This window comes from Corvus cornix, chromosome 3 (genome assembly GCF_000738735.6).
Source record: "Corvus cornix cornix isolate S_Up_H32 chromosome 3, ASM73873v5, whole genome shotgun sequence".
Classification (NCBI taxonomy): domain Eukaryota; kingdom Metazoa; phylum Chordata; class Aves; order Passeriformes; family Corvidae; genus Corvus; species Corvus cornix.
In genome coordinates, this window is record NC_047056.1 from 26384438 (window position 1) to 26528616 (window position 144179).

Consider the following 144179-nt stretch of genomic DNA (forward strand, 5'->3'; position numbering starts at 1 on the left):
GCACTGTTCGCAGCTACTTTAAAGCGCCAGTCCCAGCTGGTTTGGAGGTCGGAGCTACTGTTCTTCAGCAAGAGAAGAGTAGTTCAGGAGGCAAACTCTGTCCCCGGGGGCTGTGTAGGCTCTCTTGCCGCCGCCTAAGTGCACCTACCAAGGGAAAAGAGAGGCAGGGCTGCTCACCGTGCTGCTTAAATGTTCTCTTCTTTCTGCTACCGGGGGCTAAGCAAGGAGTAATCTTCTCTAGCTATCCGAATAAAATTAGAAAGATGATTAAAAAAAAAAAAAAAAAAAAAAAAAGAAGCTATTCTTGGCATTTGCGTCCCACTTGAGAAAAGTATCTGGGAAAAAAGAAAAGGATCTCCCAAACTCTTCCCAACACACTTGGCAATAATCTCCTTTTAAATCTTGTGTCTTGCTACCACATTAGTCTCCGTGATATTGCATTCCAAAGAAAATAGACTGGGTATTAGAAGAGGAATCCCCTCTTCCTAATGAATATTTACCCTGAGGTCATTACATCCGTAATGGTCCTTGCTAACTTACCTTGCTCCCCTCTTTCTCTGCTAGAGACTGGGATTTCAATCACAATGCCCTCGATTTTAAAGTGCCGTGTACCATTTAATGGCGGGGTGCAGGAGAGGTTAGAATATTATTGACTTCATGCAATATATAAGATGGATACATTTAAGACTTTTAACTTTTTGTTGCAATGACACGCTGTATTTTTATGAGATACCTATTATGCAGACAGAACCATTGTGCTGTAGCTGCCTCACAGTTGCTGGATCGTTTCTATCAGATGAAAGATTTTGAATAGTTTTCTTTCAACAATGCATCCTTTTGGTCTTGATACAAAGAATGTAGGCATGGTATACACTTAAACAGCTCTGTCACAGAGCAAGATTAAATAGAGTATATATCGAATCCTGTCTGCAGTATAATACGTACAGGGAACAGAATGGAGCTCCCTCCGCCGCTGAAGGAGCACATTAAGGTCTGATGTCCTGGGAGCATCTTCCAGATTTCCCTTATCTCTGATATTTCGTTAAGCTGTTAAAAATCTTTACAGACGGGCTTTAAAATGGGCTGTTTCTCGCAGAAACACGGAGTTTGATAACAGAGTCTTTTAACAAAACCTACTGCTGGCGCTCCAGTAAAGGGACAAGTTGCGCTCTATCTGGTCCCCCATCTCGGCCCCCGTGCCTGTCTCGGGCGGGCGGCTTTTTCCTGCCCCGCCGCAGAGGCGAAAGAGGTTCAGCACAGCCCCTGGCGTGCGTGTGCCCACCCCCCGTCCCCACTCGCGGCGGCAGCCCCGGGCCGGGATGCGGGAAGGTGGTGCCCGCGGCCGCCGGTGCCAGGCGTGGGGGGGCTGGGGGTGCAGCCCGGGGAGGCTCCGCGCCCGCGGCTCCCCCTCCGGTGCTCACTCGACTTGACCAAAGTGCACGTGCTGAGCCCAGCTTCCCTCTCCCCAGCTTTGTGCTCTCCGCTGATTGAGTTCCCATATTAAGCTCGAGATCCTTTCTAAGCAACTGCTAAGAAGTCAAGAGCATCCTTGCTTGCTTTCTCTCCGTGGGCTTTCATGCCCTCAATTTGTTATTCTACTGACACTTTTCTTAAAGTTAGCGCCTAGCATTGAAACATTACCAACAAAAGCCCTGGAAAATCTCTCCCTCCTCAGCACTAAATCCTCTAATGGGTCTGTGCGTGTCGAATTTTTATTTGATTTCCAATAATCTCCAGCACTTCAATATTAAACCCACCTCAGCCCAGTGCCTCACCTATGGGATATTATTCAGTGCTGCTTTGGAAAGTAGAGACGCTCAGATTTCCTTCCACGTGCACCCACTAATTTATAAATGAGTGTATACAGCTGTCTTCGTGTATATCTGTGTCTCTATATCTGCAGTAACGCTTTCATTTTGTGTCAAAATAACACATCCTGTCACTCCACGCCAAAAGTATATTTATCGAATGAAATAGCACCGCAAGCTGCATCTTCTTTATCAAACCTTCATTTCTGTTTTACCCAATTGTTAAATATCTTTTCATTTCTTTTCCTATTTTAAAATATGTATTACAGTAATTGTTACTTGGAGGTCTTTTGTGTATCTATAGCTCCTTTGATTCATATCTTTTCCTTTCTTTTAATCTTGTTATGCGAAATTATATACACATTTCTCAGGAAATCCAAGGAGCATAACTTTATTAAATAAAAACCTCATAATCCTGGAGTTTTGCTGCAAATACCAGTTTTTAAAGTACATGTTCCTAACCCATGGGTTTTTTTGAATGAAGATCCCTAAGTCCTCTTCACTTTATTACACGGATTTGGTGAAATGATTCTTCAGGCTCTCTAATTTAAATAAGTTTTAGTGTGAACTAAGAATGAACATTATCCTCTAACCTGAGGTCAAGTGAAGGGTGATTTACATGACAAAGAATAATTCCCATTTTGTCCAATATGAAACAACTTCACCTTCGGCATCATTAAGAAGAGTTTAGCACTTTCAGGGCTTTGGGGGTTGGGTTTTTTTGGTAAATAGTTGGCTATGTATAGCGCAATTTCCCTTTTATAAATCACAATACAAAGGCTGACTTCTTGTGCTCTTGAATTTCGGCATTATTTTTATAGCCTTAAGTAGAGTGAATTTGCACCTGCTGGCATTTAAACTTTAACATATTAGCTGGGGAGGATTTATCAACCCAGCGCACTGCCTCGAAGCAAATTAACAATCTTCATTAAAGTAAAGGGGGGGGGGGTGCGGGGGGATGTGACCATTTAAGACGCTGTCCTCTATCTCTCCAATCTATACAGGTTCCGAGTGGATTATTTGGGGTCTTTATAGCAGCAAAATTACCGCTTTACTCCCCCTCCCCCCAACACGTATTCGCTTCCAAATTTCTACTTCTCGCCCGGCACTTTAACCCTCTCAATACCTTCTTCCCCTCCGCCTGGAGCGATGCCCTGCAGCGGAAGGTTGCGAAGGGGCAGGGGCAGCTCGACTGCGCTCCCCGTCTCAGCCTCGACGGCCTCCCGCTCTCACCCCACCTCCCTTTAAGAGCACTTCCCCAAAAAAATCAGGTCGTGCTCTTGGTGGTTTCTTGTCTCTATTTTATGGTCACTTTCAGTTGAGCTTGCTCCCTCTCCTCGCTTCCTCACGCTCACATACTCACACACACACTACAGGAGCCCGTGAGGAAGTGATCTTAATCTAAATATCCAACTTACCAGCCGGAGGATCCTGCCTTGGGAAAGTTCTGCTCTGTTGGGTCTCAGAGTTAAAGAAACCACCGTCATCCCTCATTAAGAGCTCAGATCTTGGGGAGAGGGGCTGCTGGCGGAGGGCCACGGGCGGGGAGCTGAGCTCCCCGGCTCTGCTCGCCCGGCGGTGCCGGCTCTGCGCCCCGAAGGGACCCAGACCCCCTTCTCCGCATGCGGCTCCGGCGCTCTCGGGACCGGGGCGCCCCGGGCAGCGGCCGCGGGATTTCTCCCGTGGACACGGGCGTGCGCACCTAGCCGTGGCTCGCGGGGGGATCCGCGGGGGAATCCGCGTGCTCCCCGCGGCGGGAGGGGGCCCCGGGGCAGCGCACCGGCTCTGCCCGGCCGCCAGCTTCCTTGGGGGGTGGAGGGGTGGTCGTGTGCTTGTTCACAGCTACACCGGGAAAGTGGGAGCGTTTCGTGTTTACAACCGGCTCTGGCTTGTATTGGTGAGATGTAGTTCAAGCAGCGCTCCTGTGTGTCGCGGGCTCTTAACTGGAGCTTTGCTCAGTCATTGAGAGCAATAGAAAGTATATGGAAATCAATATATAGACAGTGTGGAGGGCAGATAATGGATTCGAGTCAGTGAGTGTTATAATCTGCATTATGGGCTTCCTATTGTTTAGACTGAGCACAAATTTCCAAAGGGTGAAGTGTTGGGTTTGGGCTCCCCCCCCCCCCCCCCCGCCTTCTTCTTCTTTTTGGAGGGCTTTGTGTGTATAGGGGGAGGGGGAGTGTTAAATCCTCCTGCCACAATTATCAGAGTACACCCACTCCCCCCTTCCCGCCCGCCCCATCTGATTTTAAAGGTAGTGCTTTCACGGCGAAGCTAATGACTTTCATTTAATTGAACATGCCCTGATGTAGCGGATTGTTCTCTCAGCCCTACGCCTTTGTTGCTTTTGGGGGGAAATAAAGCTAATCAAACCTTTTGTCACGGCCAAATTCTCCCTCAGGGTCTCCCAAACATTTGTTTGAATAATTCACCTCAAGAATTGAAAATACTAATTGATTTTAAAATGCTAGCCCGGAGGGACGGGGAGGTGGGGGGTTGGGGTGGGGGGAGCCTGGAAATTAGAGGCGAAGAGCAAACGTCTACCTGCCAGCAGCGAAGCCTCCGCAGCCGCTGCCCTCGCCGGTAGCCGCGGCCAGGCTGAGTCCCCCCCGCAGGCTGCGGTGCCCCCGCCGCCGCCGGCCGCACTCTCCGCTCCGTCCCCTCCCTCGGCCTCTTCTCCCCCTCCCCACCGCCAAACTGCGCCTGGTCACCTTGGTCTCGGATTCTCCGCTAAAGTGCCGGCGGTGGCAGGGGTGGGCTCCGCCGGGCGGGGAGGGGATCCCAGTCCGGGCGCCTCGGCCCCATTCAGGGAAGAATTTTGATGCGATTCATTAGAAGTAACGAGTTGACATAAGGTAAATCTACATCGAGGGGGCCTTTCTTTGAGTGCATGGGGAAGCTTCATTAACCATCGCTAACAAGGCGTGCAAATGCTCTGATTGGGCAGCTTTCTTGTAACGCCAAGGCCTTAGCAGGATGCCCACCTAATGAGGGTCACTACAAGAGACTGATAAAATATTCAAATTTTCCGTCGCACCAGGAACTTTGTACTAAAGGAGAAAGTTGAGACAACTGTGTGCTTGTTTACCTTGGGAAGGCACACTCGGGGGAGAAGGCATCTAGCTCTGACATCTCCATCTCCCAGAGAAGCCCCGAGCTGGATGGTCGCTGCTTTATGGACGTTTATTTGTTAAATTCGTCAACAGATTTTCCCCCGCCTTCTCTCCCTCTCCCCCATTCTAATTGTGTTTCTCTCGGGCTTAATGCGCTGATTAATAAATAACCTGTCTGCGAGGTTCCACACTTTTTTTTCCTCTTTTCTTTCCTTTTTTTTTTCTTGAAGAATTATTAAAATCAGCCTGATGGCTTTAATGATACGTCAATCATTTCAAAGTTGCTGCTTGTTGCTAATATGTCAGACTCTGTACACATCACTGCTACTTTCCTCACTGCAGCGTTTAAAGCCTGTCCCCTCCTCCCCCCGCAATTTGTTTCTTCAAGTTTTCATCGCTAGGTTACGATTTCTAATTAGAGCTAAGTATTTCACTTAATATTTAATTTAGACGCCCAGCACATATATCATACCTAGATCAGTCAATCAAGTGTCCCTTGTTGATAATGCAACATCATTAAGAGTTGTGTTTAATTCAGGAGAAAGCGACTGTACAGCTGCTTCTGTTGCAGAGCAGGTAACTTTCGACTGGCAGGAGCTGCCAACAGATCCAGAGGGATGGGGGAAAGCAGCCCAGCCCAGCCGGGAGGCGGCTGCGGCTCCCTCACCTCCTCGGGAAAGTTTTGTGCTTCCCAAGCCGTCATCTCACCAAGGAGGCGAGCTGCACTCCTTTTCTCACTTTTTAAAAAAAGTAATTAAAAAAATGTTGGTATTTCACGTTTCCCTCATCCAGCCTCGGTGTTTACGCAAAATAAAGCGTGGGAGAGGTCCCCGGAAGTTTAACTTGGAAGCTGGAGCAGTATTTTGGACCACTAATTAAATACCCCCTCGACTTCTTAAGCCAATCCAAGCAACTAAAAAAATATCAATTGCCACTTGTTTGTTATCACGACTGGCACAGCACACACGGCATCCACAGGGCTCTGTTACAGGAGCCTGATGGGCCACATCTTACACACCCATCAAATGCGCATTCATTTATCCCGGGAAATCGTGACTAAAGAAAGAGAGGAAGAAAGACAGAGGGAAGGAAGGAAGGAGGAAGAGAGATGTGTGTTTAAAGACAGCATCCGTGCAAATTTTTTCGGCACTTGCTTCTGAAGACTGACAAAAATCCAGTTAAATCGTTATATTAATAATAGAAAAAGCCTAACAAGACTAACGCGATGGGTTCTCCTTTACCTGCCCCGGACTCTCCCTTTCTCCCACCCTCGCCTTCCCCCTCGCCGCGGCCGCAGTGCTGCATTTTCCTCTCGCCGGTACCTCGACCGCTACGCCCCAGCCCCGTCTGAACCCCTGCCTCCCCGATAAAAAAAAAAAATAATCAGCGCTTGCAAGCGTCGACTGAGTCACTCCCGAGTCAGGATTAAGGGGCACTAACTAGGCAGCAGAAAATCGCAGCCTCCTGGGAGCGACCATCAAAACAAGCAGTGAAATAAAAGAGCTTCTCTCTCTGCTTCCCTTCCTCTCCCCAGAAAAGTCCTCCAGGTTGGCAGCCCGACACACACACACACACACACAACTTCGTAGGGCTCCCTCCGGAAGAGAACACTGGCTTGCCCGGGTTTGTTTAGGGGGAGGTTTTTGGGGAGAAGGGGAGGGTTGCTCCCCTGCCCTGCAGAGCCACATGTCATTCTGAAACAATAAATCATGTGGGACCAAGTAAGATTGACTGGAAACGGACGGCAGGTTCCCCGGCCTGGAGAAGACGGCTATCGTCAGCGCACGGGGACCCCTCCTTACGCGGCCCCGGACCCCAGGCCCCAGCGCGGGGGTGGGGAAGGGCCGGGGGGGAGGGGAGGGAGGCCGCGCACCCCGTGGGCGCTCCCCCGCGGGACCTCCGCCTGCCCGTAACAAACTTACAGGATCCGGAAAGGATTTCCCCAGCCGAGAGGGCAGCCTCTGCCCAGCCCCGTCCGCCGCCGCTGCCGTGCTCCCGCTCCCGCTGCCGCCGACCGCGCCCGGCTCCGCGCCCGGCGGGGCGCCCCGCTGCGCGCGCCGCTCCGCTCCGCTCCGCGCCCGCGGCTGCGCCCGCCCGGCGGCGGCGGCTGCGGCTGGGCGCCCGGCGGGTCCGGGCTCGGCATTAGCCGATCCCATTGACAGTTTGCAGCCAGCAGCTGCAGTCATTAAAAGCCATTTACACCCTGGCCTCCTCACACAAAGCTGGAGCGCCAACAATTATCTGCTTGCACATTTCAGGACATGAGAGTGTGTCCCTAACAGGCTTAGGGGAGCGCTGAATCCCCGGCCGGGCTGGGCAAGCGCGGGATCCGCTCCCCGAGGTCTCGCTAACGACCACCGCGCCTCGGTGACCCGCGTCTTCCAGCCGCGGGAGCCGGCGGAAACGTTTGAGGATGCTGGTTCCGTCCTTGTAAGAGCCTCTGGCTAGCAGAGCTCCCTTGCTGGACCTTCGCGGCACAGAGAGGAGAGCGGGCTTCAGGAAGACCTTGATATTAGCTGATAGGCAGGGTTGTGGGTTTGTTTGGTTTTAAACACACACGCACACAGAATAGATGCATTGAAATACCCTACAGAAGGATACTGTGGAAGAAAGATTTACGCCACAAATGCAGTTGTTACATGTTTCACATGTCGGGGGAAGGGGGGGGGTAGGTAAAAAAAAAAAAAAAAAAGAGGGGGGTGAAACAAAAGACAGAGGGAGAAAGAAAGAATAAATATATGTAGAAGCTTTCAGAGATTCATCAGGAATACTAATAGAGGGGTTGCAACCTATAGCTGAACGACCAGTGTATGATAGTCCGTGAGATTAAAAAAAAAAACCAACCCAAAACAACAGAGGCTGTTTGGATGTTATTCTGGAAATACATTTAAGGTAGTTTAATTTGTAGCTCGAAGAAAAATTGAATCAAATATTAAGAAACTCCCGCAGGAATTCCCCCCACTCTCCCCTCTGTAATCCTTTACATAAAAGGAAAGGATTACAATGAAAAAGATTTTGTGTGTATGTGTGTATTAAAATCTTTGGCTAAACATATTGTTGTCCAGTTAATACCTCCAAGTCGATTTGTAGAGGGGCTGAAAAGTCTCTTTCCCTCCTTAGCTGTACGACTGGAACTGTGAGCCAGGGAAGGTGGGAGGGTAAAAAGAAGTTTTTCCCAAGTCTGTTAACAGAAGTGCTTAAGCAGATCACTAAAAATTAAGAGGGCGAATTATTTCCATTAGGACTATGAAGTCATGTAGCACACCGATGACAGTTTAGTGGAAATCAGATGAATGTGTAATACAGCGAGCTTCTTCCAGTCCAGCAGCTCTTCCAACTGGACCTATTCATCTGCCACTTGGAATTATTTCACGAGGAGTGCGCTGTGAAAGGATCACAACCAGTTTGGAGCGCAGCTAAAGAACTTCTACCACCCATAGCAGTATTATTACTATCCTTCGGATAGGGCAAGTCACGCTATGTTTTCACATTTTAATTGTAATATCTCACTTCCCCCCCTCCTTCCCTCCATTGATGTCTGAAAGTAGTTTGGGCTCCAAGCCTCACCCCTCGATCTCCATCGGAATGCAGAAAAGATCTTTAAAAAAGTTTTGAATTCCTCAATGATTTTTCTTCTAGAAAGGCGGCTTAGGATAATTATTTCAGCTTTATTGAGGGCAGATTAGTTGAAGTCTGGATGCTGCGTTTCAATACTCGTTGTACATGCCTTTACAATGTCGGTATTGTTTGCTACTGTGTGTGAACCTATTCAAAATATACACTTTTTAACACCAAGCAAAGTCCTGTCTAAATATACACAGTAAGTCTGGAAAGATGTCCATGACCCGTACAAATCTCTGTAAATCACACTTCCATAGCTACAGAAACCAAACAAAAGAGTTACCAGCTCAAGATGCTGATTAAATCTTCTTAAAAGCAACATACCTAATAATAAATATAGTTGCATGGTAGCAAGGTCTGACGACCCAGCTGTGTCTTACTGAGGGATGGACTCAAACCACCACCGCGGAGATTTTCTCTGCTCTCAATAAAAAAAAAAAAAAAAAAAAAGGGAGGGGGGGGCTCAAATCCACTTTTGCTCGCATCCCTTTCCTGTTCCCCGCACAAGAGCCTTGCAAGTTCGGGGTAGAAATTGCGGGGGAAAGGAGAGGTGCGGTGTAAAGCCCCGGCGGATTTGGGGGTAAGGAACAGCCTCGCAAGGTCGCCGGGCTCCGGAGAAAGGAAGGGGCGAGAGGAGGTGAGGGGAGTGGGAGGAGGAAAGCCAGAATGCAAGAAAAACAAAGTGAAAAGAGGGAAGAGAAAGGAGAGGGAAAGAGAAGACGAGAAGGAGCGGGAGGGCGGGGAAGCGAGGAGCGGGACGGGGGAGGCAGCAAGCGGGGCGCCGCCGGGGTCGGTCGCGGAGCCGGGCGGCCGGAGCGGATCCAGGCTGGATCCGCCCTGGGCTCCCGGCGGAGCGGCCGCGGAACTCCGCGGGCAGCGGATCCCTCCTTCCGCGGAGAGGGGCAGGGAGCGGGAGAGGGGAGGAGAGACTCTTCGGTGAACCAGGGCTAAACCCAGCCTGTACTGTATGCGCCTGCTTCTGGGAGGGTCACCGGCGTGAGGATGGGTCTAATGATCTCATCTTTCTTTTCTTCCCCGGCACTATTAGTGCTCAGATAGGCAGAATGAAGTGAAACTACGTGCAAATCATGTGTAAATTGTCTCAGTTAGGAGCCCTTTATCCGAACGTGTATCCCAGCCTGGCCCATTTACTTTTCCCCCATATCTCCTTTAGCTTTAACGAGGCTCGTTAAGATCACAATAATATTCCACCCTCTAATTGCTCATCCCATTCAACAAATATGTGCACACTGCTTTTCGCATTATTTGATCCCTTATTTAGGAGGGGTGTGGAGAAGGAGGGGGAGAGACAGGGAGAAGGGGAAGTGCTGAGATTAGGAGTTGCAAAGATTAAGGAGGAAAAAAAAAAATCCAAACAACAAACCAGGCTTTTCCACCAACCGCCCGGCTTCCCTCCCCCCCGTGCATTTGGGCGAAGTGGTAAAAACCTTCCTTACGTACTCCGTAATGATTGGCAGGGCTGACAGTGATTGGCAGCGGCTGCCATGGCAACGCCACAACGACACTCAGAAGACCAATAGAAAAGCGAAACAAAATGTTTCAGCGCTGCACTCACTGTGGATTTAGGGGAGATATTATGAGGCTGTTGTCATTAGGGCGATCGCTGTTGAATCACTGAATCCTGACTCGGCGGCGGCGCGGGGCCGGGTGTGTGTGAGTGCGAGTGCGTGTGGGGTGTGTGTGAGCGCGCGTGTGCGTGTGCCCGCGTGTGCGTGTGAGTGTGTGTGCCCCCGTGCCTCTATGTGGCTGTGTGTGCGTGTGCGGGTGTGGATGCGTGCGCGGTGCGTGTGCCCTTTCCTCCCTTCTTCCTCCCTTTCTTTCTTTTCTCCTTGATTTATCTCCCCCTCTCCCCGGTCATCCCATGGTGTTCAGGTCCCCGCTAGAGCTTTATCCCACCCATTTCTTCTTGCCAAACTTCGCCGCCGATCCGCACCACCGCTCCCTCCTTCTCGCCAGCGGCGGCGGCGGCGGCGGCAGCGGCAGCGGCTCGGGCTGCAGCCCCGGTGCCGGCGGCGGTGGAGGCGGCAGCTCCCGGGCACCCCACGAAGAGTTGTCAATGTTTCAGCTGCCCACACTCAACTTCTCCCCGGAGCAAGTGGCCAGCGTCTGCGAGACGCTGGAGGAGACTGGAGACATAGAAAGGCTGGGGAGGTTCCTCTGGTCGCTGCCGGTGGCGCCGGGGGCATGCGAGGCCATCAACAAGCACGAGTCCATCCTCCGCGCCCGGGCGGTGGTGGCCTTCCACACGGGCAACTTCCGAGACCTCTACCATATCCTGGAGAACCACAAATTCACCAAGGAATCCCACGGCAAGTTGCAGGCCATGTGGCTCGAAGCGCACTACCAGGAGGCCGAGAAGCTAAGGGGTCGCCCGCTGGGGCCGGTTGATAAATACAGGGTGAGGAAGAAGTTTCCGCTGCCCAGGACCATTTGGGATGGCGAGCAGAAGACGCACTGCTTCAAGGAGAGGACTCGCAGCCTCCTGAGGGAGTGGTACCTGCAGGACCCTTACCCCAACCCCAGCAAGAAAAGGGAACTGGCTCAGGCCACGGGGCTCACCCCCACGCAAGTAGGCAACTGGTTCAAAAACCGAAGGCAAAGAGACAGAGCAGCGGCGGCTAAAAACAGGTCAGTGGGGCTGCGGTGCCACGCTCCGGGCGGGGGGCGAGGTGGGCGGCGGGACCTTGCGGGCGGACGGCCGCGCTCCGCGGTTCGGCAGCCGCCTGGGCGGCAGCGCGCCTCTGCCTCTCCTTTCCTCTTCCTCCTCTTCTCCATCGGGGAGAAACCGGTTCCATCGCCGGGCGGGTAGGTCTCCTTCCGGCAGGCACAGGGATGCCACGGGGACAGGCATGGCTCAAAGTTGCCTGACGTGCCTCCAACCCTGCCCCGGCTCCCTACGGGCTCCCGGGGTGCGGACAGGGCTGGGGCTCCCGGCGGGCGTGGGCAGCTCCGTGGGCGCGCGTGTGTGTAGATGTGCGCGGAGCACATCGGCTGCGGCGGGGACAGCGCCCGACTCTCCCGGCCCCCCTCCCTTCCCTGCACCGGCGGCTGGCGCGGGGGACGGGAAACCCCCCGGCTCCGGGTCCGTGGGCTCCGGTTTGACTTTCGGCTTGCCGGGATCTGTGCCTGGCCGGGCTCTGGCACGGTTTCCCCGCCGAAAAGCCGAGGCAGGCTGTGAAGTTCAGAGCGGGTTTCGGCGGAGCCGGCGGCTCCGCTCCAATTGTTCGTGCTCTGCATGCGCAGCGGGACCAGCACAGGCATAGCCCCAGAGCTCTTAGGCTCATGGAGAAGAGAAAAAAACAAACAAACAAAAAACATTTAAGAGACCGGGAATCTTTTTTCTCCCTGAATCTCCATTTCTGTGTTTACACCACATGGCGACCTGGCCTCCTGGTCGTGTGTTTCCTGTGCATTTACGCTTGCATTTATTTGCGTGTCTGTCGGTGTCTTTTTTCTTTTTTTTTTTTCCCCTTTCTGTTTTGCCATGATAAAAGCGAGGCAACCTTCTTCCTTTCTTTTGCTTTTTTTTTTTTCTTTCTTTCTCGTTACTCTCGTAAAAGTTATTTTGCAACTGAAAATGGACCCTTAATCAAGTTTGACATATTGGTTTTATTTTAATTTAAGTTTCGCTACCACTGTAAGCGTGTAAACAAAAACTTCTTGTTCTTGTAAATGCTGTCTCTTAAATTCCTCCTAATTATAGCACTGGTGCTATTGATTAAAGATTCTGTAGGAGAAATGCAACCTAAAAGTGCCTCGTTATTTAATTTCCATTAAATGGAAAACAGATCAGCTTAGGACTGTAAATAAACAGAAGTTGCCTACGGATGCTTTTGTTGACTCAACGCTGTTGACAGCAGATGAATGAACCAGGATTTGTAAATGGGAGAAAAATCAAAGACTCTGAAATTAGACAACTTAAAATAATGAGAAATGTAGAATAAACAGGCTACATTTTTTCTGCTCTTTTCAGGAAGTTAAATAAAAAATACCCCGGTGAGAAGCATTTGCGCGAAGAGTGTGTTTTGATTCACCCTGGCAATCCTAGGCGCTAGAGGTTGAGGCTGGCTGCTCAGTCCAGGACTTTTAGCTTTTATCCCTGAATTGGGCTTTCTTTGGGTTTCGAGTGGAATAAACAGACCCAGAGGAATATTTACAATATGCCAGGGAACCTAAAAATTATTTATTGCCTCTTTAAAAAAATATTCAAAGGTAATATTCCCTTAAGCGTTGACAATGTACGAACGTGCACTTTAAAGCTGATTTTGGCTTTCAGATGAGAAAAGGACTTAAATTTCGAGGGGAGAGAAGCGTTGTGTTCCACAATCTCCTTCTTTTATTTTATTCATAGCGCTGCGTCCCTGGGACAGGACCTCCCTCCATCCCTGCCTCAGACCCCAGAGTGTCTGTGCACTGGAAAATATTTAGGCAGGTATTGGCCAGGGCACAAAATGGGGGTCCAGTACGATCCTTGTCCACTACGGACCGCTCCTTGAAGCTTTTCGCGGTGTCCAAGTGTTAAGGGGCTCACCCACACACGGTTTCTCCTAGGCCCGCCGTGCTGCGGGGATGAATGAATGGCGCTCCGGGAAAAGAGAAGGCGCTGCTCGTGTTTTCCAGAAGTGGGCTCAAGGAAGAGCTTGTCCCCGCGCTCCCCGTCCCGTTTCAGACCGCGGCCCCTGTCGCTGTGTGTGTGCCGGGCGCCGTCCCCCCGAGGCGGCCTGCCCTGGCAGCGGGGGCAGCGCGGCCCGGGCGCACGGCTTGGCCCTGCATCCCGCCGCCGCTCCGGGCTGTGCGGGGCGCAGCGGGAGAGCGGCCGGGCCGGGCCGGGCCGTGCCGGGGACCGCACCCTGCGGCCGGGGGATCCGCTCCCTCCCGTCCCGTCCCGTCCCGCTCCGGGCCGGGCCCGGCCGCGGGCGCGGCCGTCCCCGGGAGGGCGCAGGGCCGGGCGGGCGCCGTCCCCTCGGCCGCGCCCGGTGTCTGAGCGGGGCTGTGCTGTTGTTTTGTCTCCCGGCGCGATGCAGGCTCCAGCACCAGGCGATAGGACAGAGCGGCATGCGGTCGCTGGCAGAGCCCGGCTGCCCGACACACAGCTCGGCCGAGTCTCCGTCCACGGCGGCCAGCCCGACCACCAGCGTCTCCAGTTTGACAGAAAGAGCCGAGACGGGCACCTCCATCCTCTCGGTAACCTCCAGCGACTCGGAATGTGATGTATGATATCGGAAAACAAACAAAAAAAATCCAAATCCAAACAGCCAAGCACCCTCTCCCCATCCCGAGCAAAACAAACCGAGGCAACCTAGAATCAGGACACACACACGCATGCACGCACACACACAGCCGGGAGGAAAGAAAAGGCCAAACCCGACCCAAACATAATAGCAAACAAACAGACAGGGATCAGAGAATCCACCACCACCACCACCGTCAGCCAACACCACCACCAAGAGATGGAGCTAAAACTTCAACAGTCACAAACGCTGGTGCTGCAGCGGGAAGGGTGGGGGGGAGGGGGGGCGGGAAATAATAATTATTATATATATAAAAAGAAAGGAAAAAAAAAAAAACAAAGCAAAAGTGACAATTGTATTCTTTTTAGGACAAGCACGATTTCTCCTTTGCGCTTTTCCATGGACGCATTTCACCCACTTGCATGATGATGATGATTAAATTTGTATCTGGGAAAAAATATTCTCTATAGTAAAAGAAAACAAACAGAAACCAGACAAACAAATGCAAACTCCGATCGAATTTGTACAAAAATCAAAAATAAAAAAAAATTTAAAAGGAACTCCTTGAAGAGGGAAATAACAAATGTTTATCGCCTTTTTGTTGGTCCTATTTCTCTCTTTTTCTCTCTTCCTCTCTTTTTCTCTCTCTCTTTTTTTTTTTTCTTTTTTTAGTCCAAGTGATGGTCCAGCCAAGATGCAATTTTCTGTTTTTTTGTTCCGCAGACAATCATTTTATTCGTAAGCACCTTTTTTTCTACACTTCTGTCACTGCCTGTGTGGGTACTGGTTATAAATGTGGAAAAAGAATAGTTATGACTGTAACAGATTTTTATTTTTATTTCAAAATTTTATATGAATTATGTATATCTTAATGATGCGGTCATTTTCCCAGTTTGTAATATATGTGTAGAAATGCTTGTATATGATATTTGCTCTCCTCTTTCTTTCTTCCTCCCCTCTCTCTATCTCCCTCCCACCCTTTCTCTCTCTCCTTTTTATTTTCCTTGACTCGGTGTTCCTTGCACAAACTTAGCTGTCAAAATCTGACGTGCTAAGTTTTTAAAAGGGACCTCAGTGATAGAAAAAAAAAAAAAAAAGCAAAAAAAAAAAAGCTTAGGGTGCAACTGTAGTTATCTTATGCAAAAGCTATTTTGAGTATTTCATAGCAGCTTTGGGGGGTCTCTTCTTAAACTCCACGTAGGACGCTTAAACTATTGTTTCCTTAACTGCGTGTTTATCTATATGTACAAACTTTCTAAATCAAATACAGTATTCCATTTTCTTATCTACCCAGCGATGTTGGTGTTTCTGTCCGCCACGGAAAATCACTCCTTCCCCGTGGGCTCTCGCCCCGCACTCTGTCCCGCCGTGGGGCGCGCAGCGCTGCGCGGCCCCTGCTCCCCTTCGGCCCCCGCCTTCCCCGGCTCTGCGGGACACCCCGGAGGGATTTTACAGGGACGAAGCGACCCTGCGAGGAGGCTGAGGGCAGCAACAGGGACACAGTGCTGCGATAGCGGCGGCGGCGCGGGGCACGGCCGTGTCCCTCCGTGTCCCCTCAGCCACCGCGGGCTCCATCATTTCCCCCACCCCGGTCATTTTTTTGTGCACTGCGAGCTAGAAAGCTTTCCCCGACCGCCTGTCTGCAAGGACGGGTGTCTCCAGAGAGCGGTTAAGACATTTCGGGATTTGTTTTGTAGCTTTAAATGAAAACAAAAACAAAAACTCCTCGCCCTTAACGGGTTGCAGCTCCTCCCCTCGAATCCGGAGTATATTGTAATGTGCTGAAAGAAGCCTTTATTTGCATGACTAACAGTATTTCAGCATCTTTCTTTCTTTTTCCCTCTTTTTTTTTCTTTTTCCTTAAAGTTTTGCTTTGCCCTGGGCAGATTATTCAGCCGTGAATTAGCAAGAGGTAAATTCTAAACTTGTTTTTACTTGAAAATACAATTTTGAATATTACCAGGGATTTAGAGAGAAACGTGCCTGGAATTTCTTGACCATTTCCAAACTAATATGGACTTCCGATCTACCTTTGTGTTGCCCGAGTCCTTTCTCCCTCTTTCCTCCTCTTTCTTTTAAGTGAAGTCCGAGCTAGGTCCACGGAGAGACATAGGATTCGCATGGACTCTTCCCCCCTCCTCCCTTCCCCCCCACGCCTCAAGAGGCTACCCGTGCATTTGGGACAACCGCCACAGGGCGCGAGAATTTAGACCAAGCCACTAAGGGGTAATTTTAAGGAATAAGCTGATATGTGAATAAGTTCACACACCTGAGGTTCCCCTGAGGAAAAGCCGCGCGTGTGCGCGCAGCGAGCGCATAGGGGACACGTCCCCGTGTGTGGCGGGAGCCACCGCGGGAAGGACACGTACGGCCCGAGGCAGCGGCCGCCCCGTCGGGGTTCGGCTCTCCCGCCCCGCGGGCTCCGCGGCCGGGTCTTCCCCACAGGCAGCTCCGGCCGTGGCACTGGCCCGTCGCCAACACGAGTGGGGAGTTAATAGAAAATAAATTCCGGTTGTACGAAACTGAAATGGTCGGGAATTGCCTGGGAGCAGACACACAACAGGGCTCCCGTGTTCCGCGTGGGTGGTGTGATGGACCTAGTTCTTCCCCTCCCCCACGAGGCTGTTTGAAGGGAGAAATATTACCCAGGAGGGGATAAAAGGTTTCCCAGTGGCCGGCACCCTCGCCGGGTCTCAAGCTAGAGCCTGGGCTGCTTTTTCTTTCCCCGCCGGCAGAGAGTCAGCGGAGAGGCCTTTAGAAGAACAAACTGGCTTTCCAGTCACCCCCGGGTGATTTGGGTAGGAAGATCTTTGATGTCGGTACATTGTTTTTAAGGGCAGTATTTCTGTTCCTGTCTGGTAGCAGTGTCGTTCTCATTCAGCAGTATTTTTAACGGAATTTAATACCTGAAAGGATTCAGAGGCGTGAAAGTTTGGGACACCATTTTTTTCTTTCTTTTCATTTTCGCGTCTCTAAGCTGCAGCTAGAAGGCGTCAAGCCCGCAGCAATAATCTACCTCAGTTCAGCCTTACACTGATAGCTTTGGATTTTTCTTCCCTCTGATTATTCCTCCCGAAGATTGCCCCGTCGTGCCGTGGGTGTTAGGGGAGGCCAGAGATCTCCCTTAGCTTCGCCCCACCAGTGCCTGGCCTTAAGCTCCAGCACAGTTTAAGCTTAAGGGCAGGGCCTTTCCTCCCACGCCATTTGTCACCCCCGTCCCCAAAAAGTTGCTCTTTCGGTCGGATCCCCAGCCGAAACCTGAAGGAGGAGCTGCCCCAGCCGCGCTGGGGGTGTCCGCCTCTCCCGGGAGCCGGCGGGGTTTGTAGGGGGAGAGGACAGACGCTCGTCCAGGGGGCGTTGGTGCCTGCACGGTTTCGGGGTGCCGAGGGTGCAGCTAATGATATGCCGTTTCAAAGCCGGGCTTCGTAATGGATAAATGATGCTGTTCTAGGATTTGCATAAAAAACTTGAATGGCTGATTGAGGTGTAAATCTATGAAAAGCTGCGTTTAAGCCTTCTCACCCACTAAGTCCATCTGCCCCGGGAAGATAGGGCCTATCGAGCCCCGCCAAACTGGAGGGCTGCCTCCTCCCTGCCCCTGGCCCGGCATTATCCACAGGCCTTCTCCAGCATTAGTTTATTATCCGCGCCGAGCCCGGCCGCTGATTAAGATGAAATTACTCGGAAGCTGAAGTGCGTCTGATCAATATTTAAGAGAAAGCCGGAGGACAGGAGGCAGATGGCCGGAGCCCGGCAGCCCACCCGGGCTGCCTCCCCGGGAGCCGGTCGGGGCGGCCCCGCTCCCCCGGCCCGCGCCGTCCGGCACCGCCGCCTCTCGCCCACCGCCGCGGGGCACTGCCCCGCCCCGCCCGTCGGACGTCGGGCCGAGACGAGCCGGTTCCGGAGCAGTTTGGAGACGGTAGTTAACCCCCTCACGGCCCACTCGTCGCCTATAACACTGCTCTAACACTGCCTTCATCCCCAGCTAGCTGCGGTTTGTGGATCCACCGGCGTGCGTGCCACCCGGCGTGGAGGTCTGGGGACCACCGACGCCACCTGCCTCCCTCCCTCCTTCCCTCCCTCTCCGTGGTCGCTGCCCGAGCCCTTTAGCATGGCTGGGGGTCCTTTGTGTGCCTCCTGGGCTCTGGCTGCTGCTGGCCCTCCACGGTAAGGCGTGGGCTTCGGTCACCCCCATCTCTCTCTGTCTGATCAATTACAGCAGCCTTTTCGAGGGACTTGAATCTGCTTGCCCGTTGCCCTTAATTTTTAGCATACCCGGATGAGGTTACTGCCCCGGCCCGAGGTGAAAAGAAATGTGGACGTTGGTGCCCTGGTATTGCTCTGATTTCCTCGGTTAGCTGAGCACAACTTTCTATTCGTGTTTATTCATGCAGTTTCTTATTGAGCTCCACATCGCACTGGCCTGGATTCCGCGTGTAGGGAGAGGATAGACAAACATTGCCTTTTTCTAGAGCACACACACGCACACGGGTGTGCAGTCTGACACACACGCACACACGCACGAGCACAAAACGCAGAGGGTCACACCACCACCCTGCAGAGAGCCAGATACACACAAGTTTGTAAATGGTGTATAAAAAAGGGGGAAATGAACCAAACCATCCAGTTGCAAACTGACCAAGGGATGGAGAAGGCAGGGAGGCGGGTGTCTGTGTGTCTCTGTGTGTGCAAGAAGGAGTTGGGAAGGGAAAGCACTAAGGATATTACCAACAATCGTGGTAAATATTCTCTTCTAGCCACGGTAATGACAAAAGGCAAGGGCTGTCGTGTTATAGCTGTGATTAAATGACACGAAAGGCATTTGTGTTGCTGTGTCTGGAGGAAGGACGGCTGCGAGGTTTTGTTTTCGATGCTGTTCTTTTTTATTTTGAAAGCAAGGTAGTTTCAGACCAGGTGGCTTCAAAGTGGTTGGTACCTCGCGACCTGCAAGAGAAGAAGGATATTAAAAAGTATTGAATAAAGTGTAGACGTAAATACCTCCAAGTGCATGGTTAGAATCACCTCGCTGAAGTGGCAGAATCGTTTCTCCCTGCGACGGACAGGTCCTTTGCTGAACAGGTAGAAAAAGTGAGACGAGAATTACACTACAAGTCAAGATTTACGTCTAAATTCGGACTACGACTGGCTTTAATTCCAGTCCTAGTTATTAGAGGGTAATTTAGCTATACTGCAAGTATTTGGTTGGGTTTGGTGTTTTGGGGTTTGTTGTTGGGGCTCTTTTCTTTGGTTGGTTGGATGGTTGTTTTGTTTTGTTTTGTTTTGACCCCGCAGAAACATCATTAGGGGAAGTTCATTTAATAATAAGGTCAATTAAAGAATATTTTTTAGAATTGCTTTCCTACTGGATTAACCTCTCTAGCAATATCTGGCAACAATAAAGTTACGCTGCAGTTTGCCAAAACTCACCAATTTCGACACGACCTGAAGGAGCGTGTGTAATTGTGTGGGTGTGTGTATGTGTGGACAAGGGTGAACCCACACATTCACAGAGCGTGGCTAGATGGGTGGAGCTGGTGGGGTGGAGCTGATGTATGTAATGTCCACACACAGAGAGGCATATATATGTGTACACACATATGCATGTTTTCAGATTAAAGGAGCTCTTGTAATATCTTGTAGAACATTAAATATTCCCTTTAAATATCTAAATAGGTCAGTAATACAGTTCAATAACATTGGAGGTGTCTGTATATTCTCTCTCTTCAGTCTGTGATAAAACATTCTTTAAGACTATTGGGATTTTACACTGTAATTCTATTAAATAGTAATTGAAGGGTCGCAAGAGGCTATGATACAGGATCAGCAGTGTGTAAGCCATCCGTTTGAACTTTAATTTGGAATCATAGGCAGATGGGATCACGGCCTCTTTGTGGTGCTCGCAGATTTAAAACTAGCCGGCACATGGAGGGGGAAAAAAACCTGCAATGCAGATTCATTCATTAAACATGAAAGGTTAGTGCTAGAGAGGATAAACGTTTAGACGTCTAGGTAAATACAGAAATACACTTCACTTCCCTCCCTTCGATCCTACCATTACCCCCAACTATCTCAGTTACTGATTTTCTATTGTTATTACAAATAACTTTTCTTTATATGCCCAGTGGGGATAAGCATAGCTGAATGACTTATTTATACCTGCATCACAGTCTGCCTGTGAAACTTTAATTCCGCTTGCAGCCAGGGGGGAAGCCAGATTTATTTATTTATTTGTTTATTTGGGTTTTTTTATTTACTCTTTTGCTACCTCTTCCTTGTTCCTCTTTGGATCCTTTTAAAGCTCTCTTGGAAAGATTGTCATAGCCAAGCCCCGCTGCACAGGGGACGCGGCAGAGAAGGAGCAAGCTGTTTTCTAATATGGAAAAATTAAATTTCAAAAACCCAATAAAGCCCAAAGAGAAAAGGTGTGGTATGAATTGATCTGCCTAGGCTGGGAGGAGAATGATAATAGTCACATTCTGGAGGGGGAGCCGTGGGTTCTGCTGCTGCGTGTGGCGGGGAGCTGCTGAGCGCGGCCGAGGTGGCGTGGGTGTGAGCCCGCGGGTGTGCGCCCGTGGCTGTGTGTTGGTGAACTCTTAGGCCCGACGTTGCAGTTCCACCTTATCTGAAAACAAAAGACTTTCCAACTGAAAGAGTCAAATCCGCCCCTCCTCCTCTCTTCCCTGGCTGTATCGTATTAAAAAGGAGCTTTCATTGTTTATTTCTAAATATTTGTGAAGCAGACAGTCTATGGGTTAACCTAATTAACACATCCATACTGTATATTAGTGGACCAAACGGTACGACGAATTTCTAATGCGATGGTTGAATGTGATAGTCATTTCTGTGTTACAGGAGATTACAGCAACACTGGAGCATTTCCAGATTGTAGATGGTTTTAGATGTTGAATTTCCAGATGAGTATTTACCATCATAACTAATTTAAGACCATTATTAAATAGAAATTCTCAGCAGGGCTCTTTAATGATGGAACACGTTACTAATTACAGAGTTTACGCTCTGTTTTGGCTAAGCAGTCTAGAGGGATGGGATTGTGCTCTGCATGCAAAGCCAATATTACTAACGAGGAGGCATCATACCCCTAACATTTCAATCATATTATTAAAGAAAGCCACTTCTTGCCTTATCTGCGCGAGGAGATAGCAAGAGCGTTTTGTTTACCGGGCTCCCGAGCTCTGAAAATAGCTGGAATGGAGAGCGGGATCCCTCCCCTACCTCCCCCTACTCCCAGAGGTCTGGCAGCCGGGGGGGCTGTGGAAGAGGGCCGCCCCCTCCGCCCGCCGCGCCCCGGGGCTCGCTCCCCGCCGCCGCCGCCCTGCCGGGGCTGCCCCGTTGCCCCCCGTGTCCGCAGCGGGCAGGCTCTGCCCGGCACTCGGCGCCGGGGGGAAGCGCAACAGCGAGGGCTTAAGCGGGGAGAGCAGATGGGGGCTGTTCCCCGCTCTCCCAAAAGTCACGGGCGCAGGTACGCACACACCGGGCAGCTACACAGAACCGGCGTGTGCGGGGAGATGGGTGCACTCAAGTGAGTAAAGGGTATGTAGGAACAATTTTGGTGTTCTCACTCTCCCTCACTCCTCTGCTCCCCGGGGTCCACGTCCCGGGCAGCGGCCGGTGCGTTTCCCCTGGAGGCCCAGACGACGCTCCCGTCGAAGCCCGAGGAAGCAGATCACCGCCACGAGGTTTGTATTAAACTAGGAAGGTGTGTTCAGGGCTGGGAGAGAATGACCCTGGTGAGAACGGGGCAAGTGGGACTCCGGGGTCCCCGTCTGGAGGAGCCCCTGTTCCCGCGGCTCTGTCCCCTGGGCCATCCCGCACGTGCGGAACCAGTGCTCGCCTGCCCGAGCTATCTTTGAGACTGCAATACCTTTGGAGACACGAAGAAAAGTAGAGCTGTAGCTTATTTACTCATCTCAGTGGGTCACCTAAAACTGCATTTAGTTTTCCTGACAATGGCAATTTTCCTCTTACGGAGCTACTTCCTGGCCCACCTCCCTTCCCTCTCCAGGTTACGGAGCACGTTGTTGTGTTCAGACTCGGTGTCAGTACGGCGTTTTCGTTGTCCTTGAAAGGACGACAGACGGTTCTCAGCCTATTTTCATTCTCGCTATCCATTAATGTATTTGATCTGGACGATTAATAAGTACCGAGGACAGGTTTGCAATATCCTGCTATTATGTTCAGTGTCGTTTCTGCCCGAGTAAAGACTTTTTGGATTGGCTCTATCTGCTTGTCTTAAAAAGGTGCAATATCCACTCTCCGTACAGATGAGATGCACATATATTTGTATATAGAGACAGACAGGAACACAGAAACACATTTTCTCTTTACACACGTACGTACCTGCAAGAACAGTTGGATACGTTCCACACATCCCCTAGCCACCTGGCCTTACAGAAGACGAAAATCGAGGAGGCACAGGAATACAAGCCAAAGGCCAGAGGCTCAATAGGTTCCCCCCTCTCCTATTCTAAAGAACCTTTTTATGCCATCTAAACAACAATCTAAACATAAAAATCTTCAAATGGATTTGAGGGAAATTAAATTGTCTCCCCCCACTGTGTGGCTGTGAGCGAGTCAGACTGTGTTAACTTCTAAATGGATTCTCTCAGTTTGTCTACTTATGTGTTTTACTGCAGCGTGTCTTGTTCAATAACGCAGGATGTGGCACTCGGTGAAAATCCGGCCGCTCTTTTTGGGGCCTCGCTGCTTGCCGGTGTCGAGGAACTTCCATCTCCGAGGCCGGGCCACTGGACGGAGACCCTGTCCCTGCTGCTTCGGGGCCCTCCGCACGGGGCGGTTTCTCCCGGAACTGGGACTCCCCCATCCTCCCGGCAAAGCTAAGCACAGGGCAAGCCCCAGAGGTGGACGTGCATCCCCTCGGAGCACGCGTCCCGCTGCCGTCGCGGCACAGCCATCGCGGGGGAAGGACGCCCGCCCGGGGCTGCCGTCTGCCCTCGGCGCTTTGACCGCCCCCCGTCAGGCGGACCCTGCCGGGACCGTGCCGAGCCGAGCCGATCCGGGCCGGAGCGCTGCCCGCAGCTTCCCCTTCCCGGCGGGTCCTTCCCGCCCCGGCGTCCCGGGCGCCGTGTCCCCGCCGCGCCGCGCTCCCGCCGCCACCGACGGCGCCTCAGCCCGTTTGGAAACTGACTCATTCTGTAAATAATCTTTGACGTCCCCACAAAGCCGCCCTTCGAGAGGAGTTTATTAGCACGGAGCCATTAAAACAGATGTCATGTTAGCTTCCCCGTGACATTTGGGTGACACATCTCTCCCGATGAATTGCTAATTGTCTTCCCGCCCGCAGTAAACATCCCGCTCCATTGTCTGCGCTCAAGAGAGTTTCTGCCGCAAAATACAGTCCTGCGCGGCGGAGAGACCTCGCCGTGCGCCTCCCCGACCCCTGCCCCGGCCCCGCGCCCCGGCCCCCTCGGTCGCACAGCTACCCTTCTTCCGCCCCTCAGACCCCGTCTGCCTCTGCTGCCCCCCGCTTGGAGCCCCGGCCCCTTCCCCGCACCTGGAGGTGCGGCAGGCCCGGCCCCGCCAGCCCTGTGCTCTGCCCTGCCCTCCGCCGCCGCTCCCCGGGCCGGGTGCGTCCCTCTCCCGCCGCCGCAGGGACCCCCTGCCCTGGAGCACCCCCGCTCCCTTCCCGCCGGGCTCCCGCAGAGACCCGCGCCCGCGGGGCCGGGGGGGCAGGGGGGGAGCGTGGCCCTCCCACCGTCTCTTCGCTTCTGGCATAACACCCTTTCCCAGCTCCTCCGAATTGTTTATTTTGCCTGGAACAAAAGGTGTGTGTGGCGGGGTCGGGGGAGGCGGCCCATTTCCAGCAAAGTCCAGGCACGGCGGTGACATAAGTCTGTCATTTTCGGATATGAAAAGCAGGGATGTGAAATGCCGAGCCTTCTCCTCCTTATTCCCTGGTGAAGGTACTCGGAGGAAGCTGTCAGAGGGCTTTGAGAGGATAAGACAGAGCAGTCTTAAAGAGGAGCTTTGCAGCTGAGTGGCTGACTGAATCCGTCTTACCTACGTACGTAAGGTTTCATATTCATAGCCGTTGTCTGTACGTTGATACATAATCTCTCGCCCTTGTTAATTCTCAATAGATGCAGAGATAACTAATCCTCCCAGATAGATAGACACGGGCAGATTACGTGAGTGCAGTCTATCTACCTATCTGCCTGTATAGCCCCACGCCCATACATACAAGCACGTAAAGCGTTTTCACTGCGTTTTCTACCGCAGGAGTGCACAGAAGTGAGCAGATACAGGGTCCGACGCCTTGCCTAGCAGATATGGAAGTATTCGGCGAGAATACACATACATGTATCACTCACAGATTCGGGGCTACTTGTTGTTAGAGTTTTTATGTCCTGCACCCACTATCTCTCCCTCTCCTCCTCCTCAGTGTACTTGAGTTTTATACAAACACGTACAAGCTTTCTTAGTGAGGAAAATTACGGAAAGAGGGAGGCTAAAGATTGGGTAGATCCGGAGTCTTTCAAAAACCAAACCAAACACAACTGTCCCCCTCCCCCCAACCAGCAAGACCGCACTTGAAATCATTTATCTGCTGGACAAAGAGACCTATATGAAGTCAACGGAGATATTATTTTGATTGCCCAAAAGTGTGCCCGTCCTTAAGGCCAGCCAGCATCAACAGCGAGAGTTACCTGGGCTCTGCTTTGTCCTGATTTTTAGCATACATGTTTTATGGATACCAATCCCAAAAAACAGAGATCTTAGGATGCCTGCTGAATGTCGCCCCGAGTGTGCCTAGCCTCTGCCCGCCCCAGTCCGGGGGTACTCGGGCCCTCCTCCCCAGGAAAGGAGGGCACGATGGCGCCGGTGGGGCAGCGCCCGTCCCCGCCGGCTGCGCAAAACACCGTGGTCTGAACTCGGCTGAGTTTGCAAATGTCGTTTAGTACCTGTCCGCCTCCGCGGATGGGATGGCTTTGCAGCCGCTCGGGAAGATGCCCGGCTCGGGCCCGGCGGGAACAATCCCACGCCTGCCGCCGAGTCTCGGTCACCCCGGCCCGGCCCGGCCCGACCCGGCGACCCTGCCGGGATCGGTCCCTGCGGGCGCAGCGCAGCCTGCCAGCCACAGCTCTGTGCAAAGGGAACCCGGCCCCCGGCAGGGGGCTGGGGGTGGGGGTGTTCAAATGCCACCTCACTACTCCTCGGTGAATGTTAAACATCATTGTCTTACAAATGAGGAGAAACCGCTACCGTCAGAATAATAATAAACTACGTCTTGAAACCCCAAGTCTCTTACAGCGGGGCGTTAGAGACAACGAAGCTCTTAGCGCTAAAATCGGATTCCTCCCACCTGCAACTTCCCTGATGCCTCGAAACTGTCCCTCTTGTTTGTCATCTTTGTTCTGCTATTAGCGATACCATACACACTGGTCCCCACAAGAACGATGGGATGATTTCATCCCGGGTGAATTCCTGCAACATCCCTTATCCGAAAAGGGGTACTTTTACTCCGGTCCTGCCCTTCCGATGATCAAGTTGTCTCCTTGACTGGAAACACGGGAGGGGGCGGGGGGGGGGGGGGGGGGACATGGGACTGTCACTGAATCTGGGTCAGAAGAGGAAGGCAGCTTATGTTCCCTGGCCAAGGCTTTTCCCTTCAGCTAATGACTTTGTCCTATGTCAGTGAAGTCACTAAGACTTGTTTGTGTCTGCAGGTCCAGAGCAAATGTTGAAGAATTTTACACCTCTCTGCTACGGCTGTGAATGAGTGAGTCACTCACTCGAAAATAACCGTGTATCAGAGGGGAAACAGCTCCCTGCAAACAGGGACCACATATTAGGAAGCAGCTTCCCGAGCTGTATTGTTCAGACTGATGCTTACTTGTCTCACTACTAAATCAAGATACTCCTCTGTCTCATGCAACATCCTAGCGTTACATCTCGAGAAGGGAGATGAAAGTCTGAAGAAGTGAAGGTAACCAGGTTGAAAAATTGAGGCAGGAAACAAGCCTCACCACCCTTCCAAAATAAAAACCTCTTCACCCAAATATAGCACCAAATAAACCACAAATCTATACATAATCAATACTGATCTGGAAGCAATCTGTTCCTCCCCAGCGTCGTGCAGATCCAGGGCTGCAAGTGCTTGTGATTACAGAGAGTAGGAGGGTCATTTTCTAACAAGGGTGCTCACTGTATCTGAGCTCCAAATTATCCAGAGAGGACAGATGGCCCTTCTGATCTTATAATGAGAGCAGGGAGTGATTATCAGCCTGAACCAAAAAATGATGCTCTGCTGACATATTTTCACAGTTCTGAAATCTGTGCTTGCACTTATGCCTCGCTTCATATCCCTCTTCGTTTAATTTAGGCATGGTTTGGGATTTTGGAGGGCTGTGTGAAATCCGTTCATTTATCTCTGTCTGCGCGTCTGTGTCTCTCTCCCCATGTATCTATCTAGGACATGTGTACAGACACAGAACAAAGGAAAGCAAAAGGTCACTTCACAGGAACTCTTAACCCAAATCACGCTTGGCAAAATATTTATATATAAATATATTTGCCAATAATTAAGAAGCCCAGCTGCCACCCAGATGCTTAGATTTTATGTCTGCTCCTTGGCAGTTTTCTGGAGCTGTTGCATTCCATCTTTGCAATTACTACAATACATGGTGAGTCAGCCCAGACCCTAGGTCCCTTTGGGAAAAAAAAATAATACTTGTGCATGTGCATATCTGGGGCTTGTGTTCATGCTTTAACTGCTTTTACTTTTTCAGAAGGATCTGTAGCAGGGAGCAGAATCCCCCATGAGGAAAAAAATATGATGGCCGAGTGTAAAGGGAGATATTTCTTTCATTTTCAGATTTCTGTGACTTTTTAGCCTAAGAGCAGTGTTAATCACCTTTACCCTGCAGAGAAAGTGTAAAAGAGAAGGAGGGCCGGGGAAGCTCCTGGTGACTGGCAGTAGTTAGATCTCCATCCCTCTTTCCAAGTCCCTCAGAGGTGAACTTGAAATTGCAGAGAAGTTAGGTCAGTACAAACAAATTAAATCAGGGAGCTATTCAGTGGTTACACAGTCATTTCACTCTCCTATTTGCACTGTAATATTGCATTACCCTCTAATTGTCACATATACTTTTCACTCTCCAAATATGGAAGACAAATACTGAATCCGTTTAAAGTTGCACCGCTTCCTAGGCTGCCCGGCTGGGCCAGGAAAGCCTTTTCTGCGTGTTCTTGCTGCCATCTACTGGTGCCACGGCTCTGAGCCAGCCCTGCATCTCTGAAACTTCCCAGTTTTCACAGCCGAGAAGAAAAAGGTCTACGGCAAACAGTGGGAAACGCACCTAACGGGAAAAGGCGTGATAAAGTCACCAGTGGCACTGGGAGGTCACCACGCTGTTAATTTTAATCATAGGGAAAAACTACGCTTTTAGTTACTGCCGTATTCACTATTTGGAAATAAGCATGAGCATCTTTGCAGACTCCAGCTCTAGGTCTAAACTGATTTTATACAAATAAGGCAGTTATTTTATATTTTTGGTGCTAAGAGCTTTTAATAATATACATGTTTTACGAACAACCATTCCTTTTGCAGAAAAAAAGAGTTTAGATATCCTATATCATTACTAGTGTCAGATTTAAAGGCAGCCAGTGCCTGTTCTCCCTACTCCCTTTTCCCTCTTCAGTGCCTATCTGAACCCCACCCCCAAGCCTTGGCAGAAGAGGTGTGTCATACTGCATAAGTAACATCAGTTTGTCTTTGTCTGCATTTTACAAACATTTTCTCCATAAGTACTTTGTTTTCATAGCAGCAGCATTTTTTCCCAAGGTATCACCTCATGTTATTTTCTGTTTATTTCCAAACAACTGCTGATTTGAAATAATGACACCGTCCAGTAATTTTATCCCACGAAAATCGTACCACATGCATAAAAAACTTCTTGAACTAATGTGTGGTTAGGAGAAGTTTACAGAGCAATACATTCCATTTCCACCTGTAGGTTGTCTGGGCCAGATCCACTCAGGGCTTGACTGTCACTTAACTATGGAGGCTTGAGCTAAGTCTCCAAGGTTCCTGTGATTCCTCCAGTAAAGCCTTCACAATGCCCACACTTCAGAGACACAGTGTACGGGAATTTTCTGAAGGCATTAAGAAGCTTTGGGGCATTCTGAGGGCAACAAGAAGTTTTAAGCCTTGGACCTATCAGCTACCTTAGATCTAACATCCCTTTCCAGAGCCCACCTGCAGGGCCTCGCTCAAGGGTCAGTGATTTACCATCTTAAAAGTACTGCTGCCTCCATGGTCCCTTGCAATGTGAGAAACTTCAGTATCAATTTTTGCTCCAAACAAGGCAGGGTATAGCCACAGTTAACCATAGAAAACCTTTCTACTTCCATGTGACAGAAATCCAGCTTAAGGAAAGGAGTTCTGACTGGATGGGCCATATCCCTCTAGGGTGGTGACTTATCTAAGTCCTAATTCCTTCAATGCCTTAGGTTTAGTTTTTAGGAAATAGGTTTCTGAGGTTTCTGAGTTGCATTTCTTGATTCATAAATCTGCCTGACTATTTTAACCATCCCCTGGATCTATGTCACAGTTTCTGGGACACCTGACGTTTGGCAGCAGGGATCTTCACTCAAATGACGCTAAGAATGCAGAGTTTAGAACTCCAGTTGGCAGGAGAACACCAATAATGCAAGTGATGCAATGCAGAGACCTTAAGTTGTTTGTGCCTCATTCTGAAAAGCCAGCTAAACAGCATTGTCTGAACATACTCAGGACACACTGTGCTTTCCTTCATATAGCTAATCAATGAAAGCACAACCCACAGGTTCCCACTGGCCTCGACTTCTGTATCAAACAAAGCATACAGGCTTTTTTAAGGATATGCAAAAAATAATAATATGTATTTCAAAACTGTAGATTTTTAAAGTAAGACCGAAGACATTTACAGTATGTCACGAAACAGGCATGCCCTGGTGATCCCCTCCCACCCCCCCTACATACTCTGCCCATTTTGACAGTTTCCATGAGATGTGAGCAGAGGAGCAGTCCGGTATGAGGTAGTTGAGGTATTGATCAGCAGAATAAGGCCTTCACACAATGGCAGAGTGTCACATCCATCTCCATGAGATCTCTGAGGGTCACTCCCTCTTTAATTGTGGCTTGTTTCTGATTAAGCAATACGGTGACACTCATACCTGTAGAGAGCAGATGTGACAGCTTTTGGCTCCTGAATGACTAACTAGCCATCCTGGGAAGTTACCAGCTACCTGCTCTTTTACTGGCGGCTTGTCTGGGTTTGCTTATTCAAAGAGATTCTGCCTCAGCTTATATGAACATCAAACAGAACATTATCTTTAAAAGCACTTAGCTTTTTTTTTTTAGCAGGACATATTCATTGTACATTCTGCTCTGCTGGTGTAACATCCACCTGACAACTTATGATCCATGATCATCTGGATTTTAATCTGCTAGCCACTTTCACTTCCACTTGCACAATGCACTAGTCACTGCAATACAGGGCTGTATGGAGGCAAATCCTGGCTGTGAGCACTTAACCTGTGTGCTGCTCTAAAATACCTGTGCTCCTGAGGTTGAACAGATGGCCATAGAAGATGTTACACGATATCTCTGGTTAAATGCCTCTCTGCACATGAGAAAATTATTTTTTGGGCAGTATAGCATATGATCATATGGCTCCTCTGTGACTGAGATGCAAACATACTGAGAACACAGCTGAGGCGTGTTCTCAGCTTGAGCTGTGGTGCAGGAGAAAGATTTGTGTCATTTTGCACATTCCAAATCATTCAATGGGCTTTGTGTTGAGACTGTTGACTAGCTTTCATTAAACCAGAGATTAATTTTATTCAAGGGAATGGCCCATAATCTTGTATAAAGGGACATCAAGAAGGATTCTGCAAAGCCCAGTGGAAAAACTATGTTATTGTTGTTTTAAATAGAGTTCAACATATCACAGTGTGAAACATAATGAGTAGCCTGAACATCTTGCTGCATCACTAATTCATAGTAATACAATTCTTTTTTCTGAGATGGTTTGTACTACTTCTTGTACCACTTATAAGCGGTACTTTGAGGTCAATTGATTCCTGTTGTTCAACATTTTCAGTGGATTACAAAACTGAGTTTCAAACAAAATTTTGAAATGTTAACCTCCTTCCATGCAAAGATTAACATTTCAAACTTTTCTTTTAAGACAACAGAGACAAAATTTTGAAATTTCAGATATTCATGAATATCTACATGAGCTACCAGAATCTTCTGTTTCAGTAAATCTTCTGTTTCATGCTAGCATGGAGTTCTTTTGACTTAATAATATTAACTTTTCTATTCTCTTGATATAAATTATAAAACCAAAGGGAAGCACCTCAACAACTTAGAAATTAAATGTTCCGGTATTCTTTGCAAAGAACATTCACAGAATTTTCATCAACCAGTATTGAAATTGACAACTTAGAACTTTTATAACGAGTTCTAATTATCAGATAATAAAGTGACTAGAGGGACAGAAGACTGACTGCTCTGCAAAATAATAATTTACACTGAAACTGATAACTCTTATTACTATGATTTATGTGCTAAAATATGTGTATGTATTAGGAAACAAGGGAACTCACATTTAATTTGAATGGTGTTCAGAGGACAACTATTGAGATATGAATGCCTTAAGCAGTACTCCATGTAAGCTGATATTCCTACAGTCAGACAAAGTGCAATAGGATAAATAGGATTTATTTTTCTTATTTTGTTTTAAGAAGAGGAGAACAATATTCTGTTTACGGTCTAACAATGAATACTGCTTGGTCTTTGAAACTGCCATGAGGTTAGGTGGAGAGGAGAAGAGTTGCCATGCACCTTTATGCATGAATTGCAAACACTGCTCCTGGTACTGAACATTCATTTGGGAATTGTTCAGGCTTCCCATGTGGATCTGGCCTACTCAGGGTTCACATGAGATGATGTGGTTAAAGAGTACATTCTAAGAATTACCTTTAATTACCTTGACGTTTAAACGTCAAGTTCCTAAATCCCTTGCAGACTTGTGTACCCCAATGCAAGGTTGCTCCAGTACTTGGAAACTCTTCTTTTTCCTCCAAATAACATTCAGGGAACATTATACCCTTTCCAGTCCGTTCACCTGAACTATATGCGGCGAACTGCCTTCCTCTTTGATTTTTTTCCATGCTTGTGCCAATGGGAAGTATTAAATGAAGCCTTGCTTTCATAGGGGACCAAAGCATCTCTGTGCTAAATCTGATGCTGCTGCCTGGATAGATGAGTTCTGAATGAATGATGGTCTTACCCCTGTGATATGCACTTTCAGAAAATGCTTCATGGTTCATCTTTCCTTCAAATAGATCGAAGTGACATCTTTTCTGGTCTCTGCTGACTTCTGGCTGGACTAATTTGGTCTTAGCAATCATAAGTGGTGTAGGAAATATGGTGCATTTTAGAACTGAAGCTTTGACATGATACAAGTTAGACCTCGTTGAGCAATTTGGATAATCATGTGTTTTATGGCTTTCAGATGTTCTTGCTGCAGCGTAAAGGTCCATAAATATTTAGAACAGGGAGTCTATGGTCCATTTATGCCTATTTTATGTAGCATTGTTTTTCTTTATTGAAGCTTGTTATTTTGTGTATGACAGCAACATTGTAGTTTTCAAATAGAAGATCTTTTAATTTTTTTTCTAAAGAGTGTCTTGTAACACAGAAGCATTGAGGTGATCAAAAGATGACTTCTATTTTAACACCCACAAACTGGAAGATATCAACAAAGATTAACTGAAGAAAAATAAAGAAATAATCTATGACAGTGTTGAGAATGATTCTCAGAATTTTAAATACTTGTTAAAGGCTTTGCTGTATTTCACTTCAATAAACATCATGCTCCAGTTACTACTTGAAACCATAGGGGCATTATCCTGTGCAGCACTTATCAATATTTTAACACGTGAAAGTCAAATGATGTTGAAACATTGAACTATATTTCCATCTGTGCAAGCTAAAATGGTACAAATGCATCCTGTGTAATGGAATACTACATCCCCAGTTACTTTCTTACAAGTGATACCTGATTCCACTGTATTTTCTGTGGTTGTTTCCATTGCTCTGATGGTGCCCAAAGGAAGACTGTCTTTTAAAATTAATGTTTATAGCATTTAAGGAGTTTTAACCCAACCTGCCTCAAATCCAGAGAAAACAAATGCTTGGAAATTGCTGCAAAAATTAGTAGCTAATTTTCTGTTGCCCTTGTTAAATCTTTCTGTGCATGTGCATTTTGTGTGAAAATGGGTATTAGTACCAAAACAAAGACCCTGAGATTGGCTAGAGCAAAAATATACTGTTCCCATGAGAGATTCTGGGAGCTTGTGTCCAGTGGGAAAATGTCCTACTTAGTGGGCAGTAAAAAGAAGAGATGGAGGTTGCTGCCAAAGGTTGAGCATTTCAGTGGGATTCCTGTGAAACCTCTGGGAGGACAGTCCCAGTCACAGACCTGCACTGTGAGCTCCAGATGCCATGGTCCCAGAGCCCCCTACAGCAGGCACAACTGGCTGGCCTGTCGAATACTGGACCAAGTACCTGGTTTGACCCCATAAGTCCATGGAGAAGGATCACTGCACTGCAGATGAGTGTGACACAGGTATGACAGCACGAGAGCATGAGACACATGTCAAGTGTTCACTGTGTTGCTCAGTGTCACTCCAGAGTCTGTACCCCCACAAGAAATTCTTTTACCAGCAACCCATCACAGACTAAATGGTTGATACCCCTTTTGTGAATCCCCTTCCATGAGCATGTCTTCTGCTGCTTATGATATATCTGACATTGTGAGCCTTCCATCTGGTCACTGAATTCCTTTTCTTGGTTTGCATCATGTGGATTTGATTTGTTCACAATCTCCTTGTTTCTCCTGACTTTTCTACCCAAGGCCTTGGCTTCTATACTCATGTCAACCAGCCATTTACTTCTTTATTTCTTGGAGCTATCTGAAGCTTTCTCTTCATGGTTGTGTATCTGTGTTTCTTGTATGATCTCTTTTCTAGTGAAACTTGGACTGCTGCCTTTTGTTATTGCTTTAGAAAAGAATTTCAAGACTATCAAACCTGCTTAATTGTGGGGCTGCTTCAACCACTTTTCTCCAGTCATTCAGGAGCTGCTCATTTGGCTACCATGTTTTTTGTCTGGTTACCAGGCTGTAACATCAAGTGAAGCAGACTTTACCTTCTCCTGTCCATCTTGTCTGTGCTGTTGGGAGGGTGAATTTTTATACTGCAACATCGCAGGTCTGGACTTTCTTCCCACCTGATCTGATGTCTTCCTGTAGGTGTTCAGGTAGATCAATGAGCCAAACAGAGAGCTGAGGTAAACGGAAAACTGGCAACTGTCTTTACTTGGCCATGTCCCTTTGTGTGGCAATCAAGTCTGTGCTTTGCAGTGCCCTGCTCACTACTGATGGCCAGGACTCCAAAGCACTAGTTATGCTTGTGTCCAGTGAGAAAGCTTTTCTGTTTTCACAGGTTTCCCAGCTTCTCACTGGCCTTAAATTTGTTTCACTTAATACAACCAATCACTGCACATATTTTTCCCAAGGCTTTTCTGACTCTGCTTTATATTTTTAATTCTCCATGTGAGGATAGCTACAGACAGTTTATTACTGTTGTTTAGTGGTGTTTCTTGGAATGGATTTCAGAGGGCTTCCCAACCACCTAGAAGCGACTTGATCCATTAGCCTGTAAGTGGCTGTAAGTGCACCCAGTAGAAGGGCTGCAATCTTTTAGTCAATATGTTTCTTCCACAGTGCATGCATCTAGAGCACCTTCAGAGCTGGTAAAATTATACAGCAGATACTGCTGCTTTGTCAGAAGACCCATCCTAGGGCAGATCCCCACTACCATGGGATAATCACAGTGCTGAAATATAACATGAGTCTTTTTGTACCCATGATTGATTATAGGCTGAACATTTTCCTTTCTTTATTTTCCACTGGACCCTGATATCTGCATTTTCCACTTGCCTGTCTGCCTGGCTTCCTATTTGTTTTGAACTAGAGTGCTTAGGCAGTGCTGTTCTCTGTCAGTACGGAAACCCTTTCCCCAGCAGTTCAGCTGCTCTCACTGTTTGGATTAGTTGCTTCAGGCTGGTGTCTCTTTGTATTCTTTTCTCTGAGCTGCAATGGAGAGTCCCAGGCATCACAGTCATGGTGGTAGGAAGTGACAGCAGTGACTGGACAGGAGACAACATCTCTGGGAACCCTGTAAAGGCTCATGTGGTTACCATGATCAGCCAGGGAAAACTGTTCTATATCCAGCAGTTCAATAGGCAGCTCTGGGTTGAAGACACTGTGGCTTTGTGAAAGTTTTGATTTTTTAAAGTCTTGCACAGATCACCAGTACATAAATCTCAGAAGACTGGATCAAGCATTTGAGTTCCAAGAGGATTGAGGTTAAGCATGGAGATCATAGGGCCTTCTCAAAAAGAAATGGGGCCTAGAATTTGTGATCTGATGATCTGGAAACTTTAGCTCAAGAGTAAAGTCAGTTTCTGATCAGCTTTGGATTGTAAATAGTAAATATGATAAATAAATTATTTTAACCAAGATTGGAGCAAAGCTATTGTGTTTGGATATCCGCTTCTGAGTGTCTGCAGTCAAGTAGGACACAGAGATAATGCCACTTAAGGTATGTAATGCCAATGCCAAGTGTTCCATGTTTGAGACCCAGGTGACTTTGATATGTGTTTGTTGTGTAGCCCACAACTGATTGTTGCCTGCAAATTTGCATGTGGATGCCAGTTATCATCTCTGCTAGGTAAGTAAGTGCTAAAAGTAGTTATTAGACATTATAAACAACCCAGTGGTCATGCAGTATTTTAGATGGGCTTTTGAAACTTTTCCTCCCGAAGAGAATATAAAAAAACATTTTCACATTCTTGTATAATTATACTTCATGCCTAGCTCAATATACAGGATGCGTTCCTACTTTCATCCTTTTACTCAATTTTTGATCTGGAAATCCTTCATTTTCAGAAGTGTGAGTCCCCCCATACAGGTGGTTTTTTGTGTACTTCGTGCGGTAGGTGTGCTATGTTTTCTTGCTCAGGACATTCTTTGAAGTGAGCCTCCATAAACTGACATGTGTCATGCTCTGTAATGTACTCCAGGTGAAGAAATTCTGCCCTGAGATAGCAGATGAGATTCAATTTAAATAAATGCAAATGCATATGGAGTAAAAGTGACCTATATAAAGTGATGGCTCAAATCTACAGCATACCCTTTCCATGTGTATCATTTTTATGTTGTTCTGAGCTCCTCATCTCTAACAGAGTATAGCAAAGCTGGAAGAAGTTCAGAGAAGGGTGACAGGTGGCCAAGTATATGGAATAATACTTTATAAGAAAAAAAGTGGAAGATTCAAAACAAACAGAAGAAAGTATTCCTTTACACAACATGTCTGGAAACCATAGGAATGCTGGGCTGTGGGATGCTGTGAGTGGTGAAAGCTGACCTTGACTCAGGTAGTGATAGGGAAAATTAGCAGAAGAGAAAGCCATCAATTTAGACCCACTAAATAAAATTATTTTGGATCTGGAAGTCCCTGAGCAGCAAGCTGTTGTAACGTGGTTATGTGAGTTTGCTGTCTCTTAGAGACAGGTTGCTGTGCTAAATTGAACTTTGCTTTGATTCACTATGGCCACTCTTAGCATTTATGTTAGAAGACTCCATATTTCTAAACAAAATGACAGCTGCCCAGTGGCTAGTCTTCCATTTTAGTTCCTGGCCAGAAATGGAAAACCATATTTGAACCCCTTCCCTTTGAAACTGGCAGCTGGACCAGGGTCTTTCATTTCTGCCTGGAGTTATGAGCAGCAAAACACATATTTAATCTACAGCACAGACTCTGTTCTAAAAGATTTGGGTTTGTGCCAACAAGGAGCAAAAACACATTTTGAAATTTTTAGTGTTGCTGTAAAGAGTACAGCGGTGCACGGTACGTGCTGCTTCCTGATGCCGTCTCTAACAATCTCTCCTGCAAATGTGTTTTCCCCAAGTTCAGATGAAGGAAAGAGCCAAAGCCTTACCTTCTTCACTTCCCTCTCTGCTTAAAGACTCTGCCTTTGAAGGAGTAGGTGTCTGCTTTGATCAATCATTTTGGAGAAATTAGGATGGGCTTTGGGACCCAGACTAAGCCAGACGTTTATGGAGTTCCTATACAATTGGATGTCACTTAGTTTGGCAAGATTGTCCTGTACCTGGAAAGGTAGGCAATAAAACTGCAACCTGTTTTCTACCTAACATATGGTATCTAACCCCACTGGAGGCTTGTGCTTGGCAAGCAGAGGAAAAACACTGCAAATTTGATTTAGGCACATATTCAATAGTAGTCATATGGTTTCCACACGCTCTGCTTTGGACACAGGCCAGTGTGCATAAACAAGGGAATATATAATACCAGTAGTATGGAATTTTCTTCCTCTTTTCAGCTTTCACTAAAAATTAGGTGTCTTTGCTCAGGAACACAAACCATTCCTTCTGGCAAAATAACCCCCAAGCCCCTGCCCTTCCATTCATTTTCCTTGGATGTATAAAGAAGTTATGAGGTCTGAAGGATCACAAAAAGGGCAGGAAAATACATTCATACTCTGTCATCTTTATTTATGTTTTGTTCACTTCATTATTCACTTCATTATTTATTTCAAGAAATGTTATCTGAAGTTCAGAAATATGTAGGAATCCTAAAGCAATGGCAGCTGTAAGGAGCTGGTGTCTTTGAAAATAAGTCATATTGAACATATGTGTTTGGGTTTTCTCTGCCTCAGTTTACCTACCTAAAAAGAGGAAAGCCGTATCTGCCAGCTGACTTGGCTGCTGCACTGTGGGGTTAAATTGGTGACTGAAAAAATGCTTTGAAGTTCCTGTCTGAAAGACATTGTGCATTTGTGAGGTGTTACAGTGTTTAAACAATGAGTGATAACATACAAGTTCAACTTATTCACAGTACCACGTAAAAGCAATGCATTAACCTTTTGGATTGAATCATAGTTTCATTTTGGGACGGATTAGAGATCTCTCTAAATGCATTAATACCTGAAAACGTAACCAGACTGAAGAATCAATTTACCAAAGAGACAAGCTGCCATGGTATAATCATCAGCAGGAGCCAGAAAGTGAGGAGACTGCACCAGGGTGTGGGTCGAGACAGTGGTTACAGCTACTGTTAAACAATTCAACAGCACAGCAGCTCTTCCTCCTCCTCCTCTGTGGTCTGAAGGCAAATGGTTACCTGAGACATGAACTGGAGCATTCAGGCAATGCCATAATTCATGCTATTTCATGCTTGCCTTACTGCCAAAAACTCCAAAGACTGTGAATTATTCTGCTATCCTTGAGTTTAGGAGTTCCATTCATTTAATTGTTGTACCTGAATCTGAATTCTGAATGAATGTTTTGAAGAATATTTTTGAGTTATTTGGAAAGAAGAAAAGTTCCTGTGAATTCATACACTGGAAATCTTGACTTTATTTGGGAACTGTGCTTCTGGACACAATAAAAAGTAATTCCCCAGCAGTGAAAAAGCTTCAGAGAAGCCCAGCTGTGTGCAGTCACGTGGCTACTGAGTGTTCAGGTAGAACAATTGTCCTGGGATCTGTGGGTTGCAGAAACTGTGCAATATGTTGGTATAAGCACTCACTAATAGTGAACCCAATCCATTTACTGGCACTGGACCCCATTTCAATCACACCATGTTACTGAGGCTGGATAGGGATGTCAACATTCAGGAAATTTTGTTCAAATAAGGGGTTGGTGTGGAGGCCGGCATGAGGCCTCAAGGTACTGAGGATTTGTTTGAGTTCAGATGTGGCCCTGTCACTGCCTAAGCTGAATGTTTGTTACTGCACCTCCTTAAGGCAATATCTGTGTTGTCACATTGTTGAGATGGAAGGAAACACAAAGATCATAAAGCAAAATTTAGGATTTTGGATTATGAAGTAAGGTTGTTAAATCGCGTTTGGCAACTGATGTTAAGCTTGGTTTACAGGGCAGTCTAGTCACCTGTTGGACATCTGATGTCATGTGCCCACACTTTTTGTGACAGTTTGGCTCCTGTGACAAGGCAAAAGATTAAAATAAATCCTAAAGAGACTCTGAAATGTATATTCTTTCATGTTTTAAGATGGAAGGAGGGAAGAAATGGAGACGGACAGCTCCTTGCCTTCAGAAATGTGCCTGTCTGAGAGCATTTGAGCTTGAGGCTATTCCCAGTGTAGCAGTCAGGCTACCACCAACAAACAGGTAGATCTGAACATGTCACTGCAGGGTTTTGAGGTATGTGGGTGCTTCCAGAGCAGCCACCGTGCCCTGTTATGTTAACAGACCTATTAAGGAAAAAAGGTGTGCAATCCTCAGGGCGCAGGAGGAGAACAGGAAAGAATGATTTGGCTTTCTGATGGAATGTAGGTCCAGGGACTGATGGTACTTCCTTGGCTCACATGGTAAGGGAATTCTCTCCAAAAACCATATCCATGCCTCTTTCAATATACATTATATTGATTCTGGCCACTTTACCAAGGCTGCAGGTTCGGCGAGGTGGAGGGTAAACTCTTTGCACAGCACTGAAGACTTTGACTCATTGACACATTCCTCTCTCTCTTGCTGTTTGGAAGGTGACAGTACAGGTTCTGTTGATGAATGAGGTTTGCTAAACACCCTGTTCAAAAGTGTGCATCTGGAACAAGGCATTTCAGCATCTCTCTCCCCTGGAGAGTCAAGCAGAAGTCAGAGTTGTGCATGTGTGTGGAAAACAAAGGCTTGTCGTGGCAGCATGAAATGAGGCAGGGATCTTCCACATCTGTCCTCGCCAACAAGTATGACACTCATTTTGGCACTTCTCTGATGCCTTTCAGATGGGTGTATTAGAGAACTGTGCAAGCACAAAATCTCTCTGAAAGGGTTACAACGAGAAACAAGAGATTAGCTGGGCAGGTGAGCCTTGCAGACAGCCCTTAAGCATTTTCTGGGACAGGATCAGCATCACAGTCCCAAGGCATTTAATGAAGAACTTTCAAAAGTTGAAGTATTCCCCACTATCTTTTGCTCAGCCGACAGAGAAAATCAGCCCAAAATATGCACATGTGCACTCACAATAGGTAAAATTGCAAAGGGTGTGAGTTCTGTTGAAGTGTAAATCTCCATTATTTTTGATCATATCCTTGCATATATCAAGATTTCTCTACTTCAGGTATCAATATGGGTACAGATTTTCTACTGAGAGAGAGCAGCTATCAGCAAAGAACTGGACCAGGGAAACTCCATCCCTCAGTTGCTCATATATCCCATTGCAGTACACATCTCTTGGCCATGCAACAAAGAGGAAGCCATGTACAGAGGTGATGTCATGAAGATTTTTTGCCTTTTCTTTTATACTCCTGTATAAAAGGTATATATACTATATACCTTTTTACAACTTCTGTATTCCTAGTGCTTTTTGCCAAAATTCTTGAACTTGTTTGTTCAGCTAAGAGACTCAACATTTTAGAAGCTTCGTAGCTAGGGGTCAGTGTGCCCCAGACCCCAAGGTCCTCTCCAGAACACATTCTGTAAACCAAGATAGAACCATCCAGGGGAAGGTTCCTTGGCGGGGGGGGGCTCACTTGAGCCTCTCATTGGGGAATCTTTGATAGATATGCTAATTAGTAAAACCTATAATGTTATACCCGATCTTTGGGGGCACCCTCGACGGGGTGCATCTCGATGCACATTACCTGGACATGTGCACCTAAGGATCCTTAAAATAAATACCAAAGTAAAATCCCTTTTCCCCTTCTAACCGTGTATGGCTCTTGATTTTAAGACCAGGAAAAGGCATCAGAGGCACCTGGCTATACAACTTCAGTGTCACTAAAAGATTTTGCAGCGATTTTTCATCTCTCTTGCTTGACAATTGGGAATACAAACGGCAAACGACAGATTAAAATCTTAATGACCTGAAAACAATTCTCCTCATCCTTGCCCCTGCACAGAGTAGCAATGCTGGTGACAAGGACTGCTCCGAGGTGTGCTGGGGCATGAGGAGGCTGCACAGGCACACAGGGCAGGCAGTGTGGCAAAGGCACAGCTTGCTAAGGTCACCCTTCACCAGCTGGCTCAGTCATTTCACATCATACCTGTGCAGAGTCCTCTGTGTTTCAGGATTTGCTTGTGTCCTGCCTGGGGACAGCGGAGTGGTTGTGAGGCTTGACACAGCACTAGCACCAAAGTGCCCAGGGCTGTTTAGGGAGGCAAAATAGAAACCATCAGTCCCGGTTTAACAACCAAAAGTTCCTCTTTTGCCCACAATAGCTGATTCTCCCTTCAATACTACCTACAAGGTGTTTAAAACCTATGTAAATACCCTTTCATGGAGCTTTGGTTGACTTTCCAGGCAACTCACCTAGTTTGCTACCTTTGTTCACAGATGCTGAGAAACTAAAGTTCAGTTGCCAGTTCTCCCAGTCTTTCTGCTCATTTGCTGCCATTTTTCTCATAGCAAAAATGTTCTTTATACCACCTTCCAGAGCAGCCTTCTCGTTAAAAAGATGTTTTTGTTGATTCCTCTAGAATGTTCTCTTGTGGCCAATTCTGTTCTTATGCGTATATTCTTAATAAATATATCGAAGCTCCATGTGCTGCTACACTCTCTTAGATTGTCCTGGTGGCAATGTTGACATTTCTTGGCAGTTCTAAAACTCAGCTTCATGTGTAAGTGCTTTCTGAGAAATCAAGCTCCAGGCACATTCACCACATACATCTGAACTGTGGGATTATATTCCCTATTGACCAACAATTCACATTTTAAGTATACCTTGCTGAAGACCTTAGTTCTCAACTTACTTTTACAACACTGCATGTGAGTGGCTGTGAGATGAAATCTTCACTGATAAAGAAGAAGTACACAAAGGCAGTGTTGGAAGGCTGAGCTCTCTGAGCTTTCACAGGGCCACAATTGAATCTAGGTGAGTTAAAGGTGCTAATGCAATGAGACTCTCAGGCATGGCATGAAATTTATCCATGGCAATTAGGGAAACCCTATCATTTGGGCTATTTTGCCATATTAGGCACTTCTTAGAGCTAAATGAATCCCTTATCACCATATAGCTCCACTCCGTCTGTGAATCTGTTCTGGCCAGCTGCTTGTACTTATTGTCACTCAGTCTGTCCTATTTATGCCTCAGCGTGCTCTGTTCTGCTTTGGAGATTATTTCTCTTCCACGTTAAAGAGATTTTTGCTCTCAAGGTCTCATTAATGTATTTATTCCTGACACAAACACACACAAAATCCCAGCAAAGAATGCAAACCCAATTCCTTCTATGACAAAGACCAAAATTAATATGAAAGCAGCTTTGTTTTTGTTGGAAAATAGAAAGAGATGTAGTATAACTGATAAGGTGGTGACATATGAGACAAATGGCCTAATTAATAGCTCATCTTTACAGAGATTTTGTCATTTGTTTTCTGTGGCATTTATTAAGGAATTTGCTGATGTCATCCACAGAAACATCCTGAACAACGAATTTTCTACTTTTTAACCGAATTCTTGCCCAAATACCAAAGGGAGAGACCTAGACTTAGCAGAAATGACTTTCAGAGGACTGCCATTGCGACCTTGAAAATCATGCCATTTCCTTATGGACGACAATATGAAAGAGGGCCCATAAAACTCAGGAAATCTGGAAGAGAGAGTTACCCACTTTGCCTGTCCCCCCAAAAGGAACTGTGGTCATGCCCAATCATTCCTCAGCATGAGAGGATTTTAGGACATATTCTCTCTTATTCTTCTATTAACCAGAAACTCCTGCTTCTTCCCACGGGAAGTAGGCTGTAGCTGGACCACTGTCCAGCCAGGGTAAAAGAATTGTCATTTGGGAGTGTACAGGGTTCTTAATGAAGAGGAGCTTAATACAGAATTAGCAGGCAATTTCTGGGATGTTGTACCCAGCTCCCATTATATTGTAAAGGTTAGTGTGTACTGAATCCTTTTAGCCTCCTTTAATAACCCTGCCAAACTCAGAGAGGTCTGAGTATATCCCACCTCAAATAATTCCTATACCTACTCCTTGTAAGAACAGAGGATGCAAAGGAATGAGGAGGGATTGAGTTTTTTTGGTCTGCTGGAACTTAGAGATGCAGATGAAATTTCTCATGTGAAATTAAAGGCAACTAGGTGCATCAGCATTTTTTGAAATCTTTCTGTGGCCCCAGATCTCAAGATCACACAGGTTTCTAATTCCATCTAAAGTCAATGGGAGTTGAGCATCAGGCTGAAGACCTAAATCTTAGGGAGAATTTTCAGAAGCACCCAAGGTACCAATTTCCTGCCAATATTGCTTTTAACCTTGCTGATTTCCAAAGAAGTGAACACAGGGTTTGTCATCAACTGCAATGAAATACGAGGGTTGATTCATTTGTTACAGGCTGAATACATCTATTAAACCTCCATTCTCAACCTGTTTCTCTACCTGGTTGTCACTGTGCCTAATTCAGTGCTCACAAATTCTTCCCCTGCAGTTACCAAACATGCTTGTATCTGTGCATGAAAGTACCCATGGAAATGGGAGAGACCTATCACAAGTTTTTCCAGGCATTACCATTCCACCTTCAAAGAGCTGGTAGCAATATCAGTCATGAGGTTATACAGCATCTGAATTATTTTTTAAGGTACTGGTGCCCTAAAGGTCTTTAATCAACAGTGAACTCAGAACCTATTTCTGACATGAATTCTAGCACAGAGAGATAAAGATTTGTTCAACAGCAGCCTTAAATAAAGAAACATGACTAAACAGGAGTACATTCTTATTAGCAACCAGTTGTCTGTCCTACAGAAAGCAGAACATGCTAATATACGTAACCATAAAGACAGACTCCAAAATATTTAAGTTCACAAGCAGAGGTGTTGACAGTTAAATTGAACTTCTGGCAGGCATTTGCAGCTTGTGAGGGAGCAAACTGCAACTCTTCAGCTTTCAAAACATTTACCAAAGATAATAATTACAAAGCCACATAGTTTCAGAATGACTTTCATTTGTCAGGACAGTTAATAGCAGTGGGAAGCAAAGCCAAGACAAAAGCCAAATGCTAGCAGGAAAATACTGACAAATCACTTGATGTAAAGTTGAGCCTTGTAGTAAGACAGGAGAGCACAGGACCTGCCATCCAGTCCCAGCAGGCCTGCACTGAATCTGTTACGGTTTTCTGACCTGGGGAGGAGCCAGGCTGTGCTGGGATTGCACCCAAGAGTCTGGGGCAGCCCTGGGGCAGGACGTCCAGTCTGAGAGTGTCCCTTTCCCCCTTCACCCCTTTCCAAGGCTGAGTGGGTATGGGTGGGGCAGCATCATGTCCTAGCCAACAGACTGAGAACTTGTGTTTCTTGATGAGACGGAAAAGGGGAGAGAGGAAGGAAGTTTCTAGGAGCAGACAACAGGGATAACCATCCCTGTGGGAAGGGAAGCATCTGGGATATTATCCTTTTCTGCTTGACACGAGCAGGAAGTGTATCACTCAGCAGATTTGTTCCACCTTGTGCCTTGGCATCCATCTCCAAATTTCTTCTCCTGCTGCCTTCCCTCTGTGCCCTCTGACCATCCCACTTGCCTTATTTCTTCTATTCTATAGCAAAAGTGGCTGTTGGCAGCCAGCTATCCATAGCCAGGGTACTGCTTAACTGGCCTTTTATCTGATTCTCGTTAGAGCCACTTCAGCCTGACGAATTTCACATGGGCTCCACAAGCCACCCTGCTCTGCAGGCATTTTTGTGAAAACTGAACTTACAATACCAGCTCTGGGCAGTGCAAATTCAAGATGTTGGTTCATTTGTAAATGTCTTAGAAAGAGTGATCACTTACCATCTCTATTAATTTCTGTGTAAAATAAACATTGGAACGAAATGAGGGAAGAGATGAGTGAACTGATTTAGGTTAAATAACCTCTAGCAAACTATACTGGTTTCAGATACAATTTAGGTTGCCTGAGTTTTGTTTTTCACGTTTTTGCTTTTAAACTCAGCTAACCCTGAGCAGTATTGGTGCTCTTCTGCTTTCTGTCTTGGAAGAGATCCAGAAATAGCAAAATACTTTGCAGAAGAGGCTGTTCACAGAGGAGGTCTGGGAGCACAGAAGTAGGAGAGAGAGAAATTTTATGAGTAAATCTGTTCATATTCATCTTCTGTCCTGATTATGCAGATTAAGAATGTTTCAATAAGCCTGTATTATTTGCAGTGCAGAAAGAAGTCAGCCAGGATGCAGACCCTCCTGAGCTCTGTCTGTCCACAAAGGCTAGAGCAAATATAAGCAACAAAGGCTGCCTGTAAGATGTGACTCTTGGGAGCAACTCACAGCTATAGCAGCTGACACCAACTGCAGTAGCTGCTCAGCTGGGGAGACTATGATAACACCAACCACGCTAAAACCAATGGGTATGGTACATTTGTTGCCTCACATGTGGCTCAGAAAAGAGAATGTAAAAATCTTCTAATCTTGCAGTCAAGCCACTAGCTATCTTCAGTGCATCTTAGCAGTGTGAGGACAAAACTCCCGACAGATACCCCCCTAATCCAGTGCTTCCCATGTGGATGAGCTGTAAACAAAGATTTCTGAGCATCGATGAACCGTAGCAGCTTGCATAACATATCTCAGCCTTGCCATGACTCGGCAATATCAGCAGAAACATGTTGAGGTGCTACCATAATATTTTCCTTTTCACACTTCAGTAAGTAGTTAAAATGAGCATTTAACCATCCAGTCTCCATACTGCAATTCCTTTCTAACACTTTTGGAGGTGATTCTGCAGATAGACAATACCAGTGTCATGCTCAGGTGAGGCAGAAACATTTCTGGTAACTATGTGTCCTTACAAAAAAAAAAAATTCAGCTTGCAGAGAATACCTAGCTTCAGAGCAAGAATAAACAAAGTTGGAGGCTTGGTTCATTGAACAGATGTTAAGAAACATAAGGCAATTACAACTCCTTTAACTCAGCCTTTTTGTGTTGAAAGCATTGTGGCATCTACAGAATTGTTTATTATGGACTTCTGCAGGTGCAGTGCTGACTGGCTATGGTCAGATCAACTCTCCTAGGGTAGTTATGAGACATTTTATAAGATAGAACTTTGCCATTCAGGAGTCCTGTGTTTCTGAAGGGCTTCATAGGGCTCATTTGGTCCACAGTTATGAACAGTCAAATCTGACTTTAGGAAAGAAGAAGAGGGAGAAGAGGAAATCCCATTTCTCCCTCAGTCCTGGATTCCTGGATATGTGCGAAGCCCTTGATGATTCTGGGACTGGTCAAGGGTGATGGTGACAATGACGACAATTTTCTGGAAAAGCAATCATTCATTCATAATGGGGGCTGTCCTTTTAGACTCATATTTTTTGTGGCAGAAGAGTGGGTTACAGTCATCAACATCTTTGGCCCATATCAGCAAAGTGAATATATCATTGACCAGATAAGTTTGAACAAAGGTCCAAAGAGCTCGACTGAAAACCTGGATCACTTTTTTGGAGTTTACTACACGACTGTTGCTTTAGTTTTACCTTCTGTAAACCTTTGGCAAATGGAGGGGAATATATCTGCACAAAAATATGGGGATGCAGGCTCTACAAACCAAAAAATCTGTGCTTGGCACAGCATAAAAAGATGCATTTTAGGTACTGTACTCAGTCACATCTCCCCAGAACACATAGAGCTGTACATTTTCTGTACTGTTCTATCTGTTCCCACAGTGACTGCTCCCCCTCCTTAAACAACCACACCAAATTTTTGTCTTTGGAGCTAATCCTGCTGTCTTCACTCACCCAGACTGTAATGACCCAGCACTGTATGATCAGCCATCTCCCAGCCTCGCTCAGGGGGGCCTTGTGGCTTTCTCTGCCACACTAGGAAACTACAGGGTTTAGGGCAGCCAAGTGACCATCCAGACAACTTCCACACAGGCAGTGTCCAGGGAGCCAAGCCCCGCTCTGCTTGTGTGCTGGGAGGACCAATGTCAGATGAGCTCCACAGGGCACGTTTGAGCCACATCTGAGCTTCCTTTCACGGGTTTGTTGTCTGCGTGACTGATGCGCCTGGTATCAAGGCAGCTTTGGAGCTGCCCGTAGCACACAGTGGGGGTCCACCCTCAGGGCTTGGTGATCCTTCTCTTCTAATTATTTCTAGAGAATTACACAGATGAAGTGTACAGGCGTGATAGGACTTACCATGGATTTAAGGAGTACTTATGTGTGTCATGGGGAAGCTGTGGGAAACTACATTCTGCTCAAAATATGTGCAGCAGGCATGGATCCTTTCCTTGAAGGGATCTAAAAATACTCCCTGTCACTATATTCTAGTAGTTTAAACCCTCTGCATATGGGATTAGAGGACTGTATATATGGAAGGCTCAGGACTAGGGGTGCCGAGGTCACACGTTAATTGTATGACCTATGAATTCTCCTTTTGTCTCACATCACTGTAGCAATGCATTAAAAGTATTTTCTCCCTTTCTGTCTCTCTTTTTCTCCCTTAATTCTCACATCATTCTGGTGTCCTCATACATGAAGACTAGAAGAGTTTTTTTTTCAACTTCATGTCATGATGACATCAGGATTGGGACTCCACAGGCTCATACTGAAATAATTGATGCTATTTGCATTTCACATTCTAAAAGCTTCATAACAAGATCTCTGTAGACTTGCACTGAAGTTGTTTTCCCACTGAAGTCTTACAACACAGCAGCAATATAATGACATTTTAATGGGATCCCTATAGACTTGCCATGAAATTGTCAAGAGAAAGCGGTAGTGATGTTAATTAAATTGGGAACTAACATTGTTAAAATCAAATGTGAAAAGTAATTGCTCTGTTAAAAGAATCACAGAAATTTAGGTGGCGATCCTGTGAAGATGTATGCATTTGCTCTTCAAACCAATCCCCTTGAAATCTACTTCTCTGGGGAATAAAGCTAGGAACTAGAAGAAACCAATTCATCACATCTGCCTTTGCAAACAAAATGTTTAACCCAAAGGCAACCATCAAAGGTTGGGCCTTAACTGTGACATTTTCTATGCATGTCTGTGCAGGTGCTAAGCAGAAATTACCTGAAAAGCTTGGCACTTGACGTCATGCATCCTCTAAGTGTACATAGATAGAGTAACAGTTGCTTAGCTGGTAAAGCCCTTGGGTAAAACCATATTCATAATGAAGCTACTAGGACCTGTGTCACTGACTAGCAGAGCTAGCTTGCCATTCCCAGTATCACCTTCCTGCAGATCCCAAAAGCTCAACACACACCTGCTTTGGAGGCTAAACCTACCGAGAGGAAAGCTGTTAATTTTAATCCTCGTGGTTTTCCGAGACATAAGAACGTGTTTGAGGGAAGATTTTCTTTCTAATTTCTAGTGTGATGAGAAAATTGCTTCAAAAATGTACCCTGTGATTCTCATGTCATCATGTGAGTGTCAGGCTTTGGACTTAAGTTATTAGAAATTTCCAGAGACTGCTGAAGTGGGCAGTGGCACCTGACTGTGGAAGACAAGGGTGAATGTTCTGACCTTACTCCCTTGCCTATAGTATTGTCTGTAAGAATTACACTAACATCAACTGACAGTTTTTGGTTGGTCATAAAATAGTCAGGGCATAGCCAAAAATAATCCCACATGACTAGAAGGACCTAAAACTGTTACATCCAGCATACTGAGTTTTATCCAAAAATAAAGTGTTTCTCTTGGGGATACTTCTGAGAGCAGTTCCTCATAAGCAGAGCCACAAGTCAGGAGGAGGTAAGAAGATCTATACACAAAACAAACCATTAGCAATGATAAATTATTCCCTTTCTCTGAAGAGAAGCCTAGAATCATTGATCTGTCATGGAATCCATGCAGACCTACTCCTCAGACGAACAAAAGGCTGAACAACAGAGTACTGATAGGTGGCCTGATAACTCAGGAGATTAGTGCAGGGCTGCTGGGGGAGCTCTGGGCTAGAGTTTCAACTCATCCTCATGGAAATCAGATCAGAATTTTCACTATCAGCTTCAACAGAAGCAAGAGACATTCTTATGTCTGGTAAAGCCAAAGCTAGGAACTGAGATATTAAGGGAAGAATGCAGGCAGAAGAAAGCAGAAAATAGAATTATATCTGTGTTTGAATTCACCTCAAATGTCACATGCATTTCTGGCACTTCATACCAAGAAACCCAATGTAGTTGATGAAAAAAAAAAAAAACATATAGAGAGGGTAAAAAGTTTGATGAGAAGTAGGAAATGGTTTCTGTTTAAGAAGAAATGGAAAAGACCCTTGGGTTGCACTAAGGACTCTAAAAGGATGGAGGGCATAAAGAATGTGAAAAAGCGTGGGTATAGTCATTATTTCTAACATCACAGGGACACAGAGACCCCCAATGAAAATTATTGCCAAATATAAGACCAAGGGAAGGAAGCCCTTGTTTTTCAGACAACACAAAACTAAACTGAGGAGCTCACTGATGCAGAATATGGTATATGGAAAAACCCTAAAGGAAGTCTGAAAAGGATTATATGTTCTCATGGATGATAGGTCTACTGTTGGGTTTTAAAAGTGATGGTATGGATGCAACACAGCTCAAAAATTCTCTCATCCAGAGCTGGGTAGATAAACAAGGGAGAAGGGCAATATGTATCTGCTGGAATTCCTACACTCTGAAGTACTCATTTGAGTTCCTGTCATGGGATTTAACTAGACACACTAGGCTGTGGTGGGATGGAGTGCAGCTGAACTGAAGCATTGCAGTGTTGTGTGATATAAGTCAGCAGTCTTTCAGCACTGGACAAGTTGTCTCCTTGTCAAAATGCTGCTCCATCTACCACCTCTGTGCCTGTCAATTCTACATGAATGATGAGGACTTCAGAAAGCAGAAAGCATGACTGACATCAGGCTCCCACCTATGTATTCTTCAGGTGGTCTGGGAGCACCCTGATATGGCAGAGAGAGGCTCCCGGTAAGGTTTGCCCTGCGTCCAAAGAGAGAATTTCAAGTAGAAATTTTACCAGTCACTATGTTCCCTGCAGATGAAATGTTCAAGTGCACAGTACCAGCACTTCATGGATTCTGAACTGCTATTTTAATTTTCAGAAATTGTATAATATTATTTAGAAGAACTATCTGCCTTTCGGCTTTGTTTTATACCTAGGAACAAGACCAGACACTGAAGCCAACCATGGCTCCCCTAAGACTGTTCCTGAAATGCCTAAAGATGAACACATCTGACTAGCTCAGCTGTGCTGGAGCTCCTGGCCAAAGAGATCTGTTTATTATAGGGTGTGATTGTCAAGTTACTTATTTCAGTGGCTCCACTGCTGCAATGCAGAAAAACTGGGTGGTCCTTGAGGCCATCATGAGTACTCTGCACCTGGGGCTGCAGAAAGTATTAAGAAGTGAAGCATACACATGGCTGGCTTGATGGACTGTGACCAGTTGGTCCAAAGTTGTGGGAACCACTGAACGAGCTGTAATCCTTCAGGGGCCAGAGTCCATTCTCATGTATTCAGAGAGAGACCCATAATTATAACAGCTGAAACCAGATCAGGCACCAGAGCTGGACAGGGGACAAAACATTAAGTTGTTTCATTTCTTTCTGACCTCTTTTTATGGCAATAACTGCTAAAAGGAAAACAAATGTTCGTAGAGATCTGCTTTGTTCTGCCATCACATGTGAAGCACACAAGGGGCCTTTTCATGCAGAAAAATGCATAAATCACTCCCCTAGCTTTACTTATGGGAACACGGCATTTTCATATTAGAGAAATACAGCCAGTAACGAGATGCACAGACATCCGTCAAAGAAGAGTAAGGATTTCAGAAAAAATAAAGGAGATACAATTTAGATATTAGCCAAAATGAAGCAGGAAGCTCCTGAGGAAATGTGATTACAGGAATTATGCAGAGAAAGCATTTCATATCTGGATGCAGGGCCGGGTTCTCAGCAGCTATTGGTAGATATAGCTTATTTACTTTCAGAGAAAAAACTACAAGTAGTCAGTTCTGTGATTTTCTTGGGTTCCTTTAATTACTGGATACTTCTAAGCCTCTTCTTCTTTTTTTTTTTTTGTGTGTGTGTGTGTGTGTGCAGCTTCACTCATCATAAAAGTATTTTTTTGCTTTTTATAGGGTCATTTTCAGTTGGATCAGTGAACCATCAGACATCCTGGGTGATGCAAAAACACTAACACTGATGCAGGAAGGTAGGTGGAACACCTGGAAACAGTGACTGAGAAGGTGGAAGCAGACCACAGTTAAGCCAATAATAGAAGGGCCTTCCAATATTCAGAAGCTGGAGACACAGTGCTATGGATATAGCTGTTTGAGCAGCAAAACAGCTACAGGAAAGGATCAAAACAAACGTTCTTAAGGTACAATCAAAGTAGCATGGTAATGTCACATCATATCTGTATCATCCCAATTAACAGAATTAGATGTTTGCTTTCAATCAGACATCAGCTATGTCAGACATTTTAGGACTGCTGTGAATGACAGCAGAGCAAATCTTCATGTATATGATTTTTATTCCACATACTTTGAAGGCAGTTTTGTTATAGCTGGTCAAAACATAAAACTTACATTAATAGAAATTAGCTGTGTTTGTTTCAGAGTGGGATTAGGGTTTTTTTTCAAAATGAGTAAATACTAGTATGTTAGAAAGAACAATATTTGTAATAAGCTTTCAATTTGTTAAAACAAATACTATAAAATGTGACTATATAGTAAGAAAGTATATATAATATAATGCTGTAGAAAAAATGGCTTTAAAACCAGCTCATGTTTCACTAAACAACTGCTAGAAATGCTACGCTTGCTGGAAATGGTTCAAGCTTCACTAATCAATGAGGAAGTTAAAAAATGCTAATTTCTGGTAAATTGCACCCACTGTGACTGTTTTGCTCTCTTGCCTACAGCATTTAAGTATTTCTTGCAAATCTTTTAGGAAGGAATTATAGATTTATTTAATATTTGTAGCTGACCTGACTGGTTCAGTCTCTATCTATTACAAAGTTCCTTAAAAACTACTGTGCAACAAAACTGCCACCATGATAGCAGAGGATTTATAAACAAGCATGTTACAAAATCATCTTATGTCTTTTGCTAACGGGATGTCATTTTCCCTCACTAGGGCTCATGGCGGCACATAGACTACATAAATAAGAGAGAAACATCCTCCAAAGATTCTTTCTGCCTCCTGGACAGGTGCCAGTGGGGTCTCTTTGGGGAACACTATCTTTGTCCAGTGTCTCCCACTTAACATTTTCAAAAGGCCTTGGAGATGACCAGACCAATCTCTATTGAGTCTGCAGGACAAACTGCTGCAAATTAGACCATGATTAGCCATTCCTTAGGGAAGAACAGGCTATTACTTTCAACAGAAAGGGTTTGTTTCACACCAGTTTTTCATCTACCCTACCTGCTCCTGAGAATAACCTGTGTAGATGAGATACTTTTCTGATTGGAAGTCCTTTCAAAATACCACTTGGAAAGCTGTGCAGTGATACTCAGGATGGCTGTTGTGTAAGACAAAGAAAGTGAGGAAGAAGGCCATGGTTTGGCCTTAATTTTTTGGAAGAAAATCATATCTGACTGCGAAGAATTTACTAGAAAATCTTGTAGCCTGAATGAGCCCTAAAATAAAACAAACATATTCCACGTGCACAGAGGAAGAGAGAAAAACATTGCTATATAAAGGATGATTTGCGTCCAGATTCAATTACTAGTCCAACCAGTATGTGGCGTCCCACCTCATAATGGCAGTCCTGAAGATTTAAAATAAGTTTACCATCAAATAATGCACCAAAGCTTTCATGCAAACCTGAATTTGATTCAAATTACTCATGCTATGGTAGTTTAAACATACATCCTCCTTTATATGGGCTTGATCAAAACTGGCAGGCAAAACACAAAGAGCAGTGTCAATTAAAGTCTATGGGTGAAGGGGAATGTATGAAACATCAATGAGAAGTAGCAGTATGTCAGGGATTCTTGCCATCTATTGTTTAGCAATTGTTGATGTGTAGTTCAGATGGACGCTTCATCCATGAAGTGATCCTGTAATCAAATTTGCACAGGAATGCATCATTTTCAGGCATCCTGCGTCTGCTCTCCCTCAGGATAAAGCACTCTGGGAAAGCATGGTTTAAATAATGATGGATGTCACTTGCTGAAGCCAAACCTTTCTATTTGTAGCCTTCTTCATTTCCAGGAAAGGAAAATCACTGAAGGTGCCACAGACAGATACCTCAGTGAGGCAAATGCTGCGATTTTAATGCAATCTACAGGAATGTTTACTTACCATATCCATTGCTCAGTTTGGCTAAAAGCTGTAACTCAGGTTTTTTCTTACAGTTACCTGGTGGGTTGGAAGGAAGTTGTCATCTGGACGTCTGAACACATTCACATGTGTCTTCAAGTCACCTTTGAGAGTACAGATAGGGAGCTATTGATCCATTGGCTTTGGAACCAAGTGCCTAGTACTTGTGGTAGAGGTAAATCACTGTTGTCCAACAGATATTGTGGCTCTGGCTCTCTAGGGACACTTACTCAGGCTCTTCATGTGATAAAAATTAACAGCCATGCATTTTCCTGAATAGGGGAGTCATTGCTGAGACTTTCATGCATGGAAAATGTCCATGCACAAATACACATTTGTGAGGATATATATAGATATATATATATATATATATACATATATACATATATATATATATAATGTGCGTGTGTGTGTATGCAAATACGTATGTTTTCCTACCATGAAAACAACAGACTAATAAACTGTTTCATTCTGTGATCATAATCACTCTTGCATGCATATGTGCACACACACAAAGACATGGAGACAGCTAGATCTCTAAATAGAAACGCACACATTCTGGCTGTTTTTGGCTTTGCTTTTCTCTCCAAGCCTTCCAGGCAAATGGCAGCAAGTCTCAAACTCTTTCCAAGTGATCCTCCTGAGGCTTGTTTGCCTGAGTTCAGGCCTCTCACAGGGAGCACACTGAGCTGAGCTACCTAAAAATCTGCCCTGCATCCTTTCTGGCATCTGTGATGGGTATGCGAACAAGATTATGTTCCCTTCTTGAGGTAGGCGTAAGAGTTATGTCATGTATTTAAGGGATATCAATAGTGCGTGTGAGGTGTGCACAGTCCTGCAAGCAAAAGGATTGCATTGTGACACAAAAAGTGATAGGAAGCACCAGCCTCAGGTTTCCTCAGCCTCAGTGAACAGTTTAACAAGGCTTCATGATGCATGTCACCTCTCCTGCCATGCCCCTAGGACACGCTGTGTGTCTTTATTCCTTGTGCATACTATATCACCTCATCTGTAATTATAAATATATGTTTAGTGTCACTTCAAAGCCTTCCCTTGACAGGGGTGTTCCCTTTTCAGGGATTTTGAATCTCTGACATTCTTTCTTCAGAAACTCTGGAGCAGGGTGTGATAGCCTCCTGCTGACAGCTACCTGTGTTCAAAGGGACTGCCAGCGAAAGCCCATTGCAAAGCAGAGAAAATTTACTTTTGTGTCACCCATTGAACATGCACTGGCTTCAATAACAAGAGGCCATTTTCAATGCTTGGCTTTTTTTTTAACCTGGAAGGTATTTAAGGATGGGTACAGAGAGTGGATTTGTAAGACATGAAAGGGCTAGCAATAGTTTAGACTTTCCATCGGGTACGTCTGATGAGCAAAAATCTTCCTCGTGGCTATGCTTGTTCATTACACATATTTTAGATGAACCAGCTACAGAAGCTAGAACTTGGCTAACCCATCTATTCCTTTTGTGGCATTTTCCTGCAAAACAGCCATGGTTTTTAGAAGTACCCATCTGTCAGTTACTGTATTATTATATTACAGTACCATCTAGAGGTCCCAAATGGGATCAGGGCTGTGCATAGACGGTGTAGCATGCAGTTGTCTTCTGGGAGAAAAAGTATACAACCAAAGGAGATCAGAGAAAAAGAAATAATTACTGTCCCTATCCCACAAATTACATATCTGACCCTATTGTGTAAATACTGCATACAGTAAGCTGCACACAGTCAGCCAAGGAATATAGGCCTGCCAGGTCTGTCATTTTGAACAGAACTATATTGTTCTTAAAGACAACACACTGCCCTACCTAGGTTCCACCAAGAATCTACTGGATTTCTGGCTCGCTGGCAGCCATCAGGACCTCCCAGAAAAAAAGGCTGTTGCGCACTTCAGCACCTCTCAGACACATCCAGTTACTTCCTTTGGACTAGCCTAGAGGTACGGAAGCGAGGCAGAGCTGGGATGTGAACAGGGTCTGGCGGGTGTTAATCACAAGGCTCTTCTGCCACCTTACTGTTCGTTGGTCACAGACACCTGAAAATGAGAAAAACACTGGTGGGCAAACTTTCATCTTCTTTGTAAGGGGCTCATAATTCCGAAAGACTTTTCATCACGTAGGATTTATGAAGATATTTCTGAGAGGGTGAGTTTCCAGGCCTTTAGTGCCTCACCTATAGTAAATTTTCATAGACCTCTTGTGAAAATTCCAGTGTGTAATGTCACTGAAGACAGCAGTACTATAAACCCGAAATCAGGGCAAATTTGGACCATGATTTAGAATTAATATATGAAGCAATTTGAAATATCTTTGCTCAGACAGGTTGAGAATTATTCACCCAGAGGGTAGCAAGGCAGTAGTTGATCCTAGTAGGGTTTATCTGCCCTGTGCCTTGGGCTTTCTGAACTTCCTCTCTGCAGCATGTGACTACCCACAGTGTTGTCATCTGGTTCCTTCTTCTTGGATTTAGACTGCCATTGAGTTACGAAGCTCTACCTATTTTCTAGTCAAACACTTCACTAATCAATGCAGGATGCAATACAGGCATCAGCTCTGAAGAGACATCCTCCAGCTATAATGAAGATACAAAACTGTTGGACACATGATGGAAGAAAAAAGTTTGGGTACTGAAAGATAGAAAATATTTACTTCAGTCTGTATCCCTGCTCAGGCTTTGACAGTATGCAAGACAAAACACGTCTTGGAGATACTAATTCCACATGAAAGTATGGTCTGTCTTTTGCTTTTGTGGCAAGAGAAGTCCAAGACTTTGCATCTAGCATTGTGCCTCAGCATCAGTTGAGACTACAACAGTTCTGAATTTTAACATTGACACTTTGTCTTACGTGGTCTTACCTGAATCTAGCAAGAACTGTGAATGTTCAGCCCTTCTGCTTCCAGATGCTTGAGTTCTCAACCCTGCTGAACCAAGTCTTGACCAATGGACTGATTTATCTGGGGTTTTTGTAAATGTGGAGGGGATTTGGTGACATGAGATCTGCTAAATTGGTTACATTTAATCTCATTTCTGTGTCATTCATCTATTAAGGGTGATAAGTCAAACTGTGAGCATGAAAAGGAAATCTGCTCCTTCTGTCACTGAACATGAGGGTATTTGGGACCATATGCTAAGAGTGCCTGTATTGGCATATATTTAAGGAACGTTGCATAGATACATAACCACTCTTTCCTCTGGACTGGCGTGAGCTCAGAGCACACAGACTGAGGAGGGCAGGGAATGCCAGCATGAGAGATGAAAAAGGACAGCAGATCCTCCATGCTGGACCCAACTCTGCTCTCAAGATCTATGCAAAAGTTTTGTGAGCTTTCCTGTTAAAAGGTTGTTTTTCTAAAGAGAAAGCAACCCCTGAGAGTTCCTATGGCCCAACACCAGAGATATTCTGTTTTGATGTATCTATCTTTAATGAAACAAGGGTGGTGCTAGACACTCATGGCCTTTGTGACTGTGGACCCAGGGTCCTGAAACCTCTGGATAGCTGGGCTAGAGGGCACTCAGCTCTGTTTGAATTGCCTGTAAGAGCAAATTCCTGTGGCTGGCTTCGTGCCATTGTACCTGTCCCAATGGAGGCTAAATACTGTGTTGGATGACTGACCTACATATCATTACAGAAGAGAAATGTTCCCTGCTGCAGTTCCTGCCAAGTGCTATAGAGCTCTGACTGGACAGATGAATGATGGCAAGTGCACTCCTAATAAAGCCAATGCCATTAAGTTAGAAAATGAGGCTGCTGTCATCTATGAGTGGTGGCAGAAGCATTTCTGGCTTAACAAGGTCTGACAAGACCTCCTCAACATGCTCAAATGAAATCAATGTCAACACCTAATCAGTTAAGCAGGTAATGGATTATTTAAAAAAATTTAAACTGTAGCTGCATTAGCTCATTTAGAAAGAAGGAACACGTGACTCCTCCAGATAATGTAACATATTTTAACAGTTGTCACATTTGGCGGGTTCAAGGAGAAGCTGCTTTAACCTGAAGAGCTGAGATGTGCACAGGAGCATGGCGGCAGAATGTAGGGCACGTCATGAATTTATGGACAAAGGAATTTGTGAGCTTTATCAGTCACTGCCTGGGTTTGCATAACAGGTCGGCTCAATGAAATATACATGAACAGCATCTGTTTCTGCTTTTAAGATCACAGTGTGCAATGTGAACCATCACCCACTGGATAGAAACTGGGTGATAGGATGAGAATCCAGCACTTTAATGAGCAACAGAGGAAGTATTTGCTGTCCTGTCTGTGAAGCTAGGGAAAGAGGCTGGAAGGAGTGTGGACAAATGACCTGAACTTGAGTGTCCTTAGACTCTCATGAGTTACCTAAAGAAGTTAGAACCTATCTGAGATTGTTAGCTATGTTCTAACAATCTCAGATAGGAACTGGATAACACTCCTACATATGCTTAGTTACTGAAATGGATTAGAACAAACGCCTTGTCTTGGGGTCTAGTCACTGCTTAGGGCACAGAAACGAGGCAGGTATTTGCAAGGCACTGTCACAAGAGGGTTCTCACGCCTCTCTCTGCAGCACCTGCAATGAGTCAGTGTCAGGCCAGGCCAGAGGATTAGGTGGCTAAGCCTGATACAGTGTGCCTATTCCTGTGTTCTTAAGAAAAAGTGCTTTAGAAAGCAGCCCTGAGAACCACCATCTAGCTGGAGTGGAGCTGCTGACCCTTCTCACCAGAATGAACAGGCAATGTTCTGCACTGAACTACAATTGGTTCCTGATCTCTCCTTCACTCTCCATCCCAAGGCTACCCTGGTCCTCCCTGTCCAGTTTCCAGTCCCCATGGCAGCAGTGTCAGCAACAGGTTTTTCCCTCAGGACTCGCCACTTCCTCTGTTACAACCATCTCATGTCTCACCTCTGGACCAGAAAACCTGTGGCTTTGCTCTCATTCTGGTTTAATTGATGAGCAGCTCTGCTGGAGTAGATTCAGTTGAGAACGTCAGAACTGGAGGAGGCAAAATGAGAGTTGGAGGAGGCGAAATGAGAACTGGAGCCCTCCCATCTTTTTGTTATTGTTTTGTTTCTCAACGCTGCTACTGAAGCCCACTGAAGACACGCTGGGTGCGTGCGATGTGTGAGCCTGAGGCCACCACGGGTGAGCCCTCCCGCAGTTATTAATCTGAGGTGTCTAAGTCATAGAGGGACCAAGTGTCTGGAATGTGACACCTTCACTACGCTTTAATGGATCCTCAAGCGTCATAAAGTATCACTGTATCATAAAATTTGGGGTTTATTAATACACCAGGAGAATGGGAATCGCTACGTTTTTCTTCTTTAAAATACCACTGACAAGCAGCTCCCAGCCGCCTGCCTCTACGACGGGGAAACTCTCATTTGCTCATTAGCGCCTCTAACAACGCTTACAAGCCAAGTAGAAGCACCTCTCTTTCTCCCGCGGCGTCCAAAGCAGCGCGGGGCCGCGCCCGGGGCCGCGCCCGGGGCCGCGCCGGGAGCGTGCGGAGGCTGCGCCGCCGCCGTGTCCGCTCGTGGCCAGCAGGTGGCGCTGCGGCCCCAGGCTGGCCCGCGCCGCCCGCAGGGAGCGCCCGCGGCGGGGAGCGCCGGCACGGCCGGGGCAGAGCGCACCGTGAGCCCGCCGTGTCACCGTGAGCCCGCCGTGTCACCGTGAGCCCTGCCCTGTCACCGTGACCCGCGCCGTGTCACCGTGACGTCTGGGAGCGGGCCGCTCGGGACACGGGCTGACTCCGCGGGGACAGATGGGTGATGGACAAGCAGGTGGCGGACAAAGGTTTGCGTTACGTGTTTTGCATGAATGATCTCGACGCCCGCGCGTGTTATTCCGCGTCAGGTACCATGAATGCAGTTGTTAAAGGAACTGAGGAGGAAGCGGAACCCTGTAGGTCCATTACCTGCTTAACCTCTTCTGGAGGAGGCAATGCTACGGCTCCGGTCAGCACCAGAATCCTGGGACTGGTTTGCTCTTCCCAAAGCTAGTGCTGGAAACAGTGGCGTAGCTCCAGGCACAAGGGACTCCAGCCTACGGCAGGCTGAGCATGAGGCACCTGGGGCAGACAGGAACCCTGCTGTAAGGAAATGGTCTGGGGAACAGCTCCAAAGCTGCAGGCTCCAAGGCTAAAATAGACTTGGAGAGTGATGGCCCTTGTTAGCGTGCTTGGGAAGTGGAGAAGGGGGCCAAAATCTAGCAATGGGTGGCACAGGTCCCCTGACAGTGTGGAGGTCAGACCAACTGCACAAGAGGCAAACAGAAGAGGCACATAAGAGGGCGTATTGACCAGTCTGACCTGTAACTCTGGCTAATGGACTGCTATATTTCATGGCAGTGAAAGAAATTAAATGTTTTTTCTGGAAAATGATGTGAAAAATAAAGTGAACATGCTAGAGGAGAATAGATTAGGTTTTGGTGCTAGTGAAGACCATTTTTTTTGTAAAATGCAGTTCAGAATTGATGTCTCCACTGACACGCTGGCCAAACCAAATTTTGGATTTGGTTTACTTTGCGTCTGAATCCGAGATTTCATAGTCCCAGAGGTCCATTCGAATCTTCTGTAGGTACCCTGCTTATCATCAACACTTCTCCCTTCTTTCTAACCTGCAGTTTCTGGTTATTCCAGAAGGCTTCTCCAAGCCTACTCTAAATGGGAGGTTTAGAGCCACATCATTTTGAAGTCAGTACATTAAGAGATAAACCTCTGATGTTGGGAGGAACAGGATAAGATATTCACCAAAAAAAAAAAAAATTAATGCAGATCTCATCAAGAATTTGTTCCCCTTCTTTCCCCAGGAAGTTGGCCCTTCTTGATTAGATGATTCTGTATTTTCAGATAGAAAACTGTTTTTATTGTGGATTCCTCTTAGTTTTGACCACAACAAGAGTTTTCCACTTTGAGGTTGTGTTGCTGACTGTGTGCAACCTGCCGTGGATGTGCATCCAAGCCAAACCTCGTCCTGGAAGCTCCAAGGGTCTTTTCCTTAATATGACATTAGACATGTGAGGGGAAAATGCTGAAATCCTCTAGGAAGAACAGTGACCAGGAGTGGCCCATGGCAAGACAATCCATTCAGTCAACAAGGCTGCTCCTAGCTTGAGCTCAAACTGTTCCAGGAAGAAAAAAAAATGGAGAAAAAAATCAGTTGTTTGGGAGTGCACTAAATTAATTATTCCACATGACAACATTCCCTCACTGCTTTCATCCTTCCTGGATCCTCCTCACACCTGGGGCTTAAAGTTAGTCCTTATTTTATATCATACGTGCAATAAATTCCTGACTTCAGAGAAACATTGGACCTCTTTTACATGTGCAAACTGATTGCATCAGGGTTGTCAAGAAAGAATCATGACATGGAAAATTAATCATTCATTTTCCTATCTAATCACAAAATTGGATGTTGAAAGAGATACAATAACTATATGTGCATTTTATTAGATAGTTTCATAGTAAAATCTTACCTGGAAATTAATTTTAAATTCCTTAGGGAATGCATGAAGTTGGAAAGGTGCCTGAGTGACTCTAAAAAAAAAAAGCATCAGGGTTAATGGTAGTGTATCAAATAAAGAAAGGAGTATTTAGTGAGAGCAGTATTTGACATAATCTTTGACATCTTCATTAACAATCAGAGGGAATACAATGCATATCACTGACACTTTGCAATGACACCAGGTTAGGAAATGTTGCTGAATTGAGAATGAAGCAAAGAAATCCAGAAAGGTAAAAACGTGGGTAGAAATTAACTATATGAAATTTGTCTGAGAAAAAAAATACAGCATAAAAATATCTATGAAAAATAATTAATAGGTAGTAAAAATCAGGCAAGCTAGTGAATGTCAGGGTGGATATGCCCCTTCATTTCATTGCTGCACCAGTCCAAGCTGTGGTAACTGATTTATATGGTTTTTTTAATCTCATAAAAGAGAGTTGCAACAGCTCTCATGTAATCCCACTCCACTCCCATGTTATGTTAAATTCAGGACAGTATTATTTGAACAGTAGGGACAAACTGGCAAAACTTTGGGGAAAATCAACAGAAGCAGTCTGTAGCAGGAAAGAGATGAGTATGAATATGTAAAACACTACATAAAATGTAAGAGGTATTTAAGGGGATTTATTCTTTAGCAGGGTCAAATCAGGATGTGTGTCTTTTCGCTAGTAAAGACAGAGAACTGTAAAATATCATCCCATATGCATAGAACAGATACCTAGACAGTTTTCAAGGCTGTGCCAGCAAGACTCACAATCCAAACACTGTACACTATTTCTTCTAGAGCTCATTTTACCTTACACTTACGGGTGCCTCCTGTTTAATTTTGGAGGTGGACAGTTCCGTTGCTGACGACACTGAAAGGTGAAGTATAAGCTTACAGCAGGGGACTTCAATCTGTGAATTCCATGAAATAAAATGAGAGTGGCAAACCAGAATTTCTCCTGAAGCACATATTTACTTCCAGAAGGAATAATTCTATCAATAGATAAAAATAAATCAGCATGGTCTGTTAGAGACCATGTACATCAACTGTAAGATTTTTCATCACAAAAAACAATGACTTACTGACAGCATTTTGCCAGTGAAACTCTGCCTGAATCACCATTTCTTTGGTGATGTGATTGGGAATTCTGGGAGAACAGGCCCTGATGAAATGCTGACTGTACACTGTGTTATGTCCTATCAGATCACAAAACCTGCACTATTACTGTACTCTGATAGAGAATGCTGATGGCAGTGAAAGGTAAAATACAGGGGTTTGGTTTTGCAGTATGAGAGTACAAAGCTGTGTAATTAATAGCAGCATTCTTCAGAGGTCACAGCAATGCCAGCCCCAGTGGACAAAGCTACTCTTGATGGGCAAACGGGGCTAGACTTGGTGCAGCACATGAGGAAATGTGTCAGTGACACTTCCACCTGTCTTTTTCAGATGGTCAGGAAATCTATAAAGCTCTTTTGGTTGAGAGTTTTCATCTACAAATGTGTCTTAAAAGGTGTTTGAGATAACATTGGGCTATCAGTAGTTTGGAATTCCAGGCTTGTTAGCCAGTTCCCTGTCCCAGATTGCTCAGCTGTAAAATGCTTATGCTGCTTTTGCTTACAGGTGCTTGTAGCCGTACCAGTATCCTGAAGCACACAGGTCACGCTGGGTGTTCTTCTTGCTGACCTTCACTCTGTAATGGACAGTCAGATTAGCACTCTTGTCTGTTTTGAGGAGTTGAGTGTGGGTTCTCATAAATATTTTGTCCTTTTTTTTTTTTTTAAAGCATTGCCAATTAGATCTCCACATCTAGTTTAAAAAACCAACCCACTGCATTTGCAAATCCACCGTTTCAACACAACCACAGATGAAATGCAGCACTGCCTTCCACCACCTATTTCAATTGGATAAAACTTACCTGTTTGTAAATGATAGAAGAAAATTTATGAAATATCAATGTCACCAACCTGCTTGTGTGCAGTGATTTTGTTTCTGGCTGAATGCAGCCAGAGACTAGATACAGTTGACACAAAATTAAAAGGTGAGATTAATTGCTATTATGCCATAAATAAATGCCGAGTTCTCTAAGCTCTGTCTGGCTTCTGTCCTCACTGCTTGCCCTCCAGCCTTCCCAGCCAGTACTGCTGCACCAGCTGGAGATTCCAGTGGTTTACACCTGAGTGGGAAGCACTGGGATCAGCAACCACAGGTTTCCAAGCCACTATTTGGGAAATACACACAAATGTACAAACTCTTCCAACCTACCCAGCTTTATTCACTCCTTGGACAGCAGGAATTTGCAAGAAATGAGGAAACATTAATTATGACAATGCCTCTTCTGGACATGCATAAACACAAGCAGATCTTACGCAGAAGAACTGTCAGTGAGTGCTGGTGGCAGTGGGTCCATGCGCTGGCATTGGTGGATGAAACCCAAGCACCCATTTGCTCCTCCCTGTTGCCCCCTGTCCTCATCTCCCTGGGCTCTGCTCGCACACTCAGGCTGCTCTGGTTGCTGGGTCACTGACGGTGCTGCAGCGCTGACTCGCTGACACCACTTAATTTCTGCATGACACAACAAAACAGGCCTCGGAGATTCCTTTTTAATGCCACAGATAGACATAAACAGATGCTCCAAACAGATGTAATCAAACACAGATGTGATCTGAAGATTCCCAGGCGGGCTCTGGGGTCCAGCCAAACTATACAGAGCACAGACTGACGGCAAGCTGGAAATGCAGCAAGGGGCTCACCTTTCCCCCCTCTGCTGGTGCTGGCTGAGCAGAGAGAGATAGGTATGGCAGATACGAACATGCACCAGCTGCTGGGGGACACCTGGGGGCGGCCAGGCTGCAGGAGGGGCCCATCATCCCCCAGTAGTGCCTGCCCCTGCCCGGTGCTGGATGCATTGTTGTCCTTGGAGAATCTGTTAGTAGATGACTTCGTCAAAGTCAGCTGTTTTCATTACCAGGATCTACCCAAACAGACTGGTCTTCCAAAGAGACTGCATCCAAAGAGACCCCGGCTCTTTCTGTTTAGTCAGTGGTGAGTGGCGAGGGGTGGATGAGTTTTCTGTAACTAGCAGAGGGCATTAAAGCCTTTCCTACTCACATAAAACCACTTATCCTGGGACACATTCATTGAAGGGAGGTTGAGAAGATTGCAGAGTGAAGAAAGCGGGGGAGTTAATGCCAGAAATGAAGAATGGGGAGAGTGGGTCTTTCTTTTTATGTCATCCCTGTGTCTGGTGCTGCTGTTGGGGCTCCAGTGACTCCCTGCGTCTCCTTGTCCATTTGCTGGAGGATTACGGGGAAGACAGGTCAGAAGGCAAATAGTGACAAAAACAATGGGTGTGTGTAAGAGTGGTGCCACCTAGGGCAAGTCCAAAACTGGAGGTGAGTACTTGGTGGGGGCAGAGAGGGCTGGACCCATTTCAAGGAAATTTTTACCAGATAATTTCTTCATTTAGGATCCTAGAATATGGGGGTGAAAAAATCCTCGAGATGCAGTTATCTAAGCAAAGGCAATGTGCATTTCTATGAGAGAGAATTAATCACTTCTTAAATTGACTCATGCTATGGGCTTGATCCAAAGTCCATGGAAAAACTCTGACTGACTTCACAGCTCCTTGGGGTGTAGGTGGGAACTTTGCCACTGTCTTCAAAAAGAACAGGGCCAGGCTTTAGCCCTTGGCTGAAAAACAAATCAAGGAGAAAACACAAATCCATTTCAAATACTTTAGAAAGAATTTATTATTTGAACTTCTGTAGCTATACTGTTACTAATAACATTAAACACCCATGAATCTGTGCTTTAAAGCATATTGTACCTAAATAGAAATTGTACACATATCCACTTACATGTTTGTTGGATATGAGTCGCTTAATAGAAAAAGTAGTCATAAAGATTGTATAGATTGAAAGTAACATGTTAAATAGCACCTTGAGTCCTTCAGAATTAGCATCAACTGTTTTCTGGTTAGTGCAAATGACGACTTTTTAGAATAGCTGTTTTACTTAACTTTTCTTACAGAAATGAGCTGCGTGACAGTAGCTATGATTTCAGCAAACCAGGCAGATGGAGGTTTTTTCAAAAGCTTGTACTAATAAATTTAAGACAATATGAAAAGTATTTATAGGAAATATAAAATATCCATTTGTCAAAGTCCGTATCACCTGCAGAAAAAGAAATTAGAATTTTAACAAGCTTGCTATGTAAAAACCTCATAAGACATTGAAATGGTTGAAAAGCTTTGGAGAGGTCTTTTGAAATGGAGTAGCTGTTTTAAATTTAGATTAATATACAGTGCATACATAGAGTAATATTTTTAGAAAGAGGCTGAGATTGTGTTCACGATTATACGAACAAGAAAAAATAGATTGAGATTTGCAACACTTTCTAAGATTTTTTTTCAGTGTCCTGTTTCTTTAACTTCTTTTAGATTTTCTGTGTCTAAAAATAGGTGACACCAAACTAAACTGGTTTTGACCCGAGCTGCCCTTGTCACCAAAATTGTCCTCGGAAAGCACTGACTTTCACCGGCTCCACATTCATCTAGGGATGATTTGAACATGTGGTTTGCGTTCAAGAATGCCCTGTAAATATAAACAACTATTACTACTGGAGTACATTTAATGACAAAAATGTGCTAATGCCGTGCTGACGACATTCGCCCTTGAATTACATTCCTTATAAGGGCGATGCTGCTCGACCCGGCCGGGCGGGCTGCGGGACGGCCCCTGCCGCACTACCGTGGCTCCCCTCACATCTTTGTCCGCAGTAAAATAACCTAAAGCAAAGGTGTGTGCCCCCACCCTCCCAGGGTACCCCTTCCCAGCCCCCTGCAGGGACGCTCACCGACGGTGCCTCACGGGGTCACCGGGAAACGTGACAGCAAACCCACCTCTCACCCTAAAACCCTTGCTCATCCGAGCTGCGAAGAAATAATAAAATGTTTTTGGAAAATAATAAAAATAATAATAAAAAAGAGACCCTCGGCCCCTCGCCGCCGCAGGACCGAGAAGGGCAGCACGGGCAGCTCCCACAGGTGTGCGGGCAGCGGCCATGCGTGTGCTGACGACTCGGTCCTGTCCTTCTTTCTCCCAGCTCGCAGGGCAGAACGAGGTGCGGGATGGTGTCCCCGGGGGCTTTTGGGGTTAGAGGCCGTGGTCCCGCTTGGTAGCCCGGCCCCTCGAGGCCCGAGCGCCGACACCGACGGGCTGCGGAGGGCTGCCCAGCTCCCGGGGCCGCTGCAAGGGAAGCACCTGCCTACCGAGGCACTGCTTTTAATTAGATGCGGTAATGACCTTCTCCTCGGCCAGGGGAGGCGAGTCAAGTGCTTTTGCACTCCCGGCCGTGATCCTACTTTCAATGACGGCTTTGCCCGGACTGCTCTTAAAGTTTCGGCAACAGAATGGTTAAAAAAGCCCCCGGAGCCCCGGTCGCCGGAGGGGCCCTCGCCGCGTCAGTGACCCCCGGGTCCCGCCGGCAGCGGGCGGCGGCAGCGCGGGGCGACGGGCGGGCCCCTGTGCCCCACGTCTTTCCCTGGCACCCTGATACTGCTTCAGATGCAGACCCCTCTCCTGTCTCTCACACGACCCGAAATGACAGAGAGGGGCAACGGGTTTGTTCTCCGGTTTTCACATTTCGAGGAAAAAATCCACTTTTCCCGGCGTTCCCGCTTCAACGTCTTCTCTGAAGGAAAAAGAAAAATCCCGGCGAGGCCCCTGGGCCGGCCCAAGGCAGACGAGTGGGTTACTGCAAGGCCGCCACCGCGGCCCGGAGCTGACGGTCCCAAGGAGGAGCCCCGCGGTGTCCCAGCCGATGTCCCCCGCCTCAGACCCGGGCACGTCGGCGTTCGCCCGGCCACCGAGCGCCGGAGCTAGAGCTTGTCCCTGCTGCTTGCGCTGCAGACAAGCTGTCTCGGAAGGTACTCAGGGCTTGAGGAGCGAGTGGGGAACCCGCACCCAGGCGGGTTAAGCGGGGGCACGGCAGCTGCCGGGACCTGCCCCGCCAACATCAAACCGGCACGCGGGGCTTTGTCGGCTCGATTGGCCCCTCTGAGGGGGTATCTTTCGAGAACTGCAAAGAAAATACTGTCTTGCAGTCACCGTAATCCACGGTTTTCATTTACTATTATTCAATCAGGATTTATCTCTGTTTTTTTAGGAGGCTACTTTTCCAGGGCTGTTACTCGATACTGATCCATTAAATCATTCCAGCTGAGAGATTAAATGTATGATTTGCAACCAGCTGGATTTCTTAAATGGTGTCTTCGCCTCCCTTCAGAGTATGAGCAGACCCGACGAGAAAACAGTGCTTTGGCATGGAAACTCTCTCATTTGCCCGAAAATTACCACACGGAGTTCATTCAATGCCAACAGTATTCTCTTCCTTTCTCTTCACTGGATTAGATTTCCTCCAGCCATAAAATGACTCCAAAAGCGAGATACCATCGAAATGGCAACGCATGCCAAGCGAGCGGGTAGGCAGCAGGCTTAAGCCTTCCCTCGTTCTAACACCGCAGCCGCTCTCTGCGTCTCTCAGGGCTGCCCCGGCTCCAGCGAGCCCATACAAGCAGCGCCGGGCCCGGGGAGGGGGAGTCGGGTCTCCGCTGGGTACTTACGGGGGGGGTGGGGTCCCCCCGCAACGCAACCCTCGGCGCCGATGGCAGGGGCATTCTGTGTCCTCTAAGGGTGGCGGGGGTCAAGGGCAGGCTGGGGAGCCTACGCGCCCCGGACAGAGCTCCCCGTTGTGCCCCAGCGGGGCGATGTGGAGGCAGGAGCGACCCCTTCCTACCGACACTGTCGAGATAATAAATACACTCGATTTAGGGTAATTACAGGACAGCGGCTGGCCTCCCTTCACCTACGCAGATCCCCCATGGGGACGGTATCTCGGAGACCGGCCATCAGATCTCAAATACCCGATAGGTGGGAAACATCGTCCCTTTGGCTGTGCCAGTCTCACCCGAAAAAACAAAAGAACAAAAAACCTCTCTAAGCTAAAAGGGATCTGGGACTTTTCTCCGACAGAAACCACACTGTAGAGACACCACACCTGCGGGGATTTGCCGCAGCTATGAGGGAGAAAGGATTTTCTGGGCACGTTCGGGGAAACGGAGCCGCATCCGCACACACCCGCAGCAGCAGAGCCCCGTGTCAGTCAGCGACTCCTCTTCCCTCTGACCGCTTCGGTTTCTGCTAAAAGCGCCAGTGACGTGGGATCATCCACTAATTCGGGGAAGCAGCGAGGTGACCTACTCAGGGACAAAGCCCAATCCCACGCCACTCTCTCCACGGCTACCCGTGGGGCCCCCGCCGCCCAGTTCCGCGCCCTACTCAGCCCTGCCGACACCTCTCTTCCCCACGTCTGGTTTCGTTTGGTTCCGGGAGGTTTCCTAACTGCCCTGCCTTTCCAGTTGTTGATATTTTTGTTGGGTGTGCTCTCGACACGGTCTTAAGAACGATGTCCCAAACTCTTCATAATTTTTCAATGTCCCCTCATTTCCCCCGCTCCAGCCGCGGCCTCGCTCGCTGCGCGGTGCATTGCCCCGAGCAGCTATTGGGCTCCTGGGTAACCGAATGTCTCAGAGCACGGAGAGAAACCCAGCCGTCCCTGGCCCGGCAGCAGCCTGGGAGCCCCGTTCACCGGCTCCGGGAGCCCCTGTGCCCAGGGGAGGCCGTGCCCTTGCCCCGCTCCCCCGGCTTTGGTGGTGGGCGGCGAAGCGGCGCGGGCCGGGAGGAACGGGCTGCAGGGCGCAGATCCCGCTCCTGACCCGGGCGTGCCCCGACAGTCGGGAACAGCCGGGGCGCTCCGCGGCACGGACAGCCCCCGACGGCCGCTTGGTTCCACGGCGTCGGGGGAAATGGAAGAGGGGTCCCGGAGCGGCCCTGCTCGGTTGTCAGGTCGGGCCTTACTCGAGGAAGTCACTACCTCGATCTCTGGTAATGACCCGTCACGCAGTTCCCCGGTGACAAAAAGAGGACGGTATTTAGTCACTTTCAATCAAACGCATGCCATTGAACCAGAGGTGTTCAGTCACCTGCCCCCCTCGCGGCAGCACTCCAGCTGTGCAGGGAGAGATGTCTCACCCGCGGGTGACAGACTGGCCGTGCACCTTCGCCGCTCCTGAAGGACCGTGTGTCCCCACGCCGAGGGGGCCACTTCCCCCGGGGCACCTGCCGCCGGCGTTTCCAAAGCACCGGGCAAAAGCCAAGCCCCGCGGCGGAGACAACAGATGGTCACCTTCCGGAGGAGGTGGGAAGGAACGGGAAGGAAAGTGGGGAGCGGGATCAGATGTCCCGTCGGAGCCTGCCCGCGCTGTGTTCGGCTCCGTGGACAGGGTGGTCGGGGTTCGGGAGGAGGAACGATGAAACCTTTACTGCTAAAGTTCTCTCTGATCGAATTCCCTGCTCTCTCCCCCGATCTTCAGCACGACTACATCGCTTTGGAACGGCGCGGTTGGGAGTACCTCTGCCCAGACCCAAACTCCTGCACGACTAGAAATCGCTCTTCCAATATGATTTATTGGACCTTGTCCAACTTTGCAAAAAACTGTAGTCTTGATAAAGTCCCTCTTTATAACTCTTCACACACCCCGGTTTTTTTCTTCCTCCCTGTTGCCAGCCGGTCTTGCCTGGGTTGACGCCCAGACGAGCTCCTGACAGTCACTTTTCAGACTCAGATATTCGTCTTACACGCGTCAGATCCAAATGCTGCCTCGGTTTTCATGCAGCATATTTTTGGAGAGCAGGGCAGTGCAAATTAATATTCCTGATGAAGGTGGCTTTCAACGGATTCTTTACAAAATCTATTCCCCCTTCCTTCCTCCCACCCCCTGGGTACACACGCACCATACCGAGGTTTGCATTTTTCATGGCGGGACAAGTAAGTCTATAAAAGGCATGTTTGTTTTTCCTGGCTGTTTCAAATATGTATTTCCTGGAGGACTTCGCATCTGATGGGGTCATCAGAAGCACATGTGCGATTTTCATCTTTCCAAGTGATTTCTCCTCTCCTACCATCCTTTCCTTACCAGCACTGTATGCTGATTTGACATTTTACCTGTCCGTCCACCTTAGCTAAACCAACCTCTCCGTCCCAAACTCTTGATGAGGTCCCAATTTGTTTACGTGTGTCTGATTGGGTGGTGTTTTTTTGCTTTTGTTTGTTTTTTGTTTTTGTTGTTGTTTAGTTGTTTGGTTGTTTGGTTGTTTGTTTTGGGGGGGTGTTAAAAGTGATTATTTTCTTTCCTTCTCTCTCTTTTCTTTTTTTGTTTTTCTTTTTCCTACACTACTTGGGCTAGAGGTAGTCTGCCGGCCAGCTGCACACCGGGACTCCGGATAAAGGCGGATCTGATATTTAGAGCTGAGATGGAGCGTTCTTACCCAAGCCCGGCAAAAAAAAAATCGCTAATAAATAACACCCGCCTCCCGTTTATTTTAATGGTAATGGATGGACCTTCTTCCCGAGCAAGGAGGCGCCTCCTCGATGCACGGAGGGAAAGCTTTGAGCACCACTCCCCGCAGCAAAATAGGAAGAATGTTATCCCGCAGCCCAGCTCCGAGGTTTATGTATTTTTTCCAAATCCCAGAGCTACTCTCCTTCAGACAAAACCCTCACCTTTTCCTTGTGTACTGAAGCACTGAAAGTTCCCTTCAGTATATTTTTCTTGGCTGCCTGAGCCTCAGCGTTTTGATTCACTAAGCAGAAGACGTTAAAGAGCTCTGCAATAAGGACCAGTGCCCAGTGTTTTCATCGCCACCCCCCTACATTATTTGTCATGCTCAAGTGAGGGTTTGTTCAAGGCAAAAGCCTGCTCATACTGGGCTGCATTTGTTTCTCCTAAAGAAGGCAAGAGATTTTGTTTCCGGGTCTGGTAACAGGAGCCCCAGTGCCTTACACAAACATCGCTGGATAAGGCAGGGGCACTCCCAAGGCTTTTCGTTCCGGGGCTGCAGCAGCCCCCCTCAAACACACATTGAGACCTTGGTTAGGCCCAAGCTGCTGCACCGGGTCTGGGGAGAAGAGGCGAAGTATCTTTCTCCAGGGTAGCCCACAAATACACGCCGAGCGGGCGACTTCTCTCCTGTGGATCATGTCGAGTGTCTCCAAACCGGCTTATATTATCCAAAGGAGAATGCAGCCACCCAGCCTTGTAGATGAGAGTCCTGGTTACCCCCAAGAGCCTGCAAGGGCTCGTAGATGGAAGGTGTTCAGCCAGCAAGCTCTGGCATACGCTTTCCTACACATAGGAAGGCTCTTGCTCCTATAAACTTGCTACCTGTCCCCAGAAGTGTCGGAAAATGTGCCACGTCTCCAGTAGCCTGTCGGGATGCTCTCTCATCGCATCCATCAGTATTTCCCCGTCAGGGTGACGAGTTGCACTTTGTCAGGATGGACAGAACCGTTTTCTGTCTCAAATGAGCTATTTTTCTCACGGCTCTCTTTGGCGCAGCACCAGGTCCGTGAACGCTCATACAGTAAAATACAGCAGAAAAAAATTCTGCCCTGGTACACGTGAATATTCAGCTCCCTGCTACCTAAAGGAATGGCTCCATTCACAGTTTGGGGGGCCGCAAATGCTGAATACATTGTGTAATTTGGTAAGATTTTAGTTCGAGGGCAATTACTGCTTACACATATATTATATGTAAACATACATACATATATAGGCGTGTGTATGTATATAAAGGGGTGTGTGTGTGCATATATGACACAGACAGAGAGTGTGGTTCTTCCCCAAATCGTCCAAGCTATAGGGGATCGGCCGTGCAGTTTGCCCGCCACATCCTGGCCTCAGTCCGAGGATAGCCAGGGGGAGTTTCATGGACAAAACCTGCCGGAACCGAACCGTCTTTTGATTTATGCCCCGAAACCCACGCGGGCACCCCAGGAACAACTAACCCTGAGATGAGATATGTCCCATGTAACCTAATGCTAGTGAATCATAACTAATCTGTTTAAAACCAAGGATTAGTCACGTCAGTTTCGGCATATTCCTCTATCAGGAACTTTTTTTGTGCGTGGAAAATTGGAGGGATTTGGACTAATTTACCAAACATCAGTACTAAGGCAAGTATGGTCTGATAAAATGAGTCTTAACATGTTCGGGTTTTCAGGTTGCATTACACACGTCCCATCATTGGGGCTTTGAGCTGTGTGCGCCCTTAATGCCAGATTGACCTGCAGATTTTTTTCCTTACTGCATGATTTCTGTTTCTAGCCATCTTTAACTGGCCTCAGCGACTAGCCCTCTCTTAATTTCTCCATATATAAATGATCCTCACTGAAATGTACATGAGTTTTCACAGATCCCAGTCTCTCAAAGGGCCTTTCTCACCGTGTCAGCTCTCAATTTACTTTCCCCGATCGAATTCTGCCTCCTCTGTGCAATATGACCTTTTATTAATCACGTAAACCCCATCCTGTTTTCATACTGCCTCTTTAAATATTCCCCATCTTGGCTTTACTCTTTCTCATTTTTTCTTTCTCCAGCAGGCAAAGCCTTAAGGCTTTATTTCGGTTTCGAGGCCATGTTTTATTAACCCAGACATTCTGTTTTTCTTCCCAAACTCATTTTTATCTACAAAAATACAAAATAATTAACTAGCCAATTAATTAATTCTTTGCAATATTGCACCACTGCGTGTGTTATTTTACAGGGAGCAGAGATCTTCTCTAGCTCTAGGAAGCAGTGGTTCCTCTACTTGCAAAATGTTTATTTTCAAAGAATTAAAATCCATAGCTAAAATATTAGATGCCTCTCATTGGCAATAACAGGATCTTCTATTTAGACCCTAATGCACGTAAGGCCACACTGGTATGCTCCCACAGCACAGGCATCATCCACATCATCTCTGCTACTGTAAAAATCACCCCAAAGAGCAGAAGTGGGGGAAACACAAACTCAAATATACCACATTGCCTCCGATAAAATACTGTGCCCCGCTGCACCCCAGCATAACGAGGAAACTGGATTTATAACGGCGACTAAGGGAGAGCTTTTTTCCGGAGGCCGAGTCTCCCCATTACCGACATCCATACATTCCCTCCTACAGGCTTTTAACGGGACCTCAGAGAAATGTGCTTTTCGCGGACACCCGCAAATGCACAGAGGCGCTAATCCAGACCCAGATTACACCAAATTAGGACACTGCCCGCACAATACTCCCGCTGATTGAAATTTCAGCCAGCATCTGAAACCTGGACAAGATCTTCGCTGATTTACACATACTTCTATCCCGCTTGAAGCCATATCGTTTTCTCGGTTTATTTTTCACAAGAAATTTATTTTAAAGATTTAAAGAAAAAACCAAAAGGAAGATATAAAACCCTTTGCAAGCTCTGAGAACATTTTAAGCACGTAACACATTCGGCTTCTAGCGAAGACGAATAGCAAGGGTGCAAGCTGCAAGGGTCCTGAGCTCTCTTAAAGGGGCAAACTGGCAAGCAACCTGCCTGTCTCTTGCCACGCGGTGCTTACAGGAAAGGAAATTAAAAAGAAAGAAAGAAAAAGGAGAGGAATAGAGAAATCCCTTTCCCAGCATCACTCCCGCAGGCGCCGGAAAGGCGTTTGCAGCCCAGCCGTGCTGGACCCCGGAGCATGGTCTGGCCACGCTCGGTTTGCCCACCCGCCCTCAGGGCGAGGTGGGGAGAGAGGGGGCGGCTTTTTGCCGGGGCAGGCGGACACTGGGGCAGAAAAGCCTGCCGCCTGTACGGCCGTGCCCTCGGGAAGCAGGTGGGCGACCTCTCCTCTTCCCTCTGGGCCCTCACCGCCTGTCTCTCCCCGTGCCCTTGGCTCTCCGCTCCCGCAGGGCGACTTCAGCTCTCCCCGGCGCTCGCAGCTTCCCCGGACCGGGCCGGCAAGGGGCCCGACGTGCCCGGGCCAAACGGGGCAGGGTGGCGGGGCTCTGACCACCCGACACCGCCCTCCCGGCGTCCCCACCAGGACGCCCGCTCTGCTCCGCTCAGGACTGAGCCCGAAAACACCCCGCGGGCGAGAGAAGCAACCATACGCCGAGTTAAATTTCTAAATTTTATTATAAAATAAAAGCAGAAATATTTTCCAAATAATGTATTCACATAATATAAACAATAAACAAAACTAAGGTGAGTGACTTGCGGTTGATACTGTCGTTTAGGTCTACACTTGAGCAGCAATTCCTCTTTTCTTTTTAAAGCCCCCTTCAGCCCTCGTTGCACACCGAGGGGAAAATCTACTTCTTCCTTCCTTCGGGCCGGAGCCGGGCCATCACTTCCTTTCCCACCCAGCAAATGGCGAAAGCACCACATGGACAAGGCCAAAGAAGCTGTCTCTCTGCATAGCATCAGCTACAAGAAGATTACGGAGTCTGCCTAGAGCGCGTGTTGCTGCTATATCTTGACTACAACTTTTGAATTCTTAGTTGAAATTGTACATCGTACACCTGCCACGGATACATAACTATAATAGAATAACGGGAGCGATGTGTAACTTTCAAACAGGCATGGCAACAGCAGCCTTGCGCTCCCCTTTCTTCCCCACCCCCCGAAAAAAAAAAAAATTACGATGTGCCTCTTCCCACACAGACCGGCCCGATCGAGTGACACCACTGAGAGATTCGTGAAGTTAAGGCTGGAATGAGCTGCTACACCGATCAGCCTTACAGCCAGCCGTGAAAATCACGGCTCCTGTCCAACAGTCCTTACACACCTGAAAACGCCTGTAAGCAACCCTTAAGGCTTTTCACAACATCAGCGGAGTCCACTACCTTGCAAACCTGCAGCCAGCCTGCTGCCAAAGGGCACAACATATACATTAAAGTGTTTGTCATTGCTTTCAAAGTCCCTGGTAAGATTAAGGGGGGAAAAAAGGAAAAAAATGAGTAAAGGAGGGCTGGCGCGAGGGAGGGAGCGTGTACACGGTTTTAAGAGCCCAGATCGACCAAGTTAGATGACATGGGGTTGAGAATGGAGTCCTGCAAGCTGTGGTGGTGCATGGGGTCGGCGCTGGGCACGGGGATGGCGCTGGGGCCCTGGGGGTGGCCCAGGCCGTGCAGGGGCTGCAGCCCGGGGTTGGAGCTGAGCAGCAGCGCGGGGCTGGAGGAGGTGTGATCCGGGGTCCCTGACGGCGTCTTCTCGTCCTCTGAGCTCCCCAAAACTGTCTTATTCCCGTTCATTGACGCCGAGAGCGGGTTGTGGCTGTTGGAGTTGGAATTCTCGTTGTTTTCCCTATAGGAAACACAAAAGAGGGAGGGAAATCACCATGTGGCCGTCGCTCCGGGGTGCGCACCGCGGGAGCGGGGGCGGGGGGGAGCTGGCTCCGGGGAGCAGCGAGCGGAGGGGAGTGCAAAAACAGTAGGTTTAAAAACTCTGCAAGCCTCCAAGGCCTCTTCATCTGGCACTTAGGTCTAAGGTCCGCTGAGCTTGTAAACAGAGTCTCTCACTAGCCCAGTGGAAAGTGTCACTTTGCCAAACCGTAATTTTCTGCTTCCAAAGGGTTTGCACAGCATGAGGAGGGGGGCGGAAAGGAAGGGAGGAACACATTACAAGGGGGAAAAAAAAAAAAAAAAAAAAAAAAAGACTTTTTAACTTTAAAACTGCTCTAGGAGCTGAAGAGATGTTCGGCCATGATTTCTCCTGGGAAGGCCAAAGCCCGACGAGCTGCAGGCAGGATGGCTCCGTGCAGCAGAACAACCTCCCGGGCTCACATCAGGAGGGAAAGTCTTTTGCTTAAGTAACTGGACATGTTTTTTTCTTTCCCCCCTCGCCCTGAGCTTAAAGCTCCAAACATACCCCAATATGGACGATAAGGAAAGCGAACAGAGTTAACCCGCTGATTTCCCCGACCCTCGCGGGAAACACTTGGCACGCCCGCCGCTGCTCCTCCGTCCTCTCCTCGGGCGGCGTGGGCGCAGCCAGGATGGCCCTCGCACGGCTCCGCGGCGGGGGCAGCCGGCACCACCGGTGCGCCTGCCAACAAAGGCTCGGAAAGGCAGGACATAGTTTCGAAATTCATCACCCGGTAAATACCAAGAAATCGCTGGAGGCTGGCCAAGCCCTTGCAGATATATCTATATATTTATATATCTATATATGGGGTTTTTTTTCGGAAATGTGAGTGGCAAGAGCTGGTCGGGGCTGCTGTCCAGGCAAGGCCTCCAGACACAGCCCTCGTAGAAATAGTTTAGACACCGTTCTGCCTGAAATACTGAAGGCAATGCAAGTCTATTTAAAAGCTTCTGCGGAAGTTTTGAAACACACTATCTGGCAGAGGGGCCCTATCCTGCAGGATTTGGTCGAGAGAAGTTAAGCCATTGCACTGGCGGGTTTTCCTCACTAAGGGCTGCAGGATGTGGCTGGAGACACTTAGTGCCAAAAAAATAAAAACAGACAAGAAAGCTCTGTTTGAACAAGTTTCCTTGAATGGATGGCAATCCCATGAACGGTCTGTTTTCCAGCGTCTGGAGTGTAATATTAGGTTGAGTGTATTTTTCAATGTCAAAAATCTTATTTGTCTCTGGAGACCTTTAAAATTTGATTCCCCGGGAAAAAAAAAAAAGGAATGGAATAAGTGTAACCTTCATTTCCTTTGGATATTTGAAGGTGAGTCCCTGCTATCAGCAATAAAAAAGATCTCTAACATCTCGTAAAACCAACACTTGCGAGGATTTGAAGGAAAATTAAAGCGCTAGCGCCATTTCGGGAAATGAATAGAGCAAATCTGTGCCTGAATCTGCCGGGCTGCACAACAGCACGGCCTCGGCGCTGCCCGTTTCCAAAGCACGGTCGGCAGAAACCAAAGATAGAATTCTCCTCGGAGGCGCGGATCTACAGGAGATTTCTGAGCTGCTAATTAACCGCGCAGATCATACCATCATACGACTGTACAGACTGGGCAAGCCAGTGAACTAGTGAAAGCAGTAAGAGGACCCTTTTTGCTTCTTCGAACCGTCTTCCTAAGGCACAGGGACTGTTGATGGAAAAGTCAACCCGAATAGCCAGGGATGTAGGCATTAACCTCTTCCCGGCGATTAATGGTCCCTTCACTCCACTTAACGTGAAAAACACAGATGCAGAGTCATACTCGGCCTAAGAACATACACCTACTGACATGCGTTCATGAGCACCTTGCTCGGTAGCAAACAAGAACTGCAATGTCATGAGCGAGGAAAGAAGTTGCTCCACTCAGTCCCTGTCCAGGTCTCCGGCCGCACGCCAGGAGACCACGACAGAGGACATGTTTGCTACCAGCGTTCAGACCCACGCGTTGCCGGCTGCCCCCCGGCTGTCCCTTTCTGCACCGGGGTAACCCTCAAGGACACGCTCTGAGCTGTGCGGGGTGCGGAGCCCTTGTCCTTGGGCCCCGCAGCCGCCGGCCTCTCCCGACGGGCCGCGGACCCGCACCGGCACCTCCGGCCACGGCGCCTGGCTGGGCTCCACAGCGGGTTGCGGCGGGGAGGAGGCGGCAACGCTGCTTAACCAGGAGTCGCCGCCGGCCCTAGTGAAGCGCCCCGGGCAGCACGGGCTGCCCCGGGGCCGCCGCGCCGGCTGTGTGGGGAGTGGGGTGTCCGTGGGGAAGGGGTCTCGGCCGCCTTTCCCGGGGCTACTTTTGGCGGACAGACGCCTTCGCCGAGCGCCCAGCTCGCTCGCCTCTGGTTCTCTGGGCGCCCCCGAGGCGGAGAGCCCGTCCCCTCCCGGCGGGCCTTTCGCAGCAGGGGCCGGGACAGAGAGGAAGGCTCGGGACCACCACCGGGGTCGGGGAGCCGCGGGCGTCGGGGGAGCCGTGGGGAGCCGTACCTTTCCTTGGCCTCGGCGGCGCGGTCCCGCTGCCGGCGGTTCTTGAACCAGTTGCTGACCTGGGTGGTGGTGAGGCCGGTGGCCTCGGCCAGCTCCCGCTTCTCGCGGGGGGACGGGTAGGGGTTGTGGGCGTACCACTCTCGGAGGACGCTGCGGCTCTTCTCCTTGAAGCAGTAGCTGGTCTCCTCGCCGTCCCAGATGGAGCGGGGCAGCGGGAACTTGCGGCGCACCCGGTACTTGCCCACCGCCCCTAGGGGTCGCCCCCGCAGCTTCTCCGCCTCGATGTAGTGCGCCTTCAGCCAGAGCTGCTGCAGCTTGGGGTGGTTGTGCGCCGAGAACTGGTGGCTCTCCAGGATCTTGTAGAGCTCGCGGAAGTTGCCCCGGTGGAAGGCCACCACCGCCTTGGCCTTCAGGACGCTCTCGTTCTTGTGGAGGTGCTCGCAGGCAGGGAGGGACCAGAGGAACCGCCCCAGCCGCTCGATGTTGCCGCCTTGCTGGAGCACCTCGCAGACGCAGGCCACTTGCTCTTGGGTGAAGCCAAAAGTCGGGAGCATCGACATGGTGAGCCCTGCCCCGCCGCGCGCCCTACGGCCGCATAGAGGGGAGCGGCGCGGGGCGGCGGGCAGCGCCCGGCATGCGGGGCCGGCCCCGGGGCGGCGGCGCCCGGCGGGGCCCGCTTGGGCGTCACGGCCGGGCGCGGGGGGCCGCGGCCATCGGCGGCGCCCGGCCCCGGGGCGGTCGCGGGAGCCGGGGAAAAAATGCGAAGAGCGACGAAAAAAGTCTCGAGAGCCCGAGCGCGGGCGACTTTTCCCCCCGGCCGCCGCCTCGTTTTTGTAAGTCCAAGTTGCGAGAGTAACTTCGTGCCTCTTTTGTCTCCTATCTGCAGCGCTCGCAGCGGCCGCGGCTCTCACACCCCCACCCCCCTCGGCTGCCGGTTTGGGATCTCCCTGCTTCCCCCCCCACCCCCCAACGCCAGATCCCACATAATATAGTGCTAAAGCCCTGCTCACTCGCTCCTCTCCCTCTCGGAGTTCCCCCCCCTTTCTTTCTCTCGCTCCTTTTTTTTTTTTTTTTTTAAATAATATTATTCTAAGCTGGCATGAAAAGTGATTATCCGCGCTGTGATTGGTCCGGTTATCTGACCCGGGGACTGCCAGGAGAAGACAATAGTTTTAGTCAAATTATTTGCCATGGTGACGCTGTCAATCAGGGGTAACCCGATCTGTTTTGAGGTGGCTCCCCGGCTGGGCTGACAGATTGCTCAGATCCACTCAGAGGCGGCCCTGCGAGCTGAGATATTAGCTAGCGAGGGAGAAATTTCCGTCGTGATTGACGCTGCAGGCGCCCATCGGGGGAGAGGGGAAGCGCCAAAGCGCGGAGCCCGGGCCCCTGCTCCTCGCCGCAGGGCACTGCGGCGCGGCGGGACGGAGCCGTCGTCCCGGCCGGGCCCCTCCGCCCCGTCTGGATCCCGCAGCCCCATCCCGGCCCTGCCGCTCTGGACAGCGGGCTTTGCCGTCCCTGGCACCCGCGGCTGCGGTTGGGGGGAAAAGCCCGTCTCCGGCCCTTGCAGAAAACTTTATTTCTAAATACGTTCCCTTATAGCCCCCCTCCCCAGCGCCCAGTAACCACTGTTAAGAGAGTTTTATAAGGAAGGGGCCTCTCATGTACAATGGAGACGCTGTTCATGACCTGGGATCCCATTACGCTTCTCGTACCTGCCCGGGAGCGAGAAGAAGGCACGATGATACGGGGCCGGAGAGGGACTGCCTCTCCATGAATAGCCGGCCGTGCCCCACCACGCTCCGGCGTGAAGGGCGCTGGCATCTGTGATCACGGGATGCTGCACATTTATTTATGCTCGATTTCCAAGAGCGTGTCGGGGTGTTTCATCCAGGAGAGGAACACGCGTAAAAGTGCAAAAGTTAGAGACACTTCGCTTGATTAAACGGACCCTTATCACCCACGCGTGCCCTTTGCACGCGGCGTTTTAAGTTTACCGACTCTGTGGGGCAGGGACTCGCATTGTTTCCCGTCCCTTATCGGTCTACACAAAGTGAAAGGCGAGGGAGAGAGGTTGTGCAAGCTGCAAGGTCGAGGGAGAGGGTGCGATGAGCGGGTTAAGGGAGCCGCCGTGCCTTCTCGGGAGCGGCGCACGGGGTGGCGGCCAAACGGGACCGCCGGGGCGGAGGCTGGCGCCGGGGATCGCCCAGGTGAGGGCACTCGGGAGGAGCCTCCCGGCCACAAACTCAGGGTGCCTTCCATGGCCTGTTATGTTCCCCTTTTGCTGAGAAACAATGATTAATCCCACAAGCTCTTTCTACGCTGTTTGCAGTCCTGACAGGAGAGGTCTCTGCAATTGTGGGTTCCTGCCACGGTACCTTTTCAGCCGCCCCGGCGCGTCAGGGATTTAGCGAAGCCACAAGAGACCGGACTGCGGCTTCCCGCCTCTCAGCCTGAGCCTCCGCGGCAGCCGGACCGAGCCTCCGTGCCGGCCCGGGCGGGAGCAGCGGCCGTCCCCGGGGGAAGGCGAGGCTGGGGCGGCGGCGCGCAGCCCGGCGGCTCCCGGCGGCGGCGGCTCCCGGCGAGGAGCCGCGCCAGGGCTGCGGCCAGGGGAAATGCGGCGGGGGAGGGAGGCAGGAGGAGGAGGAGGAAGAGGGCGGGGTAGGGGGCAGCGGATCAACCGTGTCCAGCTCCCAGCATGTCCGAACACTTGTGCATATCCGCGGCGTACGCTCGTACTTTCTCGGGTGCACTCCGCTGTGGAAGCTGCGTGTCCTCCTACCTGTCCGGCCGGCATTTTCACGAGTGCTGCCGTAAGGAAACAGTGGCAAGCGGGCGGTTCCCGCCCTGGTTCCTCCGGGGAAGGAAAATAGAGGCTTCTTTTTCAGGTCGAGAAAAGAACAACTCAAATTCGTTTAAAACAAAATTGGGCATGTTGGTGATGGGTCGGTAAAGCCCCCTCGCATGATGGTCCCTCCGTTCCTTTACAAAATGAGCTCTCGACTGTTTAGTGCCTCGATTCCGGCCGATCTCCGCAGGATTCAAACTGTGCTTGTTTGTAAACGAAAGCATCCCAACCCCAGCGCTTCCTAGCCGACCTAAGCTGCCGGATAGTTCACGGCCGCAGCTGTAGCGAGCAGTGACGGGATGGGACAACCGCTCCCCTTCAAACACTGCTCTGAGCAGAAACAGCAACAGAAACACAAATCCCCTCTCCTGTCCCCGACCTCTGCGCGCACATACCGTGTGCCTTCCGCTCCCTCCCGGAATGGGGACCGTGGAAATAATGAAAAGTGCTAGCGAGGTCTGAGCTGTGTCTCCCGCCTCCCCGCTACCATGCTCGGTCGCCCCACGTTTATTAGGGATATATATACCTGATTCCTCTTCCTCTCCTTCCGTCTCACAACTACAGTGGTTGAATCTGAACGGGAGCAGCTGTTAGCCCTAGCTGGAAAGGAGATGCCAAAACCTGTTGCATAGATTTAGACCTGAAAAAGAGTCTTCTTAGTACCCTAAAATGTGAGTACAGGGTTTACACTCCAGCTCCTCCGCAGGCGCTTTCACTTTAGGCTGCTTCAGCCGGGCTGCAGCTTGCATGTAAACGTAAGTTCACTTCCCAGAGAGCTGGGCAGAGGCAGGGCTACCCCCTTCCCGGGCACCCTGTATCAGCTTGCGTCCTAGAGCATTTGTAAATTAGTGACATCTGGATCCAAATTCTGCATAACTGCTTTTATCTTTAGGGAAAGAGAAAAACTTTCCTACGTGCTGGAAGTCAGAGAAGATACTGGCTGCAAAGCCGCGGCACGGGGCGAATCGCAGTGTAGAGCCTTGCGAGGGAAACAGGCGACCGGGAGAGGAGTTTTTTTTGGCATTTGTGAAGGCTCTCGTTCCCTGCCATTATATTTCAGAGCAGGAGGAGCGAATCGCCTGCTCACGTTTGCCCCCGGACCGACGAGATCGTTTCTCCTGGCTGCTGCCAGTTCTCTCCCCTTTAGCTGTCGTGGAAAGTTTTTGCTGAGCCGACCCAAATATTTGCTCAGCCCCGCTGCCGCCGGGCGGAGAAGGCCGGGGTTTCATCCCGGTCCGGGCACGGCTGTCACTTTGCCGAGGCCCCGCTCGGGAAGCGCCTCACCCCTCCGCGCAGCAGAGTGCGAGACCGTCAGTGTCAACACGATCTTTGGGAAACACGAGTGAAATAAAAAGGTGGTTTTTATCGCGACGCTCCTTTCATTAGCTGTGAAGCAGACTGAATGAGGAACGGGGTGTGGGCGGCCCGTTTTCTTGCGAGGAGCCTTTCCTTGCCCGGAACTGCTCCGTGCTCACGAGTGAGTGCCTAAGTAGAGCTACAATTATCTGGAAATCGCCTTTTCGGCTCTGCCTTCACCGTCCCCTTGTAGACAACAGCCCGTGGTGGGAGGCTACAGGCCCGCATCGCTGCTGTTAAAGACGGGAGCCGATTCACCCAAGCTCCTGCCGGACACCTTTCCGCCAGCCTCCTCGACCACTGCCTTTGGGGAGCCCCTCATCCTTTTCACCGAGCTGAGCTCGGGACAAACCTGTCACCCGCTCTCACAGGGCTGTGGACACGTTCGCTCCTGCCAGCCAGCCTCGGCTCCACCGTGGGCAGGGCAGGGAGACAGGGCCCCTCCAAGGGCGCTTTTATCGGCAAGGGTAGCGAAAAAATGGTAAATCCCACAACTTTCACATGCCAGAAAAAAACACATCTTCCTCGCAGATGTCCACTACCGTGGCGAGAACTGTAGCGAGAGCAAAAAAAATGACAGACAACTCCAAGTTTTCGTTTCTTTCTTTCCTTTATTTCTTTCCTTTTTTTTTTCTTTCTTTATTTTTTTTTTTTTTTTTTTTTTTTAATTTACAAGAATTTTTTCTTTCCTTTTGATGGCATGGCAATATGCTTTCCCCTTAAAACCGGTGGGGTTTACTGAGACCGAAAGCCTGCCGCAATTAAGATGTGCTACTCTGGCTAGGTTTTTCTGGTTTTTTTTTGTTTTTTTTTTTTTTTTTTAAATGAATCATAGCGACCTTTGCCGTGATACTGGGCCTACCTGCCCCACACTCGCCAACTCGGGGGCTCAGCTCAGTTTCCCCGGGCTCACACGTTTTTCCGTGGCGAGACTAGGGCTCCTTTAGGGGGCCAAAGCTCACCCGTGATTCCCAGAGGCAGTTTTGCAACCCGGATCCGCGGGTTGTTCCCCCCCGCCCTCGCGCTATTTATTCACGCTTTTATTTATTTTTGCGTTTTGTTTAAAACCCGAATCTATCCCATCAGAGATAGCACTATGATCCTGTCTCGACTGAAAAAAAGAACACAGCAGACGATCATTGCACATAACTAAATTAAGACAAACAACAATTGCTTGTTGTTCTCTGATTTGGGGAGAAAGGAATAATTCAAAGCTTTCGCTGCGCGCAACGCACCGTTCCTCAAGGGGACGGGTCAAGGATTTCAGATATGTAGCGAGTAACTCGATTATGCTAACAAACTCCGCTTGAAAGAGAACGCTGGTGGGTGCGGAGCGGGGTGCTGGGGACTGGGGGTACTCTGCTGGGAGCCGACGGGAGCGGCGCTTCTGTCCCCCGGACCCGCCCCGCTCCCCGCGCCCGCAGCTCCGCCGCTCCTCTCCAGCACGGAGCCTTTCCCCCACCGGCTGGACCAGAGACGCTCGAATAACATCTTCGCAAGAGATGTATTAATTAGGAGATGGGCCTGATGGGGGCCTGATGGGACTGATCTGGCCTCGGTGAACCTTCCCGCCCCCGCCTCCCGGCCGCCCCCCGGTGAAATGGGACTCCGGGGGCGGCACTGTGTTCCCAGCTCAAGGCGCTGTAACCTCCCGAGCGCCCCACGAAACACGATAGCCCCCCCAGCCGATTAATGCGGCCGGTGCCGATTATTTTTATATTATCCTTTCTCCGTCTAGGGCGAGGGGCTGAGAGTTTTCACCCACTTCTGCCATCAGCACCCTCACGCCCGTTACCCCCAGCATCGATATTTATTTGGGGTGTTCCCCCTCCGCGGCTCCTCCACAGATCCCGCGGAGTACATAGACGGCTGGGGGGAGGACCGGGGGGAGCAGGAGGGGGGCCTGAGCTGGTGCCCACCCAGCCCCCGCCCCACTCCCGGCTGCGGGGACCGCCTCAGATGCTCCGCGGCACAAGGGGACTTTCTCAGCACACAGTGCACTGCTAACAGACAAGACAACAACAACAACAAAAGGCACATATGGTTAAAATAAAGACAGAGAGAGAGAGCGCTTTCTGCCTTAGGGGATTGGCAATAACTAGCCAGAAATGCAGGCTATTGAATCCAAACTTCTGGTGGGCTTCTGCGGGATTGACAACTTAAATCACACTACAAGCATCAATTTGACAATATTTGTAAACTTCTTGTTTCCAGGGATCTTCTTGATCAGAGATAGACCAGGTTGGTATGAGCTCCAGCCACGAAGGTCTCTTTTTTTCCCTCCTCCTTTCCCCTCTTCCGAGTTGATGAATAGCGATCATGTTTCTTTTAATGGCTGCCCCCTATTCTCACAGCCTCCCACAACTAACCCAAGAGCCTGTTTCCTCGACCTCAGTTAATTCCGCTGATTATTCCAAGATGATGAGGAAAGCACGAAGATTGTTCACTGTTCCTACCGATTCAAGGCATTTTCGTTACCATCTCCATCCCTGCCTCACGGGGATTTGACCGGGGAGTATTTTTAGGAAGAGGCTGCCCTCCCTTCCCTCTTGCCTTCCCTCCCCAGGCAGCAGACAGCTCCGGGGGCTCCGCCACGCTCCTGTCGCTGTGGGTGCGCGATCCCCGCCGCAGGGGCCGAGAGCAGGCACCCTCCGTGCCCGGGGGTCCCGGGCCGGGGCACCGCCGGCATCTCTGGGCCGCTCAGGTGGCGGCGGCGCAGGTGATCGGCGCTCCCGCGGGACCTTTTCCTGAGGGGAACAAACCGCCCGCCATCTCCCGCAGCACCAAAGGGAATTTCGGTTCTCCCCGAGGAAGGAAAGTGACTCCTTCGGCCCCACGGGCTGGAGGCGGGGATCCACTCCGAGAAACCTCACTAGAGGGCTCTAATACTCAGCTCTATTCACTGCTGACAGGAAACAAGGCTCGTCCTTAACATCCTTTAGTCTTCCAGATAGATTAAGCCTCGTAAAGTCTTCCCCAGTCTGTCAAAGGTGGTTCACAGACGTCGACACAATGGCAAGAAATCCCTTATCTTAGTAGCAACCACCAACCATCCTGCCTACCTGCAAGTGAGTGGAACTCATGCCCCCTTCCTGGTGCATGATACAAAAGGATTTTGGGGGTCCCTTCCTCTTCTGTGTTCACGGCAAGAGAAGGAAGTGCAGCCTCTAAAACAACCAAGGGCCCCAGACACAGGTATCCTTGCCAAGATTTAGGGACCAAGCACCATACACAGATATGTAGACTTTTTTCCCCTTCACTATAGAAAGACCTCGTGTAAGTTCTTCCATGGTCTGTGCTATGTGGTATGCTCATAAACATATCCATCTTTTAAATTCTGCATGGTCGAGGCAAGCTGAAATGTAATGTAGTGTTGGCAAGTAATACACAGAGATATTAATGTCAAGTACTTACGGATTTAGCTATGGTTTGTTCAGTTTTGAGATAGTTTTTTTTCTTTTTAAATAATTGCTATGATTTGCCGTTGGGAAAAAAATAAAAACAAACAAGACAGTATAAATTAAAACTAAAGCAATTTTTTGTTGTAAGGGAAACTCCATAGCATTTCAGAATGCATTCAGCTTGTTTCAACTCCAAATAGCTTTTGTAATAAATAAGTAAATTGCCTTATTTGCAGAAATTAGGAAGTACAATTTAGTTGCTTGTCATGTCTTGCAACTTTTCTGAGAAATTTTGTGTACAGATCAAAACTACAGGAACAGCTTTGTGGAAAACTAGATAGTTTAAATAACTTAACATCAGTTTAAAACTGGTCAACTTTCCCGTGGAAAATTTGCTACTTCTGAACTTGTGACAATGTTCTGTATTTTCCTCTGTGGATTGTTTCAACCTCCTTTTTGCTGAGTTAATTCTGTCTCTGTACTTTGATGTCTTCTCTGCTTTACTTCATAGGTTCTTGAATCAGTTCAAATATGCTGGGGACCTTTTACTTCCCAGAGAAAAACCTGGTATCCCTTTTCATTCCTTTCTTTTTTCATCAGTTTTATTCTCCTTATGAACAAGGACTTTATTACTAGACTAAAATTGACTTTGTTGCTTATTTAAGATACAGAAAAGGCCAACCCAGTGAAACCAATGGAATTGGTTTCAGTCAGTTAAGTTCAGCAGGCAGGACTGAGGTTGTATACCATTCTGGTTAAGAAACTGCTGCTGGGGTCCCATACCCACATCATATTTCCTCCAACCAAGTCATGTGTGCATGGTGAGGTGCATAAGGGCACAAAATCTCCCCTGGAAGCAGATGCTGATGGCAGCAAACACTGATGCTACATAGTGCGAGGAGAGGGCATGAGCTAAGCACACCATTTCGCTGCTACCATGCACCAGGCACAGCTTTGGTTGCACTGGATGGCACCTGGTTTGACTCCCTCTGTCCCGCACTATTCTAGTCCTCCAACACACTTCCAGAAGCTTTTGCTGTCCCAGGAACCCTTCCATGCTCTCAGTCCACTCCCTCCTTTAGCATCCTCCTATGAAAATATCCCTTGAACAATTTACAATGCATTCCCTTATATTATCTCTGATACCCAGAACTAGAACCCCACAAGGAATAGGTGGGGGTTTTTTTTAACTACAGAGGCACCAAAAGACCCAAAGACCTAGTGACAAATTCCACTTAGCCTCAGGAACAGAGAGGGGTTCTCAGCCCATTTTATTTAGCCATAGAGACATAGTTCAAACACCTTTTCAAAATGGGACTTCACTTTGCACCGTCTTGAGACTCAGTAGTTCTTCGTTCTTCTAACAGAGTTTAGTCACTGCTGCAGTAATTTTTAGTTGTTTCATTCTCACCATAGCTTGCTGAAGAAGCTGATACTAGACATAGGGCTGAAGATTTCACTGAGTGGCAGTGAGCTGCAAAACGTGGGATTCTTTTGCAACTACAATTTCTCTATATCTGCTGCCTGCTATGGGCAGAAAACAATAAGGAAATTACTCTTTAAAGTGTGTAAATACACACACCCCCATATGCATGAATTTATGTGTATTTATGTAGTCTGGCTGTTTTAATTAAAATTTGTTTAATTTTAATTTGTGGAAAAACAGATTGTAATTTATTTAAATCCAAAACTTTTCTTAAACAGTAGGATAACAACATCAGAGTGACGTAACCTGGCAAACATTACCTTAATTTTGAACTCTTTTTCACTTCAATCATATAAGTGGTGGAAGAAATGAACAGAACATGAGATAGGCGGAACAAAGTCTAGGAAGAATTTTAAAGAAGAATTTTAAAGAACAATAGAATTTTTCTCCTTTTTTTTTTTTTGATCAACACCCTATAGCAGATGCAGTTGTGAGTGAAGGTGATGTGTTCCTGTTTATTTTTAAGTGGAAGGAGATTAGCAGCAGCATTTGGCATGCACTGAAGTCTGAGAACTGAGCCTTACAGTCATCATGAAGGGAGCTTCAGCTTTTAAGAAGAGAAGTAGTAAAGAAGTGTAATTGTGTGAGTTATGTGAATTATGATGTGGAAGCTGTAATGTAATGAGCATGTTTAATGCACATAAGGGAAGGAAATGTTCTCAGTGCCAAACTGGATGCCAGATTTGTGGCTGGCAGAGGTGAATGAGTGGTATGAGTACCCCAAGGAGAGGGATGTGCCTGAAGATGGTTTTCTTAACCTGCCAAACTGTTCTTTGAGACATTTGAATACAGAGGACAAAGGTGGGGCCTTTAGTCTGAAGGATCAAGGCAAAAAGAATGAACAAAGAATGCAAACTGAAAGGTTCAAGCATGGTCCCAGCAACATCCCAGAGGAGGGTGTGTAGATGTCACAAATGATCCAGGGATTGCTGGAGGCTAGCCCAGGGTAACTGCAGAGATCACTGGTCTTAAATAAGATGAAGTCTTCAGCTAGGTGAGAGACCATTGGCGGGTTAGGACAGTATAAATTTTGTTGATAAGACATCTCTTTTCTCCACAGCTGCATAATGAATGAGGATGTTACATCAGAGGGCAAGGTTTCAGCTAGAGGGAGTTCAAGGAGACAGAGTGCCTGTGGTCCCCTCAAAATCCTCTGTGGCCTGGGGCCACAGACAGTGGAGTAGGAGCCAGGAGCTCTTTTTATTTTTATACACTCGTTTTCAAAGGCAATAGCTTTATTCTTTTTGTCCAGCTCCAGAAGGTTCTGAAAATCCCTGTTGAATAAATAAGCTGTGGCCAACTCCAAGGTAGAAGTGTGCAATATAAATCTAAAGCACATTGACTGCTTTCAGGTAATTGGAGGGCTTACAGTTTGCTTGACATTAGTGGCGCAGGACAAAAAGCTCTGTGCTGATGAGTGATGCATCTCTGACAGAGTTTTGAGAACATCTTTGGACCTCGCTCCTCATTCCCATATCCCATCAGATACTTTGTATTTACTGTCATTAATAATGCAAACTATTTAACCTTGTAACATGTGTCCAGAGACTAGGAAAGACTTCTGCTAGTCCCCTACCTTAGCTGTGCAGTGGGGAAAATACCCTAACCACAGGAAGTTGATGGAGTGAGTCTCAATAGGTCTGTGAGCTCTGGATCAGGATTCTGAAGCAGTAGAAAGAGTACGGGGGAAAGAGGATTTGCCATGAGATAAAAAGTAGAAGGAGGTTTATGAAAGTAAAAGTTTGAACTTGTGTTGATGAACCTCTCTCAGGCATCTACCAATCAGGCATCTGGCACACAGAATGGCAGACAGTCTAGGATGGCAGAGATCTTGGCAGTATTATGGGACTAGCATTGTCACAAGGAGGAACTGCTTCTGAACAATGCATAAACCTTTTTTCTTCAGTGTCAGGCAAGAATTTTAGGAAGAGAACTCACATTATTATTAATTATTATAAAATTATGATTCTTAAATTGATTCTTTTCCTTGGGGACAAGAAGATGAACTTATATGTCTCTGGTTATGTCTCTTAGAGTACACTAAAAGCAGCTAAGAAGTGCAAGATCTTGTTCCTGGAATGTATTTCCTTTGTGCCAGTCTTTCACGACTCTGAAGGTGTTGAGATATTGTTGATATTATGTAACCTTCATCAATTAAGCACAACGTAAGTGTTTATTTTTCTCCTGAGAAATCTTATTTGATCTCTGGAGACCCATGATGTGAATCTTGCTCGACCATTTTGAGCATAAAGGGCACTTTTCTAAGTACAATAGAAGCTGCAAAGTTTAAATGATCATGATATTTAGAATTTGATGAAGCAAGCGTGCTCCTGCCACGTTAAATGAACAACTAGTTACTGTGTACAGTGTGGTGATACAGGTTGATAATCTGATGCTGAATAATATGATGTCATGTGAAGACTTAAACTATTTCCTTATATAGTGCCCAAGAAATAATATTTTCTTTGCCCACATCTGAAAATTCACAGGCAAACATGCAACTAATCAAATCTTGCACAAATGTTAACACCCAGATGTGAGTGTTTCTGCATGGAATTAATGTACAGCTAGCAGAACTGTTGGATAGAGAAATCCTGTAAAAATACAGATTAAGCACACATAAGTTAAATATGTCTAAATAGTCTGCCAAGAATGTATAGTTTTATGAAATCTGTTTTAGGTACAGAACTCTCAATATTTCCTTCTAAAAACTTTCCATTAGTATACAAAAAGGAGAGAGTAGATTTCTGTAATAATCAGCAGAACCTTCCCATTTAATATAAACAAACCAAAAGAACCATATGACCTTACTTCCAAGGGTCAACCCTTGCCCTCCAAACTCCCATTAGAAGTCAGAACTTGAGTAATCCTATCTTTTAATGATAAACTCTACAATAAACCCACCCTATTTAGCAATAATTATTAATAGTAATTTGCATATTGGGTAGAACATTTTGAGAAAGGCTTTCCAGTATTTGCTATGCTAAAATCCAACAGTACTTGATTTGACCATTTAGAGTGACAATTTAAATTCATAATAAAAGGGGGAAAGAGTGCAAATAGAGAGAAAATACCCATATCTGAGAAGACCTGTGTCTTGTTCAGCTTGATACACCTTATATCCTCAGTAAATTAGAAGGGGTATTTTAAATTCAGAGAGCCACAGGGGGTCAGAATCAGATAATCCTCAGAACAGAAACCCAGGGTAAATTCTTGCTGAAGTGCAAGCCTTCATGCCTTACAAGCTTCCATTTTAGACAATAACTAATTAGCCAGGAAAATAAAGGAAAGATTTCTCTCTGTGTGCCTGTATGTGTTGCACATGTACATATATAATGTATGCACACATGCACACACACATGTGTACCCAGATATAATATTTTTATAAACGTGGCCTGAACCTTGCCTGCATCTTCTCATTAAATCAGTGGGAAGTTTGCTGAAACAAAGAGTTTTGAATATTGCCACATCAGATCTATTTCTTTCACAAATGATGAAACATGCAGGAGAGTTGGCAAGCACACACTGTTGTGGTGGAGCTACTGACCATTTGAAGCCAGCAAACAGAATATGCTCTTTATTGATGTGTAAGTTAAATTCTTTCATTGCCACCTGGTTTGTTGAAAAAATTGGTGAAAAAGTGGGTCAGTACTGAATAGATTTTTCTGTAATATCTTCACTGACAGACCAGCTTGAGTTAGAAGGCCAGTGAAGAAGAAGAAAAATCAGCAGGAAACAATACATGTTGCAATATACATTTGAAACATGGATATGTAACGTAAGAGTTTTTTGCACTTCTCTTAGTGCTCTCTACTGCCATGCATCACATTAATCTAGAGTCAGTTTAGGAAAGATAATGAGTTAAAATTTATGGCATATACAGGGCTATTTATCTCTTCCTAAATGCAAAGTACTAAGCATTCATGCTTACCTCCAACAGAAAGATGAGTTCCTTTTCTGCCTGTAGAACTAATATGCCCCAACAAATGGGAGAGCCACCAGCAAACCCCATGACAGCCAGTGGGAACTGGTTTTCTCCATTCCTTCGTGTCTGTGTTTTGAGCTCCTTGTAGAAATGGACTCAGATATTAATTTCATATTAAGAAGATTCACCCTTTTGGACATGTAAAAATATAGTTTAGTCTGAATTGATATATTAGGGTCAAAACAAAGCAAAGCTGCAGGATTTTAAATCCAGTCTAAACTCTGCAGTTCAAGGCAGGTTTACTTCATTCTAATGATGTGACTATTCAGCATGCTGTTAGTGCTCTTCTCATCCGTCTCTGATCCAGGGACCTTGATTACCTGAAGTGGTGTCTTTTTTGAGAAAGGCTGAATGATCTTGCCCATGAAAGTTCCCATTTCTGGCCTCACTCTGGCACTGTGCACTTTTCATGGGCAGATGGTCACTAATCTCAGTACTTTCTGGGTATCTTCTGATGGCTGTTCAAGCCCAGAAACAAAAAGGGAAAGTTGCCAAGTCCATTTGCTGTATGTGACTCCCCACTTCAGTCACACAAGAAAAGGCCTTGCCTCTTTAACCTGGGCAGTTGATGACTGGGTTTTCTCTTCATGTGTATCCTCTAAAACTGAACTGTGGATTTGAGAGGAAACAAGCTTAATACGCCATGTGCTTCCTATTTGTTGGAGGCATCAATGCTGAAGCTCTGTTGGCATGCTAAAATGTGAACATTTTTACAATGTAGCAGGTTATGGAAGCTGCTCTTGATAAATTCCAGTAACGGCATTTTGCACTCCATGTGTTCCTTTCTGTGAATGACAGATTGCACTATTATGTCTCCTAAGAAGCTCTTGACAAGGGTGATTCAGGCACAAAGAAAGTGGAACACGTGTCTAATTCAGTGTTTCTACATTCCCTAGCGCATTTACACAGGACTGTGATCTTGTTCTCTCTGATGCACTAGAGCAAGAAAAAACACTGTTCAGTGTGAGTTAAACACTCCCTAATAACATCAGAGCCTCTGCTGATGTGAACCTAAAAAGAAACCTATGAATGTGCTTACCTCTCCTTCACTCTTGACTGAATCTAGTGTCAGATGTAGAAATCCACCAGGCTTTTTTCCTCTTAGCTGGGCAGTAGAAGAAGGGACTGTGGCAGATGGACAAGAGGTAGATGATGTGGCTTGTTGGATAGCTGGGGTTAGAGATTATCCAGCCTACCTGAGTAACTACTAGCAGTCTTCATGTTGAAAATAGAGTAACCAGGTATAAATAATTGTCACACATTCTGTATTCTGAAAGTGCTTCTTGCAAGAAGGTAGTTCATAACCTTACCCAGTAGGACTCTTCCAGGCATAGAAATCACTGCTGGTTTTATCCATTTGGTAGAACCAACGGGAACAAATTTCAAAGATATTTTATTGTTTGTGATTGACTAAATACTTAAAACACATATCATTAACCACTAGGTGCTCTCTAAAAACAGCACAGAGATCCAGCTGTAAATACTAGAAATATTATGCCTGATTTGGAAACATTCAAAATAACCCCAGCATTCCTCAAATGCACAGTTCTAACTTTGCTCAGGTCTGTTTTGTGGTTTCTTCTTCAGCCTTCTAGGTGGATGCATGAGTTTCCATTTCAAGTTTTAGCTTAATGACTTCGCTTCAGAAACAGGAGAAAAGGAAAGCTCTATGAATTAAACATTACATAGGATTTGGCAAAGCACTTACAGGAATTCCATAAGGAAGAGTAAAAAAACCCAATCCCTACACAGTTGCACAGTTAGCAGTAACAATGAATAGTGCTGTTACCCTCTAAAAGTACACACTTTACAGTCAGCCTTGGCTGGTGAAATGCAGAAGCTTCATGTGGATTACACTTTTTAAAAATCTTTCAGCATCAAAAAATAGAAGAGCTGTAGTGTGTTGGTTTCAGAGTACTTTGCATGCAATCTCAAGATAAATTTGAGATACTGATTGTGTTTGTACCTGTGCCAGATGTTGTCGTTAGATATTTCTGGTTTGTTTCGTCAGCCAGATGAACTTACCCAGGGACATTGATCAAATACCTACATTTAAAAGAACACACTGTCAAATTAGTGGATAGAAAGAGCACATTATGAGAGAGAAATTATCTGGTGAAAGATTTAAAGACTGACTCACTTGTGTTTTGTTTCATTAAAGGTGGGGTAGTCCCTTTTCATTTTCCATTTAGCAGGAGCATTCTTGTACTCCATTAGAGTATCAGCCTTATAAGAAACTAACTGGCTTGGGATACACATGAGCCTCCTTGGAAAAAATACGACTTCCCTTATTACAGATTCTAGATTACCTTAAAATATCTATAGCTGATCCCGCAGGCCTTCCTGGAGATACTCCCTTGTACTCCAGTAGGTCTCATGGCTGCAAAGTTTCATGGTGTGCTGCAGTAGCCTTCCCAGAAGGCCAGGGTGGTGGCTGCTTCTCGAAAGGGAAGGGCTTGGGACAGCAAGGGGGGGCATCCACCCCTCTCAGGGACACAGAATATATTCCCAAGAGGAAAATACGAAAATCCGTAGGAAAACTATTCAGACATTTTCTTTCCCCTCCTCCCTCTTAGATGCTCTTGGAAGAAAATCTTGATTCTTGCACTTGGGGTCAAGGGAGCAGCTCGTGGTGGTAATGGAGGGGTGAGGATGGGGCTGGAGAGTGAGCACACATGAGTTAGGGGAGATCCAGATGAGCAGAAAAAAGAATTAAATGGATTGGAAAAAGCTTCAGAAGTTACAGCTGAGAGTATTTTATCTTTGTTTTGGTAACACTGGGTAATGTTTTCATTCAGGTTGGCTACAAACGCTTGCTCTTCAAAAGAGTTGTCAAAGATTTATTTTATAAAAATATAAACAAAAGACACACTAAACACTTTGTGTTTCATGTTTTTTTAAGTCTTTGTCTCAGTAGTAATTTCTTGCTGTCTTATTTATCATACACTAAGTATTTCTAGATAGAAAATACTTCTGTTTTCTGATTGATACCTATATGCTACCCATCTATTTCTCTCTGTATATGTGATCTGTATGTATGTACAGAACCCAGTGGACCCTGGAGCCCACTCCCATCCTGCACAGCCAGAGCAGGCCATTGCTGGCCCAGGCAAGAACTCAGACACCTCTATTCATTTTCATCTCAGTGGCAGATGCTCAAAGGCATTTGCCTGATGTTGCAAGGAACCCCTAAGGTGGGGTGCCTTGGGAGAACCATCTGTCTGTAGCTGAGGCCATTCCCCATGTGTGCTTGCCTGCTTTCTGCCCTCCAAATGTCATAACATTCCTACTTTGGTGCAATATTGTGGTCCAAGAGTACAATGTGTCATTAAGTGCTTCGGTTGCTTGCCGAGGCCATGCTCACCTTCAAGCCCCACACCTCAGGTATCTGGAAACTAAGTAAGCAGGCTTGAAAAGGTTCACAGAAGGCTTTCACATGGTAGAAACCCAGTGTTACTAGTCTTATACTTGGCCTATTAGCCCTCACAGCCAGTTGGATATTGGAGCACTAATGTGAGCTCCTTTCTGTGAGGGATCCTGGCAAATGGGCTGCTCCCCTTGCTGAGGAGGAGTTTCCTAATCTGGGCAGTACCCAGACAGTTGCCATTCCAAAGCCAGACTTCATGGCTCAAACTCACACTTCATAGAGAAAGTGCCCTGTATAAATTGTCAGCTTTGAAGCCAAACCCTTCCCCACTTAGCTTGCACAGTAAATCAAGCTTTGGTGCTACTTTCCATCCAGCTCCATTACACAAGTAGTCTGATTTAGTTTTATGGTAGAAATGTGTTTCAGCTAAAATGGTATTTTTCACAGAGTGGGGGATAAACATGACTGTTTTATTTGTAAAGTGAAAGGCTATGAGATGGTAACAGGCAAGCACAGTGAGTGCAGGTGCAGTTTCAAATCCCTGCCTGGCTGTCTCAGTACCTGGGCTTGGTGCCTGAATTCTCTCATACTCAGATCTACAGCAGCACCACAACAAATCAGAACCTTCCATGAAAGCTTGTGAAAGTTCATATTCAAAAAGACATTTCCATTAGTGCCTGTGAAATTTTGCCCTACATCTTTTGGAAGTGAAAAGAGCCAGCCCCCAGAACTACTGTACCATCCCTGTTCCCCAGAAAAGTTAATTCATCATTAAAATTATTAAACAGTAAATGGCTGAGATGTGTTATTACAATCTTGAAGTATTTCCTTTGATTGTTTAAAAACCTCTGTTTTAATTTGAGTAATCTATTTTTTTGCCTTTTACAGTTTTGAGTGCTCTATCTTACCATATGTGAAACATTTCTTAAAGGTGTCAAAGTGACTTGTCATGGGTTTGGAATGAGAACTAAATTAAATGTCCATACTGTAGCATACTTATATAAATAATGAGATATTCCAGTATAAACCATTCATTTGGCAGTCATTTCTACATCAGCAAGTACTAAGTGCTATAGAATTCCTGCCTAACTTTGACACATGCAGAGAAAATCAGGAAGGAAAATGTGTGTGTGTATGTGTTTAGAATTTTATAGAAAAAGACAGCCCCTTGTAGTCCATTGCCATGAAACTGTTTCTTACATTTTTGGAAATAGTGCAAGGAGTTTAACAAAATACTCTGGATTCACAGCAAAATGCTGGAGCATTCATCTGTCTCCCACGAACTCCAAAACTTGTTTCCATAATTCAGAAACAGAAATGGATAAAAAAGACATTAATGAGCACAAGAATGATTTATTATGGGTGACATAGTGTCACTGCTTTTAAGAAAAAATACATTAAGTAAGAATTCTTCATAAAATAAAAAGTGTTTCCTATTGAACATTGTTCGGAATTTGCTTATTAGTGTATTATATCACCACATTGCCAGGTCTGGCACTTCTCATCCAAATAATGTTTCAAAGTGCCAGCAAGACTTGTGGGCTGCAGAGCAAACCATGTTAGGAATAATGCATGTACAGAAACAAAATTAGTTTTCCTGGGATTCTGGAAATAGTTAGCACTGGAAGGCTCTTTTGTCTTGTATCAGCTTCACCAGGCTAACAACAATCAAAAATGGATAATATGCACTTAGTTCTAAACTGTCTTTCAAACTGCCCAGCTGCTTTAAGCCAGTTTTTAGGCTAAAATTCTTTCACACTCAAAGGCCCATGCATTTATAGCATGCATGGTAAACAAACCTTGTACTCTATATGAATTTTATCTTCAGACAAAAGGCACCCACTCTCTGTTCTAATGGCATCCTGGTTTGATGGCACCAGATCCTGCACCTACTGAAGAGCATGTCCCAGAGCCCCAGTCTGACAGAGACTGACAGTCTGGCCCAAAGCAACCACAGAACTTCCTTAAATTAAATTAAAGGCACACTTCAGGTTTAAGTCTGAGTCGGGCTGGTTGGGACCAAGAGGGATTTTTCGCTGGCACCAGGCATGGCATGGCTATCTGTCTTTGTATCTGCCCATGATTCATCTCCAAAAACTGTAACTAATATCTTGGATGATCTCTGAAACCTCTCTGGATTAAGAAGTAAATAAATCACCCATTCCACTATCTGTCTATGCCGCAGTGACTTAAAAGATTGAAATAGTTTGTCACTTGGAATCAAAGTTCATAAATAGAGCTATTAACTTGGAGCTTTTCAGACTTCTTTGTGTGAATGCAGAAGTGTTTCTAAGTAGTTTACAGGTGCATTTCAGTTATCTTCAAAACATGGCTAGTTACATGAATTCACAAGCTTCCAGCAAATAATTTGATCTAGTGTCAATCTTCATTGAATCATGTAAAATAAGATTATTTTTTGTCTTTATTGCAACCAATAGCTGAAGTTTATGGCCAGGAAGCACAAGCCTTCCACTGAAATCTTCACAATTGTGTCCCCAGCCTATCATGAAGAGAAAAAAAATCTATCTGTGGTGGAATTTGGGGAGCACCAGTGTCCTAGCAAGGGTAGTGGTGTGCCTAAGGCATCTACCCATGGTCTGGGTTGCACCTCCAACATAGAGGAGAGCATGATGGCACCAGGCACCCGAGATGACTCCAGAGCAAATGAACAGGACTTTCACTAGTTGTTAAGTTAGACTCATGAGGTGTATTGGAATAGGAACTATTAGCTTCTTTCATGCTCTTGGTGTCCTCAACACACTCTTGCAGGACTTTTTTTCCCCATGTCTCTAGTAGGGGTAATTTAATGACAGTTAATTGCTCACTTGTCCACGGGTTGTACAGATTTCATTAATTAAACACCTATTTTTGTAAAGATTTTAGACCTATATAAAGCAACAAAGTCTCTATGAGCTTTTTGCTTAAAATCCTCTCTGACAGGAATCTCACTAAATATTTGCTGATCTCAACTATGTTCCTATGGCTTAAAAACCTGTATCAATAACTCAAGGGTACAAATGTGTCAAGTGGTTGCAATTATCTTCTAAACAAATATTGGAAAAGAAAAAAGGCACAAGCTAAGCCATAGAAAAACATGGTTAATGCACTCCAATTTACCTTGTCCAATAGTGACTCCATTGCATAATGATGTATTTATGATGAGTGTATAGCAGAGTCTGAAACCTTATTTTTTAAAAACTGCTCAGCTTGCTTTTTTTTTTTGCTTTTTTTTTCTTTTCCCCCTCCTTAATGGTGTAATGACTCAGGGTGGAATTAAAGACAACTAGAGCCATATTGCACAATCAGGTTTTAAGCACATTTGCTACAGAATGTGATGCATCCCACATGGAAAAAATCCTTTCAGCTCCTGCTGCCCACTCTGCACTAAACTGCATGAACACACCAAGTGGGACAGCTGTGGAAAGTGATTTTTTGTGGGTACCAAAGCACTTAGGACCTCTGCTCCATCATCACGTCCTCTGAACATGGGCCGGAAGGTTTCTTGTTTCAGGGACTGTTGGGTTAAAGAGATGAATGGGAAAGCTGATTATGTATTGGCTACTGGTTCCAACTCTGTAGAGAGGTAAAAGTCAAATAAAATTCATTATTTTGTAACATTGTCATGGTCTTTTAAATATATTACACTCTGAAGACTTCTGGAAGTCCCAGAGCAGTATTTTGATATGTTAATTTGAAAAAAATGCATTTTAAGAGAGTTCATGGAGACCTAATATTTTCTTATGCTAGCATTTCTATTTTTACATTGCCTTGCTTTCCCCTCAAATTTTATTTCTCCATTAATTTTAATTAGGTTCTCACTGGATTTCAAATACAGTAAAAGTACAGAAATGGGAAAGGTTTCTTGTCAAGACTGACCAAGATGTCACATAGTCCCACATCCTCCCACTCTTCATGTCTAAGGGTTTATATTTTCAGTCCAACACATATCCCTCTCCTGCTCCTCTGCCCCAGATCCAAACACTGATGGAATCTGTAATGTGTTGACAAGTTCTTGTATTAATAAGATAGCTATTTATCAAACTGCAACACAGACACTCAAATTTCCTCTTGTCTCTTAATACATTGCGTTGTGCCATTTAAGAAATATTGGTGGTGTCAGATTCTCAGTGCTGGGAGAACGACACAAAGGGGCACTAAATCAATGTCACTGGCACCTTGAAACAGCTGGTGGAGGAAGCAGTGCCCTCCAAACCAAGGAGTGCAGCCCCCTAAGCCTAAGTAGGTTTCTGGAACCATGGGCAAACCTGTGGGTCTGGGAATCTCTGAGGTGGCTCTGGTAGCATTGTATCCAGGTTTGCTGCCAGTTGGTCACAGTGCTTGGGAAGAGTGAAGGCGATAGCGTAGTATCTGTGCTCCATGGATTTGGCTTTGGACTAAGTAGGGTCATGCTCATCAACACGTGTGTGTGTGCTCTCACCATAGCCAGACAAACCACTGGCCATGTCCAAAGATAAAATGCAGGAGACATTCATGAAAGATAGTTTCTATCAGTGATGTGGGATTAGAGTGGAGCCTAAAAATGATACATTCATTCTGATTACTAAAAATGTGTTCTTCTGCATGAGATGTTGTAAGGAGATACTGTTTCCTGCACCTTAAATCATGGCCACATTAGACTTCAATTTTAAAGGGACAAGGCAAACCTTTTCTGCCTGAAGCTGTGGTGAGCTGGAACAATGTCACCTTCACAAGGCTGAACTGAACAGAACAGTCTCTGGGTTGTCCAGAGGAGCACTTTAAATTTCTTTTCAGTGCAACCATGAGGGATATGTGTGTGGAGTGGGTTATGGAGAGGGGACTCCTCCTGGCTGTGTACCTGTCCCCTACCTGGGTCTTGTGGGGCAGCCCCCTCCCCATCCCCTCAGCTACCCAATACCATGTTTTCTGCAATGGAAATCCCACTCAGAGCACTTCCCTCCTCTGCTGACCAGGGCTGAGCTCCAGGGCATTTCCCCCTCACCTCTCTTTCTGTAACACCTGGCAAGAGAGGAAAAGAAAGAGAGGAGATGAAAAGACCTAGAGCCCTGGCTGCTATCTTATCTTTTCCCACCACCTGGATCAGGGAGAAGGGAAAGCAACTGGAGCTCTGCTCCTTGGCAGCATCCCTTCCCCAGCCAAGTCTGGGGCAGAGGCTCAGAGGTACAAAAGTGTGGCTGGGACTGCACACCTGACATGGGCAGTAGGAAAAACCTTTTCCTGGTACAGTCTGCTATATGGGAATGACATCTCCTTTGGGTGAAGTTGTTTTTAATGCTATAGAAGTACTGTATGCCCTTGTGTCAGATGCTGAGAACTTTCTTGTCTCTTAGGCGGACCCTAGAGAAGAAGAAATATAGAAATGCAAACTAACAGAATTCCCCACTACTGGAAAGTCCTTGAACAGGATCCAAGTGATGTGGGCTCATGAGAAAGGAAGATTGAGCCATGGTTACAAGTTAGGGTCTGCTTCAAGATCACTTCTACTCAGACAAATATTTACTTCCCCCAGACACAGAGATACACATTCTGTAAGACCCTGCATTACCTTCCAGTATTTGGAATCACCTGATCTGTGTTTGGTTGATCTGATAGCTCTCTGAGTATAGGTCTCAATGAGTTATCACACTTCTCTGGCAGCACTGAGTGGAAGGAAAAAGCTGTAAGAGAATGATCTATAGTCCTCAATTGCATGAACTTGGAATGGCAGATAAGAAGCAGATCCATTATTTCCATCTGCAGAAGGCAGGCATCTTCTATCTCCATGATCTTTACTGTAGATAAAGGTGAAATAAACCTATTGCCTTACAGAAAGCTCTCTGTCCTTTTGGTTTAGAGCATAAACCCTGGCAGTGTAACAGGCATAACAGTGAAAAAGCAGACTTTTATTAATACCTCCCAAAGAGAATATGCTTCATTTTAAGCTTGTGCTTGAACTTCTATCACTTTTTAATTTTGGATGGTAATAAAAATGCTTTGTGAGATCAAGTGAGTAATTCATAAGTATATTTATAGCTATTATTTCCCAATTCACTCAATTTCCAACCAGTTCTTTTTGGCAAAGAGAGGTGTGGGGTTTTCTGTCACTGCTAGGTTTCCACAACAACGAAGGTCTCCTTTCAGTCTCTTTCCAACAAGATTGGATTGATTAACTATGCTACTGTTTATTTTGCTGTACCTGCCAAGTATATGGCAATGCAGAAATAGGAAAAATTAGCCTAATGTGAATATGTGGACAACAGAGAATGCCAGAACAAATATCATCCCTGAACATGCAACAATTCCCATTTGATTTCATTTCAGGACACCCATGTTTAAGATGCACCTCCCAAACAAAGAAAACATCAGTTTCTAATTCAAGTTGGTCATTTTGTAACAAAATGAGTTGAGAACACTTAACAGTTTTATTGAAAAGTAAATTACGCAATTTTCCCCTTTCTTTCTTTCTTTTCTTTCTTTCTTTTCTTTCTTTCTTTCTTTCTTTCTTTCTTTCTTTCTTTCTTTCTTTCTTTCTTTCTTTCTTTCTTTTTCTTTCTTTCTTTCTTTCTTTCTTTCTTTCTTTCTTTCTTTCTTTCTTTTTTTCTTTTCCTTTTTCTTTTTCTTTTTTTCTTTTTCTTTTTCTTTTTCTTTTTCTTTTTCTTTTTCTTTTTCTTTTTCTTTTTCTTTTTCTTCTTCTTTTTCTTTTTCTTTTCTTTTTCTTTTCTTTTTTCTTTTTTCTTTTTCTTTTTCTTTTTCTTTTTCTTTTTCTTTTTCTTTTTTTTTCTTTTTCTTTTTCTTCTTCTTTTTCTTCTTCTTCTTCTTCTTCTTCTTCTTCTTCTTCTTCTTCTTCTTCTTTTTCTTCTTCTTCTTCTTCTTCTTCTTTTCTCTTGTCTTGTCTTGTTTTCCCCCTCAACAGGGCCAGGTTTGCCCAAAAAGAACCCTTATGGGAAACAGAGAAGTATATGTTCAGAAAGGTAAGGTCAGGTAAGTAAGGAGAGCTGGAGACACAGTATGCTTTCAGAGCCTTAGGATCCTGTTTTAGGATTAGGATCCCAAAACAATGTTCATCTTATGAGAAGTAAGTAACAGAGTTAGAGAAGACAGGAAACTGCAAGACAAAGAAACATTTCTGCTCCTTCTTGTCAACTTGATGTTGCATGAGGCGAAATACTGAAGAGTGCCAAAGACAGAGAGGAAGAAGGTGGTCTCCCAAGCTGGAAAGCCAACCCTCTTCTCACTTTACCCTTTCTCCTGTCCCTCACCATACTAACCCATCAGCAATACTCTGGATATGTGGCTGGACACTTCAGCATGAACCTGTCATCATCTATTGATGCCCTCCAATTTCAATGAAACTTTTCTATGGAAACACTCAAAGAATTGAGGCAAGAAAAGGCAGGAAACAGAAATTTCTGCAGCCATTTCATTTCAGATGGAACAGTGATCATTTAGATAACAATTACAACTGTTTTTCTTCTGATTGTAATATCAGTAGCATTCTCAGAAAATGGGTCTGAGGTCAGAGCTGAGATTCAGGATATGTACTGCATAGAGTACATAAATACTTATTGCTATATATCCCAACCTCACACACAAAAAATCTGAACTTATTTACTGCTGACAAAATTTTACTAAGAGTTCACATCAAATTTTAGGAGCAACCACTGGATTTTGAATGGTTTGGATCAGAGATGGGAGCAGTATTTCATACTCAGTTCTTACAGCCACAGTGGATCAAATCAAAAACCTGTTTCACATTTTCTTTGAGTTATGAGTGTTCAAATTCCAGATCATAGCTCTGCTGTTCAGTGGATATATATTCATTGGCATTAGTGTTTCTGAATGGATTAACTCAGCCATTGTGGAACACAGATCCGACAGTTTGCTTCAAGATAAGCATGAACAGTGTTAGAGCAAACATTTTGGATGCCTTCCAAGAGAAAAGGCTCGCTCATGGAAACTAAGTGTTCTGTAGAGAAGTTGTGAATATGATGAGTCTGTTGAAAGCAGTCCAGCAGGCGTCTGACCAAAACCTGATTATTTTTCAGTCGGTTCACCTATGTTCCTTTTCCCTCCCAGGCTCCACCAAACTCCATGGACTCACAGAGCCCCACAGAAGAACTGGGAAAAATCAAGGGCAGCCTTGGGCTTCTGGGGAGCATATTTTGCACTACAGGTCCAGAAAGCTTTACAGTGACAATGCTTGACTGTCCCTCAGGTAGAGTACTCTAGGATTTTTGGATACACTTTCAACAAGAAACATGAAAATTTCCTCTAAAAATGTATCTGTTCTACCATGAGAGGAAATTAATTCTTGACATGTAATTTTGTGTCACAGTGCCAATCCACCAGAGTTCTGCATCAGCAATCACTGAGGGATGTAGAAGCTGTTTCCAGGTTGCTGATGTCTGGACTTTGCCACCAGGATCAGACTCACTGGAGAAAGCTAGGCCAGCATGTGCTCCAGCTTTCCACAACACACTGGTGGGAACTGAGCTGTTCAGGTTCTTGGGCTGGGACTAACTCCTCTCCTGATTTATCCTAAACCCAAAGAGGCCTCAAATGCAGCATCATGGGTCTTTCGTGTACCAGAGAGAACAGCTCAGCAGAGGGTACCAACTATGTCCAAAGAGCCAGTAGATGGAAATAAACATTGGTAGTTACTGAGACATACTAGATATGACCTCATTACCTATAAATGGAAGGCTTTCTATGTAAGCCATTTACTCAAGTAAAATTATGCCACAAGAAGGAATATGCTTACTTTTCACCATCTCTATTTATTAAAAACATTGCTAACATGTTCCTTGATAACTTGATTTATGAAGTTTGTGACAAATTGCTTTCTTAATTGAAATATGTCAGGTTTCTAAATACTGAAGTTAATTATCCCTCCTTTTCTAGTTGAAGGCTGACCTTTAATTATACAATATTAATCCACATATTGTATGAATTACGTGAAATATCCATTTTGTATGTAGAGGGAGACATGTATGTGTTATTGTAGTGGCGTACAGTTACATAATTATTTTTAATTTAGGATACCAGTTTAATTAAATACTTGCAGAAACCAAGCTTTTTCAGGAAATTTGCAATTACAATCAATTTGAATGTACAGCTACATTAATATGGTGACAAGCCCAATAATAAAAACGAACTAAGTAATTATGGGCAGGTGCTGAACAGATGTGTAAATAGAAGGTCTCTGCATGGAACATTGTTATATATCATTTTGAAAAGCACAAGAAACCTGTTATCCATAGCCATTCATATATGCAGTTATAAACCGTCACAAAAAAAGTTAGTTCTTTCAATTTAGATAAATCACTTAAAAATGTGTATGGCACTTAGGCTTTCATTTTCTGTTTCTGGAAAGAAAGTCTAGTTGATTGAAGACTGCTGCTCTACTGTACTCAAAGAGTCTGCCGCACCATTGAAATATATTCTTCTTTCAACACGTTTATGATGAGTGGGTTTTCAGTTTGGAATGGTTTAACAGTCAAAACAATTCACATTCCATATTACAAGTTGAGCTTTATTTAAAGAAGGGGGGAGGTTAAGACTAGTTTAGAGTTGTTTGCTCAAGTTATCAGATTGCCAAAAACCCAATTTAACCTCCAAATAGTTGGAAAACAATGACATTGCATTACTACTGTGAATTGCTTTTAGACAGATTTACAGTGAGGGATTTTTGTGCATTTTAGGTTTTTTTTCCAAGCCAGTATATTAAAATATACTTTTTCAAGTCTTCTATTTTTGTGTGGTGTGTGAGAAATAATTATATCTCTGATGTAAGCAACTAAGCTAAACTGAAATATTTTATATAGCAATCATACAGAGAACCCAAGGACAGACTGGAATCTAAGGAAACATGAACATGAGCCATCGCTTTGTATGGAACAGGATGCCCTAAGCTGTCTATGGAAGATCACAATATCTAAAGTAGCCATGTCTAAGCAAGGGGCATGTCTGAACTAGACTCTTTCATGAACTTAGATGCTTTTTTCCAAACTGCAGAGATCTGTCTTCCTCTCCCCAAGGTTTATGGCTCTGAAATGGATCCCAGTAGCCAAGCCGGACCCTTCTCAAGCAATACTGGAACAGCAGTAAGGTACTTTTCCTCATTCTCAGAAATAGTCACTCCAGCTGTTGGCACTATGGAAAGCTGTGAGAGGCAGCTGGAGTTGTGCACCATTCTCTTTCTTATCCCACCATGTGCAGGGCCATCATCTTATCTGGAAATGGAACAACTGACATGTCTGGAGAGAGATTAATAAGGGAGCAGTGCTGCTGCGATAAAAACTGTCTGGAGAGATTCCACTCATCTATTTCATTTGTAAAAGGGCAAACTTCTAAAGCATAAATTTGTATTCCAAATGTGCTATGAAATACTTCAGGTGGGGAGGGTGAAGTGGGGACCTCACAGCATTGTATCCTGCAGTCCTCTGCAGCTGAACAGGCCCCATGGATGACATAAACAGCAGGGACTTTTGCACTGTGTGCTGGTGCAGTACTCTTCCACACTATCACATGGCCATACTCAGCCTGCAGACTGTAGTAGAGCAGAAATATGATAATATAAGTGTAACAACTTTCTCTCAATTCCAAACTCCAAGATACGCCAAACATTGTGTGTAAAACGTGAAAAATGAGCAATAATTATTTCCTAGGAAGAATGAACAAATCCAAAGCAGTGGAGAGGATAAAACAGTCTCAGCTTTGAAGAGGAAATCGTCAGGATGCTTATTGACACCATGTGCCCTCCTTGCTACAGGAGCATGGCTGAAGGGATGGGCAGGCTCTTAATGCTCATCATGCCTCAGCTACTGGACAGGGGAGGTCTATTTTAATGAAAGACTTCGTGTTTCCAGTCAGAAAAGTTGGAACACAGATTTTGTCTTTGTCAGAGGAGCATCTAATAGTTAGGCTTCGAAAAGGAGTTGTGAGGAAGAGATGAGTGCAGTGTTTGGCGGCATATGATGTCTGGATTTTCTTTCTTTATTCATGGAGTCCAGTAAGGCAGGATATAAAACAAACTTCATACATTCTGGCATGGAACGATTCTGCTCTTCATTTCAAAACCAAAGTGGTTTGAATTTCCTGCACTGCCACAGTTAGCCACACATACCTCCTCCTAACTCTGCTTGCATTCCCTTTCCAACTGCTCCCATAATCTCCCGATTCACCCATGTTTGGTGTCTGAGGAGGCAAAAAGGGAGATTTCAGAGGAATTTGTGGCAGATCCATGCTACAGGTGCAGGGAAACACAAGCCAGCTCACACTCAAGGGCAGTGCAAGTCCTTGTGACCCACATGAATCAGCACCAGCACCAGAAGCAAGACTCTTGTTTCATCACCATGCTGAGCGAACCTGGCCATATCCTTCTCCAACTGCACCAGCAACCGTGTGTGACTCCACAGCACACTCTAGTAGTGTTAGGGCAGGAATCTTTGCAGAGTACTTGGGGCACTTGTGGCCTCAGTCCCATCGTCAGAGAACCCAGTGCCTTCAGCTGCATTTTAGTTGTGTGGGAATTGTTTGAGCTCACTCCTGTTGCCACAGCTGCTTTAGGAAAACATTTAGTTAGAGATGAGGGTGAGGACACATTATAGATGTAAGCATATGGCTGTCAAACTTCTGCCCAACAGCTTCTATAGATATGTGGCACATTATGTTATCCAAAGCACTTGAAATTTTTCAGATAACAAAAGCTAATGAAGGCAGCTCTTACAGCTTTATGTGGCACTTGCTTCCTGATAGAGTTGCCAATCCAGCTCTTTGAATTCTGTGCCAACAGCTTTGACACAAGTGAAAGAGCAAGCTGTGCTTTTAACAGATGCGAATGCTTTGATTGCAGTGATCGCTGCTTTTTCAAAATCATTATCACATATGGGGGATTGCAGCTGCACACTTTTTCCAAAGTGACAACACCCAGACAGTAACTTTTGGAGTAACTTTTGTTGGAATAATTGGAATAACTTGCACTGGCAAGCCGTTAAGAAGCAAAAGCAAGTGGCATCATCTAGCAATTATTTTACTGTCCTGCAAGGGCTTGTATTGAGCAGACGCACAACACGTGGCTGGCATGGCTGGCAATGTCCTGCATTGCAGCCAAAGTGTTACACCAGCAGCAAGCCATGCTGCTGAATTCCAGGGAATCTGCTGTCCTTTCATGACTGCAGAATGAAGACAAACACAACAGCATTATACATGAAATTACTGGTTAAATAGTCTCAATTTGAGGACAGTTCACCAGTTTTTAAGACATCTACTTTTAGCCTGTCCCAGTCTATTTTTTTAGCCTAGGGAATGGCTACTGAGATAGGGTAACATTTCTTGCTCTGCTTGAACAAGGTTGTCATAATATCCTAAAAACCGGATTCTATCTATTTAGTTCTTTTAATGGCAATTTTAGCAAGGAAATGGCAATTTTTATGTCTATGAAGGTGAAGAATATAACCTAGAGATACTGGAATGCAGAAGACTCTCTTCCACGAGAAAACCTCGTCAGCCAGGAGTGCCTGATGTTTCTTCAAAAGGCTGGGGCCGACAAACAGTTCTTTTGCAGAAGGTGTGCTCTGGCTGAGGAGCTGTGCCCCAGGTGAAGGAGCTACAGGAAGATGTGAACAGGCTATTGTAGTATTTGAGTGAATGGGCAAGAGATAGACCAATTGTTTTCAGAGATGTTATAGTCTCAAGGCTCTCTGGGGACTCGAACTTCCATTGTAGTAGAGAAGCAGACGGATTATCATGGAACACTGCAAGGTACTTAGTCAAGGGACTGTTAGTCAAGGATCTGTTAATGATGAAGGCTGGATATTAGGAAAAGGCTCTTCACCCAGAGGGTGTTTGGGAACTGGAACAGGCTCCCAGGGAAGTGCTCACAGCACCAAGCCTGACAGAGTTCGAGAAGTGTTTGGACCATGCTCTCAGGCACATGGTGTGATTCTTGGGGTGTCTTGTGTAGGGACAGGAGTTGGACTTGATGATCCTTCTGGACTCAATGGTCCCTTCCAACTCAGCGTATTCTGTGATTCTGTGAAGTACATCATCAATTCTAAACCTTTGCTTCACATGGACAGGATGTGGCATATCTTGGCACTCTGTGCTATTTGTCAAAGAAAGAAATAGTCCAGACATCATAAAGCCTTTACTCTTGAAGTGTTTGTGTTGGGCTTTAGATGGCACATGGTGTGCAGTTCAATGCAAGTGAAGGTTTGGCTGAGGAGCCAGTGAGATTCTGCTTTGAGTCATCTGCTGAACAGAAGCAGGTCCTACAACAATTCCTTACTTCAACAGATTCATCACTAAAGCAAAGCATGATCTGATTGAGGAAAGCCACGCTAAAAATTCCAGTTTTTTGGTTGGCTGGGAAAAACAATTTTCCTGTCATCTTTTTTAGGCTTTGTTATAAATGAGAAAAACCCATATTTTGCTAAATGAAACCTTTTTTTAAGGTAAAAGCCCCCAAGTTTTCTTGACTTTTTATTTTTCCTACAATCTTTGCCATCTTTTAGTCAGTAAAAACAATGTAATGAAGTTAACACAGATTCTCCAGAACATACTGTTTAGGAGGAAAATGAAAAGGGATTCAGAAAAATTTTACTCTACTGACATGAAAAGCCATGTCATAGAGTTAAAAGACTGAATCTTCAGGTAGAGACATTCAGCCTGTGCCCTTTGCAGAATAACTGACCAAGGAATTGTGCTCTCATCAGCTCCTGCTCCCCTAATATTTTTCTTTCTTCTTTCCATTAATGGATTTCTTCACATTCAAGCTGTTATTTCTGAATGTGTGACTTTCAGATTAATGCATAAATAAATAAAAATGTTACTCACGATCAAATTGTCTCTGATCAGAACACTTCCTTAGTGACTGTTCCGGTCCAAGTCACAAGCAAAGTACAGAAATAGTTCCCGCTCCTTGTTTGTTTAAAAAAAAAATTGCAGAAGTTGGTCTGCACATACAAGATGCAAAGTAACTCTGACAGAACAGGAGGGTTTATCCCAAGAATAAAAGACATCCTTTCTGAGCATAGGTTCTCTTTGAGCTTTTATGTTGTCCATTTAATAGAAGCAGAACCTTTACAAGGTTCTCTTATACAATCAAATCACCAGGTAATTTAACGACTTTTCTGTCATTTTCTTACTTCCATCATTTCGCTTACTGCAAAGACCAATGACTAATCTGCTTTAATTGTCTATAGCAGCACCATATGGGCAGCTGCTATAATGCACTGACTCTATGGACCAGAGTGTCATTCCTCCCTAGCTGCACCTTACGTCACTCTAGTATCAGGTAGGACATGCCAGAGGATATGGCAGGAAGTTGAATGTAGGTGGCAGGCAGGAGGTTGGCTCAGGAGCCCCTGAGCTCATCTTTTGTCAGCAGAGCTTGTTTGTAAGTTCACACTGGCCAGGACAGCTGCACACTTCAAGCCATGCAGAACCTAGAATGACCTTGTAATCAGGGCACTCACATTTAACTTACAAGTGTCCTATCACACTTCAGTTGATGAAAAAGACTTTCTCCTACAGTTCCTCGTTTCAGTGGACATGGTATCCTCCCTGAAAAATGCAAGGAGATGCAGGAAGACTCTGATTACAGACTTGCAGTGGGTTTCCACATAGACATCCATCTGCCCTGATTACACAGATGCTTCTCACTTGTTTATGTCCATAAATGACACTGCCTACTCAAACAGGCTACTTCAGACTTTAACATGAGGTAAGATTCAGAGTGCCTAAGACACCTGGATACATAAGGTACTCAGAATATCCTTCCTAAGATATCCCCTGTTAGGGCTCTCCATGCCAGGGCTCTAGAAGACCTTGCTCCCAAACCTTCTCCTAGGGTATTTAGCTATAAGCCAAGACAACTCACTAAACCAATGTGTAAACCTCTAAAATGTTCAATATGTATCACAACATAGATATATCTAGCATTAGGCAAGGTTTTTGAGCTCCAGAGTATACACAAAGTCCAGTATTAGATTGGTTCTTCATTAGCCCAACATCTGGCTCTCAGCTTCTCTCACGGTAGTATGTGGTTGGGATGCTACCTCAACTTGAATTTTCATAAGCCACACTGTTTAGTGATTTATATCAGTCTGCTTTTAATCACATCATGCCCAAATTAACCAACTGTAATTGTCACCCAGGGTAGGCTGCCTTCTGGAAAGGCCATAAATGAGATTAACTATGAGGGCAGGATGCAGCTGCATGGCTATGAAGTGGAGGAGCAATCTGTACACTAGCTCGGCCTCTACCCCATTATGTACATGAAAGAACATGGCCCCAATGAGGAGAAAGGAAGACCGAAGTATCTGTGACTTCATGCTTTCCCCACCTTCTCCCCCCAGTTTTCATTATGTATCTTTTTCAGCTGAAGAGAAATGAAAACATCTCTATTTTCGTTTCATTTCTCAACCACTGTTTACAAGATCAATTAAAATATTTAACTCCAAATCTCAAAGTACTTCCCCCTCTTCCTCCCATAATTTCAGTTTGTCAGCAAAAATGCACCCATAAACTCATCATGTTCACAGATGTGTGTACAGCATCCAAACCACACTGTGCTCTGCAGCGCAGTGAGAGTTTTGCATAGCTGGAAGGAGCAGAGGAAAGGGATCTGAAAGGTGGGAAACCTTTGGAGCATAACTTTTCCCTTTTTGTGCTTCAGACCCAGCACCGACTGAAGTCAGAAAGTGATCTTCTAGCAGCTTCAGCAGGCTTTGGAACAGGCTCTAACAATGGAGTTAGCAGAAGATAATGGTTAAGACATCAGCTCCATAGCAGTTGCCAATATTTTTTTAACTAGGAAATATTAGCAAATGCGATAACACAGTAAAATGTGGTGACAATAGGAATGCTGTTCATATCTTGTTCATTCAAGTTATGACACAAAGTAGAAAATACAATTAAAACCATATGGTGATCTTAAAATATCTGGCTTTGTTTAAAATGACTCTTTTTTTGCAAGATCAAATGTAAAACATAGTCTTTACAAATAATTTTGTTAATCAGACAATGGTGGCACAAAGATCACTGTAAGCACAAAAGGGAGAGTGAGCCTGGCTTTTGTCCTGCACTGCAGAAGTGGAGGGAAAAGGGATTGGAACAGAGAAAATGGGAGAAGAAGAGCCTTCCTCTCCCTCTTCAATGATCTCTCTGCATAAACCAGCCATAAGAGTGGACTCTTGGAGGTCTTTCCTGGTGGGAAAGAAAGAGGTTATCATACAGTTAGCTGGCTTTAGAGCTAAAAAGAAAACTGCCACATGAGCCCAGCCTTGAAATACAACCAATGTAGCCAGTAATCAGTAACAGCTTTCCCCTTCAGTGGAAGATGCAAGAAACCCACAGCACGTTCTCAGCAATAGTTTTGAGGCATGCCTTGCTATAAAGCTGTTCAAAGAGAAACTTAGAGCCCAAAACTGTTACAGCTATACTCTATACCCTGCAGAGCTAGATCCTATAATCCCATTGATGTATCTTCCTTTTTTCTTATGGTCAAAGGTCTGCCAGATAAAGACTGATTTATTGTTTATGCTTCTATAATTACCTCATGGAATAGAAGCCCTTAGATCTAGCAAACACCTCCTCTTGTAACATCACACCTATTCTTTCCTCTTTCTCTTTTCCTGTCTTCTCACATCTTTGTTTCTTGTATCTCGATCCTTTGATGTTCAAACCACTGTCATAATTAACATGTGCCAACTGGTCCCTATCCCCATCCTGCTCCCCTGTGAGTGGGAAGGCAGGGAAGCATTGCCCACTCACTGCGCTTATCCCTCTTGGGCCTTTTCTCATTGATGTGCAGAAGAGGAGCAAGTGGAAACCAGCTGGTGTTTCTGCTTGTACATGTCCATGGATGAATGTGAATAGTCAGTAAAGGTCAGATGGAATAAAGAGCCCCAGACAAACCCAATGCATCCTGACAGAGTGTCTACTAACTACAGGCAAAAGCCACCAGCAGAAAAGTTGTCTACAATCTTCCCGAGCCATTGATGGCTCTTTAGTAGAGAAGAACAGCAAAAGAGACTGCTGAAATCGATGCTATTAATATGCCTGCTATCCTGGATGTATCCTTTATGGCCATTATCCAAGGCAGCTCCAGATTTTATTTATGAAGACCAACAAATGAGACTTTGAAGGAGCTTCCTCTTTTAGATGGAAGGATGGACTCAATGCAGTGACACTTGGCAGATAAATGTGTAAACTGAAGTTCTGCCAAAGCAGAATTGAAAACTAATCTCCAGAACAAAGAGTAAATTTCATTTAGGCCTAAATCAGCTATGAGGAAATTGCAGATAGTATGACTTTACCTAGACAAAAATGTGATTACTAATTTTGTACGTACGACATTGGACCCAGTTTAGAAAGTCATTCCATAAGCAAAGACTTCATATCTATACACAGGAAAAGGCCCCATGACTGAAGCTCTCAGCAGTTATACACTACTGCTAAAGGCGCACTGCAGGTGAATTTTCAAGGACACTCAGCAACAGAGTACCTCTGGTTCCTTGGTATAATTCCTGCTGACTTCTGCTGGAGTAGAAATAGGACAATGCAAATCAATTTTTATAAGACTTCACACACACTAGTGTTGTTGCTCTGGCTTTACCCAGTGAGAACTGCCAAAGGGACAAGTACTGCGAAGGGGGAGCCAAGCACAGCAATTCCAGGCAAGAATGGGCTGTCATATATAAATTAAAAGGTGGACTTTTAAGCCTGAAGCAATTGAGGTGTCCTTATTACTAGATAGCTTACGTGGTGTTTGGCTCAGGAAATTCCCAACCCCAGGGCTCAGACTTGTGGCTGAGTTTTTTCAGACTAACAAGTTACTGAAATATAGTATATGTCTCTATTTCAAGCCACAGAAAAACTTTAGCTTGATTTATTCAGTAAAAATGGCACACACAGAGACAGTCACTGAAAATTTCTGAAGTGTTTTGTCTTATTCTAGTCCATAGTGAAAGCCAGTTGCACACAAAATTTCTGAAGCTTTTCAGGCCCAGAAAGCAGTGTATATTTGGCACACATTTGACAAGCATCTTGTATGATCCCATCAAATTACCTTTTGAAATAGATCTTAATTCCAAGAGCATGGGTTTATGGCACATGAGAAGCATGGGTTTATGGCACATGAGAAGCACACTTTACCACATGGTGTTCAGGACTTTGCTCAGCCAGTAGTGCATTTTGACAACATTTCACGCATATATCACAGAATCACAGGAAGGTTAAGGATGGAAGGGACCACGGGAAGTCGTCTAGTCAAACCTCCCTGCTTGGGTCCCATAGAGCAACAACTCAGGATTGTGTCCAGAATGCTTTTGAGTATCTCCAGCGATGGAGACTCTACATGCTCTCTGGACAATCTGTTCCAGTGCTTGGCTATCTGCACAGGAAAGAGGGAGTTCTTCCTCATGTTCAGGTGGAACTTCTTGTGCATCAGTTTCTGCCTGTTGCCTCTGGTTCTTTTACTTGGCACTACCACGGACAGCCTGACTCCTCTTGATGCCCTCCCTTCAGATACTTACAGTCACTGACGAGGTCCCCTCTCAGTCATCTCTTCTCAAGGCTAAGCAGGCCCAGCTTCCTCAACCTTTCCTCATAAGTAAGAGGAAATATATGCAGGGGAAAGCATGTCACAATTTAGTCCATTTCTTCCAATTAGGACTGTCTTTCACAGGTAACCAATTTATATTAGGAAGTCCTTATTTCCTGACATTTTGCTAATATTTTTCAGGTAGAGTGTTTAAAATATTTATGTTAAGTCCTAATCTTTATTATTACAGACTCAGCTACCAGCTGAGAAGCCTCCTTTCGCATAGGAAATCTCTACTAATTATGACACACTGGACATCTACCACGACACTTATCAGAGAGGCTCAAGAATTGGTACAAGTTGGTACAGAGCACCTGGAAGTAAATCAACTACAAGTACTCCAAGTTCTGGCACAACTCTTGAGTTAGACTAATTTTCTCAGCTGAGAATTGCTCCCAGGTCAAAAATCCAGGCTTTGGAGCAAGCACAGCAAAAATATTACTAGCAGAAAGATAATATCTGAATCAATGATGAGTCTCCAGCATACATGATCACCTTATAGTTCAAATATGAAAGAAGGGCTTTTATTAGTTTAACAGTTGTGAGTAATATTTTCAAGTAGTGCCAAATGTGTTACAGATGTTGATAGGAACAACTGCTGACTACAGAGTGCTCCAATACAGAGCTAAACTACTTTGGAGAAATCCAGATCAGAACTTTGCAGCCAGCCTCCCTGCAAATCACACACAGCAAAATACTGTAAATAATACCAAGCCAGTCCAGAATCCTACATCCAATTCAAGCTTTGGGGGAATTCGTTAACTTTGCTGACAGCTGCTTGTGAAGGGCTGAAGCAATGTTCTCCATCTTAAAACAACACAACTTGATGGAAGTCCTGTCTTGGAGCTGCGTACAGAACAGGGAATCTTGTTAAAGTGCTGTCAGGGTAATCAATGTGATGTAATAGATGTTATGTACTGCATTAAACTATTTTGCACACCAAATATTGACTCTACGGAAAAGAAGACACACCATATTCCAGTGCATGATGAAGATGATGCCTTAAAGGCGAGGGAGCAAAGAGTGAACACCAGTATAAAATTCACCATGTCTTGAGCTAACCTGAGAGACCAAATGGTACTGCTTCAGGAAAGACCAGTTTGCCAACCAGGCACAGTAAATGTGACCATTATAACGGGAGGCAGAGTGTCCCTCATTCTCCGTAAAGAAGATATGAATGGTATATATTTTCAAGTGCTTTGAGCTGTTTTACTCTGACCTTCCTGTCCAGGATATATGTCACCAATTCCACTTGGGACAAGGCTCCAGAGACCAATAGAGCTTGTTCCAAGGAAATAGTTTTAAAATCCAAGTCCAAATTTTTCATCTTTCCATCTTCAAAACTGACCTCTTAAAGTTCATTGTAACATTATGTCACATGCATAAATTTTTAAGCAGTCTGCTGAGATAATACATTTCTGATTATTGAAGTAACTCATGAACTGCATAAAAGTAACACGACAAAACTAAAAACGAACCCGTCTTCCACGTGTCAGTCTTTTAATGCTACTTAAATGTCTGCTTTTACACCTCTGTAGTTCCATTCTGATTTTCAGCTTATATAAAGGCCTGGAAATATATTGCTTCAGAATGGAAGAATTGTAATGCACAGTGGAAATTCTTGCTTAAAATGGCACATGCACACCTCTGATCCAGATTTTGGGATGTGGAAGATTTCTTCATAATCACTTATTTTAAACTCTCAGCAACATATCTTACAGTCTGATTTCTAGGCATCTTGACTTTGCCACTAATAACATTTATTACAGTTTTCATGTGAGCCAGCTCTAATATCAGACACATTCATGTTTTCCATTACACAAGGGAAATATCTGGTGATAATTGGAATAGCCTATATAAATGTCTTGCTAGTAAGTCAAACTGTGACAATTACCAATTTTCCAGGCGAATTCAGGAATGATCAAGAGCATAGCAGGACTCAAAAAGGATTAGAAATGTATAAGGATAATGACACAATTACAGCAGATCAGAAAAAAAATTAGATAGAAGAGCAGTCATGTATAAACCCATGAACTGCTTTGGCCTGCAGTCCTTCTTAGGCTCAGTGGCTTATCGTGCTCCAGCATCACTGGGTCATTCAGGCCATGCAGGACACACTACAGGGCTAAGACTTTGGTCTGGGAAGAAACTCCTGTCTGGAATGTTTTTTCTATAAAGATCTATTATGTATGTTTCTTGGGCTTTTTATGGGAACTTTGAGTTATTCAGTGAAATCCTGCTGCTGAATAAAAGTGGTTTAAAAGTCTGAAACATGAAGTCCTAAACTGAAACAGTTCAGAATTTACTTTTTATGTTAAATTTTCTCTGAACTCCTATTTATGACAGTGAAAAAGAGCTCTGTAAAAGTATTTTGTATCCCATACTCACACAATTAATATTCATGTAAACTAAACAAAATAAGGAAAGCTAATGACACGGGAGAGAATATGGAATTACATAACAATTTGGAACTCTCTAACACTCCGTCTTACCATGCTCTAAAGAATATGTGGGGTTTGTTGATCCTTCTGAAGATGACAGGCTTTATTTATCATGTGAAAAGTACAGTACATCCTGGTAGCATCTACTGAGTCATCTTGTCCACTTTGTGCTACTCTGTTAACGTGGCCTCATCGTGGTTAGGGAGACATAGAAGACAGAAAGAGGCATTTAAGATTCTGTGCCCTTACATTCATTTGTGAGGGTTTCTAGCTGTGATAGAAGCACCTGTCTTCCAAATACAGGAACAAGAATAGCTCTTCATGTGCATACACTGGACTGCACACCCACACATTTAATATATCAACAGCACATCCTACTGCCAGGTCTTCATCTAAATGTTAGAGAAAATTCACATCATTCTGCTGAATAATGGAACCACTGTGTTGCCAGTGATCTAATCTATCTGTGTGTGTGTGTGTGTGTATACGTGTGTGTGTGTCGATATGTATGTATCAGAGAGAAAAGAACCCTGGAAGTAGGGTTCTACCACACAAGATGAGCTGTAAGGGTGTTGCTCTGTGAACTCTCTAAATAGCAGGATGTTTGTCAGACATATAAACAACTTGGATTTTCATGAAAAGAGAGCAAGGGAGAGTAAGAATGGTTTCCAGAGTATGGAAATCCACTCTTTGGGTTGGTTTTGGCTCCTCTTGGTGAACCTGTCATGTCTGTTAATTACAATGATATTTTGGTTGCTGCTGATACTGAAAGGATAATGACATGGATATGCTCTGGTAGAAAAAGTGGCAGAGATGCACATATAAAATTTGCTTTCCTTCAGGAAATACTTATTTCTAAGCAAGATGCAAAAAGACTCACTGGGATTATCATGCAGCCATTTCCAATATTATTATGTACCACACCTGCACCGCCTTTCCAAACAATAAGATGTGATATTGCCATTTTAACATTATCCTTGATATTTTAGTTCATAGTCAAAATATTACAGTCAAAATTTTAAATGTGTGGGGTTTTCCCACGGTTCAATCTCACTGTAGCTTATCACAGCTACAAGTCTCTCAACATCATTTAATAAGTACATGAAAGAAATAAACCTGAGAGCCTCGGGAAGATTCACTTAGTATAAAGTCTTGAATTACTGTATTCTCACAGGCATCATCAGCAGAAGGCAGTCCATATGAAGTTTTCTGGTATTGAGCTCAGAATGCATAGTCTTCTCCCTCTCCCCCTCGGGCTCCTTGGTATTATCTACCTGTGCTGCTCTTTCCCTGCACTTTTGTTCAGTGCTCTGTCCCCACCCACGTTTATCCATCTCTAATCTCCTTCAGGCCAGCAGCCAGATAATGGAGCATGATGGACACTGCTACTGTGGTCATTGCCATAGTGCATGAGTTACTGCTCCTAATTTCATCTGCAGCCTTGTGGTTTATTTACTCATTCTTTTGCAGGAGCTTTTGGCCTCTTTTGCCTCAGACCCTACACAGTAATAACTGCAGCTTTAATTTAACAGTCCTGTGCTGGTCAGGAAATTTTACAAACTGATAACTAACTGCAGCTACTCCGTAAATACCTCTGCCTCTGATGTGAAAGGCAATAACCCTCAAGAGGACCAGAGGAGAGCCTGCTGCATGCAACAAGTCCTTGCAGCAGGCAAAGAAAGTATGGCAGAGCTTTAGGTAAGTGGGATATAATTAGCCATGTTGGAATTTGACCAGGATATCAGGGTTAACACCGCTGCTCCTGTGGGAAGTGCCTTGGGAGTTCCTCAGCAGCAGGCAGCCAGGACCTCTTGTTTTCATCACATTCCAGGCACTACATGACAGCTACCCAAATACACTTCGCCTTAATGAAACAGAAATGCACATATGATACCTACAATTTGGAACCAAGGCATGGACTTTATCCCAGAATGGATTGATTCAGATTTGTGAATTATTCAGAGTGAAAAATGACTTCTGTATTTTGGTTCTGGACCTTATCTATTGTGAAATAGTAATGACAAAATCAGTCACTGGTGAAACTGTGGAGCCCATGGGTTTATTGAACGGCTCGATCTGCTTGTGGCTGACTGGTGAGTCTAGAGGTGGGCATTTCTTGCATTGAGCTTTTATGCATTGCCTGCATAACCTGTTTGGAAAGAGCTTTGGTCACAGGCATCACACAGAGCTCCGGGCTGTGTATGGAGATTGATGTGCAGGCAGAAGTGCCAGTACTTACAGCATCCCAGAAGACTCACCCAGCTGCTTCCTCTGCCTGTGCCTTTCAACTGCTTATGTTACTATCTTGCATGAGCTGCTCTAGCTCTTGCACTATGAGCTTGTTGCCTTCCTGAGGTCTTTTCTAGTCACAGGTTTTTATTACTTTCCTATGAGTCATGCATACCACGGATCGATGCAGCTCTGCCCTGCCCAGGAAGACTGCAGGGCCAAACAGCTGCTGGTGGTGGGAGGAAAGAAGCTTCTTTAATTCCTACAGTAAATCTCTGCTTGCTACCAGCAACAGCCAGAGGGTTATGGAAAAGTGGCCAAGAATTCCGCACTGATTAATGTACAGACAGAGAGATTTGCTGTATACCAATATTTTCCATAACCCAAAATTATTAAACTGGGTAAACTGTATTCACCTAGGTTCAAATTAGTACATTTGTCACCAGAAATTACCAAACAATTCCATTATTCCTCCACAGAGAAGAGATTGTGAACACTGGCAAAGTTTAGACTTTCCCATTTTATACATGTTTCCATATGTTGGGCATGGAAGAGAAACATATCATTTCTCTCCCAAATGTATTCCCTCCTGTGTAATGTGAATGTATTACGTGTAATCATATTCCAAGGCAATAAGATCAGACAAATTACTGTACTCTAAAAAGTGACATTAAAAATTGCCTCTCCATCTTTATTAGCTTACTTTTTCTCAGCCAAATATGTTTGGCTTACAAGAAAAACAATGTTTTTCATTCTGACCTCAGGCTTCCCAAATTCAAACAGAGCTATGGGTCAATAGCTGAATGAGAAAAGGTTTGTCAGAATGATTCAGATCCTTTTTGACACCTCAGCATCTTCAAATTACTGCTTATGTCAGGCATTGGTTATGCCTGACAGTGAAAGGCTGGGAACAAGCACATGGTTCAGATGATGATCTGTGTGCAGGAATTCAGATAATCTCATGGTAGCTCTGCTCCACTCCATGTGAAATGAAAAAAGAACATAACTTTTTTTGATCACTGTAGTTAAAGCAGAAGAGTAAGACAAAAGTCAGCCAATGTAATGAGTTAGAAATGTTTTATATTAGCTTGACATAGCAGAGTGAATGTGAATCTTTTCTCCATGTTTTGTGCCAAAAAGTGTTTTGGAGACTCTCTGTAGGCAATACATGCCAGGGAAAGTGATTTTGTTACATGGTTATTAAAAAACTACTGTCACAATTGCTTGGATAGACAGGGCTATACAGAAGCTGTCTTCTTTCTGATGGCTTTGGACAGCAGAAGTCAGGGACTCCACATGGGCCTTCTGTGTCATTGCAAACCCGATAGGTCTCCCTCCAACTGGCAGGAGCCCAGGAGCAGCTTCCCATGTCTGTCCAGGCCCTGGAGAAGGTTGGGTGTTTGGTAGAAAAATGGAATGATCTCCTTTTCAGTTTCATGGTAATTTTAATGAAGTGTTTCTAGAGCTGAGAATGTAGGTTTTGGCCTAGAAATCACCACTGGCCACAAGATGAAGAACAAAAATAAGATATCCATAAAGTGGCGCATCCAAGGCGATTCACAACAACCCACAGCTGGAGCTCCATTTAGAGACAGCCATCTCCTGATGTGCCTGGGCTAACCCCCCATTTCTGGGCACAGAGGGTATGTATGGTTGCTGCAGCCTTGCTGCAGGATTGGGGACCCTTCATGAAAGCAGGCAGGGGACCTCCTTTTCCATCCTCTAACTGTGGGGCACTGGGAGCTGAAACAGTGACTAAAGAGAGAGATGTTTGCTCTGGAGTCAGGAAAAAAGGGCAGTTAAGGAGAAGAAATATTGAATCAAAGGAAACAAACAAGTAGCCAAAATACAGCAGCTCCTGGTGAGGTGGAGGAGATGGTGGCCAGTTCCACACCACTGGCTCAGCATAGCTTTACACTGTGGATGGGCTGTTTGTGGTTCTTCAGGCTCAGTGCCTTTGAACAAGGGGCACAATTGCAGGGATGGTTGCTGGCAGGCCTTGGTTGCGGCTGAAGGCAGATGTCCAGGCTGTGTGAAGACACCTGGTGGGTCAGAGCAGTGGAGCAGCGACATGTGGGTGGGACAGGCTGGCCACCTTCACTGCTGCTGGTAGGTGGGGGTGCCACAGCTGCCCCTCCTCGCACTGGCAAATTCAGCTGTCTCACAGGCAACCAGGGGACGGCAAAACTCTCCAGCCTGGCTGGAAATGGCTGGGTGGCAACCCTTGAAGGAGACCATAGAAATGCTGCAATGTAGAGGCCATGTGGTCTATTCTGTTTCATTGCAACCAGCACATGGCTGGAACTCAATAAGCATTAGCTAACATGAGCTGTTTTGTGCCTTCCGTCAGGACTCTCTGTATGCTTTAGTTCTTGCATTTTCCATCTTCTGGGCATTGACAGAAAGCTGTAAATAGGAGAACCTGGGCTGAGCACCAGGCAGGAAAACAGGAGTTCCCCAATGGTCATCCATGTTCTCTGTTGTGCCCCAAGGCAACTCACTCAGTATGACATCATATCAACTTCCACTTGTGAAAGTGGGAATAATACTCACTTTCTCCTTCCCATAACCAGTCTGTTTGCACAGGGCTGGGAAATCCTAAAATTGCTTCCTGAGCATATGTCATTTCTTTCCTGGAAATCCCCAGGATGACAGTACATCAGTAAAAAGTATTGACATGGTCTGGGTGCCCCCAGATGTGCTGTGACAGGAGGCTTCACTGTTAATGATACTGTCACAGCCCAGGTAACTGGCACAGCAAGGGCAAATGGAAAAAGTACACAGGGTGGGGTATTTTTTGGTTATTGAGTAAACTGGAGAAACTCAGTCCACAGGCTGCTTTTCTTTCCAGCAGGAGTATTGTGATGTGGGATTTTGTTCCCTGATTGTTTCATGTAAAACATTTGCTGAAAATTAAAACAACTAATTTGAACAGGTCACAGGCAGCCTGGGCAAGTAAGTGAACTGTGTTTTAACAAAGTGTAATTACATCAGCTTGCAGCTGGCATTCTGAATTTTGGAAAGCTCGTTCCGCTTTAAGGTTTAGCACTTGGGATTAAAGACAGTACTGTATAACTTAAAAGATTTAAGAATTATACTCTAGGAAGTCATGCTGTAATAAGCTTTAGATCAACAGTTCATATAGCATCATGGGATTCTCAGACCCCCAAGAGAAAGAGTCCTAATATACTGTAACCTACAACTTTCCCCTTGAAATGTCTTAGTTCTGCAAAGCAATAAACCAGTCTGGACTAAGTTACTGAAGGTCTTTGAAGTACTGGAAGACCCATAAATAAGGTGAGTACTTTGGAAGGGGGGGGCTCATTTTGTGGTGTACATATACAACTATTTCATAGTCAAGTTGATTTGTAGCTGCCTGTATGTCAGTTTCCTGGGAGCAATAAATCTTCATTCAAGCAAAACTAAAATGTCACCAGTATTTATTTCATGCATTTTTTACCCCGTCAGGAGAAGAAAAAGTCAGCATTCATGTAAACTTCTATGCCCAACTTGCAGCCCTGTGCTAAAACTATGCTTCATAGTATGAAATTTTTATAAATCTGAAATGTAAACATTGGGTAACAGATGTACCATTGCATGGCCAAAAAAGAGTGGTAACTGTCACTGGAGAAATAAAACTGAGTTATTGTTTCCAGTTTCAAAAGAACAGCAACAAGTCTAAAAAACTATATGTGATCTTTGTCCTTTTTTCCCCCTCAGACACCTGCACTCATCTAATGTTTCACTGAGCCCTGAAAAATAAATGCATAGCTTCAGTCTCCTAATCCATGTGGCTCCAGAGACCACTGTTACATGAGAACTTAAACTGATGATGCTGAGCGTCCTAGGGGCAGCTTAATCTTTTTTAATTCAAATCAACTGAGTCCCATGTGGCGCTAGGATGATACTCTATATGCTGCAATCAGACTGACCTAGACTTCTTGTGCTCTAAATGATTAATGAAACTGCCTCCTAGTTTGTTTCTATGGTGATCCGAAACTTGACACGATGTAGGAATCTGCCATTCACGCTGAATGAAACGAGGAGGAGATAGCCCAGGAACAAAACTCCATCAGTTGTACAGAGAGGGCTCAATTTTAAGTCATTAGTCTCCTTGTACTTGGGTTGTTGACTCTTGAAAATAAGAGTGAGATAAAATATCCTAGTTAATATAGCTTTAATTGGGTAGTTTACTAGTAAATTGTTTCAGTACTAGAAAAATGAGGTACGCTGAAAAGGGCTTTCTAAGTTTTCTTTAGATGGGCAAATGTGGGACAATGCTAGAGCAATAGCTACAGAGCTTGCAACTTCCTATAAAGAAGCTGATTCAACTGTGAAAGCCCTGCAATGCCTTTAGAAACTGTAAATAATGCCCTAAGAAAAAAAGAAAAACAAAAGAAAAAAAAATCTACGTTCAGGTTTATTGAGTCCATGAAGAAGACTTCTTGTATCCTACATTTTGGTACTGACATTTCAAATAAGGAGTGGTTTACTTCACTACAGTGCTTTGAGGCTCTCAGGGCAAATAAATGACTTTCAATTTCATTTCCAGAGGGAGTACATTACCAAACTTTTGAATATTTTAGATAGTCCTGGAACCACTGATGAGCATCTTCAGTCACACTTAGGTCTATCTATAGGGATAAGGTGAAAAACACTTGAAAAATCATCAGTAAATTAGTGTAGCTGCCTCACCAGCCACATCACCATGAAGCCCAGATCAAACCATCTGCTTGAAATTTTACTCAGAGACCCAGGGTAGCAGCCCACTCTGGATTCCAAGAGGCTATTGCTAAATTGTAGGCAGTGCTGGCTTTAGTTTGTCACTGAAGGTGACTTGGTTGTGCTACTGCTGTAGCTTGAATGCATTTAGAACTGGCCTTGTATTTGCTCCTTTCTATTCCCAGGCAAACACATTTGAGCCCTTGTTGAGCCAAACCTCAAAGACCATCTAAAGATGTGCAAAATCAAAGGTTTTCTGAATAAAGAGAGAGCAGTGGAGCTCTCCAAGCTCTGAGATAATTTGGGGTGCTCTTTCTGCCTCTGTCACTCAACACTGTTACAGTGCGGATACTGCAACACGTGTATCAGACAATGAGGCCCGTGGAAAAGTAATATTTATGGACTGATTCTTGATAGATGTTTCAGAGATGTTTATTTCTCCAGCCGCATGGCCGGGGTTCTGCTGAGGAACTGAGGCAATCACGGGACCCGAGGGTCCTTGCCCGCGCAGGGGAACACAAAACAACCAATGGGGAATGAGGCTGAGCAGGGGCAGGGAAACCCCGTGTCTGTCCCGTCAGGGCCCCTCTCCCAGGACCCCACAAGGCAAGGGGGAGAGACCCCGACATTTCACCCGTTTAACAAAAAGAGATTTAAAACTTAACATTGAAAACAACTGGATAAACATGAGATAACAAGGACAGTTTCAAAACAAAACAAGCCACCCTCCTGAGTCTTTAAATGTCCAAACAGATTCTCTGGAACATCTTAAGGCTGACAGAAGGGAGACAGGACTCTCCGGGCATGCTTTGTGGGGAAACTGAGGCAGGAGAGGGTTTCTTCCATTTGTACCTGTTGGAACTCTAAACAACAATAGTTAATTTCTTCCCTCCCCCTCTTCATCCCCCACTTGGCATTGGAAAGGGATTTTTGGGGAAACAATTGGCAAAGGCGTGGTTTTGTGAGGGAATCCATGGGTGAAAAAATGAATTAGGGATAAATCGGGGATGGGGTAAACTTAGGAAAGGGCTCATATTGGGTATAGGGTAAAAGGGGAAAGTAGGCTGTGGGTAGGGAAGCTGCTGGGATGGATATCGTTTATAACTTTTTGCATAACAGCTGCCTTTGACTGGAATGCCCCCAGGCCCAGTAACATTTGCTGCTTGTAAACCCTTTTTTCCTTGTATTATATCAAACTGTACAACTTCCCCATCTCCTACACTTCGCAGGTAATTTTTAGGGTTATTCCTTTTAATGGCAGTTCTATGAACGAATATGTCTTGCTGGTTGTCACATCTTGTTATAAAATCATAATTTTGTTTAACATTATACCATTTTACTATTCCTAAAACCTTAGCTACGATGATTTTTTCCTTTTTCTGAGTGGTTGCTGTTTTCTGTCTCGCTGTGTTTTTGCTTTCTCTTTCGCTTTCGCTCGCTCCCCTTTTGGAACTGCCAGGGTTGTCAGTGCTGCCGGGGCCGTCAGGGCTGCTCGTGCCTGCACGCTCTTCCCGGGATCGCATTCGGGCCCGCACGGGCCGGGCCAGGCCGCGCCACTCAGCTCCCCGCGTGCCGTCTCCTCTGGTCCCAGCTGCGTTGCCGCTGCCTGGCGCAGCGCCCACATCCCGGCCGGGCCCCTGAACGGCGACTCCCCGCGCCCTGCTCCAGCGTGCTTTTCGGCTAGGCATGGCTCCGCTCCACCACTGCCAGCCGCTGCCTGTGCGCTGCCCCTCTCGGTCGGGTGTTCACGGGGCTCTCTCCACCACGTGCTGCGCGGGGCTGGGCGGGCACCTCCGGGTTGCACCGATCCCGCTGCGCCTCGCTCTGCTGCCGACACTGCAGCTCACATCACTCTGCCCGCGTGTGGGAACTGCCTCGCTGCTGCTCGCAGAGCGCTCGGTCCACGTGGGCGAGGCTGCACGGTCCCTGAGGTAGGCTTCCCTTCGCCAGGACACAGCTGACATTGCTCAACAGTCTCGGTAATTAAATAATATTCATGAAAATATTCTTCCATAGGCATGTATTTTGACTCAGAAATTAACTGTGTCCAAACGGTCTTCCAAAAGCCTTTGGTAAGAATCAAATCCCAAGAAACGTAGAAAAAGTTCTTAAACAACCATGAAAGGAAATGTTTCAGTTCCTTTTGAGCTTGAATTAAGCTAAAATTTACAAATCACTGTTCAAGAATCTTTTCAAGTTTAAGATAAATGTCCATATGCGGCTCTGAGAGCCAAGAGTCTTCCCATGGTTCCTCCATAGTTTAGAGATGGAACAGCAAAACAAAAACAAGAAGAGAAATCCAGAGTTTACTCACAAATCAGTCACTGTCCTTAGGGTTTGGGGATCATTCTGCTCGCATTGTCCACCATTTGTTACAGTGGGCATATTGCAACACGTGTATCAGACAACGAGGCCTGTGGAAAAGAAATATATATGGACTGATTCTTGATAGATGTTTCAGAGATGTTTATTTCTCCAGCCGCATGGCCGGGATCTGCCGAGGAACTGAGGCAATCACAGGACCCGAGGGTCCTTGCCCGCACAGGGGAACACAAAACAACCAATGGGGAACGAGGCTGACCAGGGGCTAGGGAAACCCCGTGCCTCCCCCCCAGGGCCCCTCTCCCGGGGGGGGAGACCCCCAACACAACACTGCCTTTATTGCCTCCCTTCCAAACTCCTGAGCACTGAGCACACCAGTCAGTGTTTTTGTCCTTTCACCGGATCCTGTCTCTCCACCAACACAGTGAGAGATGCTGCAGCTCTTTTTCCTTCTGTGTCTGTTTAAAGGGAACACTGTAGGCTGTGCATTTGCCTCTGGTGAGGCTACTCCAGTACTAATCTCACTGCATCTCTCAACAGCTTTTCAGGAGGGCACAGCACACCCAAATCATCTCATCGCTTCATCTGGAATCAATCACAATAGGTCCACTGATGTCAAGAAAACTATGCTCATTTGCATCAGCACGTGACCTGGTCCTATCTCTTTGTGATCTTTAGATCAACAGTGCTCCCATTGGGATTCATGATCTCAGAGGAATCTAAACCCACTTTCTAATGTATTTAACCACTGTCTGCCATTTTTATTTCCTATCATAAAAAACATTGTGGCTACTGACTCAAATTCATAACAACTCAAATACGTTTGATATGAATCTGAGGCATTTTTCTTAATATTGCACCCTGCAGTCTGAGACTTTAAGGATCCAGACTTAGCAGAGGGTCTAAATGATACTGTGTTTCTTAATAAATCAATTACCTTTGCAGATGTAAAATACTTCATGTCCAGGATTTTGAAAGGAGTCTGAAGTACTTAGTAACTGCAAACATGACTTGATACACATTGCCCCTGTATTTCTTCAGCTGTTTTTGAAAATCCTTGTCTATGTAATTGCCACATGAAGATATTATGTGCAATGGCTTGCATTTTTACCAAGTTTTTTCTCTGGGATCAGACAACACTGTAAGTATTTCAATTATCATTTTTAGAAGAAAAGGCAGAAAGAAACAGAAATTCTTTAGGATTCCCCAGCGAACAAAATCTACTATGCTGTACCCAGATTCCATTTTTAAGACAATTCTTACTTGAAGGAAGAGTTTGAACTAGTTTTGAATATCTTTGATTAACAATAACAACCCTGTAAGTACGTCTCACTGGGCTTCTTAGAAGGATTATTGGAAAAACAAGTCATTTTCCTTGGAAAAAAAAGTTTTTGTTTGTTTTTGCAAGAAACAGAGAGAAAAGGAGTTCAAACAGAATAAAAATGTTCGATGGCTATACAGGTCTCTTTGGAAGTGTGTGAGACCATGTACCTGTGCTGCCTGTTTGGGAGAAGACTCCCTTCGTTGGTTTCCGAATACTAAGCCTTTGGGTTATGTTTATTTTACTTTACTCTTATCAAAATAATTTATCAGATCAGTGGGAGAGGGACAGTAGCAGCCTTCTTATCAGGCCACTCACCTGGGATGTAGGAGACCCAAGTTCAGTTTACTACTTCAAACCATATGGGCCAAATTCCTGCAATTTGTGTCTGCAGAACAGCCCTTCTCAGATGAGGATCCAGTGACCATAATGATTACAGGCCCTGTCTCTTTCATGGATAAAACCACCCAGGAAGGAGGTGAGAAACTGGACAACATTGAGATCAATTATTTTGGCTCATATCCTTTTTTGGAGGTAATTCTGCATGACAAACCATAGCGTCCCTCTGCCACTACCATTCCAGGGAAGCAGCCTGGTTCCTGGGAGGGTGAACTAAGTGCAGTCCTAATTTATGTCTGTGTGTGTCCTTTCCAAGCAATTAAGCCTGAGCCTCTAGGGCAAAAATTAAGAACTTGTTTACATGGGTGAGCAGCAGAGTTGCCTTGCTCAGGATCCTGCCAGGACAGCCAGGTGAATTTGATGCCACCTGCCAGAAGCCACACTGACAGAAATTTTCATCCTCTGAACTTAAGGCCCAGGTTCATTTTGGAATAAAGCAGTGCATTGATCAATGTATCAGTGGGACTATGCTTCTTACATGTGGCACATTTTTGGGAAACCAAGGCTTTGCATCCTCTCAGCAGGAGAATGCTCACTCTCCCGGCAAATGCTTCACGACACAGTGAGAGCCACAAGCTCTCCCAGGAGACATTAGCAGACTTCATGCCAGTGTTTGAAGAAAATTATGTCCTGTGACCCTCATAGGAACAGAAAACACTTGTTTCCAGTTCAGGGACACAGTGCCAGAAAGCAGACATGAAGAACAAAGTCCAAACAGGACTATAATGATAACGCCATTGATCCCTTGAATCTTCATGACACAAATCTGTCTTGTTACAGTGGCTCCAGTAATATTTTCCCTAGGATAAGGATAATTTCCATTACTCTCATACCTCTTTCTACATCTTCAGCAGACTATGTGTGCAGAGGGGAAGGGTGAACCTTCATTTTTGGATGAGCGTTGAGGTATCAGTTTGAAATCACTCACAGCTGGTGAGTGACACATACTTAAATATGAGGACAGAAGCTGGCAGTCTGGTTAGGAGGGGGCATTGCATACCTTTTTTTTTGTACAGAGCAGCTCCTGCCTGCTCCTGTTGGCAGCTGAGAGACAGCCTGTGTTGGCTTACACAGGCTGGACTTACAGAGCAGTGTGAGGATTTGCAGTGGCTAATTATTTGAATATGAATCAACAATGCAACGCTGTGGCAAAACAAGGCAAATGCTCAGCATTGAGTCACATTAATAAGAATGTCATGCATAAAAGAAATGAGGTAATTATTCTGCTCTACTTCACTCGATAAGCCTCTGTTGGAACGCTGCATGCTGTTGTGAACACCACATTAAGAAAGAAATACATACAAATTGGAGAACTCAGAAGAGAACAACAAAAAGGAGAAATGATTTGGAAAATAACCCTTATGTGTATGATTGTTCATAAACAGATGAAGTGCCATAAAAAAAGGAGCAATTATTCTTATTATCTTAATTCTATACTAATACAATCATTAAGTACAGAAGAAATTGAAATGGGCAATGCCAGGGTTACAGGCTGAAATGCAATCTAGAAACAATACTATCAGAGCAAGAGGTTGGAGAACCTCTTGGCATCACCATCTGTGGAAACAGTTTGGACTAGCCTAGACACTAGAACTGCCTGAAGGACAATTGATTTCATTCTCCAAATGTTTCTGAGGTTTCCAAATTTCACTTCATGTCAAATCAGAAAATGTCTGCATTCTCTGTAAAGGAAAATGCTATGAAAATGGCACATTAACTAAATGTTTTCTGTTTGAAAAAAATGTATTTAAAATGAAATTGTTTTGTATTTCATGCTATAACGAAAAGTGATGTGGAAGGGAAAAAATCAAAGCAATTATCCTAAAGGTGACGAAATGGAATATATCCACAATATCCTCAAACATGAAAAGGAGATGTAAAAAAAATTCAAAAGTATGATACCATAAAATAATTTCAACTTTCAGTTGAACATTATTTTTAAATTGTGTATGATTTATTTTACTTTATTTTACCTTATTTTGTTGTACCTTATTTTATTTTATTTCTTTTTTTAAGACAACTTTGTGAGACACATACTCATCAGGGAATGTTTAGAAATGTATCTCCTGTTTTGAGATGTGTAAAGTTATTGTATAGCAAGGGAAACAAAGGAAGGTCTCTGAGGGTTGCTCTTGAAATTAGGAGGTGCTTTTGGAGATGGTAGTCTTTACTTCTTCCAGATTTTAACAATTTATTTCTAGTACTTGTAAAATACCCGAGAAAGCACACAGATTTAAGATTTGTGCAGTGCTATTGATCAAACGAGCAATTTAACATACACAGTTTTCAGCAGTAAAACTGTCCAATTTAAAAGCTCATTATTGCTTTTTACATTTGTGTAGGCAAAAGCTGATTTTAGAAATATCCACTCTAAGCTACTAGAACAAACAATGAGAGGGACAATACAGCTGTATAAGACATATACTGGATGCTGCTTTTTGGCCCTCACAGTTATGCTGCCCCTTCTTGCCTTCAGATTGCTACATTAGCAAATTGCCTGGCAGTTCTCTGAGCGTGGCACTCGGCCTGTGCAGCCCTGGGGATATCAGTAACACAAAGATTGCCCCTTGCAAGCTGCAGTGACCTGCGCCCTACAGCTCTATCTATCACATAAAAATGTACTGCTCTGCTACCGTCACTTTTCACAGCTCCATCTCAATATCTCTTTTCAGGTTTCCTGCTGACTGACAATGTCACTTACAACATTTCACACAATTTTTCTTCTCTATGTGTGAAATTACATATCCATGAACTGTGAAAAGAGAATCAGCAGGTTCCTGGTATTCTTTCTCTGTGAGGAAGAAGAACTAGCCACTATCTAAGAAAGCAGGACAGGGCAATAGCTCCAGGGAAAAAAAAAATCTTTGAATACTTGTTCACATTTTAAAACACATCTGCTATGATCCTCCTCAAACTATTTGTTGTCAGAAAAGAAGGCTCACAGACACTGCTTACCTTAAGCAATTTTAAAATATATTACCTGAGATTAATTCCTGGATTCTTAATTTTCATCATTTTGACTGGAAAGATGATTCTAAGAATAGTGTTTATCCAGACAGTTCCAAGTTTTGAATACTGCTTACTGACAACATACAGACTAAGAACAGTTTGCCTGATAATTTCACTTAAGTAAATATAGCAGGTTCATAAACAATGTGCAGGACAAAAAGGAGAAGAAATGTATTTACAGACAACCATTATCTTATTTCTTCTGTTCAGCAAAAGTAAAGTGAGGTAGGTGTTATAGCCTCAGGTCCATGGCTTTTTGTTCTACATCACTGGCTTAGGAAAAACACAACAACTTGTTCACCAAAATACGACCAAGCCATTTTCGTTATCTTCAGTGAACACATTGCACAGCTATTTCTCCCGACATGTGAGGGAGAGGTCAGGTGAGTGCACTGAGCATGGTGAAGATATGTGGAATGCCTTGCCACGTCTTACACCTCTGGCTTGGCTTTTTTGAGTCATTGAGATCATGCCCTTTGAGCCACAGCATCAGCACTGCTTGTAATGATAGGGCTATGGAGACTTAGATAGGGTGAGATGTGCAGTCCACATGTATATTTTCTCACATACTTCCCCTTCACAAAAAGTACCTCCAACCAAACCAACAAAGAAAAGGAAGATCAACACAAACAAATCCAATTTACAGTTAATCAGAGAGATGGAGCAAGGACTCACTCCAAAAACTTCCTTTCTGCTTGTAAAGCAGCAACCAAATCCCCACTTAGGAGGCATTTATGCCATCTACCTCAAATGCTTACACAGAAACAACAATGGCAAGAGGGCATTTTGTGTATTCTTTTTGTTCCCTTTAATGCAATTGAACATTTGGGAAACAAGGACAAGAGGCAGCTTCTTACTGATGGCATGAACTTATTCTGGGGGTGTTAGACTGAAATCTGAAGAAAACATTTGCTCTTGAAGGAGTATGGTGGAAATGGAAACGTGTGTGCCCTGCTGAAACCCTGTCTGTAATGTACCAAGCAAGTGAGGTCATTGATAAAAATGACTGTCACATAACAATTCCCCACCCCTTCAAATAATTTTACAATAATTAATTCCTATTAATGTAAATTTGATTTTGTACAAGTTTTAAAATTGTATTTCTTGCTAGTGTTTGTTCTTCTCTTTGCCCATTTCCTTAGCAGTCCTTGCCACTAAAGCAATGTTTTTATGTATAAATTATCCTGCTCATAGCATCAAATTTCAGGCAGTCTTTAGTTATGAAAAATTAGATATGTAACTTAGAGCTTCCCTGGGATACTCTTTGCACATGTTACCAGGACTTAACATACCAGATCAAAATAAGTCTTGCAGTCCTTGGAAGAGACCCGTGGGCTATATTTTTATGTGAATAAACTGTTCTTGTACACTTTCTCCAGTCCATTAACATGAACATTCTCTTCTTCAGTATTAGACACAGAAGTCCTCTCCAATTCTATCTGATTGTCACGGTGATGTATTTAACATATTGTGTGTTTTGTAACAATTTATGTCCATGTCCTAGAAAGTGCTAAAGAGGTTTTTATCTTAATTAGCAACAAGCACAGTCAATCTGGGTTTCATATCACACTGTGGCTTTTTTCCCTCTGCAGGTAACTGAAGAGTAAAGCAGAACTGCAGGACGATTGATGCCCTTCCTACACCTTCCTGTGTAAATTATTGCCCTGGGGACCTTAAGTGCCACAGGCAGCACTTGAATATCTCTAGAAACAAAGAAATATTTTAAACCCCAGAGACCCATTCAGGTTACAGATGACCTGGCACACTGTACTGGTAGATTTTCATGATGGATCCCAAGATTTGGACCTTCAAACCCAGTTTAGTCAGGGCTGGTATCTAAAAGTTAGTCTAGGAAGGAAAGGTGTACGTCAGTCTTGTTTTCTAGCATGTCTTAGTCACTGAAGAATTTTTCTTTTGCCTTTTGAAAACAGCAATGTTCACTTTTATACATGGGTGTCCAGCTCTGAAAGGCCATTCTCTAGAACCAGTAATATTTCATCTTTTAAATGTGAGCTTTTACTGCAGACTACCATGTTTCTGTGCTGTGTAGGATCAAACTACTTGGCAGGGCAGCAAATTTGATTTGCATTAGGAAAGGGATATTAGGCATATAAAATTTCACAGTTCATTTTATGTCCTAATCATCAGAAGCCCTTATTTGAGGTCTGAACCAGAGAGATTTGCTGCTCAGAAAATCAGTGTATCCAATATCAAAATATTTCAAAAAGTTAATTTCATTTCATCCTTCCAAAGTCAGTTAATGAAAGGTGCAATTCTAGTGAACAGTCTTTGGTCACAAAACTCTCTGAGTCCTCTTTAGTTTCATTAAGAGAATGAATTAATGTAATGTTAGATGCTGACATTTAAGGGTCATTGCACTCCTATACATTGCAATAGAATGCATACCCATTATAAATATTATAAGACTAATCCTGCAAAGGGTGAACCAGAAGCTGAGGATGCTCAGGCCTCCTTAGGTGCTACAGATTCCTAGGCAGATCTCTAATGACTGAGCTCTGCTCTTCTCATGCTCATGTTCTCCATCTTCTTGTGACTGCTACTTGTTCCTGGATCACTGTGAGCTTCACAGGGATCAATACCCTGCCTTCAGGGAGGTGCCCAAACCCATATTCATTGCCACTGAAGAAATGATGATTATTGTTAGAAAAAACCCTGCTACTCAAAATTAGGCGAGCAAATGTCCTCTTTTTCCTTTGTTGAGGTAGTTCAGAAGGGAGGTGATTTGCAAACTCTGTCAGACAGACATGTCAGCATTTTTCCTCATGGTTACAAAAAGCCAGGAAAAAAGAGCAGAGTTACTTGGATGAGATTAATCTGTCATGGTAACAGTATTTATTTTACTGACCTAAATCTTGGTTCTCCCACCTCTTCTCTCCACAGCTGTGGATCATTACTAATAAATCTTTATTCATTTATAACATTCCAAAGAAAAATAGCTTTAATGTTGCTGATTTTTGGAACTGAGTGTGTCTGAGACACTGTGCCACTGGCAGAGCACAGTTTGGTCTTCTGTACAACCCACACAAACCTTGGCTCAATAAAGTCTTTAACTGCTGCACCCGCACACTGGATTCAAGATGCTGCAACCCTGAAGCTGATGCAGGGGATGATAATCATATGGTCTCAGATCTGTTCTTCTGCCCCCATTAGTAGGTGTCTTCACTGTGGCTACTGAGCTCATCCAGTCCTTAGAGCCCCTCAATGTCTCACTGAGGGATGTGTAAAAGTTGCTGGAAAATATATTCTATTTTTATAAAGAAAATGAAAAAGCTTTTCTCATAGGTCTGTCTTGGTGCTCTGTTCTTGTGTTACTCACTCAACATGATCTCAGCAGTTCAGGGTGCTCGGGCTGTCTTCTGACTGCTGTCACTGGCTTCCTGAGTAACAAAACCCCCTTCATTGTTCAGAGCTCCCCACCCAGACCTGAAGAACTGAACCTCTAAGTCCAATCCTTAGTTAGAGTCCTCTTAAAGCATGCACAAATGCAGCAAGGGGAAGCTCAGAGCTGGATGCTGACCTGAGAGTCAGCATGGACCTGCAGTAAATTCAAAGCCAAGCCACTTCATGTTCAGTTGTTCTATCTGTACTAATTTATCTCTGAACTCTGAAGACCATGACTGAGAAATGAATTCAGGCATCAAACCTAAGTACCAGCCTTAATAAAACCCTAACAGAAGAAAACCATTAAAGCCTAACTAATATCCATACTTTGACACATACCTATGGAAAATTATTAACATTATAATAAGCTACTTTGTGTCTTAAAATGTCAAAATAATAAAATCTGATGGTTATGATTCATTCAGTTTTAAATCCCAATCCAGTTGGGATTAATTTAAACAATGTGGAACTTGATATAGCCATTAAATAGGGCAGGTTAAATCTCAGATACATTTAAAAATGCAAGTTACAGAATTTGCTTTGTTTTACCATCACATCTAGTTCCAAAAATCATGGTGTTATAGAAAAAATTACTTACTATATGCAAAGTGTTAATAGTTTTCAGATAGTTCTCTATATCTTTGTTACAATTTAAGTCTCTGAACTTCCATAAACTTTGTGGTGCTTGGTTAGGTGTCTGCTAAGCATGAACCTCCCTTGGAATGGAAATGAAACCACCTTCCCTCCAAATTATTGTAATTTTGAAATTAAGGGGCTTTCAGGCAAAGGTGTGAAAAATACGAATAACAGTTCTTTACTAGTGTATATAACAAGGCAATAATACAGAAACACTGGCTTAACCTGCCAGAGTCAGGATATGACCTGACACCCAGTTGGTGTGTAGGTGGTGGTAGTAGTCCGATTAAGGGGTGGCTGTAGTCCTCTTGGGGTGAGAGATGTGGTTCTGTTGAAGTGGTGATCCTGTAGAAGGGTCTGGTCTTCCTCTGAAGGTCCAGAGGTGGTTATGTAGCTCTTGCCCTCTGGGAATCCAGTAGGTAAGGGCTCACTGTGGTGTTCCAAACTTCAGATTATATGCAGGTAGGAATGCCTGGCTCCTCCCCCTGGACAGAGCATCTCCCAGTGGGATGATGTAATTTTTTGGGTCATGCAGTGAGGCTGGATGGCCCATTGACAGAAGATATTCCCCGGAGGGAGTTATCAGGGATGTGTCATGGAAGAGATAAAGAACACTGCCCCACCAGGTTTCAACAGGTGGTGATAGAACATACTTTTGGTTACGTCTTACATTGTAACCTAAGACAGGTGTGCAAGTATAGAATGATCAAGAGAAATGAGTCCATAAATCCAAAATGAGCCCATCTAGCAGTTTCCAAATGATGTCTGTGCTGGCAGATGCAGTCCTTTAGGGTGTCTTGGTATGTACAGTACTATTGATAAGCCCCAGTTTTTGAAAGAAATACCTGCAAATCCTGCTTCAAGGCAGGACAACCATTTCAGCCCAAGAGCCAGAAGTTACTGCTAAAAATCCAGTTTCCAACCATGAGCTCACAGTTCTAAATGACTAGTTATACAGGGGAGCAGTAAAGCACATCAGACTCCTGGTCCTCATCAGCACCTCTCCCTTTCCACTTCCAATCCTGTCACTTCCTCACACAAGATTTCATGTTGAAGTAGAAGACTGTCTGGGCAGTCACTCCTTGCAGTCATTTCTGCCTCTGAGATTGCATCAGCAGAGTCAACAGAGGAGAACAGATACATCGACTTATTTTAGACAGGAAGCCAAGAAGCTACATGACCAACCTGGAAGAGTCTGCCTACATCACATCACAGGCCAGAATCAGGCCTGGGTTCTGTTGTATCATGCTGACCTGTTTTATCTCTGAAGGTTGTCAGAGCTTTGAAATTACTGTTAACAAAGTGAAAAACAATAGCCCTGTGACTATCTTTACATCTAGAGGACAGTACCAAAGAACTGTGCAAACTACAAGTCATCAAGATGTATAAATCAGTGTCAATATTTCGATACCACAGCTTGTGTCCAACTAATTTTCCAGGCTTCTGCCAACACTTGTAATGACTCATTGACAACTAGCAGAGGAAGTGCACATTGGCTACAGGCCTACCAAGGATGCTAAGTATGAGCTCACTTTTCAAAAATCCTTGAGAATTTGGGACAAATAGTCACACGCTGAGAGTTCCATCCATGATTCCTTGGTCTCCTGGCTGAGTGAAGGTAAATGGCATTTTTCTGCTACTGTGACCCCAGGAGGTAACCACATACTGTAACCACAGATGGTGACCACCCCTTCAGAGGAACTGCTCTTTCCCTCTTTCTTCCTCATACCTTCCCCTCAATAATTCTTATGCTACAAGGAACGCTTCCACAGGACTCTGTGGGTTTTATATACTGAAAGATCAAAGCCTTGTATGGAGAGCTATCAGATCAACCAGGCTGACTTTTTACAGTCCCTGGGCACCAAATTTCAAGACTCATTTTCCAAGCCCTTTTTCAAATAGGACACAGGAGAGTTTGTACAGTGCTGGTATCCTCACAGTTCAAGCACATATCTGAACAGAGAAAACATTCATCCTTTTTGTTGCAGACACCCAATTGGATATGCTACGTTCTTTCAACTGCTTGATTGCTATTTGGCAGTAGTTTCTGAGCAATTTCAAATTTAATAGTTGTGTGTATCAAATAAAATGCCTGCAGTAAAGCAGACTCCAAGAATATGCATATTGTATGCTTAGATCTAAAATTAATAACTGCTGTTAGAGCAAATAAAAAGTAATATGTCACCACTGGACTTTTGTTTAGACTAATTTGTGTGATGTCTGCTCTACATCAGGCAATACAAACATTCTTCTCTCCAGTCCCAGTATTAGTACATACATTTAGGATGAAAACAGTATAAGATGAAAAGCAACCTGCCATCCTTTTGATTTTGACTAAAATTTTTTTTCAGGAAAAAATGAATTTTTTTAAGGTAGTAGAGAAATACTGTTGTTTACCTCAAGAACTTCCCAGGCTCTCCTCTGAAGCCATGGGGATTTGAAGATAGTCTGGGTTAATCCATAGGCAGGATTCAGTGAGGTGTAGAAAATATTCACTGTGAAACATATGTCCATCCATCCATCCATCCATCCATCCATCCTGAAAGTCACAATGCAGAACTAGAGAGGTGGTCAACACCAACCAGACAACTTGGAACCAAAGCACTGGGTCTTTCCTCTGCTTTCAGAGACTCATAAAATAAAGTGTTGTTAATTCAGCCATTGCTGATTTTAGTGAAATCAACTGAGAGGGGAGGTAGCAACCCATACCCACGGGAAAGGATATTTGCCACTGCAGCAGTCTTGTGAACAAGAGGGAAATGCACAAAGGAAAGCCTTATATGTCATGGAGGTCTCTCCCTGTAGCTTGACAGAGCCTTACTGTGCACTATTTCCTCAGAAAGCCCTTCAGAAACACTTCAGGCACCCTTATATGATAACTATTCAGCTAGGTCCTCGGCAGAAGACCAAAGTTTTACCGTAAATGACTGCTGTCTGCAGCAACTAGCAGGCTAGTCCATGGAGGGAGAAGCAATTTTTTTAGTCCTAAACAATACCTGGGGCCTCCTTCAAAATGAAGGATCAGTCTTTCTGACCAAAAAGCACTTGAAATCAATGTTCCTATAGCAGTGAACAGCCAAAATTGTATTTTTAGAAGGGGGAAGTACATAAAAGTGAGAAATCCTGTTAAAATGGAATTTAAAAGGAGAAACCAAAAAAAAGAAAATTTGCAGATCCTGTATTTATACACACTATTAAAGTTTCAGAGTAATTGTATATTACATATCTAAAAAAACCCTCAGAAACCAAATCTGAAAGGACCACACAAAAAGGGCATCATGAGTGTATAATATAGTAAGGGCAGCTAATTGGGGTAAAAAGAAATCCTTCAAACAGTGGAGCTCATGGGGAGCAATGAAGAAAATAGCAAAGAACATAAACCATAATAGGTCAAATGTTACCCTGTAATAAAGCTGGCCAAAAAGATTGTAAGGAACAGCGGACGAAAGGAATAAAAAATAGCAATAACATTTTTTTTTTTTCCCAACACATTAGAAGAAATTCTGTCAAAGACATTGTAGGTTTGAGAGATGATTGTGCTGTAATAGTAGTGTTTATGAAAGACAAAGTAATATGCATGGGGTGAGGAACCCAAATAGCACACACTCAGTTATGAGCTCTAGATAAACTATTACCACTCAAAAAGAGACCTGGTAGTTTTTATTCTAGTGGGTAGTTCAGTCAAAGTGTCAGATCAGTGCTTAGTGGCTGCAGAGTACCAATTAGAAATAATTGAGAAAGGAACAGAAAACATGTAGAAAAAGCTGAATAAAATTTGCAAAAAAAAAAAAGCCTAAATCTTGGGTTCTACATGTTGTGGGGGAATAGTGAGCATTTGTAAGCATTTCATTCCATCTTCTTTCCATACCTGAAAAACAATAACTTGGGGGTGATCTCAGTGATATAAGCTTGTTTTTGCTTCTTAAAAAATAGCTTTTATAAATTGTGCAATGAAATATATGAAATAATGCTCTCACTGGAAAAAGACAATCATTTACAACCTTTTTCTGATCCATGACCATATGTTTAGGCATCTTGCTGCTTAGGAAAAGGCATTTTCTGTTGTTGCAAGCCAAAATTACTCACCAGTGGCTGGTTGGAGTCAGGCTTCACACCACCAGGTTTCACAAAAGCTACCTTCTTGAGTAGGGAACATCCTGGTGGAGACCTGAAACCCCTGCCAAGGACATCTGTGGTGCGAAGGCTCCCAGGTCAGGTGAGGATACTCCACCCCAAACCTCCCCTGGTGTGAGGTGTCCATAATGACTCTCATTTCCTGATTGTGGCTGGGTGAAGGGATAGCAACAAGCCCCCATTTCCTTCCTAAAAGGAAATTTAAGCATTCCCTTGAAGCACATGAGATCTAGATTATTGCCTCTCTGCCTAAAATGGTATTCACTCCCAGTAGACTCTGCTTGGTATGATCTCTAAGGTATTTGTAGGTGGGATATTCCAATTTCTTCTGGAGAAGGCTGCTCCAATCTGTCTAAAATATTAAATATCAATGAATAAGAAAGAAAGAGGACATGATTCTATAGTTTGGTGCCTGAGTCACTTTCTGGGGAGGGTGAGGAGATCTGGATTAGAACTGCTGCTCCAGTTTATACTCTTGCCACATTGAAAAGTATCCTATCCAATAAGTGACAGTACTTTTTCACTGTCTCCATGTATCTGAGACCTTGAATCCAAAAATATCTTCTTGCCTGGTATTTGAGAACTTCTCTTGTTCAATGCACTTGAGAATGGATTTGAGTTCTCAGTCTGTTAGTAGTGAGAATAGCAACCTATAGTAAATCATGATTATTCGTAAGGGTCAGCCTTCTCAGTGCCAGCGTGGCCTGGATCATTCTAGATTGGTCTTTCTGTGTTAGGGGAAGATTCATTTCAGAAATACAGCCATCTGCAGATCCATAGGTGTTGAGGACTTACACACCAACAGTGGCAAGAAGGTCCACAAGTTGTTTTGTGGATTTACTGCCTACCTAACTGCTGTCACCAGTTTCAGTGAAGATGATCTCTATGGGACAATTACCCTTTTGCAGATCCAGCTTTTTAGGTCGCCCATTGTAAAGCCGACCATTTTTCTGATTACGTTCATCTGAGTTCGTGCGTCTTGAATAGCTTAGTCCTTATTTGAATCTCCATCTTTTTGTTAGGTTTTTGACAGTATCGAAAGGAAGCTACAGACAAACTAACCTATTGGTGGGGGACATCTTTTGGAAGCCAGTCTAAGACTGGAAGGAATGCTTGTTACACCAGAAAATCCCACATACCTCTTTAACTTCTCTTCCAAGTGCAAAAGAAACTCCCCCAACCTCACTTCTGTACTAAACACATAATAAAACATCAAAAAAGGGCTTTTTACACAAATCTGTGCACAACTTGTTCTTAGGGAGAGAAAGAGAGCAAGAACCACACGTGGTATATTGCTTTAAAGTGCTACTGGATAGCCATCTGATCCTGCTAATGAAGGGTGTGGCACAAGAGCCAGAGCAAACCAGAAAATGAGACATTGGCTTTTACATTAACATTTTTTTTGCCTTTGAAGAAAAACCAAAAGCAAGTTAGAGAGTTCAGATGAAGAGATCTTTTTTATGGTATGTGCCTTGGATTTCCTTTTGAAAACAAGTTCACTTCCTTTCCAAGAACTGACCTTCAGGACAATTTTTTTGTTGCGTGTTGTATTTCTCTTCCTCATTTTTCTCATCCATAGATAGGCCAACAATATTACAGCCTGTGGAATTCTGAAATCTTTGGCACAAGGAGGAAGTTATTGCATAAATCTACTCTAATAGGTCAGAATCTCAGCTGGTGTGAATTGCTGTAGCTCCACCAGAGTGTTGCTGATTTACACTAGTAAATAATATGGGTCTGTTGCACTAACTGCCAGAATTCATACTTCCTTCAGTAGAAATACCAGGTCCCATTAAAATCTTTCAGTTGGTTTCTGCTGGACAAGCAGAAGCCCTGTTACTCTGTTCCAATATCTAATTGCCATCTGGAACCAGTAGCAACCACTTGAGAATGTTAAAGTGCAACATGGAGAAGCCTGCCTCTGTTTGGGCTTGATTCGCTGCTGCAACGCTAAGTCTGTGTAACTTCAAAGAGTTGAGTGGAGTCCTCCATGATGACTTCAGTGCCCTGCCTAATCACTTTTTTTACAACCATAATTTTTCCCCCTTTTCCTAAGCACTTATTTCCCATGTTTTGAGGGAAGAATGGGCTCTAGAGGAAAACAGAACATTCTGTCTCTTCTGTGAGATTACCATTTCCATCCTCCATTTCAAACCCGGTATAAAAGCTGCATCATATTTCCTCTAGACATCTTGCTTGTTTCTTTTTTGCTGTAGTCATCCTCACTCTGGGATTTTTTCATTCTTCCTAGGAGCTACCACTTTTATGAATTCACTTTTAAATTCTTCCCCTTTAACTTCTAACTGATCCCACATATTATTTTGTGATAAATACAAGCACATTAGTAAGCTTTCAAGCAGAAAGGAACATTAGGATGATTAAGCTTTGTGTATGGAATAGGACAGGCCAAAATATTTGCACCAGTGATTATTTTGTCAGTTCAATAAAGAGTTATTGTCCATATGTACATGTGAGGAAGATATCTAGACTTCAAAGATTTAAAATGTGGAATTCACTCTAGGTAAACAATTTGAGTTTGGGCTTGTGGTTTTGTGTTTGGTTTTGTTGTTTGTTTTTTTTTTAATAAAAAGAATGAAACGTGTTACCTTCTTCAAAAAGGAAGATGTTTAACTTTATCCAGTGACATAGTGTGAGTAACATGAGTCCTGATATAAATACCTTCTCTAAATTTGCCTACTGGTGCTTACCCCATGAGCTACAACTTCTGTAGCACGGAGTGTTCATCTCCCAAACACATGGGAGCCACAGTATCTGCAATGTCTGCACAAAAGCTAGGCATGTCCCATAAGAAAGTGTGGTTATTGCCCCAGGCAGTAGACAAGATCCTAAATCCTCTTGAATCTGTAAGACAGAACTTCTCAGGACTCGTGCATAAAAGTAAGTTCTACAAATGGATATTAGTGTGAAATATTTGTATTATCAGAACCCCGGGTACCATGTGGTGCTGAGTGCTTTTAAATGCTGCAGATGAAGATAGGAAAGAAAGACTCTGGAACCAAACACTGAAGAGGTCCTCAAAGACAGCAGAGAACAGGCAATGATTTAAGGACTGTATGCATGAGATTTCGGCACCCTCCAAAAAATCTGGGAAAGGTGAGAAGAAATATTTCCCCCATTGAAAAGGGGAACTAATCTTTGAATGAACTACAGTAGTTTTTTAAGGAAGAAATAGCATATGTTCAGGGCTATTTCTGCAATGTCTAGAGTACCATAAACCCAATACAATTATGGATGCTAACAGCTCTAAGTTCTTCTTATTAGTCAACCAAGTAGTAGATTTCATAAGGTGTTATTCATCCACAACTTGCTTCCTGCTTGTTCATGTCAGTATTTGACTTAGAATTGCTCAGATACTTTGTGTATCCTTTTTTATCGCTCAAATGGAAGATAATACCTTTGCTGTGTTGCAGAATGAGGATGAAACTGGAGACTGACAGCATTGTGCTGCAGTGGACATGATATTATTATTTATTTAAAATTTTATAGGCTGCATCCCGCAACTAACTTCTGCTCCTGCATGCAAAATAGATTTATTTTCAAAAGTTAGTGTGACACCAGGAGGTAACAGTAAAATGGAACCAGTATTAGGGAGGATTCCTATCCTTGGTTTCCATGCTTGCTGTACAGTGGCAGCTAGTTAATGCTAATCATAGAGTCATAGAATATCCTGAGTTGGAAAAGACCCACAAGGATCATTGAAGTCCAGCTTTTGGCCCCGTGCAGAACAGTCCCGAGAATCACATCATGTGCCTTGAGAGTGTTGTCGAAATATTTCTTGAACTCTGTCAGGCTTGGTGCCATGACCACTTTCCTGGGGAGCCTGTGCCCAACCACCTTCTGTGTGAAGAAGCTTTTCCTAATATTGAGCCTAAACCTTCCCTGACTCAGCTTTGTGCTGTTTCCTCGGGTCCTGTCACTGGTCTCCACAGAGCAGAGATCAGTGCCTGCCCCTCCTCTTCCCCTCACAAGGAAACTGTAACTGCAGTGAGGTCTCCCCTCAGTCTCCTCTTCTCCGTGCTGAACAGACCAAGTGACCTCAGCCTTTCTTCATATGGCTTCCCCTCCAGGCCCTTCACCATCTTCGTTGCCCTCCTTTGGACACTCTCTAAGAGTTTTGTATCTTTGTCTTTATATCTTTGTCTTTATATATGTTCATGCTGCTCTCCAGACTTGCATCCCTTGGCCATCCCTCGAGCCACCGTGTGTCACAGACAGAATCTGCTGAAAGATCACAGATGGGGACTTCCACAGCACAAGAAATGCTAAAACCAAAGCACAGCCAGTACAAAGCATGTTCCTGGATCTCTTCTCACCCAGCTGTGAAAGTGCTGGGAGCAGGAAGGAGCTGAAAAAGGAGAATCAAAAATGAAACCTCCTCAATGCCAGTATTGCTTGAATTCAGCCCCATTACCCTGCCTACTGCAGAGAAACTCAATCAGCAAGTTTAATGTCATCCCCCCCAAAAATTGTAAATGAAAGGAATAGATTTTTAATGCACCGATATTTCTCTTTCAAGTAATTTCTTGCTGACGTGTTTAAAAAAGGAGTCAGTGATTTCAGCCAAGACTCCTACTCAGCAATTGAGTTGTAACAATCTGTGAGATCTGATCTAACTTCAGTTGCACATCTTTTTTTTCTTCCATTGCTATTCTGTGTATTAAGAAAATATTTTCTTCTTTGTGTGTTTACCTCCAAGTAACAATATGAGTACAGTATAATCATGTCTGTGCTAGGACTGAGAATAACATGGAACATACTCAGAGAAGTATAAAAGAAATATCCTTTCTACATGGGTGTTATATTCAGGTTTTATTTGCACATATTCCCTATAATTATAGTTTAAGTGGGCTATTTTCCATACCCACATAGGCAGTATTTTCCACATAAAGGTTCACATTGGCTTTAGACCCACCCACAAGCTATTTACTTGCATGTACACATATAATGATCAAGCTCATAGCTACTTCAGCCAAACCTAAATATTTTAACTTGTGCTTCTTTTGAAAACCATCTTCTCCTGGACAAGTTGCTTCCAGTTTACACAATTGCTTTTATGAAGTTTCCCGTGCAAACTGTTTGCTCTTTCACATGGGTATTATCTGCAGTCTCAAATTCAAACACAGATTTTGAGCAATCAAACATTATGAAAGTTTTTGGAAAAAAAATTATTTTAGCTATTTTCCAGTGTATAGGCTGTTTGCCAAAGCTGGATTTCACTTGAAATTAAATTTTTTCATCTCCCGAAAGTTCAGCAAAACTAAGTCATACAAATTTTCATTTATTTCATTTTGTTCATCTGTTGGACATCAGCTCAATTCTAATTGCCAGATATTTTGAATCTACAAATATGAGAATGGGAAAAATACTAAGCAGCAGCACAAGCCATAAACCCATTTCCCACTCATTTTTGGACCTCTCCCACTAAAGACTTTCTCAAGCTATTCCTAATGGAACTATTGTAAACATGCTCTCTCCCTCGATTTTCAGATGGAAAATATGATTACACTGTAAACTGCAAAGATGTATGGAGTAAGTGAGGACATGTCTTCAACAGGCAGATTCCCAAAGAAATATCATCTGCATGTATGTCCCTTGATCTCAGGGAAATGTCCTCCCAGGCTTGAGAAAATTTCCAGTTTGGAGCAACCCCCGAGGTTATCGCTCTCTTCAAAGTGGACCATCGGTGTAAAACGAGCATTTTCTCAAAAGAACACCTCCTAAGCACAGGAAGTTTTTCTAGGTGGGGATATTCCCAAACAACATGAAAATCCTCAAAGGGAAAACACCATGGGATGTGAACTCTAGAGAAAAAGAAGGTAACATACACATACATGCATAAAATGTGAAATCTTTCAGGGAAAACATTCTGTCCAAACTAATATGTGAAGGGTTTTGTTTTGAAGAAGCCACCCCCTGCTGTGGCAGTAAGTATGCATGTATGATTACTAAGATGTCTAATTAAATTATCCTTATCTGAATGCCAGCTGAACTTAACAAAGCAGATAATAAGTTCCAGAAACAGATACCATGTGGGGGGCAAATTATTTTACTTCCAAAAACTGGAGCTTGAAATTAGAGATGTGTAAGTAATAGAGAACATGATTTCCCTCCACCCCCACTGTCTGCACCTGAACTGGTATTTCCATCAGACAGATCACGGAGCTGAAACGGAGTTACTTTCACAATTCTGCATCTGTGAAGAGATTGTAGTCTGCCTTCTAACTCCACTTTTAAAAGTGGGTTTCCTGCAGATTTGCACATGGACAAGTGGGAGTGATGCTGTCTTATATTCTTCAGAAATTAAACATCAGCTACAAAGAATCAGAGTATTATCAACTCTTGATTCTATTTCAGAGTTTTTATCACGGCTGCAAATTAATTGCATCATGCCTGGCGAGGCTCCAGAGATGGTTTTGCATGGAGCTAACTCTTCTGAGGAAAAGCCATCCATTGGGGCACAGCCCAGCATGTCTGGAGTCTCAAGACAATTTTGTACAGGAACAATCACACAACACTCCTGGATCTCAGAGTCCTGGAGAACACTGTGCTTTCAGCATTTCCAAATATATTCAATATGTGCCTGGGTTAATTTAACCCATCACTGGCCCTTCTGGATCAAAGCTAGGACCTAAAAATCCATTGGAGCAGGTGTTTCCAAGCACCTAATGGACTTCTTGAAGAGCTAACATTGGTCTGATGCAGCACCTGAGAGAACTAGGGCTCCTTGAACCTGAAGACCCAAGGAGTACACTGCAGAAACCAGATTATCTTTAGCATCAACACAAGCCAAATAGAATCAACAGTGAGAAGGGGCTAATTAGTTTTTTTAGATCTTACAGCTCATCTCTTAGATTCAGGTTTCAACCACTTTCCCCAAAATGTTCCATGTGATGAAATAATGAGCGTTATTATAGGAGCACAGGAGGGGTCCAGGCTTTTTGGGCCAGTGCCCAGTCAGTGCCCAGCTTTGGCACAGGGGAATGCTTTGCTGAGATGTGTTTTTTGGAGCCAAGGCCCTTTTGGGAAAATATGGCTAACAGGGTAGATGAGGGGAGTTCAGTGGTGTGAGTTAAAGCCAGTTCAGGCCTCTTTGAAGGACTGCAAGCGAGCAGTCCAAGAGGTTGGTGATTAAGTACATCTTGGATTAGTTAATGTATCTGTGGAGTCAGCAAAACAATGCAAAGCAGCGTATTTTTCAGTGCACTGTGACAGGTAAGATCAATACTAGAAACATTATGCCATGTGAGGTGTGATCATCTAAACACTCTCATGGTACCTATAGAAATTACCTTCTACTGCTTCTGTAGGAAATTCACTGATCCAGGGAGCTTTATGTTCCTTGGTTAATAGCAGAACATAAAAAAGGTGATCAGATTTATTAATCTGATTTGCCCATTTATTAATCTGAAATGCTAGAACTTGAGCTGAGCTTCAGGAGGACCTTTCCTGGGGGCAAGAACAGCTCACAAAAGCATCAGCCTTAAGAGAGGGTTCAGACAGCACAGATAAGCAGTTGCTTGTCCCAGGCAATGGACTCTGGTGAAACAACCTCATACTTCTATACTGCCATTGGGCACTACTGAACTCATACAGTACAGTTCAGCCACATCTCAGCAGCTGAACAGTTCTGTGGAGAGCCAGCAGAAGCTTCTGTCCTTGCCTGACCTAGCCAGCCAATACTTGGTCAGGAAAATTTCTTCTTGCTTCAGATGCATTATGGACAGCCATACCCTTGGAGGAGCTAATAGATCTAATATATTGCACATTATGTGTGTATATGTAGCCTATATACTTGCATGTGTATTATCATAAAGCATACATTATGTTACATACATAATATGTAATATTATGTTGATAGTCTACATATTGTGATATAAATAAAAAAAGTAGGAGCATTTCATTTATGAACAAAATTTTCTCTCTTTAATTTTCTCCTTTTTTTGTTGGTAAAAAGTGTGTTGCAACGGTAAACATGAGGGAACAATAATACAAGACTGACACTGTTGGAGTTTGAGAAGTGTTTTATGTTGATAATATAAACCAATATGCATCAGGAAACTAATTTTCTAGGAAACTCATTTTTTTTCTGTGAAGGCTAGTATAATAAACTACA

The 144179-nt window shown here is 44.9% G+C and overlaps 2 protein-coding genes and 1 long non-coding RNA gene across 9 annotated transcripts; 2 read left to right on the forward strand and 1 right to left on the reverse strand.

Annotated features, from left to right (window-relative positions):
• Positions 1-9346: 9346 nt before the first annotated feature.
• Positions 9347-15086, forward strand: SIX3 (SIX homeobox 3). 5 transcript variants are annotated; one of them, XM_039569978.1, is made up of 3 exons: positions 9348-11194; positions 12918-12998; positions 13118-13329. In XM_039569978.1, the coding sequence occupies exons 1-3, from the start codon at positions 10428-10430 to the stop codon at positions 13137-13139; spliced, it is 870 nt and encodes a 289-aa protein (XP_039425912.1). In that variant the 5' UTR covers positions 9348-10427; the 3' UTR covers positions 13140-13329. The 5 variants fall into 5 exon arrangements, with proteins under 5 accessions (XP_039425910.1, XP_039425912.1, XP_039425911.1 ...); XM_039569977.1 differs by having other exon boundaries at positions 12918-12994; XM_039569974.1 differs by lacking the exons at positions 12918-12998; positions 13118-13329 and adding exons at positions 13591-13750; positions 14166-15086 and having other exon boundaries at positions 9356-11194.
• Positions 15087-72644: 57558 nt separating this feature from the next.
• On the reverse strand, positions 72645-77053 carry SIX2 (SIX homeobox 2). Its single transcript, XM_039569822.1, has 2 exons — positions 76402-77053; positions 72645-73833 (listed from the first exon to the last, which is right to left on the reverse strand). Exons 1-2 carry the CDS (start codon positions 76959-76961, stop codon positions 73530-73532), a joined length of 864 nt encoding a protein of 287 aa, XP_039425756.1. The 5' UTR covers positions 76962-77053; the 3' UTR covers positions 72645-73529.
• Positions 76708-105703, forward strand: LOC104685687. 3 transcript variants are annotated; one of them, XR_005604284.1, is made up of 3 exons: positions 76708-76962; positions 100900-101038; positions 101159-105703. It is a non-coding gene; the product is annotated as an uncharacterized LOC104685687 (long non-coding RNA). The 3 variants fall into 3 exon arrangements; XR_005604285.1 differs by lacking the exon at positions 76708-76962 and adding an exon at positions 77116-77234; XR_751181.2 differs by lacking the exon at positions 76708-76962 and adding an exon at positions 99736-99804.
• Positions 105704-144179: the final 38476 nt, after the last annotated feature.

What these genes read in the sequence shown, in the direction of transcription:
- SIX2 (XM_039569822.1), bottom strand. Translation starts at nt 76,961, where the DNA reads ATGTCGATGCTCCCGACTTTTGGCTTCACCCAAGAGCAAGTGGCCTGC. An exon ending in GCCGCCGAGGCCAAGGAAAG is followed by an intron (nt 73,834 to 76,401) that starts GTACGGCTCCCC and finishes TGTTTCCTATAG; the next exon opens with GGAAAACAACGAGAATTCCA.
- SIX3 (XM_039569974.1), top strand. Translation starts at nt 10,428, where the DNA reads ATGGTGTTCAGGTCCCCGCTAGAGCTTTATCCCACCCATTTCTTCTTG. An exon ending in GCAGCGGCGGCTAAAAACAG is followed by an intron (nt 11,195 to 13,590) that starts GTCAGTGGGGCT and finishes GGCGCGATGCAG; the next exon opens with GCTCCAGCACCAGGCGATAG. An exon ending in CGGGCACCTCCATCCTCTCG is followed by an intron (nt 13,751 to 14,165) that starts GTAACCTCCAGC and finishes TATTCTTTTTAG; the next exon opens with GACAAGCACGATTTCTCCTT.